This window comes from Rhinoderma darwinii, unplaced genomic scaffold, assembly GCF_050947455.1.
Source record: "Rhinoderma darwinii isolate aRhiDar2 unplaced genomic scaffold, aRhiDar2.hap1 Scaffold_4596, whole genome shotgun sequence".
Taxonomy (NCBI): Eukaryota; Metazoa; Chordata; class Amphibia; order Anura; family Rhinodermatidae; genus Rhinoderma; species Rhinoderma darwinii.
Genome location: NW_027463996.1, coordinates 1 through 101720, shown reverse-complemented (window position 1 = coordinate 101720; position 101720 = coordinate 1). Strand labels below are relative to the sequence as shown.

At 50.4% G+C, this 101720-nt stretch overlaps 1 protein-coding gene across 1 annotated transcript; it reads left to right on the top strand.

The window, feature by feature from the left end:
* Positions 1 to 14245: 14245 nt before the first annotated feature.
* On the top strand, positions 14246 to 75914 carry LOC142718071 (repressor of RNA polymerase III transcription MAF1 homolog; the record flags this gene model as incomplete). The annotated part of the gene is made up of 5 exons (XM_075848744.1): positions 14246 to 14352; positions 56477 to 56699; positions 73379 to 73487; positions 75137 to 75265; positions 75749 to 75914. Coding segments are annotated over exons 3-5 (378 nt in total), but the record flags the coding sequence as incomplete, so codon positions are not given.
* Positions 75915 to 101720: the final 25806 nt, after the last annotated feature.

The window sequence follows — 101720 nt, the reverse complement described above, 5'->3', positions numbered from 1 at the left end:
GACATCTATGGCTCAGGTAGTGGGGGGGACAATCTATGGATGAGGTACTGGGGGGGGGGACATCTATGGATGAGGTACTGGGGGGAGGACATCTATGGATGAGGTACTGGGGGGGGGGGACATCTATGGCTGAGGTACTGGGGGGAGGACATCTATGGATGAGGTACTGGGGGGAGGACATGTATGGATGAGGTACTGGGGGGAGGACATCTATGGATGAGGTACTGGGGGGAGGTCATCTATGGATGAGGTACTGGGGGGGACATCTATGGATGAGGTACTGGGGGAGGACATCTATGGATGAGGTACTGGGGGGGGACATCTATGGATGAGGTACTGGGGGGAGGACATCTATGGATGAGGTACTGGGGGGGGGACATCTATGGATGAGGTACTGGGGGGACATCTATGGCTCAGGTAGTGGGGGGGACAATCTATGGATGAGGTACTGGGGGGACAATCTATGGATGAGGTACTGGGGGGACATCTATGGATGAGGTACTGGGGGGAGGACATCTATGGATGAGGTACTGGGGGGACATCTATGGATGAGGTACTGGGGGACATCTATGGCTCAGGTAGTGGGGGGGGACAATCTATGGATGAGGTACTGGGGGGGGGACATCTATGGATGAGGTACTGGGGGAGGACATCTATGGATGAGGTACTGGGGGGGGGGACATCTATGGCTGAGGTACTGGGGGGAGGACATCTATGGATGAGGTACTGGGGGGGAGGACATGTATGGATGAGGTACTGGGGGGAGGACATCTATGGATGAGGTACTGGGGGGGAGGACATCTATGGATGAGGTACTGGGGGGGACATCTATGGATGAGGTACTGGGGGGAGGACATCTATGGATGAGGTACTGGGGGGGACATCTATGGATGAGGTACTGGGGGACATCTATGGCTCAGGTAGTGGGGGGGACAATCTATGGATGAGGTACTGGGGGGGGACATCTATGGATGAGGTACTGGGGGGAGGACATTTATGGATGAGGTACTGGGGGGGAGGACATCTATGGATGAGGTACTGGGGGGAGGACATCTATGGATGAGGTACTGGGGGGGAGGACATCTATGGATGAGGTACTGGGGGGAGGACACTCTATGGATGAGGTACTGGGGGGGAGGACATCTATGGATGAGGTACTGGGGGGGGACATCTATGGATGAGGTACTGGGGGGAGGACATCTATGGATGAGGTACTGGGGGGGGGACATCTATGGATGAGGTACTGGGGGGAGGACATCTATGGATGAGGTACTGGGGGGGACATCTATGGATGAGGTACTGGGGGGACATCTATGGCTCAGGTAGTGGGGGGGACAATCTATGGATGAGGTACTGGGGGGACAATCTATGGATGAGGTACTGGGGGGACATCTATGGATGAGGTACTGGGGGGAGGACATCTATGGATGAGGTACTGGGGGGACATCTATGGATGAGGTACTGGGGGGACATCTATGGCTCAGGTAGTGGGGGGGACAATCTATGGATGAGGTACTGGGGGGGGACATCTATGGATGAGGTACTGGGGGGAGGACATCTATGGATGAGGTACTGGGGGGGGACATCTATGGCTGAGGTACTGGGGGGAGGACATCTATGGATGAGGTACTGGGGGGGAGGACATGTATGGATGAGGTACTGGGGGGAGGACATCTATGGATGAGGTACTGGGGGGGGAGGACATCTATGGATGAGGTACTGGGGGAGGACATCTATGGATGAGGTACTGGGGGGACATCTATGGATGAGGTACTGGGGGGACATCTATGGCTCAGGTAGTGGGGGGGACAATCTATGGATGAGGTACTGGGGGGGGACATCTATGGATGAGGTACTGGGGGGAGGACATTTATGGATGAGGTTACTGGGGGGAGGACATCTATGGATGAGGTACTGGGGGGAGACATCTATGGATGAGGTACTGGGGGGGAGGACATCTATGGATGAGGTACTGGGGGAGGACATCTATGGATGAGGTACTGGGGGGGAGGACATCTATGGATGAGGTACTGGGGGGGGGACATCTATGGATGAGGTACTGGGGGGAGGACATCTATGGATGAGGTACTGGGGGGGGACATCTATGGATGAGGTACTGGGGGGAGGACATCTATGGATGAGGTACTGGGGGGACATCTATGGATGAGGTACTGGGGGGACATCTATGGCTCAGGTAGTGGGGGGACAATCTATGGATGAGGTACTGGGGGGACAATCTATGGATGAGGTACTGGGGGGACATCTATGGATGAGGTACTGGGGGGAGGACATCTATGGATGAGGTACTGGGGGGACATCTATGGATGAGGTACTGGGGGGACATCTATGGCTCAGGTAGTGGGGGGGACAATCTATGGATGAGGTACTGGGGGGGGACATCTATGGATGAGGTACTGGGGGGAGGACATCTATGGATGAGGTACTGGGGGGGGACATCTATGGCTGAGGTACTGGGGGGAGGACATCTATGGATGAGGTACTGGGGGGGAGGACATGTATGGATGAGGTACTGGGGGGAGGACATCTATGGATGAGGTACTGGGGGGGAGGACATCTATGGATGAGGTACTGGGGGAGGACATCTATGGATGAGGTACTGGGGGGGACATCTATGGATGAGGTACTGGGGGGACATCTATGGCTCAGGTAGTTGGGGGGACAATCTATGGATGAGGTACTGGGGGGGGACATCTATGGATGAGGTACTGGGGGGAGGACATTTATGGATGAGGTACTGGGGGGGAGGACATCTATGGATGAGGTACTGGGGGGAGGACATCTATGGATGAGGTACTGGGGGGGAGGACATCTATGGATGAGGTACTGGGGGGAGGACATCTATGGATGAGGTACTGGGGGGAGGGACATCTATGGATGAGGTACTGGGGGGGGGGACATCTATGGATGAGGTACTGGGGGGAGGACATCTATGGATGAGGTACTGGGGGGGGGAATCTAATGGATGAGGTACTGGGGGGAGGACATCTATGGATGAGGTACTGGGGGGGACATCTATGGATGAGGTACTGGGGGGACATCTATGGCTCAGGTAGTGGGGGGGACAATCTATGGATGAGGTACTGGGGGGACAATCTATGGATGAGGTACTGGGGGGACATCTATGGATGAGGTACTGGGGGGAGGACATCTATGGATGAGGTACTGGGGGGACATCTATGGATGAGGTACTGGGGGGACATCTATGGCTCAGGTAGTGGGGGGGACAATCTATGGATGAGGTACTGGGGGGGGGGACATCTATGGATGAGGTACTGGGGGGAGGACATCTATGGATGAGGTACTGGGGGGGGGACATCTATGGCTGAGGTACTGGGGGGAGGACATCTATGGATGAGGTACTGGGGGGGAGGACATGTATGGATGAGGTACTGGGGGGAGGACATCTATGGATGAGGTACTGGGGGGGAGGACATCTATGGATGAGGTACTGGGGGGAGGACATCTATGGATGAGGTACTGGGGGGGACATCTATGGATGAGGTACTGGGGGGAGGACATCTATGGATGAGGTACTGGGGGGGACATCTATGGATGAGGTACTGGGGGGACATCTATGGCTCAGGTAGTGGGGGGGACAATCTATGGATGAGGTACTGGGGGGGGGACATCTATGGATGAGGTACTGGGGGGAGGACATCTATGGATGAGGTACTGGGGGGGAGGACATCTATGGATGAGGTACTGGGGGGAGGAAATCTATGGATGAGGTACTGGGGGGAGGAAATCTATGGATGAGGTACTGGGGGGACATCTATGGATGAGGTACTGGGGGGACATCTATGGCTCAGGTAGTGGGGGGGACAATCTATGGATGAGGTACTGGGGGGGGGACATCTATGGATGAGGTACTGGGGGGAGGACATCTATGGATGAGGTACTGGGGGGGGGGGACATCTATGGCTGAGGTACTGGGGGGAGGACATCTATGGATGAGGTACTGGGGGGGAGGACATGTATGGATGAGGTACTGGGGGGAGGACATCTATGGATGAGGTACTGGGGGGGGAGGACATCTATGGATGAGGTACTGGGGGGAGGACATCTATGGATGAGGTACTGGGGGGGACATCTATGGATGAGGTACTGGGGGGAGGACATCTATGGATGAGGTACTGGGGGGGACATCTATGGATGAGGTACTGGGGGGACATCTATGGCTCAGGTAGTGGGGGGGACAATCTATGGATGAGGTACTGGGGGGGGGACATCTATGGATGAGGTACTGGGGGGAGGACATCTATGGATGAGGTACTGGGGGGGAGGACATCTATGGATGAGGTACTGGGGGGAGGAAATCTATGGATGAGGTACTGGGGGGGAGGACATCTATGGATGAGGTACTGGGGGGAGGACATCTATGGATGAGGTACTGGGGGGGAGGACATCTATGGATGAGGTACTGGGGGGAGGACATCTATGGATGAGGTACTGGGGGGGAGGACATCTATGGATGAGGTACTGGGGGGGGACATCTATGGATGAGGTACTGGGGGGAGGACATCTATGGATGAGGTACTGGGGGGGAGGACATCTATGGATGAGGTACTGGGGGGAGGACATCTATGGATGAGGTACTGGGGGGGGGACATCTATGGATGAGGTACTGGGGGGGAGGACATCTATGGATGAGGTACTGGGGGGAGGACATCTATGGATGAGGTACTGGGGGGGAGGACATCTATGGATGAGGTACTGGGGGGGGGACATCTATGGATGAGGTACTGGGGGGAGGACATCTATGGATGAGGTACTGGGGGGGAGGACATCTATGGATGAGGTACTGGGGGGAGGACATCTATGGCCGAGGTACTGGGGGGACATCTATGGATGAGGTACTGGGGGGAGGACATCTATGGATGAGGTACTGGGGGGAAGACATCTATGGATGAGGTACTGGGGGGAGGACATCTATGGATGAGGTACTGGGGGGAGGACATCTATGGATGAGGTACTGGGGGGAGGACATCTATGGATGAGGTACTGGGGGGAGGACATCTATGGATGAGGTACTGGGGGGGAGGACATCTATGGATGAGGTACTGGGGGGAGGACATCTATGGATGAGGTACTGGGGGGACATCTATGGATGAGGTACTGGGGGGGGACGACATCTATGGATGAGGTACTGGGGGGGGGACATCTATGGATGAGGTACTGGGGGGAGGACATCTATGGATGAGGTACTGGGGGGAGGACATCTATGGATGAGGTACTGGGGGGAGGACATCTATGGATGAGGTACTGGGGGGAAGACATCTATGGATGAGGTACTGGGGGGGAGGACATCTATGGATGAGGTACTGGGGGGAGGACATCTATGGATGAGGTACTGGGGGGAGGACATCTATGTATGAGGTACTGGGGGGAGGACATCTATGTATGAGGTACTGGGGGGAGGACATCTATGGATGAGGTACTGGGGGGAGGACATCTATGGATGAGGTACTGGGGGGAGGACATCTATGGCTGAGGTACTGGGTGGACATCTATGGATGAGGTACTGGGGGGAGGACATCTATGGATGAGGTACTGGGGAGACATCTATGGCTCAGGTAGTGGGGGGGACAATCTATGGATGAGGTACTGGGGGGGAGGACATCTATGGATGAGGTACTGGGGGGAGGACATCTATGTATGAGGTACTGGGGGGGAGGACATCTATGGATGAGGTACTGGGGAGACATCTATGGCTCAGGTAGTGGGGGGGACAATCTATGGATGAGGTACTGGGGGGGAGGACATCTATGGATGAGGTACTGGGGGGAGGACATCTATGTATGAGGTACTGGGGGGGAGGACATCTATGGATGAGGTACTGGGGGGGAGGACATCTATGGATGAGGTACTGGGGGGGAGGACATCTATGGATGAGGTACTGGGGGGGAGGACATCTATGGATGAGGTACTGGGGGGAGGACATCTATGGATGAGGTACTGGGGGGAGGACATCTATGGATGAGGTACTGGGGGGAGGACATCTATGGATGAGGTACTGGGGGGACATCTATGGATGAGGTACTGGGGGGGGACGACATCTATGGATGAGGTACTGGGGGGGGGACATCTATGGATGAGGTACTGGGGGGAGGACATCTATGGATGAGGTACTGGGGGGAGGACATCTATGGATGAGGTACTGGGGGGAGGACATCTATGGATGAGGTACTGGGGGGAAGACATCTATGGATGAGGTACTGGGGGGGAGGACATCTATGGATGAGGTACTGGGGGGAGGACATCTATGGATGAGGTACTGGGGGGAGGACATCTATGTATGAGGTACTGGGGGGAGGACATCTATGGATGAGGTACTGGGGGGAGGACATCTATGGATGAGGTACTGGGGGGAGGACATCTATGGCTGAGGTACTGGGTGGACATCTATGGATGAGGTACTGGGGGGAGGACATCTATGGATGAGGTACTGGGGAGACATCTATGGCTCAGGTAGTGGGGGGGACAATCTATGGATGAGGTACTGGGGGGGACATCTATGGATGAGGTACTGGGGGGAGGACATCTATGTATGAGGTACTGGGGGGGAGGACATCTATGGATGAGGTACTGGGGGGGAGGACATCTATGGATGAGGTACTGGGGGGGAGGACATCTATGGATGAGGTACTGGGGGGGAGGACATCTATGGATGAGGTACTGGGGGGGAGGACATCTATGGATGAGGTACTGGGGGGAGGACATCTATGTATGAGGTACTGGGGGGAGGACATCTATGGATGAGGTACTGGGGGGGGTGGACATCTATGGATGAGGTACTGGGGGGAGGACATCTATGGATGAGGTACTGGGGGGAGGACATCTATGGATGAGGTACTGGGGGGAGGACATCTATGTATGAGGTACTGGGGGGGAGGACATCTATGGATGAGGTACTGGGGGGAGGACATCTATGGATGAGGTACTGGGGGGAGGACATCTATGGATGAGGTACTGGGGGGACATCTATGGATGAGGTACTGGGGAGACATCTATGGCTCAGGTAGTGGGGGGGACAATCTATGGATGAGGTACTGGGTGGACATCTATGGATGAGGTACTGGGGGGGGGACATCTATGGATGAGGTACTGGGGGGACATCTATGGATGAGGTACTGGGGGGAGGACATCTATGGCTGAGGTACTGGAGGGACATCTATGGCTGAGGTACTGGGGGGGGACATCTATGGCTGAGGTACTGGGGGGACATTTATGGCTGAGGTACTGGGGGGGACAATCTATGGATGAGGTACTGGGGGGACATCTATGGCTCAGGTAGTGTGGGGGACAATCTATGGCTGAGGTACTGGGGGAGGACATCTATGGATGAGGTACTGGGGGGGGGGACAATCTATGGATGAGGTACTGGGGGGACATCTATGGCTGAGGTACTGGGGGGAGGACATCTATGGATGAGGTACTGGGGGAGGACATCTATGGATGAGGTACTGGGGGGAGGACATCTATGGATGAGGTACTGGGGGAGGACATCTATGGATGAGGTACTGGGGGGAGGACATCTATGGATGAGGTACTGGGGGGGACATCTATGGATGAGGTACTGGGGGGAGGACATCTATGGATGAGGTACTGGGGGGGGGACATCTATGGATGAGGTACTGGGGGGACATCTATGGATGAGGTACTGGGGGGGGGACATCTATGGATGAGGTACTGGGGGGACATCTATGGATGAGGTACTGGGGGGAGGACATCTATGGCTCAGGTAGTGGGGGGGACAATCTATGGATGAGGTACTGGGGGGAGGACATCTATGGCTGAGGTACTGGGGGGAGGACATCTATGGATGAGGTACTGGGGGGGGACATCTATGGCTGAGGTACTGGGGGGACATCTATGGATGAGGTACTGGGGGGAGGACATCTATGGCTCAGGTAGTGGGGGGGACAATCTATGGCTCAGGTAGTGGGGGGGACAATCTATGGATGAGGTACTGGGGGGACATCTATGGATGAGGTACTGGGGGGGGGACATCTATGGATGAGGTACTGGGGGGAGGACATCTATGGATGAGGTACTGGGGGGGACATCTATGGATGAGGTACTGGGGGGACATCTATGGCTCAGGTAGTGGGGGGGACAATCTATGGATGAGGTACTGGGGGGACAATCTATGGATGAGGTACTGGGGGGACATCTATGGATGAGGTACTGGGGGGAGGACATCTATGGATGAGGTACTGGGGGGGACATCTATGGATGAGGTACTGGGGGGACATCTATGGCTCAGGTAGTGGGGGGGACAATCTATGGATGAGGTACTGGGGGGGGACATCTATGGATGAGGTACTGGGGGGAGGACATCTATGGCTGAGGTACTGGGGGGAGGACATCTATGGATGAGGTACTGGGGGGAGGACATGTATGGATGAGGTACTGGGGGGAGGACATCTATGGATGAGGTACTGGGGGGAGGTCATCTATGGATGAGGTACTGGGGGGACATCTATGGATGAGGTACTGGGGGGGGGACATCTATGGCTGAGGTACTGGGGGGAGGACATCTATGGATGAGGTACTGGGGGGGAGGACATGTATGGATGAGGTACTGGGGGGAGGACATCTATGGATGAGGTACTGGGGGGAGGTCATCTATGGATGAGGTACTGGGGGGACATCTATGGATGAGGTACTGGGGGGAGGACATCTATGGATGAGGTACTGGGGGGGACATCTATGGATGAGGTACTGGGGGGACATCTATGGCTCAGGTAGTGGGGGGGGACAATCTATGGATGAGGTACTGGGGGGGGACATCTATGGATGAGGTACTGGGGGGAGGACATCTATGGATGAGGTACGGGGGGGGGGGACATCTATGGCTGAGGTACTGGGGGGAGGACATCTATGGATGAGGTACTGGGGGGGAGGACATGTATGGATGAGGTACTGGGGGGAGGACATCTATGGATGAGGTACTGGGGGGGAGGACATCTATGGATGAGGTACTGGGGGGAGGACATCTATGGATGAGGTACTGGGGGGGACATCTATGGATGAGGTACTGGGGGGAGGACATCTATGGATGAGGTACTGGGGGGGACATCTATGGATGAGGTACTGGGGGGACATCTATGGCTCAGGTAGTGGGGGGGACAATCTATGGATGAGGTACTGGGGGGGGACATCTATGGATGAGGTACTGGGGGGAGGACATTTATGGATGAGGTACTGGGGGGAGGACATCTATGGATGAGGTACTGGGGGGAGGACATCTATGGATGAGGTACTGGGGGGGAGGACATCTATGGATGAGGTACTGGGGGGGGGACATCTATGGATGAGGTACTGGGGGGAGGACATCTATGGATGAGGTACTGGGGGGGACATCTATGGATGAGGTACTGGGGGGACATCTATGGCTCAGGTAGTGGGGGGGACAATCTATGGATGAGGTACTGGGGGGACAATCTATGGATGAGGTACTGGGGGGACATCTATGGATGAGGTACTGGGGGGAGGACATCTATGGATGAGGTACTGGGGGGACATCTATGGATGAGGTACTGGGGGGACATCTATGGCTCAGGTAGTGGGGGGGACAATCTATGGATGAGGTACTGGGGGGGGACATCTATGGATGAGGTACTGGGGGGAGGACATCTATGGATGAGGTACTGGGGGGGGGGGGACATCTATGGCTGAGGTACTGGGGGGAGGACATCTATGGATGGGGTACTGGGGGGGAGGACATGTATGGATGAGGTACTGGGGGGAGGACATCTATGGATGAGGTACTGGGGGGGGAGGACATCTATGGATGAGGTACTGGGGGGAGGACATCTATGGATGAGGTACTGGGGGGGACATCTATGGATGAGGTACTGGGGGGAGGACATCTATGGATGAGGTACTGGGGGGGACATCTATGGATGAGGTACTGGGGGGACATCTATGGCTCAGGTAGTGGGGGGGACAATCTATGGATGAGGTACTGGGGGGGGGACATCTATGGATGAGGTACTGGGGGGAGGACATCTATGGATGAGGTACTGGGGGGGAGGACATCTATGGATGAGGTACTGGGGGGAGGAAATCTATGGATGAGGTACTGGGGGGGAGGACATCTATGGATGAGGTACTGGGGGGAGGACATCTATGGATGAGGTACTGGGGGGGAGGACATCTATGGATGAGGTACTGGGGGGGAGGACATCTATGGATGAGGTACTGGGGGGAGGACATCTATGGATGAGGTACTGGGGGGGAGGACATCTATGGATGAGGTACTGGGGGGGGGACATCTATGGATGAGGTACTGGGGGGAGGACATCTATGGATGAGGTACTGGGGGGGAGGACATCTATGGATGAGGTACTGGGGGGAGGACATCTATGGATGAGGTACTGGGGGGGGGGACATCTATGGATGAGGTACTGGGGGGGAGGACATCTATGGATGAGGTACTGGGGGGAGGACATCTATGGATGAGGTACTGGGGGGGAGGACATCTATGGATGAGGTACTGGGGGGGGGACATCTATGGATGAGGTACTGGGGGGAGGACATCTATGGATGAGGTACTGGGGGGGAGGACATCTATGGATGAGGTACTGGGGGGAGGACATCTATGGCTGAGGTACTGGGGGGACATCTATGGATGAGCTACTGGGGGGAGGACATCTATGGATGAGGTACTGGGGGGAAGACATCTATGGATGAGGTACTGGGGGGAGGACATCTATGGATGAGGTACTGGGGGGAGGACATCTATGGATGAGGTACTGGGGGGAGGACATCTATGGATGAGGTACTGGGGGGAAGACATCTATGGATGAGGTACTGGGGGGGAGGACATCTATGGATGAGGTACTGGGGGGAGGACATCTATGGATGAGGTACTGGGGGGACATCTATGGATGAGGTACTGGGGGGGGACGACATCTATGGATGAGGTACTGGGGGGGGGGACATCTATGGATGAGGTACTGGGGGGAGGACATCTATGGATGAGGTACTGGGGGGAGGACATCTATGGATGAGGTACTGGGGGGAGGACATCTATGGATGAGGTACTGGGGGGAAGACATCTATGGATGAGGTACTGGGGGGAGGACATCTATGGATGAGGTACTGGGGGGAGGACATCTATGGATGAGGTACTGGGGGGAGGACATCTATGTATGAGGTACTGGGGGGAGGACATCTATGTATGAGGTACTGGGGGGAGGACATCTATGGATGAGGTACTGGGGGGAGGACATCTATGGATGAGGTACTGGGGGGAGGACATCTATGGCTGAGGTACTGGGTGGACATCTATGGATGAGGTACTGGGGGGAGGACATCTATGGATGAGATACTGGGGAGACATCTATGGCTCAGGTAGTGGGGGGGACAATCTATGGATGAGGTACTGGGGGGGAGGACATCTATGGATGAGGTACTGGGGGAAGGACATCTATGTATGAGGTACTGGGGGGGAGGACATCTATGGATGAGGTACTGGGGAGACATCTATGGCTCAGGTAGTGGGGGGGACAATCTATGGATGAGGTACTGGGGGGGAGGACATCTATGGATGAGGTACTGGGGGGAGGACATCTATGTATGAGGTACTGGGGGGGGAGGACATCTATGGATGAGGTACTGGGGGGGAGGACATCTATGGATGAGGTACTGGGGGGGAGGACATCTATGGATGAGGTACTGGGGGGGAGGACATCTATGGATGAGGTACTGGGGGGGAGGACATCTATGGATGAGGTACTGGGGGGGAGGACATCTATGGATGAGGTACTGGGGGGGGACATCTATGGATGAGGTACTGGGGGGAGGACATCTATGGATGAGGTACTGGGGGGGAGGACATCTATGGATGAGGTACTGGGGGGAGGACATCTATGGATGAGGTACTGGGGGGGAGGACATCTATGGATGAGGTACTGGGGGGAGGACATCTATGGATGAGGTACTGGGGGGAGGACATCTATGGATGAGGTACTGGGGGGACATCTATGGATGAGGTACTGGGGGGGGACGACATCTATGGATGAGGTACTGGGGGGGGGACATCTATGGATGAGGTACTGGGGGGAGGACATCTATGGATGAGGTACTGGGGGGAGGACATCTATGGATGAGGTACTGGGGGGAGGACATCTATGGATGAGGTACTGGGGGGAAGACATCTATGGATGAGGTACTGGGGGGAGGACATCTATGGATGAGGTACTGGGGGGAGGACATCTATGGATGAGGTACTGGGGGGAGGACATCTATGGCTGAGGTACTGGGGAGACATCTATGGCTCAGGTAGTGGGGGGGACAATCTATGGATGAGGTACTGGGGGGGACATCTATGGATGAGGTACTGGGGGGAGGACATCTATGTATGAGGTACTGGGGGGGAGGACATCTATGGATGAGGTACTGGGGGGGAGGACATCTATGGATGAGGTACTGGGGGGGAGGACATCTATGGCTGAGGTACTGGGGGGGGACATCTATGGATTAGGTACTGGGGGGGAGGACATCTATGGATGAGGTACTGGGGGGAGGACATCTATGTATGAGGTACTGGGGGGAGGACATCTATGGATGAGGTACTGGGGGGGGACGACATCTATGTATGAGGTACTGGGGGGGGTGGACATCTATGGATGAGGTACTGGGGGGAGGACATCTATGGATGAGGTACTGGGGGGAGGACATCTATGGATGAGGTACTGGGGGGAGGACATCTATGGATGAGGTACTGGGGGGAGGACATCTATGTATGAGGTACTGGGGGGGGGGGACATCTATGGATGAGGTACTGGGGGGGGTGGACATCTATGGATGAGGTACTGGGGGGAGGACATCTATGGATGAGGTACTGGGGGGAGGACATCTATGGATGAGGTACTGGGGGGAGGACATCTATGTATGAGGTACTGGGGGGGAGGACATCTATGGATGAGGTACTGGGGGGAGGACATCTATGGATGAGGTACTGGGGGGAAGACATCTATGGATGAGGTACTGGGGGGAGGACATCTATGGATGAGGTACTGGGGGGAAGACATCTATGGATGAGGTACTGGGGGGAGGACATCTATGGATGAGGTACTGGGGGGAAGACATCTATGGATGAGGTACTGGGGGGACATCTATGGATGAGGTACTGGGGGGAGGACATCTATGGATGAGGTACTGGGGGGAGGACATCTATGGATGAGGTACTGGGGGGAGGACATCTATGGATGAGGTACTGGGGGGACATCTATGGATGAGGTACTGGGGGGACATCTATGGATGAGGTACTGGGGAGACATCTATGGATGAGGTACTGGGGGGAGGACATCTATGGATGAGGTACTGGGGGGAGGACATCTATGGATGAGGTACTGGGTGGACATCTATGGATGAGGTACTGGGGGGAGGACATCTATGGATGAGGTACTGGGAGGACATCTATGGATGAGGTACTGGGGGGGAGGACATCTATGGATGAGGTACTGGGGGGAGGACATCTATGGATGAGGTACTGGGGGGGAGGACATCTATGGATGAGGTACTGGGGGGAGGACATCTATGGATGAGGTACTGGGGGGACATCTATGGATGAGGTACTGGGGGGAGGACATCTATGGATGAGGTACTGGGAGGACATCTATGGATGAGGTACTGGGGGGAGGACATCTATGGATGAGGTACTGGGGAGACATCTATGGCTCAGGTAGTGGGGGGGACAATCTATGGATGAGGTACTGGGGGGAGGACATCTATGGATGAGGTACTGGGAGGACATCTATGGATGAGGTACTGGGGGGAGGACATCTATGGATGAGGTACTGGGGAGACATCTATGGCTCAGGTAGTGGGGGAGGACATCTATGGATGAGGTACTGGGGGGAGGACATCTATGGATGAGGTACTGGGTGGACATCTATGGATGAGGTACTGGGGGGAGGACATCTATGGATGAGGTACTGGGGAGACATCTATGGCTCAGGTAGTGGGGGGGACAATCTATGGATGAGGTACTGGGGGGACATCCGTGGCTATAAATCAGCTGTTCCCGGCTGCTGAGCCGCTGTCATATGACGCGCGCGGGAATTATCCACCCATGTGGACGGGAGACAGAGGAGGGCGGGGACAGCGATTCTGCCTCTATCTGTAGCTCCGCCCACTTTCCCGCTCTCAGGCCACGGACCCGTTTGCGGCCAATCAACGCGCTCTTGGTGATTCGCTTTCTCGTGACGTCATGACGTTCAGCGCGTTCTTTGACAGGAGCCTGGTCTGTTTATAACGGGAGTGACGGAAGTGACGTCATTATTGAGTTGTTATCGCGGAAATAAGAGAAGGACGAAGGTAAAATGTCGTTACTGTGATTATGTCTTATAGAATAGTTTATTGTTATACTGGCGGTCTCTCAGCCGAGGCACGGGGAGGTGTGTCTGGAGGAGGGGATGTGTATAGGTATGGAGGAGGGGGCTGTATATAGGTATGGAGGAGGGGGCTGTATATAGGTATGGAGGAGGGGGCTGTATATAGGTATGGAGGAGGGGGCTGTATATAGGTATGGAAGAGGGGGCTGTATATAGGTATGGAGGAGGGGGCTGTATATAGGTATGGAGGAGGGGGCTGTATATAGGTATGGAGGAGGGGGCTGTATATAGGTATGGAGGAGGGGGCTGTATATAGGTATGGAGGAGGGGGCTGTATATAGGTATGGAAGAGGGGGCTGTATATAGGTATGGAGGAGGGGGCTGTATATAGGTATGGAGGAGGGGGCTGTATATAGGTATGGAGGAGGGGGCTGTATATAGGTATGGAGGAGGGGGCTGTATATAGGTATGGAGGAGGGGGCTGTATATAGGTATGGAGGAGGGGGCTGTATATAGGTATGGAGGAGGGGGCTGTATATAGGTATGGAGGAGGGGGCTGTATATAGGTATGGAGGAGGGGGCTGTATATAGGTATGGAGGAGGGGGCTGTATATAGGTATGGAGGAGGGGGCTGTATATAGGTATGGAGGAGGGGGCTGTATATAGGTATGGAGGAGGGGGCTGTATATAGGTATGGTGGAGGGGGCTGTATATAGGTATGGAGGAGGGGGCTGTATATAGGTATGGAGGAGGGGGCTGTATATAGGTATGGAGGAGGGGGCTGTATATAGGTATGGAGGAGGGGGCTGTATATAGGTATGGAGGAGGGGGCTGTATATAGGTATGGTGGAGGGGGCTGTATATAGGTATGGAGGAGGGGGCTGTATATAGGTGTGATCGCAATTTGAGTCACGTTACGCCTTGATCTCCATGCAGGTTCAAATCAGGTGGGGGGGACGAGCTCGGAGAAGCAACAGATACACTGAGACGTTTCTCAAGGTAAAATACTTCTGACTTTATTTGCAGAGACACAGAGTTTATATAGTAAAAATATCACATAACTACGTGCAGACACACATTAATCATTTACATTCTTGTGGTTTCTTCCCTTGTGATTTATGTCTCTATGTACATAGTTCTTATCTCTTACATCTAGTTGTTAATCTGGTGTCTGGTCCTTATCTATCTTGGCTGTATGCACAGAACTCAAACATCATATAAACAGACTCCTTTGTGTCTGGTAAGTCCTTGTACGGGCCCCAATTTCTACTATCTACAGAATGTCTGCAAATCTATTCCATTACCTTTCAATAATACCCAACATATATTCTAATACATGTTCTTCTCTTCAGCATTGCACTCATTGAGGTCCCAGATACATTATACATATATTTATTCCATAACAATCCCTCCTTTTGTGATTTTACCAACACCTAAATTCCAATGCTACTTCTATCTCCTGATAGCAAGGCTTCGATCCATTTCTTCACTTGATTCACACAGGTATGTAGGTGGGGTAATCTCACAACACTCTTTCATCATAATGTATAGGCCTCTGACTGAATGCTTCCCTTATTTTGCAAAATGCATAACAATTGAAACATGTAAGCAATATAAACAATATTATGAAACATATCAAGGGTTGGAATAACACATGCAGTATCTTAGTGGCAGTGGGGGAAAATCCTGTAAATATGTCATACCAGTGATGGGCACTGGCATCTTTTATTGCTGACGATAAATTTATTACTTCCCTAGCTGCTATTGTAGCCAATACTTTCACTTTACTTAGAGTTACATTATGGGCTGCTATCAATTTCTTTACGTCTTTAGACTTTTGTAACACTTGTTTTAACTCTTCCAGTGGCAAACTAAAATTTCCATAGGGCAAAGGTTCAGGTACCCATACAGTGGACATTATTTCTTCTAAAGTAGGCAGGAACACTATAGTTTGGTTCCCCCAAGTCAAATGCGTCACATTGTATAGACATCCTGAAAATGGTCCTATGAGATTAAACTGGCTAAGGGTCTGCTTGTTGTTAGTTATTAAGCATACATGCTGTGGACCTACTTCAATATAAACCTGTAGGTTAGCTTGTGGGATTATAGTGAGTGCGCATACATTATCCTGCTGCTGCATTAGACAGGGTTCATATATCCCTGACTGTTCATTACATACATATCCTTGCTCTGTTAACTGGCACAAATCTATATTCCTTGTCTTATTTTGAGAATCTATGTGTGTTCCTTTTATTTCCGGCATCCAATATTGTCCTAATAATGTCACCGGATCAATCATTACCATTGGCATAACAATAAATTTGCATAATAGAGTAGGATTTTTCACATTGAATGCTATTAGTCTTCCTGCACACCATTTAGGTGTACACTCAGTATACTCAGGCTGTAACAATAACCACGTATCATTTCTCTCTCCTATGGGCAGAATGTCTGTCCATTGCCTAACATGACTACTAAACAATTTATTCTTAAAATTATTCATCTGTTCTTGTTGCCACATCGTTTTAAGCGTACATACTGTCCAATTTACAAAAGTTGATACATTCTGTAATGTTCTATATTCGGTTAGCATACTTTCATTAAAAACATTTAGGAACAGTTCATCTATAGTTAACCCTTTCTGTTGTATGGCAAAGGTAGTAGGTAACCATGAGGCACCTATCCTTAATGCAGTAGATGTGTCGTCTCCCACTGAGTTTAATTTGTTCATAACTGTTTCTAACTGTATACCATTCAATACTCCTAATCCCGTTCCTACCCCTCCTAATAGCGGGTCATACCATTCTCTTTTTTGTCTATGACAGCTGGGGGATTCAGGGAAGGAAATATTGAAGTGTACATTCTTTCTCTGCTGTTGGGTTACAGCGCTCTTACAAGTGTGTGGGATTCTTTCCAGACTTTGTACTGTTATATGTGGCTTAAAACTATCTCTTAAAATTGTTATCAAGAATACAAAATATCTTCTATTTCTTATTTGGCTATTATTCATACATAATATCATCCCATCAGTCTCTTTTATTACAATCATAGAGTTGAGCCTCTCCTTGTTGCATCTTTCATAAGTCTTATTTATCATTTCGTTTCTATTTTTACTGGTTGTATATTTCTATAGATACTGTACATCTGGTTCATAACAACAAAACAACAGCCGTCTCTTCTTGTATGCTAATGTTGGCTGTTTTGTCTATGTGAAGGTACACAGTCCCTCCATGTGGTCCTTTTTTCCAAGTCCCTTCGGTTGTAGTCACATTTGTAGTATAACACGGGGCATTGGCCTTACAGGTGTAGTTACCCTGCTTTCTATCCACTGTGGCATTCGCCCACCCTGTCCTGAACTGTTCCAGTGATTCTGTACTGATTACGTGTACAGGAGTAGCAGTTCTGCCTTTTTGTATAAGAGCACACGCAACAACCGCCGCAACAACCGCAAAGATCTTCATTCTTCTGGCTGAAGAACCTTTTTACAATGACTGGCGTGAATCCAGCTTGCCTTTCCTTCGAGCTTCACTGAGGTGTTTGTAACGAGTAGGACTTGAAAAGGACCATCAAATCTTGGGTCTAGACTTTTCCTCACGTGTCTTTTGACAACGACCCAATCTCCTGGTTCTAGCTTATACGTCAACTGAATCAGGACCTGGAATGGAAGCAAAGACTTGTGCATACACCTTGGTCAATTGTTTGTTCAGCGTTTATACATAATCTGTTAGTCTACCATACTGCATTTGGAGCACCTGTGGAAAATAACATCCTAATCTGGGAGCCGACCCAAATAAGATCTCATATGGGCTGAGACCTGTTCTTTTTGTGGGCGTGTATCTTACTGAGAACAAGGCTAATGGTAGACACTCGGTCCATGGTTTCCCGGTTTCTACCATTGCTTTTTGGATTTTCAATTTGAGAGTCCCATTTAGTCTCTCAACCTTCCCACTGCTTTGTGGATGGTATGGTGTATGTAGGGCTTGACTTATGGCTAGAGCTGACAACACATGGTTCATGATTTCACCCGTAAAATGAGTTCCTCTGTCGCTCTTGATCACCTCTGGAACTCCATATCTGCACACCACCTCGTTGATCAGTTTCTTTGCTGTGGCTACGGCTGTAGCTTTGGTGACTGGAAAAGCCTCTGGCCATCCTGAAAAGAGATCAATACAAACAAGCACATACTCATAGGTACCAACTTTGGGTAATTGAATATAGTCTATCTGCAGTCTCTGGAACGGATATATAGGTCTGGGTGTGTGCTTCTGTGATGCTTGCTTTGCCGCTTCGTCTGCCAGGGCATTTCCCCTTTTGTCTCTGGTGAACTCACCTTAGTGTGAGCTTTAATTTTTACTACTGCTACTTCTGTGGGTAACATCAGGGTCTCCATCAAGTATTTTACAAAGTCTGCATTCTTTACAGGTGTACCTGCAGAGGTCAAAAACTATCTAGCCTTCCATATGGGGCCATAATCGTGTGCAATCCCAAAAGCATATCGAGAGTCAGTGTATATATTTGCTGGCTTTCCTTCTGCATGTTGGCATGCTGCTGCCAGGGCCTTAAGCTCCGCTTCTTGTGCTGAGCGGGACGCTGGTAAGGAGGCTGCTTCTAGGACTACATCTTCGGTGGTTACTGCATATCCTGTAAGAAAAGATCCTTCTACACAATACCTTGAACCATCCACAAAGAGTATTAGGTCTGGGTTTTGGAGTGGGGTATCTTTTACATGTGCGAACCCCCGCTGTTTCCTGGGCCATAAGGGCCATACAATCATGTTCATCAGTTTCAGGCAAAAATTGTGACCATACTTTACCTACGTCTTCTCCCCCTTGCTCCAAAGGCAGTAAGGTAGCTGCGTTCAATGTAGTACAGCGGTGTAAAGTAACCTGCTCAGGGAGAAGAAGAGCACAGGTTAATCTCAAATGTCTTGCAGTTGACAAATGCTTCGGCTGTATTTGAGTAAGAATAGCAGTAATATCATGTGGTGCAAAACTTGGACTAGAAATGCCAGGACCAAATCTGAGGCCTTGTTTAACATTGAATTTACAGCAATGATAGCTCTCACACATGATGGGGAACCTCGGGCCACAGGGTCTAGTCTAGCTGAATAACATGCTATCGGGCTCTGCTGTGGTCCATGACTTTGTGTGAGAACCGCAGTGGCATGTCCATTTTGTTCAGTACAGTACAAAGTATATGCTTGCGTAGAGGTACTCCATGGATTGGTGTCACAAGCCGCTACCAAACACAACTCCTCCTCATTCAGCTGATAATCCACAATACTTTGAGAATCTCACTTTTATCAGGTTCTACAAATACTTGATTAATACAAAAACAAATAAAAATAAAACATTCCCAAAAACTTTACATCAAATTAACAATGTCCAGACAAGTTTTGTTTTGCCTTCTCCCTCATCTAAATCCATAAAAACTCGTGTGAGTGATGTCACATCGCCTCCTGTGTAACTTTGCTGGAGGGGGATGGTCTCTTACACATAAACCACAATTGTACCTGATCAGTTCCTTCACCCTTCCCCCCTTTGTGGACTCTGCGAGAGTGATGTAGCAGAGTCCAAAACTACATCTCAACATAACACTAATTTAACCCCCTGTAATGTACAACAGCCTGAAACAAAAATGCCTTTTTCCTGACAAACATTTGATCTTTACAATGACATAACTCATGTGTGAAATCAAAAACAAAACAATTGTAGTTAGTTATTCAATAAAACAGAAAATATTATCTCTGATCACATTAATTACTGCAAACCAATAAACAGTATAACGGTGGGGGCACATACATTTTCAAAACCCCCGTGTCTCACAGTATCTGTAGTTTAATACATCTGAATTATCAAAACACATGAAATCTGATCACATCATAACACATAAATATCGTAACTTATAACCAACAGCGCTTGCGCAAAAGAGAAGAAATGTATTTCGGTTTGTAGACATTACTGATATATATATATCTCAGCAGTGCATATTGAGATCCCTTTGTCTCATCAGCCCTGCAGACTGCACCCAGTCAGCCCCCCTCCTCCTCCTCCCAAACACAGCACACTTTATGGGGGAGGGAGGGGGGTCACAAACTCATTTCTCACAACTTCTCACAATCTTAACACTTTCAATGCCGGCAAAACAACATACGTATCTGCAATCATTCATCACACCATTGTATAGGAATTATCTACGTTAATGTTTAACCGTACAATCTGTCGGCCACCATCTCTATATTATGATGACGTGTTGTTTCATCAGTGAACTAGACTGGAACTTCTGTAAATAGAAAAAACACTACAAATGACAAAATTAACAAGGTGATTATTTCATACTGATTTGGATGGGCCGGGCGTGGCCACATCAGGGGCAGGGGGGGGGCAGCCTCTCCCCTTGGAAACAGTGCGCAGGGGGTTTCCCACCAACAATGAGGACACACTCAACATGAGGTACGGACGCCATTACCGGGCGTCGGCTGGATCAGCATTTAATATTGTGTCCATTCATTTCAAGAACAAGATTACATTTCTTATCTCACTAGCAGCAGTTCTCCACCTCCCCCTTCTCTTATCACACAAGTTGATTCTAAATTATACCATATGGGAATTTACTATAAGGTCATTTGCAACTTTAAAACAACTACTACTTCTATACCTCCCTTTGCTTTAAACTTTACTTTATAATATATGAATTTCCTCTGACAACCTCCTGCACTTTTACTTCAGTGTATTAACATTACATACATTTGTAGGCTCTTTGTTGCTTTCTAAAAGATGCTACAATCCATCTACTCCAATCTGCTTTGTCATTTGACTCTGTGTGGTTCTGGATTTACAATCCCCTAATAAATTTACACCATTTTAACAGGTGCTTGCTAATTCACTATCCAACTGAGCCAAATTACAACCAACTAAACAATAATCCCACAAAGGATCTGCTCATTATATCATCTATATTTTTCCCGATCTAATCTTCCCGCTTTTCCCATTCCACATGCCTTCATTAACTGATTCGTTCCTTGCGTTGCCTTTTTACCTCCTCTTTCTGCTACTACCTGTTTGGCTGTCAGTCCTTGTGGGTGCTCATCTCGTAATAGGAACACCAAGTTCCCCATAGTTATAAGTGGTCGCCTATGGGCAGACCCTAAGTTACGTAGGGGGTAATTTTCCTGATAGGTGAATTTCTTCTCACCTATTTTAGACAGTTACTTATCCCTTCGAAACTTCTTAATAGGAACACCAAGTTCCTCATCTTGTGACTGTAAGTGGTGGCCTTTTTTGGCACACCCTAAGTAATTCAAGGGGTAAGTTTCCTGATAGGCAAATTTCTTTCTTGCCTATTTTCGACAGTTACTTATCCACTTGATACTTCTTATTTTGTTACAGATTTTAGCTACTGACAGATGAATTTCTTTCTCATCTATTTTAGACAGTTCTAGTTTCCGTACTTACTCTACTCTGGCCAGAGGATCTTTCCCTTTCACAGTCCTTTTATAACTTTCCTCGTCTGAGACACCACTCAAGGAGATATCCTCCACACCATAAGAATATTCCTAATCCAAATAACAAGGCAAACGTAAAATCAAGCTGTTCTTTTGACATGCCGGATTATCAGATTGCACAAAATTCTGGAATTTTGAGCTGAAAATCAGTGCATGATAATCTCTGCAAGTACCTCAATGCTGTACACACATTTTCGGCATTTTTCCGGATTATCAGATTGCACAAAATTTTCGATTTCCGGGCTTAAATTTAGCCTATCATAATCCCCGTAGTCACCTGAAGCATGTACACATGTTTCTGGTAATTTGCCGGATTATCGGAAGTTTTTTCCAAAAACAATTTCCTTATTCTAAAATGCATTTGTGACACAAAACTGGGTTTCTACAACATTCATACAAATACTGTCATGGAGATCAGGCACTTTATCCTGAGGGTAGGATTACATATAGACTTGACCAGATTTTTACACTAAAAATACCCTCATGTGGCCCCTCTATCCCTCAGGAGTACTACCGGGAAGGTGACCTACCAGACAGGAAGGTGCAGAGCAGAGTTTGTAAGAATTAAGTCTTCTTACCTTGCTGCAGCATTGGTCTGCACGTTCCTTCGTCCGGGTGGTCGCCATTCAAGTCCCGGGAGATCCCCTAGGTGGGGTGCCGTCCTTCTGGTCAAGTCCCTGTTCGGGCGCCATTTTCTGTGATCGCAATTTGAGTCACGTTACGCCTTGATCTCCATGCAGGTTCAAATCAGGTGGGGGGGACGAGCTCGGAGAAGCAACAGATACACTGAGACGTTTCTCAAGGTAAAATACTTCTGACTTTATTTGCAGAGACACAGAGTTTATATAGTAAAAATATCACATGAATACGTGCAGACACACATTAATCATTTACATTCTTGTGGTTTCTTCCCTCGTGATTTATGTCTCTATGTACATAGTTCTTATCTCTTACATCTAGTTGTTAATCTGGTGTCTGGTCCTTATCTATCTTGGCTGTATGCACAGAACTCAAACATCATATAAACAGACTCCTTTGTGTCTGGTAAGTCCTTGTAGGGCCCCAATTTCTACTATCTACAGAATGTCTGCAAATCTATTCCATTACCTTTCAATAATACCCAACATATATTCTAATACATGTTCTTCTCTTCAGCATTGCACTCATTGAGGTCCCAGATACATTATACATATATTTATTCCATAACATAGGTATGGAGGAGGGGGCTGTATATAGGTATGGAGGAGGGGGCTGTATATAGGTATGGAGGAGGGGGCTGTATATAGGTATGGAGGAGGGGGCTGTATATAGGTATGGAGGAGGGGGCTGTATATAGGTATGGAGGAGGGGGCTGTATATAGGTATGGAGGAGGGGGCTGTATATAGGTATGGAGGAGGGGGCTGTATATAGGTATGGAGGAGGGGGCTGTATATAGGTATGGAGGAGGGGGCTGTATGGAGGAGGGGGCTGTATATAGGTATGGTGGAGGGGGCTGTATATAGGTATGGAGGAGGGGGCTGTATATAGGTATGGAGGAGGGGGCTGTATATAGGTATGGAGGAGGGGGCTGTATATAGGTATGGAGGAGGGGCTGTATATAGGTATGGAGGAGGGGGCTGTATATAGGTATGGAGGAGGGGGCTGTATATAGGTATGGAGGAGGGGGCTGTATGGAGGAGGGGGCTGTATGGAGGAGGGGGCTGTATGGAGGAGGGGGCTGTATGGAGGAGGGGGCTGTATATAGGTATGGAGGAGGGGGCCGTATGGAGGAGGGGGCCGTATATAGGTATGGAGGAGGGGTGGTGTTGGCTCTTCTGGCTGGAGACGTATGGAGGAGGGGAGGTGTTGGCTCTTCTGGCTGGAGACGTATGGAGGATGGGAGGGGGGGGTGGTCTTGGCTCTTCTGGCTGGAGACGTATGGAGGATGGGAGGGGGGGGGGGTGGTGGCTCTTCTGGCTGGAGACGTATGGAGGATGGGAGGGGGTGGTGTTGGCTCTTCTGGCTGGAGACGTATGGAGGATGGGAGGGGGGGGTGGTATTGGCTCTTCTGGCTGGAGACGTATGGAGGGGGGGGGGTGGTGTTGGCTCTTCTGGCTGGAGACGTATGGAGGGGGGGGGTGGTGTTGGCTCTTCTGGCTGGAGACGTATGGAGGATGGGAGGGGGGGGTGGTATTGGCTCTTCTGGCTGGAGACGTATGGAGGGGGGGGGGTGGTGTTGGCTCTTCTGGCTGGAGACGTATGGAGGATGGGAGGGGGTGGTGGTGTTGGCTCTTCTGGCTGGAGACGTATGGAGGATGGGAGGGGGGGGGTGGTGTTGGCTCTTCTGGCTGGAGACGTATGGAGGATGGGAGGGGGGGGTGGTGTTGGCTCTTCTGACTGGAGACGTATGGAGGATGGGAGGGGGGGGGTGGTGTTGGCTCTTCTGACTGGAGACGTATGGAGGATGGGAGGGGGGGGGGTGGTGTTGGCTCTTCTGGCTGGAGACGTATGGAGGATGGGAGGGGGGGTGGTGTTGGCTCTTCTGGCTGGAGACGTATGGAGGATGGGAGGGGGGGTGGTGTTGGCTCTTCTGGCTGGAGACGTATGGAGGATGGGAGGGGGGGGGTGGTGGTGGTGGTGGCTCTTCTGGCTGGAGACGTATGGAGGATGGGAGGGGGGGGTGGTGGTGGTGGCTCTTCTGGCTGGAGACGTATGGAGGATGGGAGGGGGGGGTGGTGGTGGTGGTGGTGGCTCTTCTGGCTGGAGATGATGGGAGGGGGGGTGGTGGTGGCTCTTCTGGCTGGAGATGATGGGAGGGGGGGTGGTGTTGGCTCTTCTGGCTGGAGACGTATGGAGGATGGGAGGGGGGGGGGTGGTGGTGGCTCTTCTGGCTGGAGACGTATGGAGGATGGGAGGGGGGGGTTGGTGGTGGTGGCTCTTCTGGCTGGAGACGTATGGAGGATGGGAGGGGGGGGTGGTGGTGGTGGTGGTGGCTCTTCTGGCTGGAGACGATGGGAGGGGGGGTGGTGTTGGCTCTTCTGGCTGGAGACGTATGGAGGATGGGAGGGGGGGGGGGGTGGTGGTGGCTCTTCTGGCTGGAGACGTATGGAGGATGGGAGGGGGGGTGGTGGTGGCTCTTCTGGCTGGAGACGTATGGAGGATGGGAGGGGGGGGGGGATGTTGGCTCTTCTGGCTGTCCACCACACGTAATCTCCTGTCCCCACTATGTTTCTCTGCTCCATTGTTACGATTCTTCCCGGAGAAGTAGATGCTGTAATATGCAATGAATTTGGCGCTGGCTGGACTAGGAAGTGGTTGAATCTCCCGACCTTCACACTTAGACCGGGTTCCCACGCAACAGGCTTCTGTGTGGAAATTTTGCAGCATTTACAGTAGCTGCATTTAGAAAATCTGACCCCATTGTGGAAACTACACCCCTTGAGGAAATTATCTAGGGGTATAGTGAGCATTTTGACCCCGCAGTTTTTTTGCAGAAATTATTGGAAGAAGGCCGTGAAAATGAAAATCTACGTTCTTTCAAAGAAACTGTTGGTTTAGTTAATTTTCTAATTTCCACGAGGACTAAAGGAGGAAAAGCTGCACTACATTTGTAAAGCAGTTTCTTCTGAGTAAAACAATACCCCACATGTGGTCATAAACGGCTGTCTGGACACACGGCGGGGCTCAGAAGGGAAGGAGCGCCATTTGGCTTTTGGAGTACAGATTTTGCTGCATTTGGTTTCTGGGTGCTATGTCGTGTTTGCAAAGTTCCTGTGGAACCAAAACAGTGGAAACCCCCCAGAAGTGACCCCATTTTGGAAACCACACCCCTCAACGTGTTGACCTAGGGGTGTAGTGAGCATATTAACCCCGTAGGTGTTTTGCAGAAATTAGTGTGAACTCGATGTTGCAGAGTGATTGGTTTTTTTCCATAGATATGCCAATATGTGGTGCCCGGCTTGTGCCACCATAACAAGACCGCTCTCATTATTATGCGGTGTTCCCAGTTTTAGAATCACCCCACATGGGGCCCTAATCTTTTGCCTGGACATATGACAGGGCTCAGGAGGGAGAGTACCATGCGGAGTGGAGGCCTAATTTGGTGATTTACAAAGTATCGGTTCACAATTGAAGAAGCTCTGATGTGAAATAATAGAAGAAACCCCTGAGAAGTGACCCCGTTTTGGAGACTGCACCCCTCAAGGCTTTTATTAAGGGGGTAGTGATCATCTTCACCTCACAGGTCTCTTCCATAAATGATTGCGCTGCGGATGGTGCAAAGTACAAATTAAAACTTTTCCCGAAATGTGACATTTCAGTGGCAAATATGTGGTGCCCAGCTAATGCCACTGGAGAGACACACCCCAAAAATTGTTAGAAGGGTTCTCCCGGGTATGACGATGCCATGTATGTTGAAGTAAACAGCTGTTTGGGCAGCTGTGGGGTTCAGAAGGGAGGGAGCGCCATTTGGCTTTTGGAGCGTGGATTTGCTTGGTAATAATTTTACTGGTATTTCAGTTTATAATGTGGTGGCAAATGTAAGCCGGGCAGAGTATATCAGGGGCATAGTCAGGGGGTATAATAATGGGGTAAAATAATCCATAGATGTGTGTTACGCTGTAATCAATCCTTTCTGCACAGGCCGGTGTCTCACTGATAAATGTCCTTTCTAACCCCCCTTTTTGGTCCACACTCCGCACGTTTGCAGTTTGGGGAATTTTGCTGGGAGGTGTAGAAGTGTTGTCCTGGTATAATACGGGCGCCCTCGCTTCCAGCAGATATGTTTGGGCCCTCCCATTCCTGGTATAATACGGGCGCCCTCGCTTCCAGCAGATGTTTGGGCCCTCCCCTTTATGGTAGAATACGGGCGCCCTCGCTTCCAGCAGATATGTGTGGGCCCTCCCCTTCCTGGTATAATACGGGCACCCTCGCTTCCAGCAGATATGTTTGGGTCCTCCCCTTCCTGGTATAATACGGGCACCCTCGCTTCCAGCAGATATGTTTGGGCCCTCCCCTTCCTGGTATAATACGGGCGCCCTCGCTTCCAGCAGATATGTTTGGGCCCTCCCCTTCCTGGTATAATACGGGCGCCCTCGCTTCCAGCAGATATGTTTGGGCCCTCCCCTTCCCGGTATAATATGGGCGCCCTCGCTTCCAGCAGATATGTTTGGGCCCTCCTCTTCCTGGTATAATATGGGCACCCTCACTTCCAGCAGATATGTTTGGGCCCTCCCCTTCCTGGTATAATACGGGTGCCCTCGCTTCCAGCAGATATGATTGGGCCCTCCCCTTCCTGGTATAATACGGGCGCCCTTGCTTCCAGCAGATATGTTTGGGCCCTCCCCTTCCTGGTATAATGCGGGCACCCTCGCTTCCAGCAGATATGTTTGGGCCCTCCCCTTCCCGGTATAATATGGGCGCCCTCGCTTCCAGCAGATATGTTTGGGCCCTCCTCTTCCTGGTATAATATGGGCACCCTCACTTCCAGCAGATATGTGTGGGCCCTCCCCTTCCTGGTATAATACGGGCACCCTCGCTTCCAGCAGATATGTTTGGGTCCTCCCTTTCCTGGTATAATACGGGCACCCTCGCTTCCAGCAGATATGTTTGGGCCCTCCCCTTCCTGGTATAATACGGGCGCCCTCGCTTCCAGCAGATATGTTTGGGCCCTCCCCTTCCTGGTATAATACGGGCGCCCTCGCTTCCAGCAGATATGTTTGGGCCCTCCCCTTCCCGGTATAATATGGGCGCCCTCGCTTCCAGCAGATATGTTTGGGCCCTCCTCTTCCTGGTATAATATGGGCACCCTCACTTCCAGCAGATATGTTTGGGCCCTCCCCTTCCTGGTATAATACGGGTGCCCTCGCTTCCAGCAGATATGATTGGGCCCTCCCCTTCCTGGTATAATACGGGCGCCCTTGCTTCCAGCAGATATGTTTGGGCCCTCCCCTTCCTGGTATAATGCGGGCACCCTCGCTTCCAGCAGATATGTTTGGGCCCTCCCCTTCCCGGTATAATATGGGCGCCCTCGCTTCCAGCAGATATGTTTGGGCCCTCCTCTTCCTGGTATAATATGGGCACCCTCACTTCCAGCAGATATGTTTGGGCCCTCCCCTTCCTGGTATAATACGGGTGCCCTCGCTTCCAGCAGATATGTTTGGGTCCTCCCCTTCCTGGTATAATACGGGCGCCCTCGCTTCCAGCAGATATGTTTGGGCCCTCCCCTTCCTGGTATAATACGGGTGCCCTCGCTTCCAGCAGATATGTTTGGGCCCTCCTCTTCCCGGTATAATATGGGCGCCCTCGCTTCCAGCAGATATGTTTGGGCCCTCCTCTTCCTGGTATAATATGGGCACCCTCACTTCCAGCAGATATGTTTGGGCCCTCCCCTTCCTGGTATAATACGGGTGCCCTCGCTTCCAGCAGATATGTTTGGGCCCTCCCCTTCCTGGTATAATACGGGCACCCTCGCTTCCAGCAGATATGTTTGGGCCCTCCCCTTCCTGGTATAATACGGGCGCCCTCGCTTCCAGCAGATATGTTTGGGCCCTCCCCTTCCTGGTATAATACGGGCACCCTCGCTTCCAGCAGATATGTTTGGGCCCTCCCCTTCCTGGTATAATACGGGTGCCCTCGCTTCCAGCAGATATGTTTGGGCCCTCCCCTTCCTGGTATAATGCGGGCACCCTCGCTTCCAGCAGATATGTTTGGGCCCTTCCCCTAATTTTAGGGCCTTGATAATTCGCGTCTTGAAACAGAAGAAATGTTCCCCTCGGGCACAACTGCATATTCTTTCTTTCCTGACTTATTGGAGCCATAACTTATTGTATTTTTTCATAGACGTAGCGGTATGAGGCTGTGTGTTTACAGGACGAGCTGTAGTTATTATTGGTACCATTTCGGGGTACATGCGACTCTTTTTGATCACTTTTTATCCTTTTTTATTTTTATTTTTTTATTTTTTCTTGGAGGCCAGGTAACCAAAAAATAGCAATTCCGCCATCTTTTTTTATTTTTCTATATCGTTCACCTCGTGTCATAAATGACATGTTACCTTTACTCTCGGGGTCCGTCCGATTCCGGCGATGCCTCATTTATGGCACTTTTTTATGTTTAACAACTTTTTGCACAATAAAGTAACTTTTATAAAGAGAGTGGATTTTTTTCTGTCACCGAGTTGTGAGAACCATAACTTTTTTGATTTTTTTCGTGGACGGAGCTGTATGGGGGCTTGTTTTTTGCGGGGCGAGCTGTAGTTTTAAGATACATGCGACTTATTGATCACTTTTTATTTCAATTTTTGAAAGACAAAGTGACCAAAAAAACAGCTATTATGGCAGTATTTTTTAGTTTTGTCTTTTTTTTTTTTTTTTACGGCGTTCACCTCGTGGGAAAAATAACCTATTTTTATAGTTCAGGTCGGTACGGTCGCGGCGATACCAAATATGGTTTATTATTTTTTAAATAATATGACTTGATAAGAGAAAAAGGGGACGATTGTGTTTTATTTTATCACTTGAAACTTTTATTGTATTTTTTCCAACTTTTTATTTTTTACACTTTTCTTTAGTCCCAGTAGGGGACTTGAAGCTCCAACTGTTTGTTTGATGTTCTAATACATTGCAATGTATTGAAACTGTCAGTTGTTCACTGACAGCAAGCCGATCAGTCTCCGCCTCCGGACGGGGCCTAATCGGCTTCTGTAATGGCAGACAGGAGGTCGTTGTTAGGCTTCCTGTTGCCATAGTAGCAGTCGCCGTTGCATTGCAGGCTGCCGATTTGCTACAAACCGCAATACAAATCGCATTGGATCACTGCATCAAAGGGTTTAATGGCAGGAGTCGGAGCTAGCTCCGGTTCCTGCTGATACAGCGGGGTGTCCGCCGTAACGTACAGCGGACACCCTCTGCTGATGACGCCGGCTCAGCTTCTGAGCTGGAAGCTGAGCCGGCTCCATCTTGCCGATGGTACTGGAAGCATTTTAGGCCCCGCCGCCGAGCTGGGCATAGGAGGCCGCCATTGCTGGCAGACCGGGAGGTAAGTATTAGGCCTCCGATTGCCATTGCAGCCACCGGCAACCCAGCAATCAGGGTGCTGGTGGCTAAAAACTCCTCACATGCTGTGATCTTTATTGATCGCAGCTTGTGAGGGGTTATTTGGCCGGATCGGAGGCTAGCGCCGGTCGTGGCCGTTACATCAGGGTCCAGCTGTAACATATAGCGGTCACCCGGCGGTGATGGCGCTGGCTCCGCTCCTGAGCTAGCTCCATCTCCTTCATGTACATGTAACTGTACGTGATTTTGCGGGAAGGGGTTAAAGTAATACTTAGTTGAATTACCGTATTTTTCGGACTATAAGACGCCCCCGGGTTTTAGACAGCAGAGAATGGGAAACCATTTCATATTTTACGACTTCTACGAAGAAAATACTATTGGTTAAAAAAAAAAATATTTGTTCGTTTTCACCCCATCCTGAGCACCAGAGCGTCTATTTCCAGTACATCCCTCATGACAGACCTACAGGAGGTTGCCCTCTTGACCTCTGTAGGGACAGGAAGACAGAGAGGTTAAAAGGCCCCTCCCACCACCCACTTGCCAGTGTTCTTCCTGTCCCCACAAGGGTCAGGAGCAGAGAGCGTCGCTCCTGTATTAGTGCAGGAAAAAACTCGGGCAGGGGGCAAGATCGGGGGGTCCGTGCACTCCCCCTTCTCTTCCCCCTAAAGCCCAGGCTAACACCCTTCATACGACGGGTCCCTTAGCTCCCTCCCTAAGACACCTACCGGAGGAATCCTAGGCAGGGTTCTGGTAGTGTGTGGGGGCTGGGGTTTCCCAAGCAGGCTTCGGCCGGACCGCGGACCAGGCGGGGACCGGCAGCTCCATAGGCATGGACGCACCGGCAGGGATCCTCGCTGCACCGCATAGCAAGCCTTAGCGCCGGCTATGGCGGCTGCACTCCAGGTACACGCTGGACGAATAGCCGACCGGATATGACGTCGGGCTACTTCCGGTCCGCGGCCATCTTGGAAGGCGGGAAATTCAAAACGCCTGCATTTAAAGGGACACGCACAGGTATGTAGTTAGAGCTGATAACTCTAACTTGGATTTATTTTTTGTGGTTTGCATATTGCATTGCCTGTTACCTGTCGCGATATGGAACTTCCTCGTCCTGATGGAACTCCAGATATGTCCCAGGGTCACGTGAGTCTCACCCTTGGGGAAGGGTATGACCCCTTATGTATGTACACCATACTTTACCTACCTTCTGTTTTCTCTAGGAAAAAGATTTCTCTCAGAGACAAACTGATAAAAAGAAGGTTAAAAAATGTGCGACTTGTGCAAAAAAATTGCCAGAGTCCCATAAAAAACAATTGTGTCAGGATTGTATTGCCAAAATACTAAAGGAGGAACAACCAACGTTCATGTCCGAACTTAGGACTATGATTCGTGAGGAAGTGGGTCAGTCAGTAGCCTCCCTCGCCACTCCGCAAGAAACTCCCTCACACTCCCGGGCAAAAAGACCACGGATTGAAGTGGATCAAAAATATTGGCCTCCTTCTCAGGGGTCGGACTCTGAACAGGAGTGCTATTACCTATCGGAAGATGAGTTAGAAGAAAGAGACGAACTCTTACCTTCAACTTCTTCCACTCAAGAGAAAAAATTTTTCTTCTCTTCCGAGATGTCTGATACCCTAATTCAAGCAATACGGGAAACTATGGATATTCCCGAAGTGGACCAACCACATACCATCCAGGATGAGATGTTTGGAGGTCTAACGGGAAAGAAAACAAGGGTTTTTCCGGTAAACGAAAATCTTAAAAGAATGGTGACAACTGAATGGGAAGATTCAGAAAAAAGGCTCTTCATTTCAAGAGATTTTAAGAACAGACTTCTCTTTGATCCAGAGGACACTAAGCCTTGGGATGAAATCCCAAAAGTAGATGTCCCAGTCGCCAGGGTTGCTAAAAAAACCGCAATCCCCTTTGAAGATTCCTCTCAGTTGAGGGACGCCATGGACCGAAAGGCAGACGGACTACTAAAAAGAGCGTGGGAATCTTCCTCGGCCTTGATCTCAACTAATATCGCGGCCACATCAGTAGCAAGAGCAATGTTCATATGGCTAAACCAGCTAGAGACCCATCTGATGATGAAGACATCACGACAAGAGCTACTAGAATCTCTACCTTTACTAAAAATGGCAACCGGATTCTTAGTAGACGCTTCAGCGGAATCTATTAGATTTGCTGCCAGGAATGGGGCTCTCTCAAATGCTGCTAGAAGAGCATTATGGCTCAAAATGTGGTCAGGAGATACTAAGTCCAAAAACAAGTTGTGTTCTATCCCATTTACAGGGTCTCTGATGTTCGGTCCTCTCCTTGATAACATACTGGAGAGTGCAACAGATAGAAAAAAGGGGTTTCCTGAAGAGAAACCAAAAAAACCCCCTCAATTTGGAAGATTTCGCCAACAGAGGGATCCTACTTCACAGAACTACAGCGGGAAAGGGAAGTCCGGTCGCTGGAGTTACCCCAAAGGGAAAAGGGGTCGAGGATATCTCCTTAACCCAAATAATTAATTCCAGCCCTCAAAGCAATGACGCCAAGAGTGTGGGGGGAAGACTCCTACAATTTTATCCCGAATGGTCGAGAATAACCCAGAACCCCTGGGTTCTAAAGATAATAGAAGAAGGATACAAAATAGAATTTTCCTCCATTCCTCCAGAGAAATTCCTAATAACCCAGTACCAAGCAAAAGATCTTCATCAGGTACTTATCCAGGACGTCCAGAAATTACTCAGATTGAGAGCCATTTCCCCAGTTCCCCACAACGAGATATGCAAGGGCCACTATTCGAAAATCTTCTTGGTCAAAAAACCAGATGGTTCCTACAGGACAATAATCAACCTGAAGTTCCTAAACAAATGGGTGAATTATCGGAAATTCAAGATGGAGTCTATCAGATCGACTATTCCTCTAATAAGGGAAGAGGCATCAATGTGTACGATCGATTTAAAGGATGCGTATTATCACGTTCCTATCCACCCCGCGTACCAGAGATTCCTCAGATTCGCAATTCAGGACGGTCCTTCCATTCTCCACTTCCAGTTTGTCTGCCTCCCCTTCGGCCTTTCCTCCGCCCCCAGAATTTTTACAAAAATTATGGCAGAGATCATGGCATTCATAAGAAGTCAAGGTATAGTAATTATCCCATATCTAGACGACTTCTTGTTGACAGCAGATACTCCTGCTATCTTAGTCAGTCATCAGTCACAGGTTCTTTCCCTACTACAAAAATTGGGATGGATAATCAACTTTCAGAAGTCGAGTCTTCCTCCCCAGAAACAGAAGGTCTTCTTAGGAGTACTGCTAGACTCCTCCCTTCAACATTCCTTCCTCCCAAGAGAGAAACAAATACTCCTACTGGCAGAAGTAAGAAAATTTTGGGGGAAAGACGCCTGTTCCATAAGGGAATGTATGCGGATGTTGGGAATGATGACATCTTGCATCCAATCTATTCCATGGAGCCAATTTCACTCCAGACCCTTACAGAATCTGATCTTATCCCGGTGGGATCGAAAACAAAACTCCCTGAATTTAAAAATGCAAATTTCCGAGACTGTGAAATCATCTCTCCTGTGGTGGCTCTGCACAAACAACATAGACAAGGAAGTCCCCTGGAGAACTTCTCCTTATGTAGTGATTACCACAGATGCCAGCAAACACGGCTGGGGGTCAGTAATCCAAGACCAACACTTTCAGGGCACATGGACTGGTCAAATGAAGATGATGTCTTCAAACTTCAAAGAACTAAGAGCTGTATGGGAGACACTTATAAGAGCTTCACCCACCATAAAAGGGAAGCATATAAGAATTTTATCGGACAACACGACAGCAGTGTCCTTTCTTCGCCATCAAGGGGGAACAAGACACACTCTTCTTCAGGGCCTCTCTGCACAAATTTTCAGTTGGGCAGAAGAAAACGTCCTATCAGTCACGGCAGTCCACCTAAAAGGCTCAGAGAACCTATCAGCAGATTTCCTGAGTCGGAAAAAAGTAGACCCAGGAGAATGGTCCCTAAACAAGGAAGTCTTTCGTTGCCTAACCCGAAATTGGGGTTATCCACAAATAGACCTGTTTGCCACGAGGAAAAACACTCAAGTAGAGACATTCTTCTCCCTAAATCTCAGAGACAACCCATTGGGAGTAGATGCATTGTCCCAACACTGGGACATGGATCTGGCCTATGCCTTTCCTCCGTTTCCTCTAATACCAATGGTATTAAGAAAAATCCAGGAAGATTTGACAAAGCTCATCATTATTCTTCCCTATTGGCCGAAAAGAAGTTGGTTTCCAATCGTACAATACCTAGCGTTGGAAGATCCTATCATGCTCCCAGTCAAGGAGAATCTTCTCTCCCAGGGTCCCTTATTCTTCCAGGGAATAGAGACTCTGAAATTGTCAGCCTGGATCCTGAAAGGCAGATCTTGAGGAACCACGGTCTGTCAGACGAGGTAATTTCAACTATCTTATCAAGTCATAAAGAAGTTACCTCAAAAATCTATCAAAAGATTTGGAAGAAATTCTGTTCCTGGCATGGAATCCCAGGACCAGATCCCTTTTCTCCCAACATTGCAAAAATCCTAGATTTTTTACAATCGGGATTCAAAAAAGGACTTAGCCCTAGTACCTTAAAAGTGCAGATTTCAGCCTTAGGTAATTTTTTTAACACTCCTCTGGCTGAACATCGGTGGATCAGAAGATTCACCCAAGCGGTCTCTAAACTGAAACCTTCCCTAAAGAAATCAGTTCCTACCTGGGATTTGAATGTGGTGTTAACGACTCTTTGTGAGCCCCCCTTTGAGCCGCTCGACAAAATTAGTATGCATTTTTTAACTCTAAAAGCTGCATTCTTAGTCGCTATTACTTCAGCAAGAAGGATTGGAGAAATCCAATCTCTGTCAATCATAGAACCGTACCTAAAAGTACAAGAGGATAAGATCATCCTAAAGCTGGACCCCTCCTTTATTCCAAAGGTATCTACTGCTTTCCATAGAGAACAAGAAATAATTCTACCTTCCTTTTATCCAGATCCAAAAGACCAACAAGAAGAAAAATTCCATTGCCTGGATGTCAGGCGAACAATTCTTCAGTATCTGGATAGAACCTCCTCCTGGAGACGAGATAAAAATCTATTTGTCCTATTCGGGGGAAAGAATAGAGGAAAGAAAGCCTCAAAAGGCTCTCTAGCGAGATGGGTAAAAACCACCATACAAGAAGCCTACAAGTCCCAAGGACTATGTGCCCCACAAGGCATCAGAGCCCATTCAACAAGGGCAGTCTCGGCATCCTGGGCAGAAAGAAGAGAAGCCTCTATTGACCAAATCTGCAAAGCTGCCACTTGGTCAAGCCATCATACGTTTTACAAACATTATAGACTCTATGTGCTGTCCGATACGGATTTAAGTTTTGGACGGAAAGTCCTCCAATCCATAGTCCCGCCCTGAGCATTATAATCTGGTATTGCTCCTGTGGGATGTACTGGAAAGTAGGAATTAGACCTACCGGTAATTGTATTTCCAGGAATCCATCATGACAGCACCATAATATTCCCTCCCTTATTGAATTCTGATTTGTGCATTTAACATGTCAGTTATTATCCCTAGAAATAAAATAGGGTTGCATCCATCCTGGTGTAGTAATTGAAAAACACTGGCAAGTGGGTGGTGGGAGGGGCCTTTTAACCTCTCTGTCTTCCTGTCCCTACAGAGGTCAATAGGGCAACCTCCTGTAGTGCTGTCATGATGGACTCCTGGAAATACAATTACCGGTAGGTCTAATTCCTATTTTTCCACCGTTTGAGCGGCGTGAGGGCTTCGGTTTTTGCGGGATGAGCTGTCGTTTTTATCAGCACCATTTTTTGGTACATAAGATTTTTTTTTTTTATGGTTCTTTTTAGCGCTAGGGTGACCAAAAGACGATTCTCGGGGTTTTTGGCCTTTTTACGCCGTTCACCGTGCGAGTCAAATAATCTGTATTATAATAGTTCTGAATTTTACGGACGCAGCGATACCAGTTTTTTGTTTTTTAGTTTTTACATTGTGCTTTGGGAAAAACTGGAAAAATGTTATTTATTGATTTGTAACTTTTTTTCACACACTTTATTAGTTCCCCCAGGGGTTTTGTACCAGTGATCATTAGATGGCTGGTACAATACACAGCAATACATGGGTGAGTTACGGAAACGGCGCAGCTCAGCGAGCACTCGGCTGTTTCCGTAACTCCCGACCACCTAACCAGGAAGGGGCCGGGAGACTTGTTCTGTGGATATGTCATAAATGTCCTTATAAATGCTGCGGTTGCTATTGACCGCAGTATTGAACTAGTTAAACGATCAGGAACAGCGCCATCGCTGCCCGTAATGCTGCATCCGCCGCTACGCTCCATGACGCTGCCGCCGCTACGCTCCATGACGCTGCAGTACTTCGAGTGAATAGGTGCAGAGTTGCAGCGCGGCCGCCATGCAGTGGACCCATCTGCTTCCAGCTCCGAACACTGCATGCCCCGTATAACATCCGGCAGGCGGAGCAGCTGACCAGTGTGGGGTCCGGATGTCAGACCCTCACCGATCATATACTGATGACCTATCCTGTGGTCAGCGCCCAGACAGCCACAAACCCTTATCCACCTTTTGGCCGCGCTCTTCTCCTTGTTTTGCTCCTTCCTTTGCTTGGGGAACTTGGCTGGGAACGTGTTGCCCCTGTAGAAGCTGATTGAATTATTTTATTTTTATTGGTTTCATTTTCATGTACATGCAATTCTGTCGTTTCATCGGTACCATTTTGAGGTACGTGCAGCTTTCTGATCACTCTTTTTTTTTGGCGGCAAGGTGACCAATACTAAGAATCTGCTATTTTTATATATTTTTTTTCATGGTGTTTACCGTAGAAAGTAAATTCTGTGATATTTTATCGTTCGGGCGTTACGAACGCAGTGATGCCAATTATGTATCACTTTTTTTCCAATGATAGGAGTCTTCATCAGGGGAAAGTCATGTTTTGGTTACTTCTTATTTTTATATATTCAAAAACATTTATTTTTACTTATTTTTTTTATTTTATTTTTATTTTTTAGTTCTACTAAGGAGCTTTAAGACCTGATCGAAAACATTCTACCACAGCTGTAGTGCAACGTATTCTAACTCTTGTTTCCACTGACTGAGGCAGGGCCTAGTAGGCTTCTGTACATGGCAAACCAGGAGGCCATTATTAGCCTTCCTGGTTTCCATGGCAATCATTAGAACCCTGCAATCGATCACAGGGGATGCCATTACAGAGGAAGCTTCTTCCCTCTGTCAGCCACCTGGAAGCCACGGTCGCTATTGACCACAGCATGTAATGAGTTAAACGTCTGGGATCGGTTGTGAATCCGATGCAGTTTGTTTATTACCCTCTGCGGATCCCACGGAGATAACTGTACAGTCATTTGTATAAATGTACCGCTAAAATAGACGTACGGCTGTGCCCATTTACGGGAAAAGGTTAAAAAGGCCGTCAGGACTGACATAATTTCCTCTGCATGGTCAGCAGCATCCTCAGTGGCCACGGTGGAAGACAGAAGTGGAGGTATCCCCCGCCATACATCTGTCCTAATTTCCTGCTACGTAATCTTAGGTCCACAACCTGTCGCCTTCTCACCTCCTGTCTCCACTACATGACTGTATGATCAGCTTCTCCTCTCACCTCCTGTCTCCACTACATGACTGTATGATCAGCTTCTCCCCTCACCTCCTGTCTCCTCTACATGACTGTATGATCAGCTTCTCCCCTCACCTCCTGTCTCCACTACATGACTGTATGATCAGCTTCTCTCCTCACCTCCTGTCTCCACTACATGACTGTATGATCAGCTTCTCCTCTCACCTCCTGTCTCCACTACATGACTGTATGATCAGCTTCTCCCCTCACCTCCTGTCTCCTCTACATGACTGTATGATCAGCTTCTCTCCTCACCTCCTGTCTACACTACATGACTGTATGATCAGCTTCTCTCCTCACCTCCTGTCTCCACTACATGACTGTATGATCAGCTTCTCTCCTCACCTCCTGTCTCCAGTACATGACTGTATGATCAGCTTCTCTCCTCACCTCCTGTCTCCACTACATGACTGTATGATCAGCTTCTCCCCTCACCTCCTGTCTCCTCTACATGACTGTATGATCAGCTTCTCCTCTCACCTCCTGTCTCCTCTACATGACTGTATGATCAGCTTCTCTCCTCACCTCCTGTCTCCACTACATGACTGTATGATCAGCTTCTCTCCTCACCTCCTGTCTCCACTACACGACTGTATGATCAGCTTCTCTCCTCACCTCCTGTCTCCACTACATGACTGTATGATCAGCTTCTCCTCACCTCCTGTCTCCTCTACATGACTGTATGATCAGCTTCTCTCCTCTCACCTTCTGTCTCCACTACATGACTGTATGATCAGCTTCTCTCCTCACCTCCTGTCTCCTCTACATGACTGTATGATCAGCTTCTCCTCACCTCCTGTCTCCACTACATGACTGTATGATCAGTTTCTCTCCTCACCTCCTGTCTCCACTACATGACTGTATGATCAGCTTCTCCTCTCACCTCCTGTCTCCTCTACATCACTGTATAATCAGCTTCTCTCCTCACCTCCTGTCTCCAGTACATGACTGTATGATCAGCTTCTCCCCTCACCTCTTGTCTCCACTACATGACTGTATGATTATCTTCTCTCCTCACCTCCTGTCTCCACTACATGACTGTATGATCAGCTTCTCCCCTCACCTCCTGTCTCCACTACATGACTGTATGATCAGCTTCTCCCCTCACCTCCTGTCTCCACTACATGACTGTATGATCAGCTTCTCTCCTCACCTCCTGTCTCCACTACATGACTGTATGATCAGCTTCTCTCCTCACCTCCTGTCTCCACTACATGACTGTATGATCAGCTTCTCCTCTCACCTCCTGTCTCCACTACATGACTGTATGATCAGCTTCTCCTCTCACCTCCTGTCTCCACTACATGACTGTATGATCAGCTTCTCCTCACCTCCTGTCTCCTCTACATGACTGTATGATCAGCTTCTCTCCTCACCTCCTGTCTCCACTACATGACTGTATGATCAGCTTCTCTCCTCACCTCCTGTCTCCTCTACATGACTGTATGATCAGCTTCTCTCCTCTCTCCTCCTGTCTCCACTACATGACTGTATGATCAGCTTCTCCCCTCACCTCCTGTCTCCACTACATGACTGTATGATCAGCTTCTCCCCTCACCTCCTGTCTCCACTACATGACTGTATGATCAGCTTCTCCTCTCACCTCCTGTCTCCTCTACATGACTGTATGATCAGCTTCTCTCCTCCCCTCCTGTCTCCACTACATGACTGTATGATCAGCTTCTCTCCTCACCTCCTGTCTCCTCTACATGACTGTATGATCAGCTTCTCCCCTCTCCTCCTGTCTCCACTACATGACTGTATGATCAGCTTCTCCCCTCACCTCCTGTCTCCACTACATGACTGTATGATCAGCTTCTCCCCTCACCTCCTGTCTCCACTACATGACTGTATGATCAGCTTCTCCCCTCACCTCCTGTCTCCTCTACATGACTGTATGATCAGCTTCTCCCCTCACCTCCTGTCTCCACTACATGACTGTATGATCAGCTTCTCCTCTCACCTCCTGTCTCCTCTACATGACTGTATGATCAGCTTCTCTCCTCCCCTCCTGTCTCCACTACATGACTGTATGATCAGCTTCTCTCCTCACCTCCTGTCTCCTCTACATGACTGTATGATCAGCTTCTCCCCTCTCCTCCTGTCTCCACTACATGACTGTATGATCAGCTTCTCCCCTCACCTCCTGTCTCCACTACATGACTGTATGATCAGCTTCTCCCCTCACCTCCTGTCTCCACTACATGACTGTATGATCAGCTTCTCCCCTCACCTCCTGTCTCCACTACATGACTGTATGATCAGCTTCTCTCAACCTCCTGTCTCCACTACATGACTGTATGATCAGCTTCTCCACTCACCTCCTGTCTCCACTACATGACTGTATGATCAGCTTCTGTCCTCACCTCCTGTCTCCACTACATGACTGTATGATCAGCTTCTCCTCTCACCTCCTGTCTCCTCTACATGACTGTATGATCAGCTTCTCCTCTCACCTCCTGTCTCCACTACATGACTGTATGATCAGCTTCTCTCCTCACCTCCTGTCTCCACTACATGACTGTATGATCAGCTTCTCTCCTCACCTCCTGTCTCCTCTACATGACTGTATGATCAGCTTCTCCCCTCACCTCCTGTCTCCACTACATGACTGTATGATCAGCTTCTCCTCTCACCTCCTGTCTCCTCTACATGACTGTATGATCAGCTTCTCCACTCACCTCCTGTCTCCACTACATGACTGTATGATCAGCTTCTCCTCTCACCTCCTGTCTCCTCTACATGACTGTATGATCAGCTTCTCTCCTCACCTCCTGTCTCCACTACATGACTGTATGATCAGCTTCTCTCCTCACCTCCTGTCTCCACTACATGACTGTATGATCAGCTTCTCTCCTCACCTTCTGTCTCCACTACATGACTGTATGATCAGCTTCTGTCCTCACCTCCTGTCTCCACTACATGACTGTATGATCAGCTTCTCTCCTCACCTCCTGTCTCCACTACATGACTGTATGATCAGCTTCTCTCCTCACCTCCTGTCTCCACTACATGACTGTATGATCAGCTTCTCTCCTCACCTCCTGTCTCCACTACATGACTGTATGATCAGCTTCTCCTCTCACCTCCTGTCTCCACTACATGACTGTATGATCAGCTTCTCCCCTCACCTCCTGTCTCCACTACATGACTGTATGATCAGCTTCTCTCCTCACCTCCTGTCTCCACTACATGACTGTATGATCAGCTTCTCTCCTCACCTCCTGTCTCCACTACATGACTGTATGATCAGCTTCTCCTCTCACCTCCTGTCTCCACTACATGACTGTATGATCAGCTTCTCTCCTCACCTCCTGTCTCCACTACATGACTGTATGATCAGCTTCTCCTCTCACCTCCTGTCTCCTCTACATGACTGTATGATCAGCTTCTCTCCTCACCTCCTGTCTCCACTACATGACTGTATGATCAGCTTCTCCCCTCACCTCCTGTCTCCACTACATGACTGTATGATCAGCTTCTCCCCTCACCTCCTGTCTCCACTACATGACTGTATGATCAGCTTCTCTCCTCACCTCCTGTCTCCACTACATGACTGTATGATCAGCTTCTCCTCTCACCTCCTGTCTCCACTACATGACTGTATGATCAGCTTCTCCCCTCACCTCCTGTCTCCACTACATGACTGTATGATCAGCTTCTCCTCTCACCTCCTGTCTCCACTACATGACTGTATGATCAGCTTCTCTCCTCACCTCCTGTCTCCACTACATGACTGTATGATCAGCTTCTCCTCTCACCTCCTGTCTCCTCTACATGACTGTATGATCAGCTTCTCCCCTCACCTCCTGTCTCCACTACATGACTGTATGATCAGCTTCTCCTCTCACCTCCTGTCTCCACTACATGACTGTATGATCAGCTTCTCCCCTCACCTCCTGTCTCCTCTACATGACTGTATGATCAGCTTCTCCATCACCTCCTGTCTCCACTACATGACTGTATGATCAGCTTCTCTCCTCACCTCCTGTCTCCACTACATAACTGTATGATCAGCTTCTCCCCTCACCTCCTGTCTCCTCTACATGACTGTATGATCAGCTTCTCCTCTCTCCTCCTGGCTCCACTACATGACTGTATGATCAGCTTCTCTCCTCACCTCCTGCCTCCACTACATGACTGTATGATCAGCTTCTCTCCTCACCTCCTGTGTCTCCTCTACATGACTGTATGATCAGCTTCTCCCCTCACCTCCTGTCTCCACTACATGACTGTATGATCCGCTTCTCCTCTCACCTCCTGTCTCCACTACATGACTGTATGATCCGCTTCTCCTCTCACCTCCTGTCTCCACTACATGACTGTATGATCAGCTTCTCTCCTCACCTCCTGTCTCCACTACATGACTGTATGATCAGCTTCTCTCCTCACCTCCTGTCTCCACTACATGACTGTATGATCAGCTTCTCTCCTCACCTCCTGTCTCCACTACATGACTGTATGATCAGCTTCTCTCCTCACCTCCTGTCTACACTACATGACTGTATGATCAGCTTCTCTCCTCACCTCCTGTCTCCACTACATGACTGTATGATCAGCTTCTCTCCTCACCTCCTGTCTCCACTACATGACTGTATGATCAGCTTCTCTCCTCACCTCCTGTCTCCACTACATAACTGTATGATCAGCTTCTCCCCTCACCTCCTGTCTCCTCTACATGACTGTATGATCAGCTTCTACTCTCTCCTCCTGGCTCCACTACATGACTGTATGATCAGCTTCTCTCCTCACCTCCTGCCTCCACTACATGACTGTATGATCAGCTTCTCTCCTCACCTCCTGTGTCTCCTCTACATGACTGTATGATCAGCTTCTCTCCTCACCTCCTGTCTCCACTACATGACTGTATGATCAGCTTCTCCCCTCACCTCCTGTCTCCTCTACATGACTGTATGATCAGCTTCTCCCCTCACCTCCTGTCCCACTACATGACTGTATGATCAGCTTCTCTCCTCACCTCCTGTCTCCACTACATGACTGTATGATCAGCTTCTCTCCTCACCTCCTGTACCCACTACATGACTGTATGATCAGCTTCTCTCCTCACCTCCTGTCTCCTCTACATGACTGTATGATCAGCTTCTCTCCTCACCTCCTGTCTCCTCTACATGACTGTGATCAGCTTCTCTCCTCACCTCCTGTCTCCACTACATGACTGTATGATCAGCTTCTCCCCTCACCTCCTGTCTCCACTACATGACTGTATGATCAGCTTCTCCTGTCTCCACTACATGACTGTATGATCAGCTTCTCTCCTCACCTCCTGTCTCCTCTACATGACTGTATGATCAGCTTCTCCCCTCACCTCCTGTACCCACTACATGACTGTATGATCAGCTTCTCTCCTCACCTCCTGTCTCCACTACATGACTGTATGATCAGCTTCTCCCCTCACCTCCTGTCTCCACTACATGACTGTATGATCCGCTTCTCCTCTCACCTCCTGTCTCCACTACATGACTGTATGATCCGCTTCTCCTCTCACCTCCTGTCTCCACTACATGACTGTATGATCAGCTTCTCTCCTCACCTCCTGTCCCACTACATGACTGTATGATCAGCTTCTCTCCTCACCTCCTGTCTCCACTACATGACTGTATGATCCGCTTCTCTCCTCACCTCCTGTCTCCACTACATGACTGTATGATCCGCTTCTCCTCTCACCTCCTGTCTCCACTACATGACTGTATGATCAGCTTCTCTCCTCACCTCCTGTCTCCACTACATGACTGTATGATCAGCTTCTCTCCTCACCTCCTGTCCCACTACATGACTGTATGATCAGCTTCTCTCCTCACCTCCTGTCTCCACTACATGACTGTATGATCCGCTTCTCTCCTCACCTCCTGTCTCCACTACATGACTGTATGATCCGCTTCTCCTCTCACCTCCTGTCTCCACTACATGACTGTATGATCAGCTTCTCTCCTCACCTCCTGTCTCCACTACATGACTGTATGATCAGCTTCTCTCCTCTCCTCCTGTCTCCACTACATGACTGTATGATCAGCTTCTCTCCTCACCTCCTGTCTCCTCTACATGACTGTATGATCAGCTTCTCTCCTCACCTCCTGTCTCCACTACATGACTGTATGATCAGCTTCTCCCCTCACCTCCTGTCTCCTCTACATGACTGTATGATCAGCTTCTCTCCTCACCTCCTGTACCCACTACATGACTGTATGATCAGCTTCTCTCCTCACCTCCTGTCTCCACTACATGACTGTATGATCAGCTTCTCCCCTCACCTCCTGTCTCCACTACATGACTGTATGATCCGCTTCTCCTCTCACCTCCTGTCTCCACTACATGACTGTATGATCAGCTTCTCTCCTCACCTCCTGTACCCACTACATGACTGTATGATCAGCTTCTCCTCTCACCTCCTGTCTCCACTACATGACTGTATTATCAGCTTCTCTCCTCACCTCCTGTCTCCTCTACATGACTGTGATCAGCTTCTCTCCTCACCTCCTGTCTCCACTACATGACTGTATGATCAGCTTCTCCCCTCACCTCCTGTCTCCACTACATGACTGTATGATCAGCTTCTCCTGTCTCCACTACATGACTGTATGATCAGCTTCTCTCCTCACCTCCTGTCTCCTCTACATGACTGTATGATCAGCTTCTCCCCTCACCTCCTGTCTCCACTACATGACTGTATGATCAGCTTCTCCTCTCACCTCCTGTCTCCACTACATGACTGTATGATCAGCTTCTCCTCTCACCTCCTGTCTCCTCTACATGACTGTATGATCAGCTTCTCTCCTCACCTCCTGTCTCCACTACACGACTGTATGATCAGCTTCTCCTCACCTCCTGTCTCCTCTACATGACTGTATGATCAGCTTCTCTCCTCACCTCCTGTCTCCACTACATGACTGTATGATCAGCTTCTCTCCTCACCTCCTGTCTCCTCTACATGACTGTATGATCAGCTTCTCTCCTCACCTCCTGTCTCCGCTACATGACTGTATGATCAGCTTCTCCTGTCTCCACTACATGACTGTATGATCAGCTTCTCTCCTCACCTCCTGTCTCCACTACATGACTGTATGATCAGCTTCTCTCCTCACCTCCTGTACCCACTACATGACTGTATGATCAGCTTCTCTCCTCACCTCCTGTCTCCACTACATGACTGTATGATCAGCTTCTCCCCTCACCTCCTGTCTCCACTACATGACTGTATGATTCGCTTCTCCTCTCACCTCCTGTCTCCACTACATGACTGTATGATCCGCTTCTCCTCTCACCTCCTGTCTCCACTACATGACTGTATGATCAGCTTCTCTCCTCACCTCCTGTCCCACTACATGACTGTATGATCAGCTTCTCTCCTCACCTCCTGTCTCCACTACATGACTGTATGATCAGCTTCTCCTCTCACCTCCTGTCTCCACTACATGACTGTATGATCAGCTTCTCTCCTCACCTCCTGTCTCCACTACATGACTGTATGATCAGCTTCTCTCCTCTCCTCCTGTCTCCACTACATGACTGTATGATCAGCTTCTCTCCTCACCTCCTGTCTCCTCTACATGACTGTATGATCAGCTTCTCTCCTCACCTCCTGTCTCCACTACATGACTGTATGATCAGCTTCTCCCCTCACCTCCTGTCTCCTCTACATGACTGTATGATCAGCTTCTCTCCTCACCTCCTGTACCCACTACATGACTGTATGATCAGCTTCTCTCCTCACCTCCTGTCTCCACTACATGACTGTATGATCAGCTTCTCCCCTCACCTCCTGTCTCCTCTACATGACTGTATGATCAGCTTCTCTCCTCACCTCCTGTCTCCTCTACATGACTGTGATCAGCTTCTCTCCTCACCTCCTGTCTCCACTACATGACTGTATGATCAGCTTCTCCCCTCACCTCCTGTCTCCACTACATGACTGTATGATCAGCTTCTCCTGTCTCCACTACATGACTGTATGATCAGCTTCTCTCCTCACCTCCTGTCTCCTCTACATGACTGTATGATCAGCTTCTCCCCTCACCTCCTGTCTCCACTACATGACTGTATGATCAGCTTCTCCTCTCACCTCCTGTCTCCACTACATGACTGTATGATCAGCTTCTCCTCTCACCTCCTGTCTCCTCTACATGACTGTATGATCAGCTTCTCTCCTCACCTCCTGTCTCCACTACACGACTGTATGATCAGCTTCTCCTCACCTCCTGTCTCCTCTACATGACTGTATGATCAGCTTCTCTCCTCACCTCCTGTCTCCACTACATGACTGTATGATCAGCTTCTCTCCTCACCTCCTGTCTCCTCTACATGACTGTATGATCAGCTTCTCTCCTCACCTCCTGTCTCCGCTACATGACTGTATGATCAGCTTCTCCTGTCTCCACTACATGACTGTATGATCAGCTTCTCTCCTCACCTCCTGTCTCCACTACATGACTGTATGATCAGCTTCTCTCCTCACCTCCTGTACCCACTACATGACTGTATGATCAGCTTCTCTCCTCACCTCCTGTCTCCACTACATGACTGTATGATCAGCTTCTCCCCTCACCTCCTGTCTCCACTACATGACTGTATGATCCGCTTCTCCTCTCACCTCCTGTCTCCACTACATGACTGTATGATCCGCTTCTCCTCTCACCTCCTGTCTCCACTACATGACTGTATGATCAGCTTCTCTCCTCACCTCCTGTCCCACTACATGACTGTATGATCAGCTTCTCTCCTCACCTCCTGTCTCCACTACATGACTGTATGATCCGCTTCTCCTCTCACCTCCTGTCTCCACTACATGACTGTATGATCCGCTTCTCTCCTCACCTCCTGTCTCCACTACATGACTGTATGATCAGCTTCTCTCCTCTCCTCCTGTCTCCACTACATGACTGTATGATCAGCTTCTCTCCTCACCTCCTGTCTCCTCTACATGACTGTATGATCAGCTTCTCTCCTCACCTCCTGTCTCCACTACATGACTGTATGATCAGCTTCTCCCCTCACCTCCTGTCTCCTCTACATGACTGTATGATCAGCTTCTCTCCTCACCTCCTGTACCCACTACATGACTGTATGATCAGCTTCTCTCCTCACCTCCTGTCTCCACTACATGACTGTATGATCAGCTTCTCCCCTCACCTCCTGTCTCCACTACATGACTGTATGATCCGCTTCTCCTCTCACCTCCTGTCTCCACTACATGACTGTATGATCAGCTTCTCTCCTCACCTCCTGTACCCACTACATGACTGTATGATCAGCTTCTCCTCTCACCTCCTGTCTCCACTACATGACTGTATTATCAGCTTCTCTCCTCACCTCCTGTCTCCTCTACATGACTGTATGATCAGCTTCTCTCCTCACCTCCTGTCTCCTCTACATGACTGTGATCAGCTTCTCTCCTCACCTCCTGTCTCCACTACATGACTGTATGATCAGCTTCTCCCCTCACCTCCTGTCTCCTCTACATGACTGTATGATCAGCTACTCTCCTCACCTCCTGTCTCCACTATATGACTGTATGATCAGCTTCTCCCCTCACCTCCTGTCTCCACTACATGACTGTATGATCAGCTTCTCCTGTCTCCACTACATGACTGTATGATCAGCTTCTCTCCTCACCTCCTGTCTCCTCTACATGACTGTATGATCAGCTTCTCCCCTCACCTCCTGTCTCCACTACATGACTGTATGATCAGCTTCTCCTCTCACCTCCTGTCTCCACTACATGACTGTATGATCAGCTTCTCCTCTCACCTCCTGTCTCCTCTACATGACTGTATGATCAGCTTCTCTCCTCACCTCCTGTCTCCACTACACGACTGTATGATCAGCTTCTCCTCACCTCCTGTCTCCTCTACATGACTGTATGATCAGCTTCTCTCCTCACCTCCTGTCTCCACTACATGACTGTATGATCAGCTTCTCTCCTCACCTCCTGTCTCCTCTACATGACTGTATGATCAGCTTCTCTCCTCACCTCCTGTCTCCGCTACATGACTGTATGATCAGCTTCTCCTGTCTCCACTACATGACTGTATGATCAGCTTCTCTCCTCACCTCCTGTCTCCTCTACATGACTGTATGATCAGCTTCTCCTGTCTCCACTACATGACTGTATGATCAGCTTCTCCCCTCTCCTCCTGTCTCCACTACATGACTGTATGATCAGCTTCTCTCCTGTCTCCTCTACATGACTGTATGATCAGCTTCTCTCCTCACCTCCTGTCTCCACTACATGACTGTATGATCAGCTTCTCCCCTCACCTCCTGTCTCCACTACATGACTGTATGATCAGCTTCTCCTGTCTCCACTACATGACTGTATGATCAGCTTCTCCTCTCACCTCCTGTCTCCTCTACATGACTGTATGATCAGCTTCTCCTCTCACCTCCTGTCTCCTCTACATGACTGTATGATCAGCTTCTCCCCTCACCTCCTGTCTCCTCTACATGACTGTATGATCAGCTTCTCCTGTCTCCACTACATGACTGTATGATCAGCTTCTCCCCTCTCCTCCTGTCTCCACTACATGACTGTATGATCAGCTTCTCTCCTGTCTCCTCTACATGACTGTATGATCAGCTTCTCTCCTCACCTCCTGTCTCCACTACATGACTGTATGATCAGCTTCTCCCCTCACCTCCTGTCTCCACTACATGACTGTATGATCAGCTTCTCCTGTCTCCACTACATGACTGTATGATCAGCTTCTCCTCTCACCTCCTGTCTCCTCTACATGACTGTATGATCAGCTTCTCCTCTCACCTCCTGTCTCCTCTACATGACTGTATGATCAGCTTCTCCCCTCACCTCCTGTCTCCTCTACATGACTGTATGATCAGCTTCTCTCCTCACCTCCTGTCTCCTCTACATGACTGTATGATCAGCTTCTCCCCTCACCTCCTGTCTCCACTACATGACTGTATGATCATCTTCTCTCCTCACCTCCTGTCTCCACTACATGACTGTATGATCATCTTCTCTCCTCACCTCCTGTCTCCACTACATGACTGTATGATCAGCTTCTCCCCTCACCTCCTGTCTCCTCTAGATGACTGTATGATCAGCTTCTCCTCTCCTCACCTCCTGTCTCCACTACATGACTGTATGATCAGCTTCTCCTCTCACCTCCTGTCTCCACTACATGACTGTATGATCAGCTTCTCCTCTCACCTCCTGACTCCTCTACATGACTGTATGATCAGCTTCTCTCCTCATCTCCTGTCTCCTCTAGATGACTGTATGATCAGCTTCTCCCCTCACCTCCTGTCTCCACTACATGACTGTATGATCAGCTTCTCCCCTCACCTCCTGTCTCTACTACATGACTGTATGATCAGCTTCTCTCCTCACCTCCTGTCTCCTCTAGATGACTGTATGATCAGCTTCTCCTCTCCTCACCTCTTGTCTCCACTACATGACTGTATGATCAGCTTCTCCTCTCACCTCCTGTCTCCACTACATGACTGTATGATCAGCTTCTCCTCTCACCTCCTGTCTCCACTACATGACTGTATGATCAGCTTCTCCTCTCACCTCCTGTCTCCACTACATGACTGTATGATCAGCTTCTCCCCTCACCTCCTGTCTCCACTACATGACTGTATGATCAGCTTCTCCTCACCTCCTGTCTCCACTACATGACTGTATGATCAGCTTCTCTCCTCACCTCCTGTCTCCACTACATGACTGTATGATCAGCTTCTCTCCTCACCTCCTGTCTCCACTACATGACTATGATCAGCTTCTCTCCTCACCTCCTGTCTCCACTACATGACTGTATGATCAGCTTCTCCTCTCACCTCCTGTCTCCACTACATGACTGTATGATCAGCTTCTCTCCTCACCTCCTGTCTCCACTACATGACTGTATGATCAGCTTCTCTCCTCACCTCCTGTCTCCACTACATGACTGTATGATCAGCTTCTCTCCTCACCTCCTGTCTCCACTACATGACTGTATGATCAGCTTCTCTCCTCACCTCCTGTCTCCACTACATGACTATGATCAGCTTCTCTCCTCACCTCCTGTCTCCACTACATGACTGTATGATCAGCTTCTCCTCTCACCTCCTGTCTCCACTACATGACTGTATGATCAGCTTCTCTCCTCACCTCCTGTCTCCACTACATGACTGTATGATCAGCTTCTCTCCTCTCCTCCTGTCTCCACTACATGACTGTATGATCAGCTTCTCTCCTCACCTCCTGTCTCCGCTACATGACTGTATGATCAGCTTCTCTCCTCACCTCCTGTCTCCCCTACATGACTGTATGATCAGCTTCTCCTCACCTCCTGTCTCCACTACATGACTGTATGATCAGCTTCTCCTCACCTCCTGTCTCCACTACATGACTGTATGATCAGCTTCTCTCCTCACCTCCTGTCTCCACTACATGACTGTATGATCAGCTTCTCTCCTCTACATGACTGTATGAACAGCTTCTCTCCTCACCTCCTGTCTCCACTACATGACTGTATGATCAGCTTCTCTCCTCACCTCCTGTCTCCACTACATGACTGTATGATCAGCTTCTCCCCTCACCTCCTGTCTCCACTACATGACTGTATGATCAGCTTCTCCTCTCACCTCCTGTCTCCACTACATGACTGTATGATCAGCTTCTCTCCTCACCTCCTGTCTCCTCTACATGACTGTATGATCAGCTTCTCCTCACCTCCTGTCTCCACTACATGACTGTATGATCAGCTTCTCTCCTCACCTCCTGTCTCCACTACATGACTGTATGATCAGCTTCTCCTCTCACCTCCTGTCTCCTATACATGACTGTATGATCAGCTTCTCCCCTCACCTCCTGTCTCCACTACATGACTGTATGATCAGCTTCTCCTCTCACCTCCTGTCTCCAGTACATGACTGTATGATCAGCTTCTCCTCACCTCCTGTCTCCTCTACATGACTGTATGATCAGCTTCTCCTCTCACCTCCTGTCTCCAGTACATGACTGTATGATCAGCTTCTCCTCACCTCCTGTCTCCACTACATGACTGTATGATCAGCTTCTCCTCTCACCTCCTGTCTCCAGTACATGACTGTATGATCAGCTTCTCTCCTCACCTCCTGTCTCCACTACATGACTGTATGATCAGCTTCTCTCCTCACCTCCTGTCTCCACTACACGACTGTATGATCAGCTTCTCCTCACCTCCTGTCTCCTCTACATGACTGTATGATCAGCTTCTCTCCTCACCTCCTGTCTCCACTACATGACTGTATGATCAGCTTCTCTCCTCACCTCCTGTCTCCACTACATGACTGTATGATCCGCATCTCCTCTCACCTCCTGTCTCCACTACATGACTGTATGATCCGCTTCTCCTCTCACCTCCTGTCTCCTCTACATGACTGTATGATCAGCTTCTCTCCTCACCTCCTGTCTCCCCTACATGACTGTATGATCAGCTTCTCTCCTCACCTCCTGTCTCCACTACATGACTGTATGATCAGCTTCTCTCCTCACCTCCTGTCTCCACTACATGACTGTATGATCAGCTTCTCTCCTCACCACCTGTCTCCACTACATGACTGTATGATCAGCTTCTCCTGTCACCTCCTGTCTCCTCTACATGACTGTATGATCAGCTTCTCCTCTCACCTCCTGTCTCCTCTACATGACTGTATGATCAGCTTCTCTCCTCACCTCCTGTCTCCACTACATGACTGTATGATCAGCTTCTCTCCTCACCTCCTGTCTCCTCTACATGACTGTATGATCAGCTTCTCTCCTCACCTCCTGTCTCCACTACATGACTGTATGATCAGCTTCTCTCCTCACCTCCTGTCTCCTCTACATGACTGTATGATCAGCTTCTCCCCTCACCTCCTGTCTCCACTACATGACTGTATGATCAGCTTCTCTCCTCACCTCCTGTCTCCACTACATGACTGTATGATCAGCTTCTCCCCTCACCTCCTGTCTCCACTACATGACTGTATGATCAGCTTCTCCTGTCTCCACTACATGACTGTATGATCAGCTTCTCTCCTCACCTCCTGTCTCCTCTACATGACTGTATGATCAGCTTCTCCCCTCACCTCCTGTCTCCACTACATGACTGTATGATCAGCTTCTCCTGTCTCCACTACATGACTGTATGATCAGCTTCTCCTCTCACCTCCTGTCTCCACTACATGACTGTATGATCAGCTTCTCCTCTCACCTCCTGTCTCCACTACATGACTGTATGATCAGCTTCTCTCCTCACCTCCTGTCTCCTCTACATGACTGTATGATCAGCTTCTCTCCTCACCTCCTGTCTCCGCTACATGACTGTATGATCAGCTTCTCCTGTCTCCACTACATGACTGTATGATCAGCTTCTCTCCTCACCTCCTGTCTCCTCTACATGACTGTATGATCAGCTTCTCCCCTCTCCTCCTGTCTCCACTACATGACTGTATGATCAGCTTCTCTCCTGTCTCCTCTACATGACTGTATGATCAGCTTCTCCCCTCTCCTCCGGTCTCCACTACATGACTGTATGATCAGCTTCTCCTCTCACCTCCTGTCTCCTCTACATGACTGTATGATCAGCTTCTCCCCTCACCTCCTGTCTCCTCTACATGACTGTATGATCAGCTTCTCTCCTCACCTCCTGTCTCCTCTACATGACTGTATGATCAGCTTCTCCCCTCACCTCCTGTCTCCACTACATGACTGTATGATCAGCTTCTCCCCTCACCTCCTGTCTCCTCTACATGACTGTATGATCAGCTTCTCTCCTCACCTCCTGTCTCCTCTAGATGACTGTATGATCAGCTTCTCTCCTCACCTCCTGTCTCCACTACATGACTGTATGATCAGCTTCTCCCCTCACCTCCTGTCTCCTCTAGATGACTGTATGATCAGCTTCTCCTCTCCTCACCTCCTGTCTCCACTACATGACTGTATGATCAGCTTCTCCTCTCACCTCCTGTCTCCACTACATGACTGTATGATCAGCTTCTCCTCTCACCTCCTATCTCCACTACATGACTGTATGATCAGCTTCTCCTCTCACCTCCTGACTCCTCTACATGACTGTATGATCAGCTTCTCTCCTCATCTCCTGTCTCCTCTAGATGACTGTATGATCAGCTTCTCCCCTCACCTCCTGTCTCCACTACATGACTGTATGATCAGCTTCTCCCCTCACCTCCTGTCTCTACTACATGACTGTATGATCAGCTTCTCTCCTCACCTCCTGTCTCCTCTACATGACTGTATGATCAGCTTCTCTCCTCACCTCCTGTCTCCTCTACATGACTGTATGATCAGCTTCTCTCCTCACCTCCTGTCTCCTCTACATGACTGTATGATCAGCTTCTCCTCTCACCTCCTGTCTCCTCTACATGACTGTATGATCAGCTTCTCTCCTCACCTCCTGTCTCCACTACATGACTGTATGATCAGCTTCTCTCCTCACCTCCTGTCTCCTCTAGATGACTGTATGATCAGCTTCTCCTCTCCTCACCTCCTGTCTCCACTACATGACTGTATGATCAGCTTCTCCTCTCACCTCCTGTCTCCTCTAGATGACTGTATGATCAGCTTCTCCCCTCACCTCCTGTCTCCACTACATGACTGTATGATCAGCTTCTCCCCTCACCTCCTGTCTCTACTACATGACTGTATGATCAGCTTCTCTCCTCACCTCCTGTCTCCTCTACATGACTGTATGATCAGCTTCTCTCCTCACCTCCTGTCTCCTCTACATGACTGTATGATCAGCTTCTCTCCTCACCTCCTGTCTCCTCTACATGACTGTATGATCAGCTTCTCCCCTCACCTCCTGTCTCCACTACATGACTGTATGATCAGCTTCTCTCCTCACCTCCTGTCTCCACTACATGACTGTATGATCAGCTTCTCTCCTCACCTCCTGTCTCCTCTAGATGACTGTATGATCAGCTTCTCCTCTCCTCACCTCCTGTCTCCACTACATGACTGTATGATCAGCTTCTCCTCTCACCTCCTGTCTCCTCTACATGACTGTATGATCAGCTTCTCCCCTCACCTCCTGTCTCCACTACATGACTGTATGATCAGCTTCTCTCCTCACCTCCTGTCTCCTCTAGATGACTGTATGATCAGCTTCTCCTCTCCTCACCTCCTGTCTCCACTACATGACTGTATGATCAGCTTCTCCTCTCACCTCCTGTCTCCTCTACATGACTGTATGATCAGCTTCTCCTCACCTCCTGTCTCCTCTACATGACTGTATGATCAGCTTCTCTCCTCACCTCCTGTCTCCTCTACATGACTGTATGATCAGCTTCTCCTCACCTCCTGTCTCCACTACATGACTGTATGATCAGCTTCTCTCCTCACCTCCTGTCTCCACTACATGACTGTATGATCAGCTTCTCCTCACCTCCTGTCTCCTCTACATGACTGTATGATCAGCTTCTCTCCTCACCTCCTGTCTCCACTACACGACTGTATGATCAGCTTCTCCTCTCACCTCCTGTCTCCTCTACATGACTGTATGATCAGCTTCTCTCCTCACCTCCTGTCTCCACTACATGACTGTATGATCAGCTTCTCTCCTCACCTCCTGTCTCCTCTACATGACTGTATGATCAGCTTCTCTCCTCACCTCCTGCCTCCACTACATGACTGTATGATCAGCTTCTCCTCTCCTCACCTCCTGTCTCCTCTACATGACTGTATGATCAGCTTCTCTCCTCACCTCCTGTCTCCACTACATGACTGTATGATCAGCTTCTCCCCTCACCTCCTGTCTCCACTACATGACTGTATGATCAGCTTCTCTCCTCACCTCCTGTCTCCACTACATGACTGTATGATCAGCTTCTCCTCACCTCCTGTCTCCTCTACATGACTGTATGATCAGCTTCTCTCCTCACCTCCTGTCTCCACTACACGACTGTATGATCAGCTTCTCCTCTCACCTCCTGTCTCCTCTACATGACTGTATGATCAGCTTCTCTCCTCACCTCCTGTCTCCACTACATGACTGTATGATCAGCTTCTCTCCTCACCTCCTGTCTCCACTACATGACTGTATGATCAGCTTCTCTCCTCACCTCCTGTCTCCACTACATGACTGTATGATCAGCTTCTCACCTCACCTCCTGTCTCCACTACATGACTGTATGATCAGCTTCTCTCCTCACCTCCTGTCCCACTACATGACTGTATGATCAGCTTCTCCTCACCTCCTGTCTCCACTACATGACTGTATGATCAGCTTCTCTCCTCACCTCCTGTCTCCACTACATGACTGTATGATCAGCTTCTCACCTCACCTCCTGTCTCCACTACATGACTGTATGATCAGCTTCTCTCCTCACCTCCTGTCCCACTACATGACTGTATGATCAGCTTCTCCTCACCTCCTGTCTCCACTACATGACTGTATGATCAGCTTCTCTCCTCACCTCCTGTCTCCTCTACATGACTGTATGATCAGCTTCTCTCCTCACCTCCTGTCTCCACTACATGACTGTATGATCAGCTTCTCCCCTCACCTCCTGTCTCCTCTACATGACTGTATGATCAGCTTCTCCTCTCCTCACCTCCTGTCTCCTCTACATGACTGTATGATCAGCTTCTCTCCTGTCTCCTCTACATGACTGTATGATCAGCTTCTCTCCTCACCTCCTGTCTCCACTACATGACTGTATGATCAGCTTCTCTCCTCACCTCCTGTCTCCACTACATGACTGTATGATCAGCTTCTCCTCACCTCCTGTCTCCACTACATGACTGTATGATCAGCTTCTCTCCTCACCTCCTGTCTCCTCTACATGACTGTATGATCAGCTTCTCCCCTCTCCTCCGGTCTCCACTACATGACTGTATGATCAGCTTCTCTCCTCACCTCCTGTCTCCACTACATGACTGTATGATCAGCTTCTCCCCTCACCTCCTGTCTCCTCTACATGACTGTATGATCAGCTTCTCCTCTCCTCACCTCCTGTCTCCTCTACATGACTGTATGATCAGCTTCTCCTCTCCTCACCTCCTGTCTCCACTACATGACTGTATGATCAGCTTCTCCTCTCCTCACCTCCTGTCTCCACTACATGACTGTATGATCAGCTTCTCTCCTCACCTCCTGTCTCCCCTACATGACTGTATGATCAGCTTCTCCTCTCCTCACCTCCTGTCTCCACTACATGACTGTATGATCAGCTTCTCTCCTCACCTCCTGTCTCCTCTACATGACTGTATGATCAGCTTCTCCTCTCCTCACCTCCTGTCTCCTCTACATGACTGTATGATCAGCTTCTCTCCTCACCTCCTGTCTCCACTACATGACTGTATGATCAGCTTCTCCTCTCCTCACCTCCTGTCTCCACTACATGACTGTATGATCAGCTTCTCTCCTCACCTCCTGTCTCCCCTACATGACTGTATGATCAGCTTCTCTCCTCACCTCCTGTCTCCACTACATGACTGTATGATCAGCTTCTCTCCTCACCTCCTGTCTCCTCTACATGACTGTATGATCAGCTTCTCTCCTCACCTCCTGTCTCCACTACATGACTGTATGATCAGCTTCTCCTCTCCTCACCTCCTGCTTTTATTATTATTATTATAGTGTGTTCATGTTATGTATATTCCCCGTGTGTCTGTCTGTCTGTCTATCTATCTGTCTCTCTTACTAGAAAATAAGCATTTGTCTTGAGGTTGGTCACGGACTGAGCGTTTTCGTGAATGATGCTGGGCCCCCAGCAGCACAGAGAACTTCAGCAGAGAGCTGTGGGGGTCTTGTGAGGTCACAGACCGAGTATATGGTGTAGGATTTGCCCTCGCAGGGTGTATTTAATCCCTCATGTGTATTTTCTCTATTGACAGTCCGGGGTTGATACTTCTTGTTTCTCCTATCCAGATTTCGGCCTTTGCCCACCATCTGTTGGATCGGTTTATATCGGCGCAGTCATGTCGTGGCTCAGGACGCCGTTACTTTGTGCTCCGAGTTTTTGTGAAGTGTCGTCCTACAAAAGACTCCACTTAAGCCAGAAATACTGAAGGGGCAGCGGACTGAGGATTATCAGAGGGTTTGGTGCTTGGTATCCAAGTGTTGTGCTGAAGAGAAGTGTCCCTGGATACAGGTAAGATGTACAGGCTGAGAGTTACATAGTCGGAGGAGCAGGTCCCCAGCAGCACAGAGCATGTCAGGAGAGGAGTGTGCTGATCATGTGGGGGGGGGGGGGGGGTCACAGGCTGAGAGTTACATAGTCAGAGGAGCAGGAAGGTATAACTGGTCATGTTTCGGCAGCTTGGACCTCATTCATCAGCCTTGGTGAGACAGTTAGTTCTTGGCGTGGATGATTGTGTCCGCTGCCTCTCCTTACTTCCCGCGGCTGCATTTGGTCTCTATTGATGCTCTGGGTTTTTTCCATGGAGTGGTGACCTGGACGCCGGCTGCTTCTTCTTTATAGACCGGCCTTCACCGACCAATAGCGCATCTGTAAAAGGTGAAGGCATATACCAGGCAACTGGGCACTGACGCGTTTCTCCAGTATACCCAACCTGGCCTTACCCTGGGAGACATTGTGTTTGTTTTGTCCTAAATAAAAAGTCCCTAAACCTATGAACTGATGGGGGAGGGAAACTAATGTGGAAATCAGGAGTCTAATCTGTCGTGTCCTCTTCTGGTTCAGCTTCGGTCTCCGAACCAGGGGGCAGATAGTGGCAGCAGTCATGGATATTATTACCCCAGCACAGGAGAACGAGGGGAGAACCAGGGGGCAGATAGTGGCAGCAGTCATGTATATTATTACCCCAGCACAGGAGAACGAGGGGAGAACCAGGGGGCAGATAGTGGCAGCAGTCATGGATATTATTACCCCAGCACAGGAGTACGAGGGGAGAACCAGGGGGCAGATAGTGGCAGCAGTCATGGATATTATTACCCCAGCACAGGAGAACGAGGGGAGAACCAGGGGGCAGATAGTGGCAGCAGTCATGTATATTATTACCCAGCACAGGAGAACGAGGGGAGAACCAGGGGTCAGATAGTGACAGCAGTCATGGATATTATTACCCCAGCACAGGAGAACGAGGGGAGAACCAGGGGTCAGATAGTGGCAGCAGTCATGGATATTATTACCCCAGCACAGGAGAACGAGGGGGAGAACCAGGGGTCAGATAGTGGCAGCAGTCATGGATATTATTACCCAGCACAGGAGAACGAGGGGAGAACCAGGGGTCAGATAGTGGCAGCAGTCATGGATATTATTACCCCAGCACAGGAGAACGAGGGGGAGAACCAGGGGTCAGATAGTGACAGCAGTCATGGATATTATTACCCCAGCACAGGAGAACGAGGGGGAGAACCAGGGGTCAGATAGTGACAGCAGTCATGGATATTATTACTCCAGCACAGGAGAACGAGGGGGAGAACCAGGGGTCAGATAGTGGCAGCAGTCATGGATATTATTACCCCAGCACAGGAGAACGAGGGGGAGAACCAGGGGTCAGATAGTGGCAGCAGTCATGGATATTATTACCCCTGCACAGGAGAACGAGGGGGAGAACCAGGGGGCAGATAGTGGCAGCAGTCATGGATATTATTACCCCTGCACAGGAGAACGAGGGGAGAACCAGGGGTCAGATAGTGGCAGCAGTCATGGATATTATTACCCAGCACAGGAGAACGAGGGGAGAACCAGGGGTCAGATAGTGGCAGCAGTCATGGATATTATTACCCCAGCACAGGAGAACGAGGGGGAGAACCAGGGGTCAGATAGTGGCAGCAGTCATGGATATTATTACCCAGCACAGGAGAACGAGGGGAGAACCAGGGGGCAGATAGTGGCAGCAGTCATGGATATTATTACCCCAGCACAGGAGAACGAGGGGAGAACCAGGAGTCAGATAGTGACAGCAGTCATGGATATTATTACCCCAGCACAGGAGAACGAGGGGAGAACCAGGGGGCAGATAGTGGCAGCAGTCATGGATATTATTACCCCAGCACAGGAGAACGAGGGGAGAACCAGGGGGCAGATAGTGGCAGCAGTCATGGATATTATTACCCAGCACAGGAGAACGAGGGGGAGAACCAGGGGTCAGATAGTGGCAGCAGTCATGGATATTATTACCCAGCACAGGAGAACGAGGGGGAGAACCAGGGGGCAGATAGTGGCAGCAGTCATGGATATTATTACCCCAGCACAGGAGAACGAGGGGAGAACCAGGGGTCAGATAGTGGCAGCAGTCATGGATATTATTACCCCAGCACAGGAGAACGAGGGGTGAACCAGGGGTCAGATAGTGGCAGCAGTCATGGATATTATTACCCCAGCACAGGAGAACGAGGGGAGAACCAGGGGGCAGATAGTGGCAGCAGTCATGGATATTATTACCCCAGCACAGGAGAACGAGGGGGAGAACCAGGGGGCAGATAGTGGCAGCAGTCATGGATATTATTACCCCAGCACAGGAGAACCAGGGGTCAGATAGTGGCAGCAGTCATGGATATTATTACCCCAGCACAGGAGAAGGAGGGGGAGAACCAGGAGTCAGATAGTGGCAGCAGTCATGGATATTATTACCCCAGCACAGGAGAACGAGGGGAGAACCAGGGGTCAGATAGTGGCAGCAGTCATGGATATTATTACCCAGCACAGGAGAACCAGGGGGCAGATAGTGGCAGCAGTCATGGATATTATTACCCCAGCACAGGAGAACGAGGGGAGAACCAGGGGGCAGATAGTGGCAGCAGTCATGGATATTATTACCCCAGCACAGGAGAACGAGGGGGAGAACCAGGGGTCAGATAGTGGCAGCAGTCATGGATATTATTACCCCAGCACAGGAGAACGAGGGGAGAACCAGGGGGCAGATAGTGGCAGCAGTCATGGATATTATTACCCCAGCACAGGAGAACGAGGGGGAGAACCAGGGGGCAGATAGTGGCAGCAGTCATGGATATTATTACCCAGCACAGGAGAACGAGGGGGAGAACCAGGGGGCAGATAGTGGCAGCAGTCATGGATATTATTACCCCAGCACAGGAGAACGAGGGGGAGAACCAGGGGGCAGATAGTGGCAGCAGTCATGGATATTATTACCCCAGCACAGGAGAGCGAGGGGGAGAACCAGGGGTCAGATAGTGGCAGCAGTCATGGATATTATTACCCCAGCACAGGAGAACGAGGGGGAGAACCAGGGGGCAGATAGTGGCAGCAGTCATGGATATTATTACCCCAGCACAGGAGAACGAGGGGGAGAACCAGGGGTCAGATAGTGGCAGCAGTCATGGATATTATTACCCCAGCACAGGAGAACGAGGGGAGAACCAGGGGTCAGATAGTGGCAGCAGTCATGGATATTATTACCCCAGCACAGGAGAACGAGGGGGAGAACCAGGGGTCAGATAGTGGCAGCAGTCATGGATATTATTACCCCAGCACAGGAGAACGAGGGGAGAACCAGGGGGCAGATAGTGGCAGCAGTCATGGATATTATTACCCAGCACAGGAGAACCAGGGGGCAGATAGTGGCAGCAGTCATGGATATTATTACCCCAGCACAGGAGAACGAGGGGAAAACCAGGGGGCAGATAGTGGCAGCAGTCATGTATATTATTACCCCAGCACAGGAGAACGAGGGGAGAACCAGGGGGCAGATAGTGGCAGCAGTCATGGATATTATTACCCCAGCACAGGAGAACGAGAGGAGAACCAGGGGTCAGATAGTGACAGCAGTCATGGATATTATTACCCCAGCACAGGAGAACGAGGGGAGAACCAGGGGGCAGATAGTGGCAGCAGTCATGGATATTATTACCCCAGCACAGGAGAACGAGGGGAGAACCAGGGGGCAGATAGTGGCAGCAGTCATGGATATTATTACCCCAGCACAGGAGAACGAGGGGGAGAACCAGGGGGCAGATAGTGGCAGCAGTCATGGATATTATTACCCCAGCACAGGAGAACGAGGGGAGAACCAGGGGGCAGATAGTGGCAGCAGTCATGGATATTATTACCCCAGCACAGGAGAACGAGGGGAGAACCAGGGGTCAGATAGTGGCAGCAGTCATGGATATTATTACCCCAGCACAGGAGAACGAGGGGAGAACCAGGGGTCAGATAGTGACAGCAGTCATGGATATTATTACCCCAGCACAGGAGAACGAGGGGAGAACCAGGGGTCAGATAGTGACAGCAGTCATGGATATTATTACCCCAGCACAGGAGAACGAGGGGAGAACCAGGGGTCAGATAGTGGCAGCAGTCATGGATATTATTACCCCAGCACAGGAGAACGAGGGGAGAACCAGGGGTCAGATAGTGGCAGCAGTCATGGATATTATTACCCCAGCACAGGAGAACGAGGGGAGAACCAGGAGTCAGATAGTGGCAGCAGTCCTGGATATTATTACCCCAGCACAGGAGAACGAGGGGAAGAACCAGGGGGCAGATAGTGGCAGCAGTCATGGATATTATTACCCCAGCACAGGAGAACGAGGGGGAGAACCAGGGGGCAGATAGTGGCAGCAGTCATGGATATTATTACCCAGCACAGGAGAACGAGGGGAGAACCAGGGGTCAGATAGTGGCAGCAGTCATGGATATTATTACCCCAGCACAGGAGAACGAGGGGAGAACCAGGGGGCAGATAGTGGCAGCAGTCATGTATATTATTACCCCAGCACAGGAGAACGAGGGGGAGAACCAGGGGTCAGATAGTGGCAGCAGTCATGGATATTATTACCCAGCACAGGAGAACGAGGGGTAGAACCAGGGGTCAGATAGTGGCAGCAGTCATGGATATTATTACCCCAGCACAGGAGAACGAGGGGGAGAACCAGGGGTCAGATAGTGGCAGCAGTCATGGATATTATTACCCCAGCACTGGAGAACGAGGGGGAGAACCAGGGGTCAGATAGTGGCAGCAGTCATGGATATTATTACCCCAGCACAGGAGAACGAGGGGAGAACCAGGGGTCAGATAGTGACAGCAGTCATGGATATTATTACCCCAGCACAGGAGAACGAGGGGGAGAACCAGGGTTCAGATAGTGGCAGCAGTCATGGATATTATTACCCAGCACAGGAGAACGAGGGGGAGAACCAGGGGGCAGATAGTGGCAGCAGTCATGGATATTATTACCCCAGCACAGGAGAACGAGGGGGAGAACCAGGGGTCAGATAGTGGCAGCAGTCATGGATATTATTACCCCAGCACAGGAGAACGAGGGGAGAACCAGGGGTCAGATAGTGGCAGCAGTCATGGATATTATTACCCCAGCACAGGAGAACGAGGGGGAGAACCAGGGGTCAGATAGTGGCAGCAGTCATGGATATTATTACCCCAGCACAGGAGAAAGAGGGGAGAACCAGGGGTCAGATAGTGGCAGCAGTCATGGATATTATTACCCCAGCACAGGAGAACGAGGGGGAGAACCAGGGGGCAGATAGTGGCAGCAGTCATGGATATTATTACCCCAGCACAGGAGAACGAGGGGGAGAACCAGGGGTCAGATAGTGGCAGCAGTCATGGATATTATTACTCCAGCACAGGAGAACGAGGGGAGAACCAGGGGTCAGATAGTGGCAGCAGTCATGGATATTATTACCCCAGCACAGGAGAACGAGGGGGAGAACCAGGGGTCAGATAGTGGCAGCAGTCATGGATATTATTACCCCAGCACAGGAGAACGAGGGGGAGAACCAGGGGGCAGATAGTGGCAGCAGTCATGGATATTATTACCCCAGCACAGGAGAACGAGGGGGAGAACCAGGGGTCAGATAGTGGCAGCAGTCATGGATATTATTACCCCAGCACAGGAGAACGAGGGGGAGAACCAGGGGTCAGATAGTGGCAGCAGTCATGGATATTCTTACCCCAGCACAGGAGAACGAGGGGAGATCCAGGGGGCAGATAGTGGCAGCAGTCATGGATATTATTACCCCAGCACAGGAGAACGAGGGGAGAACCAGGGGGCAGATAGTGACAGCAGTCATGGATATTATTACCCCAGCACAGGAGAACGAGGGGGAGAACCAGGGGGCAGATAGTGACAGCAGTCATGGATATTATTACCCCAGCACAGGAGAACGAGGGGGAGAACCAGGGGTCAGATAGTGGCAGCAGTCATGGATATTATTACCCCAACACAGGAGAACGAGGGGGAGAACCAGGGGTCAGATAGTGGCAGCAGTCATGGATATTATTACCCAGCACAGGAGAACGAGGGGGAGAACCAGGGGTCAGATACTGGCAGCAGTCATGGATATTATTACCCCAGCACAGGAGAACGAGGGGAGATCCAGGGGTCAGATAGTGGCAGCAGTCATGGATATTATTACCCCAGCACAGGAGAACGAGGGGGAGAACCAGGGGGCAGATAGTGGCAGCAGTCATGGATATTATTACCCCAGCACAGGAGAACGAGGGGGAGAACCAGGGGTCAGATAGTGGCAGCAGTCATGGATATTATTACCCCAGCACAGGAGAACGAGGGGGAGAACCAGGGGTCAGATAGTGACAGCAGTCATGGATATTATTACCCCAGCACAGGAGAACGAGGGGAGATCCAGGGGTCAGATAGTGGCAGCAGTCATGGATATTATTACCCCAGCACAGGAGAACGAGGGGGAGAACCAGGGGTCAGATAGTGGCAGCAGTCATGGATATTATTACCCCAGCACAGGAGAACGAGGGGGAGAACCAGGGGGCAGATAGTGACAGCAGTCATGGATATTATTACCCCAGCACAGGAGAACGAGGGCAGAACCAGGGGGCAGATAGTGGCAGCAGTCATGGATATTATTACCCCAGCACAGGAGAACGAGGGGAGAACCAGGGGGCAGATAGTGGCAGCAGTCATGGATATTATTACCCCAGCACAGGAGAACGAGGGGAGAACCAGGGGTCAGATAGTGGCAGCAGTCATGGATATTATTACCCCAGCACAGGAGAACGAGGGGAGAACCAGGGGTCAGATAGTGGCAGCAGTCATGGATATTACCCCAGCACAGGAGAACGAGGGGGAGAACCAGGGGTCAGATAGTGGCAGCAGTCATGGATATTATTACCCCAGCACAGGAGAACGCAGGGGAGAACCAGGAGTCAGATAGTGGCAGCAGTCATGGATATTATTACCCCAGCACAGGAGAACGAGGGGAGAACCAGGGGCAGATAGTGGCAGCAGTCATGGATATTATTACCCAGCACAGGAGAGCGAGGGGGAGAACCAGGGGTCAGATAGTGGCAGCAGTCATGGATATTATTACCCCAGCACAGGAGAACGAGGGGGAGAACCAGGGGTCAGATAGTGGCAGCAGTCATGGATATTATTACCCCAGCACAGGAGAACGAGGGGAGAACCAGGGGGCAGATAGTGGCAGCAGTCATGGATATTATTACCCAGCACAGGAGAACGAGGGGAGAACCAGGGGTCAGATAGTGGCAGCAGTCATGGATATTATTACCCAGCACAGGAGAACGAGGGGAGAACCAGGGGTCAGATAGTGGCAGCAGTCATGGATATTATTACCCCAGCACAGGAGAACGAGGGGAGAACCAGGGGGCAGATAGTGGCAGCAGTCATGGATATTATTACCCCAGCACAGGAGAACGAGGGGAGAACCAGGGGGCAGATAGTGGCAGCAGTCATGGATATTATTACCCCAGCACAGGAGAACGAGGGGAGAACCAGGGGGCAGATAGTGGCAGCAGTCATGGATATTATTACCCCAGCACAGGAGAACGAGGGGAGAACCAGGGGGCAGATAGTGGCAGCAATCATGGATATTATTACCCCAGCACAGGAGAACGAGGGGGAGAACCAGGGGTCAGATAGTGGCAGCAGTCATGGATATTATTACCCCAGCACAGGAGAACGAGGGGAGAACCAGGGGTCAGATAGTGGCAGCAGTCATGGATATTATTACCCCAGCACAGGAGAACGAGGGGAGAACCAGGGGTCAGATAGTGGCAGCAGTCATGGATATTATTACCCCAGCACAGGAGAACGAGGGGGAGAACCAGGGGTCAGATAGTGGCAGCAGTCATGGATATTATTACCCCAGCACAGGAGAACGAGGGGAGAACCAGGGGCAGATAGTGGCAGCAGTCATGGATATTATTACCCCAGCACAGGAGAACGAGGGGAGAACCAGGGGTCAGATAGTGGCAGCAGTCATGGATATTATTACCCCAGCACAGGAGAACGAGGGGAGAACCAGGAGTCAGATAGTGGCAGCAGTCATGGATATTATTACCCCAGCACAGGAGAACGAGGGGGAGAACCAGGGGTCAGATAGTGGCAGCAGTCATGGATATTATTACCCCTGCACAGGAGAACGAGGGGGAGAACCAGGGGTCAGATAGTGGCAGCAGTCATGGATATTATTACCCCAGCACAGGAGAACGAGGGGGAGAACCAGGGGTCAGATAGTGACAGCAGTCATGGATATTATTACCCCTGCACAGGAGAACGAGGGGGAGAACCAGGGGTCAGATAGTGGCAGCAGTCATGGATATTATTACCCCAGCACAGGAGAACGAGGGGAGAACCAGGGGTCAGATAGTGGCAGCAGTCATGGATATTATTACCCCAGCACAGGAGAACGAGGGGAGAACCAGGGGTCAGATAGTGGCAGCAGTCATGGATATTATTACCCCAGCACAGGAGAACGAGGGGAGAACCAGGAGTCAGATAGTGGCAGCAGTCATGGATATTATTACCCCAGCACAGGAGAACGAGGGGGAGAACCAGGGGTCAGATAGTGGCAGCAGTCATGGATATTATTACCCCAGCACAGGAGAACGAGGGGAGAACCAGGGGTCAGATAGTGGCAGCAGTCATGGATATTATTACCCAGCACAGGAGAACGAGGGGGAGAACCAGGGGGCAGATAGTGGCAGCAATCATGGATATTATTACCCCAGCACAGGAGAACGAGGGGAGAACCAGGAGTCAGATAGTGGCAGCAGTCATGGATATTATTACCCCAGCACAGGAGAACGAGGGGGAGAACCAGGGGTCAGATAGTGGCAGCAGTCATGGATATTATTACCCCAGCACAGGAGAACGAGGGGAGAACCAGGGGTCAGATAGTGGCAGCAGTCATGGATATTATTACCCAGCACAGGAGAACGAGGGGGAGAACCAGGGGGCAGATAGTGGCAGCAGTCATGGATATTATTACCCCAGCACAGGAGAACGAGGGGAGAACCAGGGGTCAGATAGTGGCAGCAGTCATGGATATTATTACCCCAGCACAGGAGAACGAGGGGAGAACCAGGGGTCAGATAGTGGCAGCAGTCATGGATATTATTACCCCAGCACAGGAGAACGAGGGGAGAACCAGGGGGCAGATAGTGGCAGCAGTCATGGATATTATTACCCCAGCACAGGAGAACGAGGGGAGAACCAGGGGGCAGATAGTGGCAGCAGTCATGGATATTATTACCCCAGCACAGGAGAACGAGGGGAGAACCAGGGGGCAGATAGTGGCAGCAATCATGGATATTATTACCCCAGCACAGGAGAACGAGGGGGAGAACCAGGGGTCAGATAGTGGCAGCAATCATGGATATTATTACCCCAGCACAGGAGAACGAGGGGGAGAACCAGGGGTCAGATAGTGGCAGCAGTCATGGATATTATTACCCCAGCACAGGAGAACGAGGGGGAGAACCAGGGGGCAGATAGTGGCAGCAGTCATGGATATTATTACCCCAGCACAGGAGAACGAGGGGGAGAACCAGGGGTCAGATAGTGGCAGCAGTCATGGATATTATTACCCAGCACAGGAGAACGAGGGGAGAACCAGGGGGCAGATAGTGGCAGCAGTCATGGATATTATTACCCAGCACAGGAGAACGAGGGGAGAACCAGGGGGCAGATAGTGGCAGCAGTCATGGATATTATTACCCAGCACAGGAGAACGAGGGGAGAACCAGGGGTCAGATAGTGGCAGCAGTCATGGATATTATTACCCCAGCACAGGAGAACGAGGGGGAGAACCAGGAGTCAGATAGTGGCAGCAGTCATGGATATTATTACCCCAGCACAGGAGAACGAGGGGGAGAACCAGGGGGCAGATAGTGGCAGCAGTCATGGATATTATTACCCCAGCACAGGAGAACGAGGGGAGAACCAGGAGTCAGATAGTGGCAGCAGTCATGGATATTATTACCCCAGCACAGGAGAACGAGGGCAGAACCAGGGGGCAGATAGTGGCAGCAGTCATGGATATTATTACCCCAGCACAGGAGAACGAGGGGGAGAACCAGGGGTCAGATAGTGGCAGCAGTCATGGATATTATTACCCCAGCACAGGAGAACGAGGGGGAGAACCAGGGGTCAGATAGTGGCAGCAGTCATGGATATTATTACCCCAGCACAGGAGAACGAGGGGAGAACCAGGGGTCAGATAGTGGCAGCAGTCATGGATATTATTACCCCAGCACAGGAGAACGAGGGGAGAACCAGGGGGCAGATAGTGGCAGCAGTCATGGATATTGACTGCGTCCTGTGCTCTTCTCTCTATGTTATTATACCCCCTCCTCATACACGTCCTGTGCTCTTCTCTATATGTTATTATACCTCCCTCCTCATACACGTCCTGTGCTCTTCTCTATATGTTATTATACCCCCTCCTCATACACGTCCTGTGCTCTTCTCTATATGTTATTATACCCCCTCCTCATACACGTCCTGTGCTCTTCTCTATATGTTATTATACCCCCTCCTCATACACGTCCTGTGCTCTTCTCTATATGTTATTATACCCCCTCCTCATACACGTCCTGTGCTCTTCTCTGTTATTATACCCCCTCCTCATACACGTCCTGTGCTCTTCTCTATATGTTATTCTACCCCCTCCTCATACACTTCCTGTGCTCTTCTCTCTTATTATACCCCCTCCTCATACACGTCCTGTGCTCTTCTCTGTTATTATACCCCCCTCCTCATACGCGTCCTGTGCTCTTCTCTATATGTTATTATACCCCCTCCTCATACACGTCCTGTGCTCTTCTCTATATGTTATACCCCCTCCTCATAGGCGTCCTGTGCTCTTCTCTATATGTTATTATACCCCCTCCTCATACTCGTCCTGTGCTCTTCTCTATATGTTATTATACCCCCTCCTCATAGGCGTCCTGTGCTCTTCTCTGTTATTATACCCCCCTCCTCATACACGTCCTGTGCTCTTCTCTATATGTTATTATACCCCCTCCTCATAGGCGTCCTGTGCTCTTCTCTGTTATTATACCCCCTCCTCATATACGTCCTTTGCTCTTCTCTGTTATTATACCCCCCTTCTCATATACGTCCTGTGCTCTTCTCTGTTATTATACCCCCCTTCTCATATACGTCCTGTGCTCTTCTCTGTTATTATACCCCCCTCCTCATATACGTCCTGTGCTCTTCTCTATATGTTATTATACCCCCTCCTCATATACGTCCTGTGCTCTTCTCTATATGTTATTATACCCCCTCATATACGTCCTGTGCTCTTCTCTGTTATTATACCCCCTCCTCATACGCGTCCTGTGCTCTTCTCTATTATACCTCCCTCCTCATACGCGTCCTGTGCTCTTCTCTCTATGTTATTATACCCCCTCCTCATACACGTCCTGTGCTCTTCTCTGTTATTATACCCCCTCCTCATACGCGTCCTGTGCTCTTCTCTATTATTATACCCCCTCCTCATACACGTCCTGTGCTCTTCTCTGTTATTATACCCCCTCCTCATACGCGTCCTGTGCTCTTCTCTATTATTATACCCCCTCCTCATACACGTCCTGTGCTCTTCTCTATGTTATTATACCTCCCTCCTCATACGCGTCCTGTGCTCTTCTCTATATGTTATTATACCCCCCTCCTCATACACGTCCTGTGCTCTTCTCTGTTATTATACCCCCTCCTCATACACGTCCTGTGCTCTTCTCTATTATTATACCCCCCTCCTCATACACGTCCTGTGCTCTTCTCTATATGTTATTATACCCCCCTTCTCATACTCGTCCTGTGCTCTTCTCTATATGTTATTATACCCCCTCCTCATAGGCGTCCTGTGCTCTTCTCTGTTATTATACCCCCCCCCTCATACTCGTCCTGTGCTCTTCTGTTATTATACCCCCCTTCTCATATACGTCCTGTGCTATTCTCTGTTATTATACCCCCTCCTCATACACGTCCTGTGCTCTTCTCTATATGTTATTATACCCCCTCCTCATACACGTCCTGTGCTCTTCTCTATGTTATTATACCTCCCTCCTCATACGCGTCCTGTGCTCTTCTCTATATGTTATTATACCCCCTCCTCATACACGTCCTGTGCTCTTCTCTGTTATTATACCCCCCTCCTCATACACGTCCTGTGCTCTTCTCTATATGTTATTATACCCCCTCCTCATATACGTCCTGTGCTCTTCTCTATATGTTATTATACCCCCTCCTCATATACGTCCTGTGCTCTTCTCTATATGTTATTATACCTCCCTCCTCATACACGTCCTGTGCTCTTCTCTGTTATTATACCCCCTCCTCATACACGTCCTGTGCTCTTCTCTATATGTTATTATACCCCCTCCTCATATACGTCCTGTGCTCTTCTCTATATGTTATTATACCCCCTCCTCATATACGTCCTGTGCTCTTCTCTGTTATTATACCCCCTCCTCATATACGTCCTGTGCTCTTCTCTATATGTTATTATACCCCCTCCTCATACACGTCCTGTGCTCTTCTCTGTTATTATACCCCCTCCTCATACGCGTCCTGTGCTCTTCTCTATTATTATACCCCCTCCTCATACACGTCCTGTGCTCTTCTCTCTATGTTATTATACCCCCTCCTCATACACGTCCTGTGCTCTTCTCTGTTATTATACCCCCTCCTCATATACGTCCTGTGCTCTTCTCTATATGTTATTATACCCCCTCCTCATACACGTCCTGTGCTCTTCTCTATATGTTATTATACCCCCTCCTCATACACGTCCTGTGCTCTTCTCTGTTATTATACCTCCCTCCTCATACACGTCCTGTGCTCTTCTCTGTTATTATACCCCCCTCCTCATACACGTCCTGTGCTCTTCTCTATATGTTATTATACCCCCTCCTCATATACGTCCTGTGCTCTTCTCTATATGTTATTATACCCCCTCCTCATACACGTCCTGTGCTCTTCTCTATATGTTATTATACCTCCCTCCTCATACACGTCCTGTGCTCTTCTCTGTTATTATACCCCCTCCTCATACACGTCCTGTGCTCTTCTCTGTTATTATACCCCCTCCTCATATACGTCCTGTGCTCTTCTCTATATGTTATTATACCCCCTCCTCATACACGTCCTGTGCTCTTCTCTATATGTTATTATACCTCCCTCCTCATACACGTCTTGTGCTCTTCTCTATTATCATACCCCCCTCCTCATACGCGTCCTGTGCTCTTCTCTGTTATTATACCCCCCCTCCTCATACACGTCCTGTGCTCTTCTCTGTTATTATACCCCCTCCTCATACGCGTCCTGTGCTCTTCTCTATTATTATACCCCCCTCCTCATACGCGTCCTGTGCTCTTCTCTGTTATTATACCCCCCTCCTCATACACGTCCTGTTCTCTTCTCTGTTATTATACCCCCTTCCTCATACGCGTCCTGTGCTCTTCTGTTATTATACCTCTCTCCTCATACACGTCCTGTGCTCTTCTCTGTTATTATACCCCCTCCTCATACACGTCCTGTGCTCTTCTCTATTATTATACCTCCCTCCTCATACACGTCCTGTGCTCTTCTCTATTATTATACCCCCCTCCTCATACACGTCCTGTTCTCTTCTCTATATGTTATTATACCCCCTCCTCATACACGTCCTGTGCTCTTCTCTATATGTTATACCCCCTCCTCATAGGCGTCCTGTGCTCTTCTCTCTATGTTATTATACCCCCTCCTCATACGCGTCCTGTGCTCTTCTCTGTTATTATACCCCCTCCTCATACTCGTCCTGTGCTCTTCTCTATATGTTATTATACCCCCTCCTCATACACGTCCTGTGCTCTTCTCTATATGTTATTATACCCCCTCCTCATACTCGTCCTGTGCTCTTCTCTATATGTTATTATACCCCCTCCTCATACGCGTCCTGTGCTCTTCTCTGTTATTATACCCCCTCCTCATACACGTCCTGTGCTCTTCTCTGTTATTATACCCCCTCCTCATACACGTCCTGTGCTCTTCTCTATATGTTATTATACCTCCCTCCTCATACACGTCCTGTGCTCTTCTCTATATGTTATTATACCCCCTCCTCATATACGTCCTGTGCTCTTCTCTATATGTTATTATACCCCCCTCCTCATACACGTCCTGTGCTCTTCTCTATATGTTATTATACCCCCCTCCTCATACACGTCCTGTGCTCTTCTCTATATGTTATTATACTCCCTCCTCATACACGTCCTGTGCTCTTCTCTATATGTTATTATACCCCCTCCTCATACACGTCCTGTGCTCTTCTCTATATGTTATTATACCCCCTCCTCATACACGTCCTGTGCTCTTCTCTATATGTTATTATACTCCCTCCTCATACACGTCCTGTGCTCTTCTCTATATGTTATTATACCCCCTCCTCATACACGTCCTGTGCTCTTCTCTGTTATTATACCCCCTCCTCATACACATCCTGTGCTCTTCTCTATTATTATACCCCCTTCCTCATACGCGTCCTGTGCTCTTCTCTGTTATTATACCCCCTCCTCATACGCGTCCTGTGCTCTTCTCTATTATTATACCCCCTCCTCATACGCGTCCTGTGCTCTTCTCTATTATTATACCCCATCCTCATACGCGTCCTGTGCTCTTCTCTGTTATTATACCCCCTCCTCATACGCGTCCTGTGCTCTTCTCTATTATTATACCCCCCTCCTCATACGCGTCCTGTGCTCTTCTCTATATGTTATTATACCCCCTCCTCATACACGTCCTGTGCTCTTCTCTATTATTATACCCCCCTCCTCATACACGTCCTGTGCTCTTCTCTATATGTTATTATACCCCCCTCCTCATACACGTCCTGTGCTCTTCTCTATATGTTATTATACCCCCTCCTCATACACGTCCTGTGCTCTTCTCTGTTATTATACCCCCTCCTCATACACGTCCTGTGCTCTTCTCTATATGTTATTATACCCCCTCCTCATACACGTCCTGTGCTCTTCTCTGTTATTATACCCCCTCCTCATACACGTCCTGTGCTCTTCTCTGTTATTATACCCCCTCCTCATACACGTCCTGTGCTCTTCTCTATATGTTATTATACCTCCCTCCTCATACACGTCCTGTGCTCTTCTCTATGTTATTATACCCCCCTCCTCATACACGTCCTGTGCTCTTCTCTATTATTATACCTCCCTCCTCATACTCGTCCTGTGCTCTTCTCTATATGTTATTATACCCCCTCCTCATACACGTCCTGTGCTCTTCTCTGTTATTATACCCCCTCCTCATACACGTCCTGTGCTCTTCTCTATATGTTATTATACCCCCTCCTCATACGCGTCCTGTGCTCTTCTCTATTATTATACCCCCCTCCTCATACGCGTCCTGTGCTCTTCTCTATATGTTATTATACCCCCTCCTCATACACGTCCTGTGCTCTTCTCTATTATTATACCCCCCTCCTCATACACGTCCTGTGCTCTTCTCTATATGTTATTATACCCCCCTCCTCATACACGTCCTGTGCTCTTCTCTATATGTTATTATACCCCCTCTTCATACACGTCCTGTGCTCTTCTCTGTTATTATACCCCCTCCTCATACACGTCCTGTGCTCTTCTCTATATGTTATTATACCCCCTCCTCATACACGTCCTGTGCTCTTCTCTATATGTTATTATACCCCCTCCTCATACGCGTCCTGTGCTCTTCTCTATATGTTATTATACCTCCCTCCTCATACACGAACTGTGCTCTTCTCTGTTATTATACCCCCTCCTCATACACGTCCTGTGCTCTTCTCTATATGTTATTATACCCCCTCCTCATACACGTCCTGTGCTCTTCTCTATATGTTATTATACCCCCTCCTCATACACGTCCTGTGCTCTTCTCTGTTATTATACCCCCTCCTCATACACGTCCTGTGCTCTTCTCTGTTATTATACCCCCTCCTCATACACGTCCTGTGCTCTTCTCTATATGTTATTATACCTCCCTCCTCATACACGTCCTGTGCTCTTCTCTATATGTTATTATACCCCCCTCCTCATACACGTCCTGTGCTCTTCTCTATATGTTATTATACCCCCTCCTCATACACGTCCTGTGCTCTTCTCTATATGTTATTATACCCCCTCCTCATATACGTCCTGTGCTCTTCTCTATATGTTATTATACCCCCCTCCTCATACACGTCCTGTGCTCTTCTCTATATGTTATTATACCCCCTCCTCATACACGTCCTGTGCTCTTCTCTGTTATTATACCCCCTCCTCATACACGTCCTGTGCTCTTCTCTATATGTTATTATACCCCCTCCTCATACACGTCCTGTGCTCTTCTCTGTTATTATACCCCCTCCTCATACACGTCCTGTGCTCTTCTCTCTTATTATACCCCCTCCTCATACACGTCCTGTGCTCTTCTCTATATGTTATTATACCCCCTCCTCATACACGTCCTGTGCTCTTCTCTATATGTTATTATACCCCCCTCCTCATACATGTTGGGTGTTATTGTCTATATGTTATCATTGTAACCTCCTCCCCGGCTGTTTCCACAATCCATTGTTTTCTATGCTCGTGTTTTTAGATTTTGCGGTTTGTGATATAGCAGAGATGAAACTGCTGGAGAATTCTCGTTTTGAAGCTGTGAACTCTCAGCTGTGTGTGGAGACGGGGGATACACACATCATAGGCAGGTGAGTAGACTGATCGCCATCTGTATGAACGCTTGTTGCTCTGGTGTGATATAGTGCACAGAGGTTTTTCTGTTGGTGTGATTAGCCGGAGCTCCATCATTCCATGTGCCGCTACACTTTTATTATGCCATTTCCACTGATGGCTCCAAGACAGGAGTGGTAACTGACTGTAAAGATCAAAGGACGAGGAGCCAAGAGCAACTGTACAGATCCGAGACAGTAATCACTAACCATAGAGATCTGCGGAGGAGTCGTCCTCACCAACTGCAGTATAGAGATCTGTGGAGGACGACCCAACTACAGTGTACAGATGCGCAACGGAGGAGGAGTCATCACTAACCATAGAGATCAGAGGAGGAAGAGCCAACTGCAGTATACAGATCAGAGGAGGACGAGCCAGCTGCAGCATACAGATCAGAGGAGGACGAGCCAGCTGCAGCATACAGATCAGAGGAGGACGAGCCAGCTGCAGCGTACAGATCAGAGGAGGACGAGCCAGCTGCAGCGTAAAGATCAGAGGAGGACGAGCCAGCTGCAGCGTAAAGATCAGAGGAGGACGAGCCAGCTGCAGCGTAAAGATCAGAGGAGGACGAGCCAGCTGCAGCGTAAAGATCAGAGGAGGACGAGCCAGCTGCAGCGTACAGATCAGAGGAGGACGAGCCAGCTGCAGTATACAGATCAGAGGAGGACGAGCCAGCTGCAGTATACAGATCAGAGGAGGACGAGCCAGCTGCAGTATACAGATCAGAGGAGGACGAGCCAGCTGCAGTATACAGATCAGAGGAGGACGAGCCAGCTGCAGTATACAGATCAGAGGAGGACGAGCCAGCTGCAGTATACAGATCAGAGGAGGACGAGCCAGCTGCAGTATACAGATCAGAGGAGGACGAGCCAGCTGCAGTATACAGATCAGAGGAGGACGAGCCAGCTGCAGTATACAGATCAGAGGAGGACGAGCCAGCTGCAGTATACAGATCAGAGGAGGACGAGCCAGCTGCAGTATACAGATCAGAGAGGGAGAAGGGATTAATTTATTATTATGGAAGGCATAAGACTGTAACTGGTCGTATACCATGTAAAGCCAGGTCATACAGAGCTCGTGGTATAAGTGCCACCACTAATAACCATATTACAAGACCAGAGGAGGCAGAGGCCTAAGCATTGCATAGATGATTACATAATGGCCAAGAACACGGCTGCGAGGCTTCTGCATGGTTTTCTGATACCCCTTCTTGGCACTAGGGTCGAATAACTTCCAACCTCTGGGCAACAAACTAAAAATATTACAAGACCATTGAATTGTGAATTTGCTGCAGGAGGAAGTTTCTATCTGGATGAAATATTCCTAGGTAGATTATGGGATGTGTCCTGCTGCTATCAGGGCCAATCCTCATCCTCCCTGAGCCGTCTCCAGAAATAAACATCGGAGAGGCATCCGGCCTGGTCTGAACACCTGCTGGGCAAATTGTACTGAACTTCCCTGCCCGGGATCAGTGGTTCCTGTGTAATATCAGTCACGTCGCTGAGGAGGACATCACATATGACCTAATGCCAACTCTAGTGGAGTCTTTTTTTCCTTTTTCCTTGACGAAGGAGATGTTTGTACAGGGATCGTGGCGGCTCCCTTTGATCTTTGTTTTGTGTTGCAGGATGGAGAGCTATTCATGTAAGATGGCTGGGGATGACAAGCACATGTTCAAGCAGTTTTGCCAGGAAGGCCAACCACATGTGCTGGAAGCGCTGTCTCCTCCCCAGACGGGCGGCGTCAGTCCCAGCAGGTACGTGTGATTTGGTGGAGCAGCTCTATCAATGCTTGTCGTACATGTTCGGAGACCTACAGTCGTGGGGTGCCTTTAACCCATGTTGTTGAGCTCTTCAAGAGTAAAGGTGGCCATACATGGGGGGGAGAAATAAGCCGCTGCCAGTTACCTCATGGTGGCAAATGGCATCGGGTGTGTTCAAATCCAACATGCCTGAAATTTCTTTACCCCAAAATGTGCCGTCAGGAAGCCCCCAAACATATTTGATTGAAACTGATGCGATAGACTGAACTTTTGTTATTTGGGCACCTCCAAAGCTTGAGACGCAGGAACGTGGGGTCATGAATTTCTACAGCTCCGTCCTCGAGGTGGATTATTACGGCAGCTCCTGTGTCAGATGAATTTCCCTCCTGACGTTTCTCGCTGCCATATTACAAGTATTAGAACGGCTGCAGAGATTTCACGCCTTCGTCTTTTTTATCTCTTATTTGTGTCTCTCAGGCTGGGAAAGAGCCTTGGAGGAGATGAGGAGGGGCCGCTGAGCGATAAATGCAGCCGGAAGACCCTCTTCTATCTGATCGCCACTCTGAATGAGTCTTTTCGTCCGGACTATGACTTCAGCGCCGCACGAAGCCATGAGTTTAGCCGTGAGCCGAGTCTGAACTGGGTAAGAGTTCTGGAAGGTGACACTGTCCTCATAACATATATTACAGAGGCTGCAGGCAGGAGAGGGGTACAGGCTGCTGGAAGGTGAGGGGGTGACACTGTCCTCTAATAACATATATTACAGAGGCTGCAGGCAGGAGAGGGGGTACAGGCTGCTGGAAGGTGAGGAGGTGACACTCTCCTCTAATAACATATATTACAGAGGCTGCAGGCAGGAGAGGGGGTACAGGCTGCTGGAAGGTGAGGGGGTGACACTGTCCTCTAATAACATATATTACAGAGGCTGCAGGCAGGAGAGGGGGTACAGGCTGCTGGAAGGTGAGGAGGTGACACTGTCCTCTAATAACATATATTACAGAGGCTGCAGGCAGGAGAGGGGGTACAGGCTGCTGGAAGGTGAGGAGGTGACACTGTCCTCTAATAACATATATTACAGAGGCTGCTGGAAGGTGAGGGGGTACAGGCTGCTGGAAGGTGAGGAGGTGACACTGTCCTCTAATAACATATATTACAGAGGCTGCAGGCAGGAGAGGGGGTACAGGCTGCTGGAAGGTGAGGAGGTGACACTGTCCTCTAATAACATATATTACAGAGGCTGCAGGCAGGAGAGGGGGTACAGGCTGCTGGAAGGTGAGGAGGTGACACTGTCCTCTAATAACATATATTACAGAGGCTGCAGGCAGGAGAGGGGGTACAGGCTGCTGGGAGGTGAGGAGGTGACACTGTCCTCTAATAACATATATTACAGAGGCTGCTGGAAGGTGAGGGGGTACAGGCTGCTGGAAGGTGAGGAGGTGACACTGTCCTCTAATAACATATATTACAGAGGCTGCAGGCAGGAGAGGGGTACAGGCTGCTGGGAGGTGAGGAGGTGACACTGTCCTCTAATAACATATATTACAGAGGCTGCTGGAAGGTGAGGGGGTACAGGCTGCTGGAAGGTGAGGAGGTGACACTGTCCTCTAATAACATATATTACAGAGGCTGCAGGCAGGAGAGGGGGTACAGGCTGCTGGAAGGTGAGGAGGTGACACTGTCCTCTAATAACATATATTACAGAGGCTGCAGGCAGGAGAGGGGTACAGGCTGCTGGAAGGTGAGGGGGTGACACTGTCCTCTAATAACATATATTACAGAGAGGCTGCAGGCAGGAGAGGGGGTACAGGCTGCTGGAAGGTGAGGAGGTGACACTGTCCTCTAATAACATATATTACAGAGGCTGCAGGCAGGAGAGGGGGTACAGGCTGCTGGAAGGTGAGGAGGTGACACTGTCCTCTAATAACATATATTACAGAGGCTGCAGGCAGGAGAGGGGTACAGGCTGCTGGAAGGTGAGGGGGTGACACTGTCCTCTAATAACATATATTACAGAGAGGCTGCAGGCAGGAGAGGGGGTACAGGCTGCTGGAAGGTGAGGAGGTGACACTGTCCTCTAATAACATATATTACAGAGGCTGCAGGCAGGAGAGGGGTACAGGCTGCTGGAAGGTGAGGAGGTGACACTGTCCTCTAATAACATATATTACAGAGAGGCTGCAGGCAGGAGAGGGGTACAGGCTGCTGGAAGGTGAGGGGGTGACACTGTCCTCTAATAACATATATTACAGAGAGGCTGCAGGCAGGAGAGGGGTACAGGCTGCTGGAAGGTGAGGAGGTGACACTGTCCTCTAATAACATATATTACAGGGGCTGCAGGCAGGAGAGGGGTACAGGCTGCTGGAAGGTGAGGAGGTGACACTGTCCTCTAATAACATATATTACAGAGAGGCTGCAGGCAGGAGAGGGGTACAGGCTGCTGGAAGGTGAGGAGGTGACACGGTCCTCTAATAACATATATTACAGAGAGGCTGCAGGCAGGAGAGGGGGTACAGGCTGCTGGAAGGTGAGGGGGTGACACTGTCCTCTAATAACATATATTACAGAGAGGCTGCAGGCAGGAGAGGGGTACAGGCTGCTGGAAGGTGAGGAGGTGACACGGTCCTCTAATAACATATATTACAGAGAGGCTGCAGGCAGGAGAGGGGGTACAGGCTGCTGGAAGGTGAGGAGGTGACACTGTCCTCTAATAACATATATTACAGAGGCTGCAGGCAGGAGAGGGGGTACAGGCTGCTGGAAGGTGAGGGGGTGACACTGTCCTCTAATAACATATATTACAGAGGCTGCAGGCAGGAGAGGGGTACAGGCTGCTGGAAGGTGAGGGGGTGACACTGTCCTCTAATAACATATATTACAGAGGCTGCAGGCAGGAGAGGGGTACAGGCTGCTGGAAGGTGAGGAGGTGACACTGTCCTCTAATAACATATATTACAGAGGCTGCAGGCAGGAGAGGGGGTACAGGCTGCTGGAAGGTGAGGAGGTGACACTGTCCTCTAATAACATATATTACAGAGGCTGCAGGCAGGAGAGGGGGTACAGGCTGCTGGAAGGTGAGGAGGTGACACTGTCCTCTAATAACATATATTACAGAGAGGCTGCAGGCAGGAGAGGGGGTACAGGCTGCTGGAAGGTGAGGGGGTGACACTGTCCTCTAATAACATATATTACAGAGAGGCTGCAGGCAGGAGAGGGGTACAGGCTGCTGGAAGGTGAGGAGGTGACACTGTCCTCTAATAACATATATTACAGAGGCTGCAGGCAGGAGAGGGGTACAGGCTGCTGGAAGGTGAGGAGGTGACACTGTCCTCTAATAACATATATTACAGAGGCTGCAGGCAGGAGAGGGGGTACAGGCTGCTGGAAGGTGAGGAGGTGACACTGTCCTCTAATAACATATATTACAGAGAGGCTGCAGGCAGGAGAGGGGTACAGGCTGCTGGAAGGTGAGGAGGTGACACTGTCCTCTAATAACATATATTACAGAGAGGCTGCAGGCAGGAGAGGGGTACAGACTGCTGGAAGGTGAGGAGGTGACACTGTCCTCTAATAACATATATTACAGAGGCTGCAGGCAGGAGAGGGGTACAGGCTGCTGGAAGGTGAGGAGGTGACACTGTCCTCTAATAACATATATTACAGAGAGGCTGCAGGCAGGAGAGGGGTACAGGCTGCTGGAAGGTGAGGAGATGACACTGTCCTCTAATAACATATATTACAGAGGCTGCAGGCAGGAGAGGTGGTGACACTGTCCTCTAATAACATATATTACAGAGGCTGCAGGCAGGAGAGGGGGTACAGGCTGCTGGAAGGTGAGGGGTGACACTGTCCTCTAATAACATATATTACAGAGGCTGCAGGCAGGAGAGGGGGTACAGGCTGCTGGAAGGTGAGGAGGTGACACTGTCCTCTAATAACATATATTACAGAGAGGCTGCAGGCAGGAGAGGGGTACAGGCTGCTGGAAGGTGAGGGGGTGACACTGTCCTCTAATAACATATATTACAGAGGCTGCAGGCAGGAGAGGGGGTACAGGCTGCTGGAAGGTGAGGAGGTGACACTGTCCTCTAATAACATATATTACAGAGGCTGCAGGCAGGAGAGGGGGTACAGGCTGCTGGAAGGTGAGGAGGTGACACTGTCCTCTAATAACATATATTACAGAGAGGCTGCAGGCAGGAGAGGGGTACAGGCTGCTGGAAGGTGAGGAGGGGACACTGTCCTCTAATAACATATATTACAGAGGCTGCAGGCAGGAGAGGGGGTACAGGCTGCTGGAAGGTGAGATGACACTGTCCTCTAATAACATATATTACAGAGGCTGCAGGCAGGAGAGGGGGTACAGGCTGCTGGAAGGGGAGGGGGTGACACTGTCCTCTAATAACATATATTACAGAGGCTGCAGGCAGGAGAGGGGTACAGGCTGCTGGAAGGTGAGGAGGTGACACGGTCCTCTAATAACATATATTACAGAGAGGCTGCAGGCAGGAGAGGGGGTACAGGCTGCTGGAAGGTGAGGGGGTGACACTGTCCTCTAATAACATATATTACAGAGGCTGCAGGCAGGAGAGGGGTACAGGCTGCTGGAAGGTGAGGAGGTGACACTGTCCTCTAATAACATATATTACAGAGGCTGCAGGCAGGAGAGGGGGTACAGGCTGCTGGAAGGTGAGGGGGTGACACTGTCCTCTAATAACATATATTACAGAGGCTGCAGGCAGGAGAGGGGGTACAGGCTGCTGGAAGGTGAGGGGGTGACACTGTCCTCTAATAACATATATTACAGAGGGGCTGCAGGCAGGAGAGGGGGTACAGGCTGCTGGAAGGTGAGGAGGTGACACTGTCCTCTAATAACATATATTACAGAGGCTGCAGGCAGGAGAGGGGTACAGACTGCTGGAAGGTGAGGAGGTGACACTGTCCTCTAATAACATATATTACAGAGGCTGCAGGCAGGAGAGGGGGTACAGGCTGCTGGAAGGTGAGGAGGTGACACTGTCCTCTAATAACATATATTACAGAGGCTGCAGGCAGGAGAGGGGTACAGGCTGCTGGAAGGTGAGGAGGTGACACTGTCCTCTAATAACATATATTACAGAGGCTGCAGGCAGGAGAGGGGGTACAGGCTGCTGGAAGGTGAGGAGGTGACACTGTCCTCTAATAACATATATTACAGAGGCTGCAGGCAGGAGAGGGGGTACAGGCTGCTGGAAGGTGAGGAGGTGACACTGTCCTCTAATAACATATATTACAGAGAGGCTGCAGGCAGGAGAGGGGGTACAGGCTGCTGGAAGGTGAGGAGGTGACACTGTCCTCTAATAACATATATTACAGAGGCTGCAGGCAGGAGAGGGGGTACAGGCTGCTGGAAGGTGAGGAGGTGACACTGTCCTCTAATAACATATATTACAGAGGCTGCTGGCAGGAGAGGGGGTACAGGCTGCTGGAAGGTGAGGAGGTGACACTGTCCTCTAATAACATATATTACAGAGAGGCTGCAGGCAGGAGAGGGGTACAGGCTGCTGGAAGGTGAGGAGGTGACACTGTCCTCTAATAACATATATTACAGAGGCTGCAGGCAGGAGAGGGGGTACAGGCTGCTGGAAGGTGAGGGGGTGACACTGTCCTCTAATAACATATATTACAGAGAGGCTGCAGGCAGGAGAGGGGGTACAGGCTGCTGGAAGGTGAGGAGGTGACACTGTCCTCTAATAACATATATTACAGAGAGGCTGCAGGCAGGAGAGGGGGTACAGGCTGCTGGAAGGTGAGGAGGTGACACTGTCCTCTAATAACATATATTACAGAGGCTGCAGGCAGGAGAGGGGTACAGACTGCTGGAAGGTGAGGAGGTGACACTGTCCTCTAATAACATATATTACAGAGGCTGCAGGCAGGAGAGGGGTACAGGCTGCTGGAAGGTGAGGAGATGACACTGTCCTCTAATAACATATATTACAGAGGCTGCAGGCAGGAGAGGGGTACAGGCTGCAGGCAGGAGAGGTGGTGACACTGTCCTCTAATAACATATATTACAGAGGCTGCAGGCAGGAGAGGGGGTACAGGCTGCTGGAAGGTGAGGGGTGACACTGTCCTCTAATAACATATATTACAGAGGCTGCAGGCAGGAGAGGGGGTACAGGCTGCTGGAAGGTGAGGGGGTGACACTGTCCTCTAATAACATATATTACAGAGAGGCTGCAGGCAGGAGAGGGGGTACAGGCTGCTGGAAGGTGAGGAGGTGACACTGCCCTCTAATAACATATATTACAGAGAGGCTGCAGGCAGGAGAGGGGGTACAGGCTGCTGGAAGGTGAGGGGGTGACACTGTCCTCTAATAACATATATTACAGAGGCTGCAGGCAGGAGAGGGGGGTACAGGCTGCTGGAAGGTGAGGAGATGACACTGTCCTCTAATAACATATATTACAGAGGCTGCTGGAAGGTGAGGAGGTGACACTGTCCTCTAATAACATATATTACAGAGGCTGCAGGCAGGAGAGGGGGTACAGGCTGCTGGAAGGTGAGGAGGTGACACTGTCCTCTAATAACATATATTACAGAGAGGCTGCAGGCAGGAGAGGGGGTACAGGCTGCTGGAAGGTGAGGGGGTGACACTGTCCTCTAATAACATATATTACAGAGGCTGCAGGCAGGAGAGGGGGTACAGGCTGCTGGAAGGTGAGGAGGTGACACTGTCCTCTAATAACATATATTACAGAGGCTGCAGGCAGGAGAGGGGGTACAGGCTGCTGGAAGGTGAGGGGGTGACACTGTCCTCTAATAACATATATTACAGAGGCTGCAGGCAGGAGAGGGGGTACAGGCTGCTGGAAGGTGAGGGGGTGACACTGTCCTCTAATAACATATTACAGAGGCTGCAGGCAGGAGAGGGGTACAGGCTGCTGGAAGGTGAGGAGGTGACACTGTCCTCTAATAACATATATTACAGAGGCTGCAGGCAGGAGAGGGGGTACAGGCTGCTGGAAGGTGAGGAGATGACACTGTCCTCTAATAACATATATTACAGAGAGGCTGCAGGCAGGAGAGGGGTACAGACTGCTGGAAGGTGGGGAGGTGACACTGTCCTCTAATAACATATATTACAGAGGCTGCAGGCAGGAGAGGGGTACAGGCTGCTGGAAGGTGAGGAGGTGACACTGTCCTCTAATAACATATATTACAGAGGCTGCAGGCAGGAGAGGGGGTACAGGCTGCTGGAAGGTGAGGGGGTGACACTGTCCTCTAATAACATATATTACAGAGGCTGCAGGCAGGAGAGGGGGTACAGGCTGCTGGAAGGTGAGGAGGTGACACTGTCCTCTAATAACATATATTACAGAGGCTGCAGGCAGGAGATGGGGTACAGGCTGCTGGAAGGTGAGGAGGTGACACTGTCCTCTAATAACATATATTACAGAGGCTGCAGGCAGGAGAGGGGGTACAGGCTGCTGGAAGGTGAGGAGGTGACACTGTCCTCTAATAACATATATTACAGAGGCTGCAGGCAGGAGAGGGGGTACAGGCTGCTGGAAGGTGAGGAGGTGACACTGTCCTCTAATAACATATATTACAGAGGCTGCAGGCAGGAGAGGGGTACAGGCTGCTGGAAGGGGAGGGGGTGACACTGTCCTCTAATAACATATATTACAGAGGCTGCAGGCAGGAGAGGGGGTACAGGCTGCTGGAAGGTGAGGAGGTGACACTGTCCTCTAATAACATATATTACAGAGGCTGCAGGCAGGAGAGGGGTACAGGCTGCTGGAAGGTGAGGGGGTGACACTGTCCTCTAATAACATATATTACAGAGAGGCTGCAGGCAGGAGAGGGGTACAGACTGCTGGAGGGTGAGGGGGTACAGGCTGCAGGCAGGAGAGGGGTACAGGCTGCTGGAAGGTGAGGAGGTGACACTGTCCTCTAATAACATATATTACAGAGGCTGCAGGCAGGAGAGGGGGTACAGGCTGCTGGAAGGTGAGGAGATGACACTGTCCTCTAATAACATATATTACAGAGAGGCTGCAGGCAGGAGAGGGGTACAGACTGCTGGAAGGTGGGGAGGTGACACTGTCCTCTAATAACATATATTACAGAGGCTGCAGGCAGGAGAGGGGTACAGGCTGCTGGAAGGTGAGGAGGTGACACTGTCCTCTAATAACATATATTACAGAGGCTGCAGGCAGGAGAGGGGGTACAGGCTGCTGGAAGGTGAGGGGGTGACACTGTCCTCTAATAACATATATTACAGAGGCTGCAGGCAGGAGAGGGGGTACAGGCTGCTGGAAGGTGAGGAGGTGACACTGTCCTCTAATAACATATATTACAGAGGCTGCAGGCAGGAGATGGGGTACAGGCTGCTGGAAGGTGAGGAGGTGACACTGTCCTCTAATAACATATATTACAGAGGCTGCAGGCAGGAGAGGGGGTACAGGCTGCTGGAAGGTGAGGAGGTGACACTGTCCTCTAATAACATATATTACAGAGGCTGCAGGCAGGAGAGGGGGTACAGGCTGCTGGAAGGTGAGGAGGTGACACTGTCCTCTAATAACATATATTACAGAGGCTGCAGGCAGGAGAGGGGTACAGGCTGCTGGAAGGGGAGGGGGTGACACTGTCCTCTAATAACATATATTACAGAGGCTGCAGGCAGGAGAGGGGGTACAGGCTGCTGGAAGGTGAGGAGGTGACACTGTCCTCTAATAACATATATTACAGAGGCTGCAGGCAGGAGAGGGGTACAGGCTGCTGGAAGGTGAGGGGGTGACACTGTCCTCTAATAACATATATTACAGAGAGGCTGCAGGCAGGAGAGGGGTACAGACTGCTGGAGGGTGAGGGGGTACAGGCTGCAGGCAGGAGAGGGGTACAGGCTGCTGGAAGGTGAGGAGGTGACACTGTCCTCTAATAACATATATTACAGAGGCTGCAGGCAGGAGAGGGAGTACAGGCTGCTGGAAGGTGAGGGGGTGACACTGTCCTCTAATAACATATATTACAGAGGCTGCAGGCAGGAGAGGGGGTACAGGCTGCTGGAAGGTGAGGGGGTGACACTGTCCTCTAATAACATATATTACAGAGGCTGCAGGCAGGAGAGGGGGTACAGGCTGCTGGAAGGTGAGGGGGTGACACTGTCCTCTAATAACATATATTACAGAGGCTGCAGGCAGGAGAGGGGGTACAGGCTGCTGGAAGGTGAGGAGGTGACACTGTCCTCTAATAACCTATATTACAGAGGCTGCAGGCAGGAGAGGGGGTACAGGCTGCTGGAAGGTGAGGGGGTGACACTGTCCTCTAATAACATATATTACAGAGAGGCTGCAGGCAGGAGGGGGGTACAGGCTGCTGGAAGGTGAGGAGGTGACACTGTCCTCTAATAACATATATTACAGAGGCTGCAGGCAGGAGAGGGGGTACAGGCTGCTGGAAGGTGAGGGGGTGATACTGTCCTCTAATAACATATATTACAGAGGCTGCAGGCAGGAGAGGGGTACAGGCTGCTGGAAGGTGAGGAGGTGACACTGTCCTCTAATAACATATATTACAGAGGCTGCAGGCAGGAGAGGGGGTACAGGCTGCTGGAAGGTGAGGAGGTGACACTGTCCTCTAATAACATATATTACAGAGGCTGCAGGCAGGAGAGGGGTACAGGCTGCTGGAAGGGGAGGGGGTGACACTGTCCTCTAATAACATATATTACAGAGGCTGCAGGCAGGAGAGGGGGTACAGGCTGCTGGAAGGTGAGGAGGTGACACTGTCCTCTAATAACATATATTACAGAGGCTGCAGGCAGGAGAGGGGTACAGGCTGCTGGAAGGTGAGGAGGTGACACTGTCCTCTAATAACATATATTACAGAGGCTGCAGGCAGGAGAGGGGGTACAGGCTGCTGGAAGGTGAGGGGGTGACACTGTCCTCTAATAACATATATTACAGAGGCTGCAGGCAGGAGAGGGGTACAGGCTGCTGGAAGGTGAGGAGGTGACACTGTCCTCTAATAACATATATTACAGAGGCTGCAGGCAGGAGAGGGGTACAGGCTGCTGGAAGGTGAGGAGGTGACACTGTCCTCTAATAACATATATTACAGAGGCTGCAGGCAGGAGAGGGGGTACAGGCTGCTGGAAGGTGAGGAGGTGACACTGTCCTCTAATAACATATATTACAGAGAGGCTGCAGGCAGGAGAGGGGGTACAGGCTGCTGGAAGGTGAGGGGGTGACACTGTCCTCTAATAACATATATTACAGAGGCTGCAGGCAGGAGAGGGGGTACAGGCTGCTGGAAGGTGAGGAGGTGACACTGTCCTCTAATAACATATATTACAGAGGCTGCAGGCAGGAGAGGGGGTACAGGCTGCTGGAAGGTGAGGAGGTGACACTGTCCTCTAATAACATATATTACAGAGGCTGCAGGCAGGAGAGGGGTACAGGCTGCTGGAAGGTGAGGAGATGACACTGTCCTCTAATAACATATATTACAGAGGCTGCAGGCAGGAGAGGGGTACAGGCTGCTGGAAGGTGAGGAGGTGACACTGTCCTCTAATAACATATATTACAGAGGCTGCAGGCAGGAGAGGGGGTACAGGCTGCTGGAAGGTGAGGAGATGACACTGTCCTCTAATAACATATATTACAGAGGCTGCAGGCAGGAGAGGGGTACAGGCTGCTGGAAGGTGAGGAGGTGACACTGTCCTCTAATAACATATATTACAGAGGCTGCAGGCAGGAGAGGGGTACAGGCTGCTGGAAGGTGAGGAGGTGACACTGTCCTCTAATAACATATATTACAGAGGCTGCAGGCAGGAGAGGGGTACAGGCTGCTGGAAGGTGAGGAGGTGACACTGTCCTCTAATAACACATATTACAGAGGCTGCAGGCAGGAGAGGGGGTACAGACTGCTGGAAGGTGAGGGGGTGACACTGTCCTCTAATAACATATATTACAGAGGCTGCAGGCAGGAGAGGGGTACAGGCTGCTGGAAGGTGAGGGGGTGACACTGTCCTCTAATAACATATATTACAGAGGCTGCAGGCAGGAGAGGGGTACAGGCTGCTGGAATGTGAGGAGGAGACACTGTCCTCTAATAACATATATTACAGAGGCTGCAGGCAGGAGAGGGGGTACAGGCTGCTGGAAGGTGAGGGGGTGACACTGTCCTCTAATAACATATATTACAGAGGCTGCAGGCAGGAGAGGGGGTACAGGCTGCTGGAAGGTGAGGGGGTGACACTGTCCTCTAATAACATATATTACAGAGGCTGCAGGCAGGAGAGGGGGTACAGGCTGCTGGAAGGTGAGGAGGTGACACTGTCCTCTAATAACATATATTACAGAGGCTGCAGGCAGGAGAGGGGGTACAGACTGCTGGAAGGTGAGGAGGTGACACTGTCCTCTAATAACATATATTACAGAGGCTGCAGGCAGGAGAGGGGTACAGGCTGCTGGAAGGTGAGGAGGGGACACTGTCCTCTAATAACATATATTACAGAGGCTGCAGGCAGGAGGGGGGTACAGGCTGCTGGAAGGTGAGGGGGTGACACTGTCCTCTAATAACATATATTACAGAGGCTGCAGGCAGGAGAGGGGTACAGGCTGCTGGAAGGTGAGGAGGGGACACTGTCCTCTAATAACATATATTACAGAGGCTGCAGGCAGGAGGGGGGTACAGGCTGCTGGAAGGTGAGGGGGTGACACTGTCCTCTAATAACATATATTACAGAGGCTGCAGTCAGGAGAGGGGTACAGGCTGCTGGAAGGTGAGGAGGTGACACTGTCCTCTAATAACATATATTACAGAGGCTGCAGGCAGGAGAGGGGTACAGGCTGCTGGAAGGTGAGGGGGTGACACTGTCCTCTAATAACATATATTACAGAGGCTGCAGGCAGGAGAGGGGTACAGGCTGCTGGAAGGTGAGGGGGTGACACTGTCCTCTAATAACATATATTACAGAGGCTGCAGTCAGGAGAGGGGTACAGGCTGCTGGAAGGTGAGGGGGTGACACTGTCCTCTAATAACATATATTACAGAGGCTGCAGGCAGGAGAGGGGGTACAGGCTGCTGGAAGGTGAGGAGGTGACACTGTCCTCTAATAACATATATTACAGAGGCTGCAGGCAGGAGAGGGGTACAGGCTGCTGGAAGGTGAGGGGGTGATACTGTCCTCTAATAACATATATTACAGAGAGGCTGCAGGCAGGAGAGGGGGTACAGGCTGCTGGAAGGTGAGGAGGTGACACTGTCCTCTAATAACATATATTACAGAGGCTGCAGGCAGGAGAGGGGGTACAGGCTGCTGGAAGGTGAGGAGGTGACACTGTCCTCTAATAACATATATTACAGAGGCTGCTGGCAGGAGAGGGGGTACAGGCTGCTGGAAGGGGAGGGGGTGACACTGTCCTCTAATAACATATATTACAGAGGCTGCAGGCAGGAGAGGGGTACAGGCTGCTGGAAGGGGAGGGGGTGACACTGTCCTCTAATAACATATATTACAGAGAGGCTGCAGGCAGGAGAGGGGTACAGGCTGCTGGAAGGTGAGGAGATGACACTGTCCTCTAATAACATATATTACAGAGAGGCTGCAGGCAGGAGAGGGGGTACAGGCTGCTGGAAGGTGAGGGGGTGACACTGTCCTCTAATAACATATATTACAGAGGCTGCTGGCAGGAGAGGGGGTACAGGCTGCTGGAAGGTGAGGAGGTGACACTGTCCTCTAATAACATATATTACAGAGGCTGCTGGCAGGAGAGGGGGTACAGGCTGCTGGAAGGTGAGGAGGTGACACTGTCCTCTAATAACATATATTACAGAGGCTGCAGGCAGGAGAGGGGGTACAGGCTGCTGGAAGGTGAGGGGGTGACACTGTCCTCTAATAACATATATTACAGAGGCTGCAGGCAGGAGAGGGGTACAGGCTGCTGGAAGGTGAGGAGGTGACACTGTCCTCTAATAACATATATTACAGAGAGGCTGCAGGCAGGAGAGGGGTACAGGCTGCTGGAAGGTGAGGAGGTGACACTGTCCTCTAATAACATATATTACAGAGGCTGCTGGCAGGAGAGGGGGTACAGGCTGCTGGAAGGGGAGGGGGTGACACTGTCCTCTAATAACATATATTACAGAGGCTGCAGGCAGGAGAGGGGTACAGGCTGCTGGAAGGGGAGGGGGTGACACTGTCCTCTAATAACATATATTACAGAGAGGCTGCAGGCAGGAGAGGGGTACAGGCTGCTGGAAGGTGAGGAGATGACACTGTCCTCTAATAACATATATTACAGAGAGGCTGCAGGCAGGAGAGGGGGTACAGGCTGCTGGAAGGTGAGGGGGTGACACTGTCCTCTAATAACATATATTACAGAGGCTGCTGGCAGGAGAGGGGGTACAGGCTGCTGGAAGGTGAGGAGGTGACACTGTCCTCTAATAACATATATTACAGAGGCTGCTGGCAGGAGAGGGGGTACAGGCTGCTGGAAGGTGAGGGGGTGACACTGTCCTCTAATAACATATATTACAGAGGCTGCAGGCAGGAGAGGGGGTACAGGCTGCTGGAAGGTGAGGAGGTGACACTGCCCTCTAATAACATATATTACAGAGGCTGCAGGCAGGAGAGGGGTACAGGCTGCTGGAAGGTGAGGGGGTGATACTGTCCTCTAATAACATATATTACAGAGGCTGCAGGCAGGAGAGGGGTACAGGCTGCTGGAAGGTGAGGGGGTGACACTGTCCTCTAATAACATATATTACAGAGGCTGCAGGCAGGAGAGGGGGTACAGGCTGCTGGAAGGTGAGGAGGTGACACTGCCCTCTAATAACATATATTACAGAGGCTGCAGGCAGGAGAGGGGGTACAGGCTGCTGGAAGGTGAGGAGGTGACACTGTCCTCTAATAACATATATTACAGAGGCTGCAGGCAGGAGAGGGGGTACAGGCTGCTGGAAGGTGAGGGGGTGATACTGTCCTCTAATAACATATATTACAGAGGCTGCAGGCAGGAGAGGGGTACAGGCTGCTGGAAGGTGAGGAGGTGACACTGTCCTCTAATAACATATATTACAGAGGCTGCAGGCAGGAGAGGGGGTACAGGCTGCTGGAAGGTGAGGAGGTGACACTGTCCTCTAATAACATATATTACAGAGGCTGCAGGCAGGAGAGGGGTACAGGCTGCTGGAAGGGGAGGGGGTGACACTGTCCTCTAATAACATATATTACAGAGGCTGCAGGCAGGAGAGGGGGTACAGGCTGCTGGAAGGTGAGGAGGTGACACTGTCCTCTAATAACATATATTACAGAGGCTGCAGGCAGGAGAGGGGTACAGGCTGCTGGAAGGTGAGGAGGTGACACTGTCCTCTAATAACATATATTACAGAGGCTGCAGGCAGGAGAGGGGGTACAGGCTGCTGGAAGGTGAGGAGGTGACACTGTCCTCTAATAACATATATTACAGAGAGGCTGCAGGCAGGAGAGGGGGTACAGGCTGCTGGAAGGTGAGGGGGTGACACTGTCCTCTAATAACATATATTACAGAGGCTGCAGGCAGGAGAGGGGGTACAGGCTGCTGGAAGGTGAGGAGGTGACACTGTCCTCTAATAACATATATTACAGAGGCTGCAGGCAGGAGAGGGGTACAGGCTGCTGGAAGGTGAGGGGGTGACACTGTCCTCTAATAACATATATTACAGAGGCTGCAGGCAGGAGAGGGGGTACAGGCTGCTGGAAGGTGAGGAGATGACACTGTCCTCTAATAACATATATTACAGAGGCTGCAGGCAGGAGAGGGGTACAGGCTGCTGGAAGGTGAGGAGGTGACACTGTCCTCTAATAACATATATTACAGAGGCTGCAGGCAGGAGAGGGGGTACAGGCTGCTGGAAGGTGAGGAGATGACACTGTCCTCTAATAACATATATTACAGAGGCTGCAGGCAGGAGAGGGGTACAGGCTGCTGGAAGGTGAGGAGGTGACACTGTCCTCTAATAACATATATTACAGAGGCTGCAGGCAGGAGAGGGGTACAGGCTGCTGGAAGGTGAGGAGGTGACACTGTCCTCTAATAACATATATTACAGAGGCTGCAGGCAGGAGAGGGGTACAGGCTGCTGGAAGGTGAGGAGGTGACACTGTCCTCTAATAACACATATTACAGAGGCTGCAGGCAGGAGAGGGGGTACAGACTGCTGGAAGGTGAGGGGGTGACACTGTCCTCTAATAACATATATTACAGAGGCTGCTGGCAGGAGAGGGGGTACAGGCTGCTGGAAGGTGAGGGGGTGACACTGTCCTCTAATAACATATATTACAGAGGCTGCAGGCAGGAGAGGGGGTACAGGCTGCTGGAAGGTGAGGAGGTGACACTGTCCTCTAATAACATATATTACAGAGGCTGCAGGCAGGAGAGGGGGTACAGGCTGCTGGAAGGTGAGGAGGTGACACTGTCCTCTAATAACATATATTACAGAGGCTGCAGGCAGGAGAGGGGGTACAGGCTGCTGGAAGGTGAGGAGGTGACACTGTCCTCTAATAACATATATTACAGAGGCTGCAGGCAGGAGAGGGGGTACAGGCTGCTGGAAGGGGAGGGGGTGACACTGTCCTCTAATAACATATATTACAGAGGCTGCAGGCAGGAGAGGGGGTACAGGCTGCTGGAAGGTGAGGAGGTGACACTGTCCTCTAATAACATATATTACAGAGAGGCTGCAGGCAGGAGAGGGGGTACAGGCTGCTGGAAGGTGAGGGGGTGACACTGTCCTCTAATAACATATATTACAGAGGCTGCAGGCAGGAGAGGGGTACAGGCTGCTGGAAGGTGAGGGGGTGACACTGTCCTCTAATAACATATATTACAGAGGCTGCAGGCAGGAGAGGGGGTACAGGCTGCTGGAAGGTGAGGAGGTGACACTGCCCTCTAATAACATATATTACAGAGGCTGCAGGCAGGAGAGGGGGTACAGGCTGCTGGAAGGTGAGGAGGTGACACTGTCCTCTAATAACATATATTACAGAGGCTGCAGGCAGGAGAGGGGGTACAGGCTGCTGGAAGGTGAGGGGGTGATACTGTCCTCTAATAACATATATTACAGAGGCTGCAGGCAGGAGAGGGGTACAGGCTGCTGGAAGGTGAGGAGGTGACACTGTCCTCTAATAACATATATTACAGAGGCTGCAGGCAGGAGAGGGGGTACAGGCTGCTGGAAGGTGAGGAGGTGACACTGTCCTCTAATAACATATATTACAGAGGCTGCAGGCAGGAGAGGGGTACAGGCTGCTGGAAGGGGAGGGGGTGACACTGTCCTCTAATAACATATATTACAGAGGCTGCAGGCAGGAGAGGGGGTACAGGCTGCTGGAAGGTGAGGAGGTGACACTGTCCTCTAATAACATATATTACAGAGGCTGCAGGCAGGAGAGGGGTACAGGCTGCTGGAAGGTGAGGAGGTGACACTGTCCTCTAATAACATATATTACAGAGGCTGCAGGCAGGAGAGGGGGTACAGGCTGCTGGAAGGTGAGGAGGTGACACTGTCCTCTAATAACATATATTACAGAGAGGCTGCAGGCAGGAGAGGGGGTACAGGCTGCTGGAAGGTGAGGGGGTGACACTGTCCTCTAATAACATATATTACAGAGGCTGCAGGCAGGAGAGGGGGTACAGGCTGCTGGAAGGTGAGGAGGTGACACTGTCCTCTAATAACATATATTACAGAGGCTGCAGGCAGGAGAGGGGGTACAGGCTGCTGGAAGGTGAGGAGGTGACACTGTCCTCTAATAACATATATTACAGAGGCTGCAGGCAGGAGAGGGGTACAGGCTGCTGGAAGGTGAGGAGGTGACACTGTCCTCTAATAACATATATTACAGAGGCTGCAGGCAGGAGAGGGGGTACAGGCTGCTGGAAGGTGAGGAGATGACACTGTCCTCTAATAACATATATTACAGAGGCTGCAGGCAGGAGAGGGGTACAGGCTGCTGGAAGGTGAGGAGGTGACACTGTCCTCTAATAACATATATTACAGAGGCTGCAGGCAGGAGAGGGGTACAGGCTGCTGGAAGGTGAGGAGGTGACACTGTCCTCTAATAACATATATTACAGAGGCTGCAGGCAGGAGGGGGGTACAGGCTGCTGGAAGGTGAGGGGGTGACACTGTCCTCTAATAACATATATTACAGAGGCTGCAGGCAGGAGAGGGGTACAGGCTGCTGGAAGGTGAGGAGGGGACACTGTCCTCTAATAACATATATTACAGAGGCTGCAGGCAGGAGGGGGGTACAGGCTGCTGGAAGGTGAGGGGGTGACACTGTCCTCTAATAACATATATTACAGAGGCTGCAGTCAGGAGAGGGGTACAGGCTGCTGGAAGGTGAGGAGGTGACACTGTCCTCTAATAACATATATTACAGAGGCTGCAGGCAGGAGAGGGGTACAGGCTGCTGGAAGGTGAGGGGGTGACACTGTCCTCTAATAACATATATTACAGAGGCTGCAGGCAGGAGAGGGGTACAGGCTGCTGGAAGGTGAGGGGGTGACACTGTCCTCTAATAACATATATTACAGAGGCTGCAGTCAGGAGAGGGGTACAGGCTGCTGGAAGGTGAGGGGGTGACACTGTCCTCTAATAACATATATTACAGAGGCTGCAGGCAGGAGAGGGGGTACAGGCTGCTGGAAGGTGAGGAGGTGACACTGTCCTCTAATAACATATATTACAGAGGCTGCAGGCAGGAGAGGGGTACAGGCTGCTGGAAGGTGAGGGGGTGATACTGTCCTCTAATAACATATATTACAGAGAGGCTGCAGGCAGGAGAGGGGGTACAGGCTGCTGGAAGGTGAGGAGGTGACACTGTCCTCTAATAACATATATTACAGAGGCTGCAGGCAGGAGAGGGGGTACAGGCTGCTGGAAGGTGAGGAGGTGACACTGTCCTCTAATAACATATATTACAGAGGCTGCTGGCAGGAGAGGGGGTACAGGCTGCTGGAAGGTGAGGAGATGACACTGTCCTCTAATAACATATATTACAGAGAGGCTGCAGGCAGGAGAGGGGGTACAGGCTGCTGGAAGGTGAGGGGGTGACACTGTCCTCTAATAACATATATTACAGAGGCTGCTGGCAGGAGAGGGGGTACAGGCTGCTGGAAGGTGAGGAGGTGACACTGTCCTCTAATAACATATATTACAGAGGCTGCTGGCAGGAGAGGGGGTACAGGCTGCTGGAAGGTGAGGAGGTGACACTGTCCTCTAATAACATATATTACAGAGGCTGCAGGCAGGAGAGGGGGTACAGGCTGCTGGAAGGTGAGGGGGTGACACTGTCCTCTAATAACATATATTACAGAGGCTGCAGGCAGGAGAGGGGTACAGGCTGCTGGAAGGTGAGGAGGTGACACTGTCCTCTAATAACATATATTACAGAGAGGCTGCAGGCAGGAGAGGGGTACAGGCTGCTGGAAGGTGAGGAGGTGACACTGTCCTCTAATAACATATATTACAGAGGCTGCTGGCAGGAGAGGGGGTACAGGCTGCTGGAAGGTGAGGAGGTGACACTGTCCTCTAATAACATATATTACAGAGGCTGCAGGCAGGAGAGGGGGTACAGGCTGCTGGAAGGTGAGGGGGTGACACTGTCCTCTAATAACATATATTACAGGGAGTCTGCAGGCAGGAGAGGGGGTACAGGCTGCTGGAAGGTGAGGGGGTGACACTGTCCTCTAATAACATATTACAGAGGCTGCAGGCAGGAGAGGGGGTACAGGCTGCTGGAAGGTGAGGAGGTGACACTGTCCTCTAATAACATATATTACAGAGAGGCTGCAGGCAGGAGAGGGGGTACAGACTGCTGGAAGGTGAGGAGGTGACACTGTCCTCTAATAACATATATTACAGAGGCTGCAGGCAGGAGAGGGGTACAGGCTGCTGGAAGGTGAGGAGAGGACACTGTCCTCTAATAACATATATTACAGAGGCTGCAGGCAGGAGAGGGGGTACAGGCTGCTGGAAGGTGAGGAGGTGACACTGTCCTCTAATAACATATATTACAGAGGCTGCAGGCAGGAGAGGGGGTACAGGCTGCTGGAAGGTGAGGAGGTGACACTGTCCTCTAATAACATATATTACAGAGGCTGCAGGCAGGAGAGGGGTACAGGCTGCTGGAAGGTGAGGAGGTGACACTGTCCTCTAATAACATATATTACAGAGGCTGCAGGCAGGAGAGGGGGTACAGGCTGCTGGAAGGTGAGGAGGTGACACTGTCCTCTAATAACATATATTACAGAGGCTGCAGGCAGGAGAGGGGTACAGGCTGCTGGAAGGTGAGGAGGTGACACTGTCCTCTAATAACATATATTACAGAGGCTGCAGGCAGGAGAGGGGTACAGGCTGCTGGAAGGTGAGGGGGTGACACTGTCCTCTAATAACATATATTACAGAGGCTGCAGGCAGGAGAGGGGTACAGGCTGCTGGAAGGTGAGGGGGTGACACTGTCCTCTAATAACATATATTACAGAGAGGCTGCAGGCAGGAGAGGGGTACAGGCTGCTGGAAGGTGAGGAGGTGACACTGTCCTCTAATAACATATATTACAGAGGCTGCAGGCAGGAGAGGGGGTACAGGCTGCTGGAAGGTGAGGAGGTGACACTGTCCTCTAATAACATATATTACAGAGGCTGCAGGCAGGAGAGGGGTACAGGCTGCTGGAAGGTGAGGAGGTGACACTGTCCTCTAATAACATATATTACAGAGGCTGCAGGCAGGAGAGGGGTACAGGCTGCTGGAAGGTGAGGGGGTGACACTGTCCTCTAATAACATATATTACAGAGGCTGCAGGCAGGAGAGGGGGTACAGGCTGCTGGAAGGTGAGGAGGTGACACTGTCCTCTAATAACATATATTACAGAGGCTGCAGGCAGGAGAGGGGGTACAGGCTGCTGGAAGGTGAGGGGGTGACACTGTCCTCTAATAACATATATTACAGAGAGGCTGCAGGCAGGAGAGGGGTACAGGCTGCTGGAAGGTGAGGGGGTGACACTGTCCTCTAATAACATATATTACAGAGGCTGCAGGCAGGAGAGGGGGTACAGGCTGCTGGAAGGTGAGGAGGTGACACTGTCCTCTAATAACATATATTACAGAGAGGCTGCAGGCAGGAGAGGGGGTACAGGCTGCTGGAAGGTGAGGAGGTGACACTGTCCTCTAATAACATATATTACAGAGGCTGCAGGCAGGAGAGGGGTACAGGCTGCTGGAAGGTGAGGGGGTGACACTGTCCTCTAATAACATATATTACAGAGGCTGCAGGCAGGAGAGGGGGTACAGGCTGCTGGAAGGTGAGGAGGTGACACTGTCCTCTAATAACATATATTACAGAGGCTGCAGGCAGGAGAGGGGTACAGGCTGCTGGAAGGTGAGGGGGTGACACTGTCCTCTAATAACATATATTACAGAGGCTGCAGGCAGGAGAGGGGTACAGGCTGCTGGAAGGTGAGGAGGGGACACTGTCCTCTAATAACATATTACAGAGGCTGCAGGCAGGAGAGGGGGTACAGGCTGCTGGAAGGTGAGGAGGTGACACTGTCCTCTAATAACATATATTACAGAGGCTGCAGGCAGGAGAGGGGGTACAGGCTGCTGGAAGGTGAGGAGGTGACACTGTCCTCTAATAACATATATTACAGAGGCTGCAGGCAGGAGAGGGGTACAGGCTGCTGGAAGGTGAGGAGGTGACACTGTCCTCTAATAACATATATTACAGAGGCTGCAGGCAGGAGAGGGGGTACAGGCTGCTGGAAGGTGAGGAGGTGACACTGTCCTCTAATAACATATATTACAGAGGCTGCAGGCAGGAGAGGGGGTACAGGCTGCTGGAAGGTGAGGAGGTGACACGGTCCTCTAATAACATATATTACAGAGGCTGCAGGCAGGAGAGGGGGTACAGGCTGCTGGAAGGTGAGGAGGTGACACTGTCCTCTAATAACATATATTACAGAGGCTGCAGGCAGGAGAGGGGTACAGGCTGCTGGAAGGTGAGGAGGAGACACTGTCCTCTAATAACATATATTACAGAGGCTGCAGGCAGGAGAGGGGTACAGGCTGCTGGAAGGTGAGGGGGTGACACTGTCCTCTAATAACATATATTACAGAGAGGCTGCAGGCAGGAGAGGGGGTACAGGCTGCTGGAAGGTGAGGAGGTGACACTGTCCTCTAATAACATATATTACAGAGAGGCTGCAGGCAGGAGAGGGGTACAGGCTGCTGGAAGGTGAGGAGGTGACACTGTCCTCTAATAACATATATTACAGAGGCTGCAGGCAGGAGAGGGGGTACAGGCTGCTGGAAGGTGAGGGGGTGACACTGTCCTCTAATAACATATATTACAGAGGCTGCAGGCAGGAGAGGGGGTACAGGCTGCTGGAAGGTGAGGAGGTGACACTGTCCTCTAATAACATATATTACAGAGGCTGCAGACAGGAGAGGGGGTACAGGCTGCTGGAAGGTGAGGAGGTGACACTGTCCTCTAATAACATATATTACAGAGGCTGCAGGCAGGAGAGGGGGTACAGGCTGCTGGAAGGTGAGGGGGTGACACTGTCCTCTAATAACATATATTACAGAGGCTGCAGGCAGGAGAGGGGGTACAGGCTGCTGGAAGGTGAGGGGGTGACACTGTCCTCTAATAACATATATTACAGAGGCTGCAGGCAGGAGAGGGGGTACAGGCTGCTGGAGGGTGAGGAGGTGACACTGTCCTCTAATAACATATATTACAGAGGCTGCAGGCAGGAGAGGGGTACAGGCTGCTGGAAGGTGAGGAGGTGACACTGTCCTCTAATAACATATATTACAGAGAGGCTGCAGGCAGGAGAGGGGGTACAGGCTGCTGGAAGGTGAGGAGGTGACACTGTCCTCTAATAACATATATTACAGAGAGGCTGCAGGCAGGAGAGGGGGTACAGGCTGCTGGAAGGTGAGGAGGTGACACTGTCCTCTAATAACATATATTACAGAGGCTGCAGGCAGGAGAGGGGGTACAGGCTGCTGGAAGGTGAGGAGGTGACACTGTCCTCTAATAACATATATTACAGAGGCTGCAGGCAGGAGAGGGGGTACAGGCTGCTGGAAGGTGAGGAGGTGACACTGTCCTCTAATAACATATATTACAGAGGCTGCAGGCAGGAGAGGGGTACAGGCTGCTGGAAGGTGAGGAGGTGACACTGTCCTCTAATAACATATATTACAGAGGCTGCAGGCAGGAGAGGGGGTACAGGCTGCTGGAAGGTGAGGAGGTGACACTGTCCTCTAATAACATATATTACAGAGGCTGCAGGCAGGAGAGGGGTACAGGCTGCTGGAAGGTGAGGAGGTGACACTGTCCTCTAATAACATATATTACAGAGGCTGCAGGCAGGAGAGGGGTACAGGCTGCTGGAAGGTGAGGAGGTGACACTGTCCTCTAATAACATATATTACAGAGGGGCTGCAGGCAGGAGAGGGGGTACAGACTGCTGGAAGGTGAGGAGGTGACACTGTCCTCTAATAACATATATTACAGAGGCTGCAGGCAGGAGAGGGGGTACAGGCTGCTGGAAGGTGAGGAGGTGACACTGTCCTCTAATAACATATATTACAGAGGCTGCAGGCAGGAGAGGGGGTACAGGCTGCTGGAAGGTGAGGGGGTGACACTGTCCTCTAATAACATATATTACAGAGGCTGCAGACAGGAGAGGGGTACAGGCTGCTGGAAGGTGAGGAGGTGACACTGTCCTCTAATAACATATATTACAGGGGCTGCAGGCAGGAGAGGGGTACAGGCTGCTGGAAGGTGAGGAGATGACACTGTCCTCTAATAACATATATTACAGAGGCTGCAGGCAGGAGAGGGGGTACAGGCTGCTGGAAGGTGAGGAGGTGACACTGTCCTCTAATAACATATATTACAGAGGCTGCAGGCAGGAGAGGGGTACAGGCTGCTGGAAGGTGAGGAGGTGACACTGTCCTCTAATAACATATATTACAGAGGCTGCAGGCAGGAGAGGGGGTACAGGCTGCTGGAAGGTGAGGAGGTGACACTGTCCTCTAATAACATATATTACAGAGGCTGCAGGCAGGAGAGGGGTACAGGCTGCTGGAAGGTGAGGAGGTGACACTGTCCTCTAATAACATATATTACAGAGAGGCTGCAGGCAGGAGGGGGGTACAGGCTGCTGGAAGGTGAGGAGGTGACACTGTCCTCTAATAACATATATTACAGAGGCTGCAGGCAGGAGAGGGGGTACAGGCTGCTGGAAGGTGAGGAGGTGACACTGTCCTCTAATAACATATATTACAGAGGCTGCAGGCAGGAGAGGGGTACAGGCTGCTGGAAGGTGAGGAGGTGACACTGTCCTCTAATAACATATATTACAGAGGCTGCAGGCAGGAGAGGGGGTACAGGCTGCTGGAAGGTGAGGAGGTGACACTGTCCTCTAATAACATATATTACAGAGGCTGCAGGCAGGAGAGGGGTACAGGCTGCTGGAAGGTGAGGGGGTGACACTGTCCTCTAATAACATATATTACAGAGGCTGCAGGCAGGAGAGGGGTACAGGCTGCTGGAAGGTGAGGAGGTGACACTGTCCTCTAATAACATATATTACAGAGGCTGCAGGCAGGAGAGGGGTACAGGCTGCTGGAAGGTGAGGAGGTGACACTGTCCTCTAATAACATATATTACAGAGGCTGCAGGCAGGAGAGGGGGTACAGGCTGCTGGAAGGTGAGGAGGTGACACTGTCCTCTAATAACATATATTACAGAGGCTGCAGGCAGGAGAGGGGTACAGGCTGCTGGAAGGTGAGGAGGTGACACGGTCCTCTAATAACATATATTACAGAGGCTGCAGGCAGGAGAGGGGGTACAGGCTGCTGGAAGGTGAGGAGGTGACACTGTCCTCTAATAACATATATTACAGAGGCTGCAGGCAGGAGAGGGGTACAGGCTGCTGGAAGGTGAGGAGGAGACACTGTCCTCTAATAACATATATTACAGAGGCTGCAGGCAGGAGAGGGGTACAGGCTGCTGGAAGGTGAGGGGGTGACACTGTCCTCTAATAACATATATTACAGAGAGGCTGCAGGCAGGAGAGGGGGTACAGGCTGCTGGAAGGTGAGGAGGTGACACTGTCCTCTAATAACATATATTACAGAGAGGCTGCAGGCAGGAGAGGGGTACAGGCTGCTGGAAGGTGAGGAGGTGACACTGTCCTCTAATAACATATATTACAGAGGCTGCAGGCAGGAGAGGGGGTACAGGCTGCTGGAAGGTGAGGGGGTGACACTGTCCTCTAATAACATATATTACAGAGGCTGCAGGCAGGAGAGGGGGTACAGGCTGCTGGAAGGTGAGGAGGTGACACTGTCCTCTAATAACATATATTACAGAGGCTGCAGACAGGAGAGGGGGTACAGGCTGCTGGAAGGTGAGGAGGTGACACTGTCCTCTAATAACATATATTACAGAGGCTGCAGGCAGGAGAGGGGGTACAGGCTGCTGGAAGGTGAGGGGGTGACACTGTCCTCTAATAACATATATTACAGAGGCTGCAGGCAGGAGAGGGGGTACAGGCTGCTGGAGGGTGAGGAGGTGACACTGTCCTCTAATAACATATATTACAGAGGCTGCAGGCAGGAGAGGGGTACAGGCTGCTGGAAGGTGAGGAGGTGACACTGTCCTCTAATAACATATATTACAGAGAGGCTGCAGGCAGGAGAGGGGGTACAGGCTGCTGGAAGGTGAGGAGGTGACACTGTCCTCTAATAACATATATTACAGAGAGGCTGCAGGCAGGAGAGGGGGTACAGGCTGCTGGAAGGTGAGGAGGTGACACTGTCCTCTAATAACATATATTACAGAGGCTGCAGGCAGGAGAGGGGGTACAGGCTGCTGGAAGGTGAGGAGGTGACACTGTCCTCTAATAACATATATTACAGAGGCTGCAGGCAGGAGAGGGGGTACAGGCTGCTGGAAGGTGAGGAGGTGACACTGTCCTCTAATAACATATATTACAGAGGCTGCAGGCAGGAGAGGGGTACAGGCTGCTGGAAGGTGAGGAGGTGACACTGTCCTCTAATAACATATATTACAGAGGCTGCAGGCAGGAGAGGGGTACAGGCTGCTGGAAGGTGAGGAGGTGACACTGTCCTCTAATAACATATATTACAGAGGCTGCAGGCAGGAGAGGGGTACAGGCTGCTGGAAGGTGAGGAGGTGACACTGTCCTCTAATAACATATATTACAGAGGCTGCAGGCAGGAAGGGGTACAGGCTGCTGGAAGGTGAGGAGGTGACACTGTCCTCTAATAACATATATTACAGAGGGGCTGCAGGCAGGAGAGGGGGTACAGACTGCTGGAAGGTGAGGAGGTGACACTGTCCTCTAATAACATATATTACAGAGGCTGCAGGCAGGAGAGGGGGTACAGGCTGCTGGAAGGTGAGGAGGTGACACTGTCCTCTAATAACATATATTACAGAGGCTGCAGGCAGGAGAGGGGGTACAGGCTGCTGGAAGGTGAGGGGGTGACACTGTCCTCTAATAACATATATTACAGAGGCTGCAGACAGGAGAGGGGTACAGGCTGCTGGAAGGTGAGGAGGTGACACTGTCCTCTAATAACATATATTACAGGGGCTGCAGGCAGGAGAGGGGTACAGGCTGCTGGAAGGTGAGGAGATGACACTGTCCTCTAATAACATATATTACAGAGGCTGCAGGCAGGAGAGGGGTACAGACTGCTGGAAGGTGAGGAGGTGACACTGTCCTCTAATAACATATATTACAGAGGCTGCAGGCAGGAGAGGGGGTACAGGCTGCTGGAAGGTGAGGAGGTGACACTGTCCTCTAATAACATATATTACAGAGGCTGCAGGCAGGAGAGGGGGTACAGGCTGCTGGAAGGTGAGGAGGTGACACTGTCCTCTAATAACATATATTACAGAGAGGCTGCAGGCAGGAGAGGGGGTACAGGCTGCTGGAAGGTGAGGAGGTGACACTGTCCTCTAATAACATATATTACAGAGAGGCTGCAGGCAGGAGGGGGGTACAGGCTGCTGGAAGGTGAGGAGGTGACACTGTCCTCTAATAACATATATTACAGAGAGGCTGCAGGCAGGAGAGGGGGTACAGGCTGCTGGAAGGTGAGGAGGTGACACTGTCCTCTAATAACATATATTACAGAGGCTGCAGGCAGGAGAGGGGGTACAGGCTGCTGGAAGGTGAGGAGGTGACACTGTCCTCTAATAACATATATTACAGAGGCTGCAGGCAGGAGAGGGGGTACAGGCTGCTGGAAGGTGAGGGGGTGACACTGTCCTCTAATAACATATATTACAGAGGCTGCAGGCAGGAGAGGGGGTACAGGCTGCTGGAGGGTGAGGAGGGACACTGTCCTCTAATAACATATATTAC